At 37.2% G+C, this 120709-nt stretch overlaps 11 protein-coding genes across 22 annotated transcripts in view; 6 read left to right on the plus strand and 5 right to left on the minus strand.

Annotated features, from left to right (window-relative positions):
* Positions 1–2837, plus strand: part of gpr146 (G protein-coupled receptor 146) — a 10518-nt gene extending 7681 nt beyond the window's left edge. The window contains exon 2 of the mRNA XM_028042620.1: positions 1–2837. This exon is cut by the window's left edge and continues 957 nt beyond it. Within this exon, the coding sequence (XP_027898421.1) occupies positions 1–86 (86 nt within the window). The 3' untranslated portion in view covers positions 87–2837.
* A 4103-nt stretch (positions 2838–6940) lies between these two features.
* On the plus strand, positions 6941–11565 carry gper1 (G protein-coupled estrogen receptor 1). Of its 2 annotated transcripts, none has more exons than XM_028041355.1 (3): positions 6941–7118; positions 7863–8138; positions 9159–11565. In XM_028041355.1, the coding sequence occupies exon 3, from the start codon at positions 9583–9585 to the stop codon at positions 10639–10641; it is 1059 nt and encodes a 352-aa protein (XP_027897156.1). In that variant the 5' UTR covers positions 6941–7118; positions 7863–8138; positions 9159–9582; the 3' UTR covers positions 10642–11565. The 2 variants fall into 2 exon arrangements, with proteins under 2 accessions (XP_027897156.1, XP_027897155.1); XM_028041354.1 differs by having other exon boundaries at positions 8018–8138.
* Positions 11566–14035: 2470 nt separating this feature from the next.
* Positions 14036–26890, plus strand: unkl (unk like zinc finger). 2 transcript variants are annotated; one of them, XM_028042240.1, is made up of 16 exons: positions 14036–14184; positions 14831–15040; positions 16986–17162; positions 17379–17512; positions 17626–17761; positions 17843–17960; positions 18200–18284; positions 19357–19523; positions 19767–19955; positions 20403–20453; positions 20537–20714; positions 20811–20900; positions 20981–21217; positions 21314–21501; positions 21584–21841; positions 22018–26890. In XM_028042240.1, exons 1-16 carry the CDS (start codon positions 14120–14122, stop codon positions 22171–22173), a joined length of 2439 nt encoding a protein of 812 aa, XP_027898041.1. In that variant the 5' UTR covers positions 14036–14119; the 3' UTR covers positions 22174–26890. The 2 variants fall into 2 exon arrangements, with proteins under 2 accessions (XP_027898041.1, XP_027898042.1); XM_028042241.1 differs by lacking the exon at positions 19767–19955.
* A 4769-nt stretch (positions 26891–31659) lies between these two features.
* Positions 31660–96227, plus strand: mrtfbb (myocardin related transcription factor Bb). 3 transcript variants are annotated; one of them, XM_028042238.1, is made up of 15 exons: positions 31660–31743; positions 83545–83773; positions 87235–87300; positions 88860–88915; positions 89025–89100; positions 89341–89502; positions 89708–89898; positions 91011–91139; positions 91952–92199; positions 92366–92498; positions 92584–93462; positions 94020–94127; positions 94368–94463; positions 94544–94604; positions 94697–96227. In XM_028042238.1, the coding sequence occupies exons 2-15, from the start codon at positions 83674–83676 to the stop codon at positions 95113–95115; spliced, it is 2724 nt and encodes a 907-aa protein (XP_027898039.1). In that variant the 5' UTR covers positions 31660–31743; positions 83545–83673; the 3' UTR covers positions 95116–96227. The 3 variants fall into 3 exon arrangements, with proteins under 3 accessions (XP_027898039.1, XP_027898037.1, XP_027898038.1); XM_028042236.1 differs by having other exon boundaries at positions 31670–31743; positions 92584–93468; XM_028042237.1 differs by lacking the exon at positions 31660–31743 and having other exon boundaries at positions 83517–83773; positions 92584–93468.
* Positions 34999–37209, minus strand: igfals (insulin-like growth factor binding protein, acid labile subunit). Its single transcript, XM_028042242.1, has 2 exons — positions 37115–37209; positions 34999–36988 (listed from the first exon to the last, which is right to left on the minus strand). Exon 2 carries the CDS (start codon positions 36981–36983, stop codon positions 35250–35252), a length of 1734 nt encoding a protein of 577 aa, XP_027898043.1. The 5' UTR covers positions 36984–36988; positions 37115–37209; the 3' UTR covers positions 34999–35249.
* Positions 41680–61804, minus strand: shisa9b (shisa family member 9b). Its single transcript, XM_028042243.1, has 4 exons — positions 60947–61804; positions 58404–58510; positions 45845–45985; positions 41680–43956 (listed from the first exon to the last, which is right to left on the minus strand). The coding sequence occupies exons 1-4, from the start codon at positions 61453–61455 to the stop codon at positions 43574–43576; spliced, it is 1140 nt and encodes a 379-aa protein (XP_027898044.1). The 5' UTR covers positions 61456–61804; the 3' UTR covers positions 41680–43573.
* A 133-nt stretch (positions 96228–96360) lies between the features above and the next one.
* On the minus strand, positions 96361–100460 carry LOC114159957 (lipopolysaccharide-induced tumor necrosis factor-alpha factor homolog). 3 transcript variants are annotated; one of them, XM_028042251.1, is made up of 6 exons: positions 100081–100460; positions 98144–98293; positions 97925–98053; positions 97764–97844; positions 97424–97571; positions 96361–97277 (listed from the first exon to the last, which is right to left on the minus strand). In XM_028042251.1, the coding sequence occupies exons 2-6, from the start codon at positions 98283–98285 to the stop codon at positions 97169–97171; spliced, it is 609 nt and encodes a 202-aa protein (XP_027898052.1). In that variant the 5' UTR covers positions 98286–98293; positions 100081–100460; the 3' UTR covers positions 96361–97168. The 3 variants fall into 3 exon arrangements, with proteins under 3 accessions (XP_027898052.1, XP_027898051.1, XP_027898048.1); XM_028042250.1 differs by having other exon boundaries at positions 97925–98050; positions 98144–100460; XM_028042247.1 differs by having other exon boundaries at positions 98144–100460.
* Positions 98144–103998, minus strand: snrnp25 (small nuclear ribonucleoprotein 25). 3 transcript variants are annotated; one of them, XM_028042254.1, is made up of 6 exons: positions 103756–103998; positions 102405–102623; positions 101013–101103; positions 100794–100899; positions 100641–100715; positions 98144–100536 (listed from the first exon to the last, which is right to left on the minus strand). In XM_028042254.1, the coding sequence occupies exons 2-6, from the start codon at positions 102612–102614 to the stop codon at positions 100479–100481; spliced, it is 540 nt and encodes a 179-aa protein (XP_027898055.1). In that variant the 5' UTR covers positions 102615–102623; positions 103756–103998; the 3' UTR covers positions 98144–100478. The 3 variants fall into 3 exon arrangements, with proteins under 3 accessions (XP_027898055.1, XP_027898054.1, XP_027898053.1); XM_028042253.1 differs by lacking the exon at positions 103756–103998 and adding an exon at positions 102703–102791 and having other exon boundaries at positions 102405–102620; XM_028042252.1 differs by lacking the exon at positions 103756–103998 and adding an exon at positions 102703–102779.
* On the plus strand, positions 102916–105172 carry polr3k (polymerase (RNA) III (DNA directed) polypeptide K). Its single transcript, XM_028042255.1, has 3 exons — positions 102916–103153; positions 103259–103346; positions 104949–105172. Exons 1-3 carry the CDS (start codon positions 103043–103045, stop codon positions 105074–105076), a joined length of 327 nt encoding a protein of 108 aa, XP_027898056.1. The 5' UTR covers positions 102916–103042; the 3' UTR covers positions 105077–105172.
* Positions 105173–105209: 37 nt separating this feature from the next.
* Positions 105210–110126, minus strand: cdip1 (cell death-inducing p53 target 1). Of its 3 annotated transcripts, XM_028042244.1 has the most exons (6): positions 109995–110126; positions 108669–108820; positions 108245–108397; positions 107837–107896; positions 107189–107465; positions 105210–106700 (listed from the first exon to the last, which is right to left on the minus strand). In XM_028042244.1, exons 2-6 carry the CDS (start codon positions 108742–108744, stop codon positions 106589–106591), a joined length of 678 nt encoding a protein of 225 aa, XP_027898045.1. In that variant the 5' UTR covers positions 108745–108820; positions 109995–110126; the 3' UTR covers positions 105210–106588. The 3 variants fall into 3 exon arrangements, with proteins under 3 accessions (XP_027898045.1, XP_027898046.1, XP_027898047.1); XM_028042245.1 differs by lacking the exon at positions 107837–107896; XM_028042246.1 differs by lacking the exon at positions 109995–110126 and having other exon boundaries at positions 108646–108771.
* Positions 110127–112858: 2732 nt separating this feature from the next.
* Positions 112859–119457, plus strand: mgrn1b (mahogunin, ring finger 1b). 2 transcript variants are annotated; one of them, XM_028042426.1, is made up of 17 exons: positions 112859–113199; positions 113838–113956; positions 114065–114153; positions 114224–114370; positions 114991–115108; positions 115210–115276; positions 115372–115415; positions 115498–115545; positions 115731–115799; positions 115888–116047; positions 116134–116243; positions 116324–116538; positions 116707–116818; positions 116895–116940; positions 117026–117130; positions 117531–117576; positions 117813–119457. In XM_028042426.1, the coding sequence occupies exons 1-16, from the start codon at positions 113112–113114 to the stop codon at positions 117569–117571; spliced, it is 1578 nt and encodes a 525-aa protein (XP_027898227.1). In that variant the 5' UTR covers positions 112859–113111; the 3' UTR covers positions 117572–117576; positions 117813–119457. The 2 variants fall into 2 exon arrangements, with proteins under 2 accessions (XP_027898227.1, XP_027898226.1); XM_028042425.1 differs by lacking the exon at positions 117531–117576 and having other exon boundaries at positions 112860–113199.
* Positions 119458–120709: the final 1252 nt, after the last annotated feature.

The raw sequence follows: 120709 nt of genomic DNA on the forward strand, positions 1-120709 counted from the left end.
AGCTTCAGCGGCTGCTCAGGAGGCTTCATTGCAGGGACCAGTCCTGCCCTCATGAACACTCAGCAGTGCAGCAAGTGGTGACGTGAAACTCCCTCCACTCCCGCTACCCCTTTTCCACCTCTTGGCCCAGCCAGCACTTATCTCCCTCCTCTCCTCACTGCGCCACCCCTGCACAACCAGTGTGTGACTGGGCTTCCTCAACTATCTGGACTGTGTGTGGAGCGTCATTGCTAACTGTGGAATTTCCTGTCCCCTTCCAGAGCTTAATCTGATCCTTCTCTCTCTGCAGTGATGGAACAAATCACGGAAATAAAAAAAACATTTGCTGCTTTTTTTTTTTTTTTAGTCAGAGACAAGAGACTTTTGGTAGTTTAAAGGTGTTAAAGTTTGTACAATCATCTGGTATCAGTGAAGTTAGAGTTTAACCCAAACATCGACGTATAATTGTAAAGCTGTCTTCAAGCAGCATATCATAGTGGATGTTTGGCTTATACACGACTGCCTACATTTCATCATGTGAATCATAATTATTTTTATTTTTCATAGCATAAAAGCTTTTTTTTCACACAAGCTGAACCAATAAGCTAGAAACCCAGAAATTAAATAATATAGATGCACCAGTTGGGCTTTTCTTGGCCGATAACAAATGTTCTGGAGGTGGTTTGGTAGAGGTATAGCTCAAAATCAATGTTACTAACCTTTCTTTGTCTTATTTACTAAACTGAAAAAAATGCATCAAAAATAAAAAAAATTTAATCATGCTTCAAAAATATTTGGAGTTCTCCCCATTTTAATGCATTTAACGTATTAGGAAAAAATGGATTCTTTAGTACTTGATCTGCCAATCAAGACACTATTTTGATTTCTGAGTAATTAATTGGTGCATCTCTATTAAATTATGTATCTTAGTGCTTCATACAAAAGTATAGCTATAGCGGTGAATATAACCGTCTGTAAGCAAAAATCCACCCGAATTAGAAGGTGACTTGGTTTGGTTTAATGTTACGGTTCAGGCTTATTGATCATAATATTACCTAATCTGCACATTTTTGAAGGGAAAGAACCATTTTTTTTCTTCTAGAATTTGTCGAATCTGTTTACCAGTGGCAGATCCACCCTGCAGCTATGAGTACTGGAATGAAGACGCGTTTTCTTTGACTCAGTTTCACAGGCACAGAGAGCTTACTCTCACATGTGCCTAGCTCCTCAGTAGATTCACTACTGTAGTTTTATTCACACCACCTCACCACCTTAAAATCTCACTTGACAAATAGAAGTGAAGCTTGTATTCAGGGCTCAACATAACCGGCGTACCTCTTATTTCTCTGCTGAAACATTATTACCTGTTAGTCATAAGCAGCTCCACTGAGCACATTAACCCGAGCTTGACAACCCAGTCGCTTGATTTTTATTTTTTTTTCCTGAGTTGTCTTTCACTTCTGCGGGTATTCTGTGTGCAGAACTTCACATAGGGTCAGTGACGTCCATGCAGAGTCTTGTAACCAAACAAGCAGTTTGGAGGTTTTGGCCAGTTGAAACATTTTAAACTCTGGATCACATGAGAAAAAAAAACTGTAGAAAATTTGGAAAAACTTGCATATTGAACACCTGTTTGTTATGCGGGTCGGATGCTGCTCAGATGCATTTAAGCTACTTTGCTTTTTTTTTTTGTCTGCCATTTATTTAAGAGAGTATATATTATTGAGCTCTTATAAAATGCTAAATAAAAAGGTTACAATTGCGCAGTGTTTGTTTTTGCCTTTGCAGACTTACTCGGTAACTCTTAGTTGATTCCATTCCCACACTATAAATCATAAACACTTCAAGATTATTGATGCAAAAATATTTGGATAGCTTCTCAATATGACGTGACATAAACAATAATCAGAATGTTTTTTGTTCAGATTATAACTTGGTCTTATTCACAGCCCATGTTTTTTCAAACATTTTGTCTACTGGGAATGTTTTGTCTCCAACTATAAAATGAGTCATTTATAGGCCTGATTTTGGCAGCATATGTCTACTGTGGCACCTTCAGTCAGACTGTGAGAAGCATTCCCAATTTGAACTGTGTATTTGCTTTTGGAGCCACAGTATGTGCTTGCAAGAGTCTTGCATTCATGGTTAGTTTACAGTGACTTGTAGTGGTAATGCTAACTTCAAATGGATATGGAGGGGAATTTTACATTTTCCAAAATGGCACTTGAGCCAGTATTTATTTTTTCTCCCCAATCCTCTTAAAATTCTGCATGAATTCTAGCATAAAAACTCAGCATATTCTATTATAAAAACCCTGGAAAGCATTCATTTTATCTTGGATCCAAATATACACCAGGTGAATGACAATCCTGCATATTTGCTGAATAATAAACTGCAGTGCTGCAACAAACACATTTTAGGAGATGATCTGTGCCTGTTTTATTTAAATGTGTAAATGTTTAATTATTTTGAATATTGCTGAGACTAAGAAGCTGAATTTGGAGCTGCCTTCCCTGGAGACATGCCGACTGAATCCTTGGCAGGAGGAGTAATTAGGAACGATGGCGTTGGCTTACTGTGTGCTGCCTCATAAATGGAAAAAAAAACATGATCAGACCTCAAACTCACGCCCAGCTAAGACAGCTGCCCAAATATCAGAGTGGTTTATTATTTCAGAGAGGTGGGGGGCTTTCAAACTCGCAAAGGCGGAGATAAATCCGAATCACTCATTTTACTAAAACAGACACTTGGAATCATTCTCTGCGTGATGAACATGTGCAGATGTTTGTGTTTGGACAGCAAAATCTCAGCTGTGCAGATTATCCCTTTTAATGTGGTTTAATAAAAAAACAAAGCAATGCTCTTTTCAGTGTGCGTATATGTGGGAATTATGTATATTTTGTATGTAAAAAATTTGAAAGAAGATACTTTAACAAGATTACAGTATTATTTTTTTAGAAAATTATCTAGATTCTGTAAGTATTTTCCTGTTAGTTGAGTCAAAGACTTAATAAAGAATAAACTAATATTATGACCATTTTTTTTTACTAATTGCAACAACATATGAAATGTTACATAACATTGAGAACATATGCTTCAGCATTTGCAGCGCAACCAAACTGTTTCACTAAATTAACCCGTACAATCTGTATAAATTGTGTGTTGATTGAAATATGTCTTTCCTTATTTTAATTTTAAAAGAACTGACTTGGCGTGTGATACTCAAGGATGCTTTATATTAGAGTAATGGAAACTCTCTTTCCTATAACCCTGATCAGGTCATGGCAGTAAGCAGGCGGTGTTGGTTGTTCCCTCCCCCGGAGATGCAGCTGCAGTGGGTGTTGGCATTAATGCCACAGCTTATGTAAGGATGCTCTAATCACAGAGTTCAGGCTGGTGGAAAACAGAGGCATTCCCCACATTCTGGGAATTGTTCCGTCTTTCGTGGACATGATAGAAACGCTGGCTGCATCTGAGAGCTGTGCCACTACCAGACTGCGGAAAGTGGCACAACTGTTGGCCGGAGATGAGTAGGTGATCAGGATCACTCTGCAAAAGTCTAAGTATAGAATTAAAGGTGTCACTCTGAAAGGTCTGCAGACTGAGGTAAGTGCTGTGGTGTAGGAAAGGAAAACTTCCTGTCACAGTCAGACTAAACAACGTAACAAGCTTGTGTTGCTTATTCTTATTTGCATTAATAACATATTAGCAGCCACAAAACTAAAAGCATACAAGAGAATTCACATTTTACATTAGAAAACAATATAGTGTGATTTTTTTTTTTGCATATGTTTCAGAAGAACAAAAAAACATTTTAGTTAAAATTATATAAAAAAAATTTATATTAAAGTTTCTTATCACATTCCTCTTGTAAATAGTGCATTGGGGGGAAAAAATCTCTGCGCAAGGACAGCCTGAAAATTGAGTTATTCTGACATATCCCACAGTTTTTAATGGGTTGCATTAGTCCTAATATTGTTTTTCCTTCTTAAGAGGCTGAGCCAGACCAAAACTATGAGGGTCAAGTTGAAAAGTGAACAGCACCAGGCCACCTAAGAAGACAGAACATTTGGCCTGCAGCTTTTTATGCTTTTTTTGGCTGTCGAGCACATTTCAGACACGACCTCAGACCACTGATGTTTCTCTTAATACGGGTGAAATTGGACTACAGAGAATGAGGACAGGAACATGACTGGGCAGGGCACACTTGGAATTATAGAAAAAGTATAAGAATGGGAACAAAGAAAGCTATTCAGGGCATAAAAGATTGAAGATAACAGGAAACGGCATGCTGCAACTAAACATGTTGGGTTTTAAAATAAAAAAAAGAACAACAAATCAAGACAAAACAGTCACAAGGGATCTGATGTGATAGTTATCTAAAACATGATGATGTTGAATAAAACAACATAATAAATCCAACACACTTCCTCTTCAAAGAAAAGCCTCAACACATGACTGGAGCTCAAGGGAAAACAAGTGGACCAGAGCAGATGCTTGAAAAACAATCCACCCTTCCTCCCTTGCCAGTGCTGTTCATTGCTTTTTCTGTTCAGAAAAAAAACTAAACAAAAAAAAAAAACTAGATAGCCTAACATTAAAATCCCTTCATCAGCTAAATATCAGAAATTGCTCTGGAAGCAGAGCAAACAGGGCCGGACTTGGCAGGAAGATCCATTCACAGTTTGTGGTTGTGGCTGTTAGAGATGCTGCATGGAGCCAGCAGCACATCAAACTGGTAAGTGGAGGCAGATGACGGTGTTTTACCTTCCCTCCTATAAACCACCCACTTTCTAACCCCCTCCAACCAAAACCAGTTAAACCACACCCTTTCCCACTCAAAACACTGCCAGCACTGTCCTGTTCCTCTGATGTCCTTGTAAATGGGGGGTAGAGTATTGTTGCTCTCTTTTACAGACTCAGAAAGCAAATTTACTAGGTAAATATGTTCTTACAGTGTTTGCAATGGGACACACTAAATAAGTCTAATAAATGAAAACCAAAACAATGCTCCGCTGTCATTTTGTGCCCAACAGTATTTCAGAATTTTCACTTTGCTTGTTTGAAAACCATGTTTCCAAACAAGCATATCTTATTTGTATATGATATGCAAAACAAGATATGCTTGTTTGAATATCTATATCTATATAGATCTATATATTTGATGTTTAAATTTGTTTGAACATAATCAAGGCGTCAGTCTTCAGTCACACCAGCAAAAATATTCACTTTTTATGTCAGCGAGCCCTCTTGTGGACATAAGGAGACATTGCAACCTTATGTAACAATAGCAACTCAAGGCTTAATGTCTAATGTCTTAATTCATGTTAAATCGCCACAAACATGTAGCAATAACCAATTTGAAAACCTCTTCCATACCTGTACAACTGAAAATAAAAGCAACAAAAAATATACATGTTATTGTTGGGGGTGTAAAAAGTAAAAATCTGCAGTTCTCTGATTACATAAGGGTGCACATTCTTAAATTAATATTTTGCCACAGCATCTACTGATTGCTGAAAAACAACCTGTCTTCTTCAGTTCCTTCTATCCATTATACTGAATATGACTAACATAAAGCAAAGCTCTCCTTTCCTGGCTGCATTTTCCTGTTTTTGTTTTTGTTTTATTTTTCGCATTTTTCATCGCTAAAGGCATAGTTTGCAGAAAGTGTACAAAGAATCAATAAGTTCTTGTACAAGGTATTATTAGTCTGAAGAAGCGTACAAAAGACCCAGTCTTATTTATATACTATGTCACAGTAGAGATAGTTCCCATAACTGTGAAAACTGCCTGGCAACAATGATAATGCTACAAATTGATATTTCTCCAAAATTACTGAAAAAAAAAACAATAGAAAGACTGATCATGGATTTAAAGAAACCAATAGCAACACCAAAGAAGTTGGAGGAAATTCAAACAAGAACCAGTTGTGATTTAGATGTGATAGATATCCCTTTATCTGACTAAAATCTTCCCAAACTATGTGGGCAATATGGTGTCATTTATCCCAGCAGGTGTTGGAATATAGTCTGACACTGCAGCTCTGATCTGTGAGGATTAACATCTGCTTCTGTAGACAAAAGAAGACAAATAACCAAACGAACCTGCAAGTACAGTACTCGCTCTTAAAGGACAAAAAAAATCCAGCAGTGAAGTAATCTGCCAACTTCTTTATGTATTTAAAATTACTGACAGCTTTAGGTCTTATGGCCACTGGTGTGTTTCTGCAATCATTACAATCATTCCACCATTCTCTACAGACTCACTCAAGTCCTTTCAGATTGCAAGGACAGTTTTGGTAGACAGCTACTTTAGGTCTGGATCAAGATGTTCACTTGGATTTCAGTCCATCTGGGCCATTCAAGGATATTGACAGGTTGCTCCTGAAGCCACTTATTTATTATCTTTGCAGTGTGCTTTGGTCATTTTTGAAAAATCTCTCTGTTTGCCTGATACTATGTCACTTTCTAGGACTACTCGCTTAATTTCTGCTGCATAAATTAATTTCCCCATAGCATGATGCTGCCACCACCATGCTTCAAAGTACAGATGTTGTCAGTCAGTTGATGAGCAGGTCCTTTTCCCCAAAAAAACCTGATACTTGAAATGACAATAGACTTTCTGGCAAAATTCCAGCAGAATGCCATGTACCATGAAGACCTGATTGGTGGAGTGCTTTAGCCACCAATCAGGTTACCTTCTGACTAGTTCTCCCATCTCCACTAAGTACTACTGGAGGTCCGCCTACACGGCCACCTCTATGATCAAGGCACTTCTTCTCTGATTACTTAGCTTGGTTGGGGAGTGAGCTCTAGGGAGGGTCCTGGTGGTTCCAAACCTCTTTCATTTACAAACAATGGAGACCACAGTGTTTTTCAGGATGTTTAATGCTGCCAAAATATTTTTGTGTGCTTCCTCAAATTCATGCCCTGACACAATCCTGTTCCTTTGACTTCATTACGTGGTTTCTACTCTGACATGTAGTTTTAACTATGAGGTATTATATAGACAAGTGTGCCTCATTTTAGATCTTGTTCTAATAATGAACTCAGCAGAGGTGAACTCTTAATGCTTGTTGAGGATGATTGATCGGTGGAAACAGGATACACCTGATTTTCTGTGACATGACCACGGCTGTGAGTACTTACTTTTTTCAACAAATTTGTAAAAGAAAAGAAAAAAATTAAGAAACTTTTTTTCATTTGTTCTTTATCTGACATTTTGCATAGAAATTTGAATGAAAATTAATTTTGAAGTAAAATTGTAGCACAGACTGTAGAAAAGGCGACACTCTCTGAATACGTCCTTCATGCTCTGCATTTCTGCTCAACATAGCTAAAAATATCTTGGATAAAGTAGATGGTTATTGTTTGTCTGTAGTCAATGTACCCATCCTCATTAATGCCTCCCAGTTGTTAAAAAAACACCACACCTTCTGACTCCACAACAACTGGTCTCAGCGGTCTCAGTCTGGACACATAACGTAGTTAGAATTATGATGTGTTAGTGTTAGCCTGGCCTGGAGCAAAGAGCCTGCTCTGTTTTGCACTGATTGAGGGTGAAAGCTTACAGTCTACCCCTCAATCTAAACGTGACTGTTGCACCCAACATCATATTTAATTAAACATTAAATCTGACTTTTCCATCACAGCATGATGATGTACATCATGTCAACTTTTGATTTGTCATGCTAGCATATGGCTGCAAAAACAGGGGCGCAAGGCAGGTGTTTACATGGCCTTTAACACTAAAAGCTGGGCAATCCCGGTGAACAAATACAGCAAAAAATGTAAGTGGTTGCCACAGCAACACAACCCTCACAAGGCAAACTCCCCATAGCACCTACATTTTGATCAGACTTTGTTTTGTGTTATAATCAGCATGCTGAGTTCTGAAGATTGGAGCTGTTCCCTGTTCAACCCTTGTGTTGAGACACTAAAACTACAAACAGATGAAGGCAGGCAGATGAAGCATGATGGCAAAACATGGGAGTCAGATCATCTCCTGCCTCTCCCCGCCCTCCTCTCATCCCCAGGAAGGGCTGGGCCAAACGGTAGGTGGTGCAGAAGAGAAGCCTGGAAGTGGGATTTCCAAATCTTTGGCTTTCTGACTCTTCACTGGACAAGCATGGAGAAGCAATACATCCCAAATATAAAGTAAGTGTGATTAATAATAATCTCACCTTTATACGTTCTGTAGATACACAGAAAATGAAGATAGGTGGAGTTTATTTCTTGTCTTGAGAGAACTGGTCGCTTAAGTTTTAGGTTATCTTATCAGCTAGCTGTCATTTTCTGTAATAAATGTCTGGAGCTCTTAATTGCAGTTTCTCTGAGAACATTTACGTAATGGCTTTTCTTTGGTGGGAAACAAACTGAAATTACATAGAAAACTGCCCTTACAAAATGTTATGAGAGTATTTGTGTTAGAAAAAGAAATAAAAGTCATTCTACTAATATCAAAGTTCTTATGACGTTCTTGAGGTCTGTGTTCTTTGTAGTTGACCAACATGATTAACTAACATAAAGTGTGACTTTTATTTATTAAATACTTCAAAGATTGCCAAAAGGAATTAAAAAAAAAAATTACTGAATAAATATTCTATTTCCTACAACTTCCAACCCATTCATACTTTTATTTATTATTCCGGTTTTAAATTACTTCTGTGAGGAATAAATAAATCCCAGAAGACTGTAAATATCAAAGGTCATGTTTACCAAATACAAAATGATATTATGGGAAGAGTCTGTGATTTTGGGTCTAAAGATGATCCAGTATGTTTTTCAATAGAAAACAAATTTGATTTAGACTGTGTGTGTATATATGTGTGTGTGCACGCATGTGATGAATGCCGAGCTCAAAAACAAGGATTATTAAAAGTAAATATGCTTTTTTTCATTCATTTTACAAACAAATAGTCATCAAGTTGCACAGACAAGTTGGAGGGGGCTTGAACTGTCTGTATTTAAAGCAGGATTTCAATGCATCTGTTTAAGTCCAAGACATGAATGTTAATATGCTTATACAGTCTGCCTTTTTTCTACCTTATAAAAGCCGCCATCAAGTTGATTGCGAATAACGTTAATCTTTTTAAAAGTGTTGAATAACATGGGTTTGTGATTGCTGATTTTTAAATGTTTTGTTCTCTAATTACTTCCCTTGTATTGTTTCCACAGCTTAGGCGTTATAGCAGTAGCATCTCAAGGCTTTTCTCACTGAATAAAGATCCACGGAACAAAGCAGCACTCCAATCAGATGACTCAAAAGAGGAGAAAAAAAAACCCTTCTTAATCTCCCGATCCCACGTTCAACAACTGGAACAATGCGCCTCGTCCGAGGCAAAAGTCAAAGTTGATTTCGAGACATGGAGGTCCTTCTGTTTTTCATCACAAACTTACTGGCAGATGAAACTTGATGTCAATATGGGGTCAAATATCCCATAAATGTTTTACTAGCTTGACTTCTGTCAGCATGTCAATACAGCATAGATGACTTTCCCTTCAAAGAGAGAAAACTGGGAACTGGTTTGGTGTCATGATGTAGCTGCTGGATGTGACTTACATGTGGCTTTTGATCTAAAACAGGTTGACCAAAATCAGTATGGAAGGGAGGTCATCTGCTTTGATTTGGATATATAATAACACTACGGAGGAATTGAACACTTCATTCAGAAACAGCACAACAAGTGAAAACTATGAAAAATACCAGTTTTACATGATTGGCCTCTTCTTATCCTGCCTGTACACTATCCTTCTCTTTCCAATTGGATTTATTGGAAACATCCTGATTTTGGTGGTAAACCTGACCCACAGAGAGAAGATGACCATTCCTGATCTCTACTTTGTGAATTTGGCTGTGGCTGACCTCATCCTGGTGGCAGATTCCCTCATTGAGGTTTTTAACCTAAATGAAAAATACTACGACTACGCCATCCTCTGCACCTTCATGTCCCTCTTCCTCCAGATCAACATGTACAGCAGTATCTTCTTCCTAACTTGGATGAGCTTTGACAGATACATCGCCTTGGCCAGCTCCATGAGCAGCTGCCCATTGAGAACTATGCAGCATGCCAAGGTGAGCTGTGGTCTCATCTGGATGGCCTCTATCTTTGCCACCCTTCTACCTTTCACAATAGTACAGACTCAACACAGGGGTGAGGTGCATTTTTGCTTCGCCAATGTCTTTGAGATCCAGTGGCTGGAGGTGACCATTGGCTTTTTGCTCCCCTTCTCCATTATCGGTCTATGCTACTCCCTGATTGTTCGAATCCTCATGAGAGCCCAGAAGCACCGTGGGTTGTGGCCCCGGCGGCAGAAAGCTCTGCGGATGATTGTGGTGGTGGTTCTGGTGTTCTTCATCTGCTGGTTACCAGAAAATGTCTTCATTAGCATCCAGCTGCTGCAGGGAACAGCCAACCCATCGAAGAGGACTGCTACCACCCTGTGGCACAACTACCCGCTCACAGGTCACATTGTTAACCTGGCGGCATTCTCCAACAGTTGCCTCAACCCCATTATCTACAGCTTTCTCGGAGAAACCTTCAGGGACAAGTTGCGTCTCTTTGTCAAGCAGAAGGCCGGTTGGTCAGTAGTGAATCGCTTTTGCCACCACAGCCTTGATTTACACCTCTCTGTCAGGGACAAAGTTTCAGAAGTGTGATTGAAATAACTAGGACAGTTTTTAAATAAACTTACTCTATAAAATTTTTCATATTCCAGTCAGATAGTTATTCTCTTTTAGAGTTACTCAGCTTCATCCGGTTGCGCCTTAGATAATTTGCTTGCTTTATGAACAAAAAAACCCCCTCTCAAGTAGGAATAAAAAGACGAGTTTGTGTGTGTTCTTAAGAAGATAAGCTATGAGTGTGTTGAAGTGTTTCTTTTTGACTTAAAGTTGGTTTCCTTTCAAGAATTGCTGTGGCAAAGATAAAGGGAACTGATTTCTAACAACAAAGAGGGAAGCTTTTGCTCAGGATAAGTAAAAATAAGGTGTTGTATGTTGCTATCCAACATACAAACCTCCCTGAACATTTCCTGTACCATCACCTGTAAGAAATCAGAGGCTCTTTCAAGGCCGTCTCATAGAGGAAATGTTCCATCACACTGAATCTAATCAGGTTATCTATTTGAGCTACTGGAGCTGGAAGGGTCATTTCAATTACCAAAACCACATTTCCCTTCCAGTATATAAAGTAAAAATGGCCTTTAGCAAGAAGCTTACACATGTGTACCATGAATCCGTGAATTATGAGTATGCAGCCTTACAAACGCAGAACAGTCAAAGACACAGCAAATATAATCTGTATTGTCTATGCGTCTGTCTTATACAATATTCTAACTCTGTTTTGTTGAGCAGAATATCATCATATAGTCAAACTTTGCCTAGATTATTCCAAATAAACATTCACATCCCTGACTTGTTCCCACTTTTCGAGAAATATCTGCCTAAACACCTTAAAACAATGTTTTGTATGCTCTGTTGGTTATCACCTTTATTTTATTACTATTTATAGAAAATTTTAATCACTGTCACGTTTTGAGATGACGTAACCCTTGATGACCTTAATAAATTTTGACCGCATTGTTTTCTTGTTCTGTGATCTTAAATTAAAAACAAATGTTTAAACATATTGTAAAAAATTCTAACATTATTGCAAGTGAATAAAAAGCTGGCTGTTGATTTGTTTTGTCAGATCTTGTTAAGTTGAGGGTGGTGAGAAGAGGCAGGTGATGTTTGGCATGGAGAAATAAAGACTGAAAAAGCATATTTGTCAGCGTTCAAACATAGCTGCTTTTTGCAAAATAATAATGCATATTAAAAACATGAATCCACAGTCATTAAGTTTATCTTTAGCACTATTTCATAATTTATTTGCATAGTTCCATGTTATGTCTATTTATGATCTGAAGCTACTCTTTTTTTCCCTTCTTGCCAAAAAAATAAAATAGCTTGAACCGACATAAAATTTTTGGGTTAGTCGTGCAGTTCTGGACTGCTCCAATCCTCCTACCATTTATTAAAAATAATCAAGTGTTGTTTGCAGAAAAATTTGCTTACTGGTAGCAAACATTTAAACTTGTAATCCAACCAACTCAGAGTTTGAAGCTGATGCAAAATCTAAAAAAAAATTGTAGTTCTTTTTTCTGATTTCGACAATTTAAAAGTAGTTAGTGTGTCGTGCGGTAAGGATACAAAAATACTTTATTGTTTTTATTTTTTTCTCTGACTGGGAAAAAACAGTAGTCCAACCCACAAACTGTTATTCCAGCTGTAAGTGTCCTGGGAACACCATGTTTAGGATTCTTTCAGTGATTGAAAATTACAAAACTCACTGCAGTGCATCATTCTAAGTATGATTTTTTTTATAATAGAATAAATATTTCTAACACACAACAGTTTTACTGCCTTAATTAGGTCGTAAAGTTTCTGTTTTAATTTATGTACATTTTTAAGGATGTATTGGTGTAGCTGGAAAGTAATCACATTTAAAGGGTGTGCAATAATTTATAAGCACCACTGGGGATCTAGCTACAGGAAGTCACTCAACTAATAATGCAAAGCAGGTTGTCAAGGTTATTGATATGAACAGGACCCTCTGTGGTCACATGTTCAGAATTTGAGGAGAAGCAAGCCATCACATCTGCACACATGAAAACACACTCATCTGACAGGCTGTGAGAAGAGCTTGAATGTGGACTCTATGAACAGCTGAGACTACTGAGCAAGGTTAAGGGTTTGTGGCGGCTGATGTCACAGGAAGTAAAAAAAAAAAGAGTCTGAGACATTTTTCCTTCTGCATGACGTTGTAGCAAAGCAAAATGAACCAAACCTCTTAGTTTGTGTTTTAGTCTCTCAGAACTTAAAGCAGATTGTGTCTTTTAAGTATTTTTAAGATAATAGAATATTCTCTATAGAGCTGCTTCAATTATATGCCTTAACGTTGTTTTATGTGTAAAGGTTCACCTTTAAATGTTTGTGTGGAGTGTGAAAAGGTGCTAGACATTGTCAAACTGTAAACTGAGCCTGGGTGGGGTTTGTCAAAGTAATTACAACAGGGTAAGCCAGGGCTTATGCATGATTACAAGAATGTGAACCTGATGGACTTCAACAACTGAATAATAGATCCGGCACATAATTGCATTTGTATATTTAAACCACTCAGAAGAATAAGTGTTGAACAGATTGGTCTTCCAGATTCAGAAGGAAAACAGAAATTGGATGTTTAGAGGAAGTAAAGAATCTGAAGTTTCAAATTGATTTTTTCAGTAAATAGCAGGTTAAAGAAATGCAAAAACAAAATTGTTTTCTTGAAGAAAGACACTGATGTCTTTGAAGTGGAAGAAGACCAATCATCAGACTTAATCATAGTTTTTTATACACTTATTGTAAAATACCAGGTTTTCATAATACAAAAAATTGACATTTTCCACATATGCTGTTACTTACATATCCTGCAAATGCCAATTGAAAAAAGAAACATTTAACAAAGAAAAAAACACAAAAGGTAGAAATCTACAATAATCTGATTGCATAAATGTGCGGTTTATTGAGGCATCTTTTTATTTAATTTAAGTTTAGCATTCACTGGCCTTGACAATCTGTCATCAAGTCAGATGAACCAGAAATAAATTTCAGGTGTACTGGCAGGATTTGGTTTTACATTTGCTGTCTTTCATCCTTTAGCTGATGAACAACAGAATCCATTATTTAATATGCTCCATAACACCATGAAGACATTCACAAATAACTCTATATTAATTATTATTTTCAAATGAGGCTGTAAAATACTATTGAGTCAAATAGGAAAATGTCACGTGATAAATTGAAAAGTAACTCAGCAACTCAGACATGATAATTCATCAGGTCGTGTGATTTAAACAACTCAGGCAACTTTAAGCAATTTACGTAACAACTATTTATTTATTGAGCTATAAATAAATACGCTTTCCAAATATGTCCACTCAAAGAAAAAAAAATAATTTCCACCCTATTCGGTAGCAATAAAAAGAAGCTTTCTGATGTTTTTCTGCGCTTCCTTACGTCCGTATCTCCGTTTGCAGTGTTGTCGTGTAGGCGGACATGCCTGCAGACGAGCAACAGATCCGAGCGCATGCGCACTTCTTTGTTTTGACTGAAAATGCCGTCGGTTTCGAAAACGGCGGCCAATGCGTCTCCTCAAACCGAGAAACCTACCCACTATACGTGAGTAATGCTGCTGCGAAGTATTGGGGAAAATAATTGTTGTAAAAAATGCCAGCTGGGCATGCACCTTTACGCGTTTGCACGCCTGGCCTTCCTCAACTCTCGAATGTGCGTTCAAAACATGGTGCTTTTCCTGGCTTTGTGACTGCCTTACGTTACATGGCAAACAACGACTGCTAACAACACCAGCGCCAAGACAGGGAAGACGGACGTATTCATTTGCTTTGCTGCCGAACAGCCCGTTGTTGGATGGTTTACGTTTTTGAATCGAGTTTTGAATGATGTATTAAGCATTATTCAGACTTCTCGGCTTGCTAAATGATTAGCCAAGAACTCGCTAACCATTCTGCTTGTAAATAGCTCGGCCTTATTTTAAGTTCCTTCTTTCTACGCACAGTTCTAGACGTACGCTCAGATGTTGTGAACAAGTGCTACGTGGAAAACAATGCGTAGCTGGCTCTCAGAATAGCGGAGCCAACGTTAGCGACCCAAAATACTCTGTAGTAGTAAGCTACAGCACGACCAACCAAACACGACGCATCGCTGTGGTTTTCCCTTTTGCTTTCGTCCACTCGGTGGTGACTGGAAAGCCGTTCTTAAGCTCGTCTAACGAGACTACTTTGGTTTGTTCCTCTCGCTGCCGCAGATACTTGAAGGAGTTCAGGACGGAGCAGTGCCCGTTGTTCCTCCAGCACAAGTGTACGCAGCACAGACCCTTTACTTGCTTTCACTGGCATTTTCTAAACCAGCGACGAAGGCGACCCATCAGGAGAAGAGACGGGACTTTTAACTACAGCCCCGACGTGTACTGCACGAAATACGACGAGACCACAGGCATCTGTCCGGATGGAGATGAGTAAGTCTCCGTTACAATAAACACCAAGTTGCAGAGGTGGGAGTGTCCGTTTCATATGTGGAAATAGGAGTCCTTTTGACCACATCCTTAAATCAATTTTATTTGTAAATCGGCTGTTTATTTTTGTTAAATGGGCATAGATTCTGTTTGAAGATTCAAAGAGTGAGCTTTTACAAATTATCAAAGTTATCAATACAGGTTGATGTTAAAACAATCTTTCTGAAAGAGTATTATTAAAACTGCATAATGTTATGTTTGCATGCAACTACACTTTCTTAAAAGATCAAATTCTGGGGTTGTGAATGTCCCTACATTTATAAATATTGAAATCTGTGAAATGTCATAGTGAAGTGTGAAGTCATAAAAATATTCAATTTCAGAAACAATTTTAGATTTTGTAATGGAAAGTTTGGCAAATGATATAATAAAAGTTTTAAGAGAAATGCCTTCATATGTTAATGATGGTCATTTTATTTAGCCAAAATGTCACAATCCTTACGTGGAATACATTTTCCCCATTTAAAAACAATGATGGAAGAACATTATCCCTTAAACAAAACAATGTTCTCTTTACTTTGTTTTACAAATTCAGGGTTATAGTTTCATTTTCTTAATTCAGATAAAAAATTTAAAAATACTTGATGGAATCTGGACTCTATAGGGACTAATTAAGCACAAGCTTACTTATTAAAGCAGCTTGTACTACTAAATGAAACGCAGTTTTATCTGAACAAACCTTTAGCAATAAGCTTGTGTTATATTGCAAACAGGAATTAAAAAAAAGTTAATTGAGAATAGTCTCTGTCTTCCAAATAGATTATTGTGTGTTATTTACAATGACACAAAAGGTTTTCTATTCACTTTAAGTAATCATTGTAAATTGTCAAAACCCAAGCCCAAAACTGGAAGTAAAACTGTGATTTGTGCCCACTATTAGTTTTTGTTGTATAGGTATTTGAAAATGTGAACTGAAAGGTGATGAATTTGTTTAAAAGTAAAAAAATTCTTTAACTACATCAAGCTGTTTTTGTCAGACGTCTGTCAGGAAGGTCTGCTTTAGATGTTGTCAGGACATCCAGATCCATGTACATAACCCTTGCAAAATGACTACACCCTCTATTGGGGAAAGCAGACCTTTACTATGGGAAAGAATGCATAAAAGGCACAATAGAGCAATACATATGCTGCTACAGCCTTTATTATGCTTTTCCAGCTAAACTGATGAAATTGTTCTCAAAACATCACATTTTCAAAAGTGCTACTTTCCCACAATGCTGTTTACAGTAAGATGTGTATTTATCTTCATTCATTTCCTTGTAAACACATTTTGCTGTTTGCTAAAACAGAGGAAAATATCTGCTAAATTCTTATTTTAAGGGTGTAGAAATAGTTTCAGAATTGCCTGCTAAAATGACTCTGTAGAGGAAATTTTAAAAGGGCTGACAGTGTCTCACCAATTAGTGCAGCTTTGCTCTATGACAGTTAATTAAGAGCAACCAATAAATTAACTGAATGTTAATTGATTGGTTAACATTCAGTTAATGAAAAATATACAGTACACTGCAATCCTTACAGTTCCTGCTCTGTATTAAAAGCTATTTTCGTATGACCTTGTGTGTTGCTATAGCAACTCTAGCTCAAGAAAGAAAAAAATTGGTTTATTCAATAGGCTTGCTGGTCACACATTTCCTTAAGCTTTAAAGCACAATCTGTTGGGAAAAAAATCTGCAACTAGAATAGTTTCTTCCATTTATGAAGATGTGAAGTCCCTGTACATGAATGAATGATTTTGGTCTTTCTATTAATTATCTTGACAAATTATGTTTTCCTAAAGTTGCAGACTCATTTTTCTCTTTGCACTTGCAGTCAAGTTGTTCTCATGAAAATATTTTCATTTCAACTAGTTGATTAAATATCTGAATTTTCTGTGCGCTTGCTTTCTTAGTTGCCCATATTTACACCGCACCACTGGTGACACAGAGCGCAAGTACCATCTACGATATTACAAGACTGGCACTTGTATCCATGAGACGGACGCTCGAGGGCATTGTGTGAAGAATGGCCTCCACTGTGCTTTTGCTCACGGACCACATGATCTCCGACCTCCAGTCTATGATATCAGGTGACGTGTAAAGCAAGTGATGACCTTTTCTCATGTGCACAGTGCAACAAGAAAACCCATTTTTGCGAGGGAAAGGAATAACATTAAAATGTTAAAGCAAATAATATTTGAAGAAAAAAAGATATTTCTGTTAACAGTTGTCTTTCACAGCGTATGGAATACTTGTAGTATTCTTTTAAGTTATAAGAGTGAAATAGTTTTTTTCTTTGTTCACAGAGAGATACAAGCACAAGAGGCCCTGCAGAATGGCCAGTTGGGATCTGGGGAAGGCATCCCTGACCTGCAGCCTGGTGTACTGGCCAGCCAGGCTATGATTGAAAAAACTCTGACTGAAGATCCCCGATGGAAAGGTGAGTATCCCCCACTTATATGGAGTAAGGTTACAATAAAAGCCCACTTTAACTGTAAATGATCAAACTTGACATAATATAGGAGATTGAACCTTATTTTTCTCCTTTTGCAGATACCAACTTTGTTTTAGCCAATTATAAAACAGATCAATGTACTAAGCCACCAAGACTATGCAGACAGGGCTATGCGTGCCCCCATTACCACAATAGCAGGGATCGAAGGCGAAATCCAAGAAAGTTTAAATACAGGTGAGCAGCTATTTATTAACAGTGAAAAGATTATGGTGTGTCCCTATTGGCATTGAAACGTTTCTGATTCTGGTCATGCAGGTCAACTCCTTGCCCTAACGTGAAACATGGTGATGAATGGGGTGAGCCATCAAAGTGTGACAGTGCAGACAGTTGCCAGTATTGTCACTCTCGCACTGAACAGCAGTTTCACCCAGAGGTGAGTGAGATGTTGTTTTAGTCAGTTAAAAGAAAATTGTTTAGTTCATTAAAATATTTGTGAAACTCCTTAATATCAAAGAGTTTATAAGTTTAGATTCTGCCAGCAATAGTTCTTGTATCACAAATAGTATGTGTCACAAGTTTTGATTGTGACACATACTTGAGATTGTCTAATCAAGTTTGTTTTTGTTTTGCATTGTTAATATTTGATTGTTGTTTTTTTTTACTTTGTTCCAGATCTACAAATCCACCAAATGCAATGATAAACGGCAAACAGGATATTGTCCTAGAGGACCATTTTGTGCATTTGCACATGTAGAAAGTAAGTATAACTTTAGGACGTTAAAATTACTATTATTATTATTTTAGAATGGGATTAGCCAACCTTATAATCTGTAAAACTAGACACTATGCATGGGCCAGTTACTGCCCTTAAAAAGTTTAAAAAGCATTCAAGTTTTCCTTATACCATTTTCATGGTTTAAATCTCTCTTAATGAGATTTAATGAGTGACCAGAATTTTTTCAGAATGTGTAACCTCAGTACTCCTTCTCAACCTGTTGCACACTGGTGGTCAGCTGGCTGAAAGAAGACTACTACACGTTTCTCATACAAGTGTATGTATTAGTCAATCACAGCCAAACTTGTGTTTGGCTGTTTGGAAAAAATGCCCACTCACAAAAAGAACAAAAAAACATGGACGCTGTGGGCATTGAACGTTGAAGATTCTGGATGTGCATCTATCCAGAATTTAGTTTTTATGCTCCTCTAATCTGGAACAAACTGCTGAAACACTGAGTTGTTTAGAGTTAAAATTGTTTAGAGCTGCCTTGATTGATAAATACTGCAACTTGGATTTATTCTAGTCTGGATTGCAGCTTTTCATTACTTATCTTTATTTTGCCATTGCAACTAATTTTTTTTGTTTGTGCTATGTTTTTATTATGAAAACCACTTTAAATTGCCTTGTTGCTGAAAAGTGCTTTACAAATAAACTTGACTTACTTCGGCTGATAGTAACATTGTGTTAGAACTAAATTTGAATTCTGGTCAAATTTAAATGAAAGAGCTTAGATAGCTTATTCATAATATATTTTGGTGAATAACTTTATACCATGATTCCAAGTAGGACATTAAAGATGCGCATGATAAACATTTCAGGGTAATCCCAAAACTAAATTAGCATACATGTGTCAAAGGTGAAACATGTTGCACTTTTTCTAGTTACATTTGTATCCCTTTCTAGCTTTATAAATGTGTGTTGCTATTTGTAACCACAATAATTCTCCACTCAACATTTTCTAGTATTTTCCAACTGTGAACAAAAGTGTGAAAAGAGCGAAAGTTTATTTTACTGACGGTTTAGATTAATGATGTTCTTTGGTTCTTTTCAGGAATTCCTTCTACAGAAGAGACCATGAGCTCGTTGCTGTCAGCAATACATTCAAGTTCACAGTCCCAGCTGGGCTCCCAGCAGTTTTCTGAGTGTTCAATCTCTGAGTGGAACAGTGGAGCTCACCCCAGCACCAACGCAACCAGTAGCAACGGACAAGTAGGACATGTATGTTTCCTCTTGTTTTCAGTTCTGTGATAGGAAAATTACTAGGCGGAATTAAGGTTCTTTATTTTTGTTTATTTCATATTTATCATACATGCCTTTTTTTCTTTTATTTTTACATTTCATTGCTCAGTCTTTACATATTTTCATTTCATTCAGCGTTGCTTGTCTGAAAAAGCAGTTTTTATTTCATTTGTTATTTTTGATCATCATTTTGTTGAAGTCATGTGCGCTTCTCTTTCTCAGGTTTCATGTTCTAGTAACGCCACTGTAACACCAAGCTCAGGAAGCGACAGTTTGTTATCCCCAGTGGGATCCATCAGCAGGCCAATACCCCTAACTAATACTAGTTTATGTTCTGAGTCCACCACATCCAGTGTCTCCCCCCTGACGTCTAACTATCCCAAAGCTCCCGGCTTTGAACGTGAGGATCAGGTACATAGAATCACTCTGTTCAGATCTAGAAAAGGATAATACCCTGCCAATTTAGGATATTTTTATAACTGGAATTTATTTTGCCTTTTGTTCACACTGTCATTTTAATTTCATTTCTTAAGGCATTTCATCTCACCTGGGTTTCAGAATACCAGAAGAAAAGTGTCAATTAAACTTTTTATAGTTTAATATTGAGCATTTTTGAATTTTATGTAAGCTATTTTTACTGTGACAGCTGAAGAGTTGTACATTTAAAATTTTGCTTAAATGGTGTTAATATTTGTAATCTTATCTTGTGGTGCAATTTGAAAGAAGTCAAAAGTAAGGCAAAATATATTTTTAATCTGTTCTCTCTATATCATAATTCCTCTTAATAAACACTAGATATGTGGATGACCTCTTATATTGCTGAAGTTTGTTGCATTTGTGTCACTTGTTCATCTGTAGATTAAGAGCAAGGGACACATGGATCACAAATTGATGGACCAAGACAAGCAGGTTTGTATCTCTAACGGTTTCTACATTTTGTTTTACTTAAGAATATGATAATAAAAGCTGTGCTTTCTGTGTTCGACTTTTAGACACAAAACACTGTATTCTCTGTGGGGAACCCTTTGGCATCAAGTTTTACCTCCAGCATAACATCCAGCTTGGCCTCTAGTATTGGCTCGGATAGCTCTTCACCCACCACCTTATCAACAATGAATGCAAAAGCTACTCCATTCTACCCAGGAAGCAACACAGTGGAGTCTGTCATTGGTAAGTGTGTGCGTAAAAGGTAAAGACGGGGAGAAATTGTACCCTTTTTTGGTTTTGTTTTAAATTGTTAATCTGATTTATATTGTATCCCATCAGGGTCAGCGCTGGACCTCAAGTTTAGTGACATCAACGTTGCATCTCTTGAAAAAGAACTAGAGGAACAAGAGGGTGGTTTAGGACTGACAAGTAAGGCGTGTCTGTTTAAGCAATCTGTTGGCTGTTGGATCAAATGGCTGCTAATTCTCTGACTCTTCGTTTTCCTTTAGGTCACAGGGTGCTTGGTGGATCTGCTCCTGTCAACATTCCAGGGTCTCTGGCGCGTTCGTCCTCGTTTAATTCCTCATCATCACTTTCCACCTCTCCGCTAAGCTCCCTCTCCCAGTCGCTGTCACAGTCTTTGCTGTCTGGGACCGTTTCCCAGCCAAATCAGCCTTCAAACATGCTGGCCAAACAAGAACATGGCTTACTGGGAACACCCACCTCTTCTTCCCAGAACTCTCTGGGTAAGCTGGTTGCGGTAGATACTTTGTCTCAAGTGGATTTGAGAACATTCAGCATTTGTTAGAAACTTTGATAATGTTTAACTATGCTTTTTTTAGGCTTAAATGGAGGAGCTAGCAACATTTGGGACTTTGTAAGTGGCAGCTTCTCACCAAGTCCTTCCCCAGTTTTTAGCACCCTAACCTCCACTACCAGCAATGCGGATGTGGCACGTCTTTTTAGAGAGCTGGACGAAGCCAAGAGGAAGATCAAGCAATGGGAGGAGGCCTGGCATCAAGTCAAACAAGTAAGTATGTGTTAAATTAACTTTTATTAATAGAAGTTTCTCATTGTTTTTTTTTATAACAAAATGCCTGCCTTTGTTCCAGGCCTGTGAAGCTTGTCAGAAGGATGCTCTTGAAGCAAAGGAACAAGCGAAGACCGCTGAGGCGGAGCGGCAGCTGGCAGAGCAGAAATGGGAAGAAACAGAGCGCAAGCTGAAGGAGCTTAAGGGGAACTTTGATATGCTTTGTCGCACCCCCGGAACACCTCTTCTCCGTAGTTATGGAGAGCTGGAGCAGCTCCCCTTGTCAAAGCTTCACTCTATCCAGAGTCAGCTACGTAATGACCTAGACCTTATAGATGGGGTAAGAAAGCCTAGATCTCACACATTTCATTTGTAGCAACTACGTAGTTTTGAAACGGCTCATTCAACTGTTCCACACATCCATGTCTGTCATCAAGCATGCTTCTTTTGCAAATCTACATGAGTTGTAATTTCCTGGGTTGCAGCTGATCCCAGTTCTCTTTTTCCCCCCAACAGGTAATATTTCAGCTTCAGTCAAAGAAATGTATAGCTTGCCAAAAGCATGATCGTTGCGTTGTTCTGCAACCTTGCCAACATTATGTATTATGTGAGACCTGTGCACCTAGTAATACAGAATGTCCTTATTGTAGAACAAAAATATTAAAGTGGTGATGTACAGTAACTCAAGGTACTATTTAAAGACTTAGCCCTTTGGAAAATTACTAATAGATAATGCATTTTCTAAACAACAAATTTCTTGTAGTGGTTAAAATATATTCAAATAAAATGGTGTTTGACTGACAAAACTGATAGTATTATAACTAAGGTTACATATATGGAATTCATTTATTTTTGCTCATGTTATGTACATGTTACATTAGCTCCCCGCCCATAACTCATGTCTACTATCACAACTCAGACATTTAAGTAAAAAAATATTTTATCTAGATGCATCATGCTTACATTTTGGCTAAGTTCAAATTATGATCATTCTTTAAAGAAAACAGAAGTACAATTGTGATTCACAAACCTGACCTGAGGTTTACCCAGTTTAACCAGTAAACACGGTGAGGTCTTCTCGCTCAAATCTGTGTGGATTTGTGTTAGTGGGATTAGATTTTTACTCTTTTCTGGCAGCATTTTGAAATTTGGAAGAACTTGAAGTTGCCTGGGTATATATTTGAAGGGGATGTAACTGTAGTTTTTCAGTGGATATTTTAGAAACCAGTATAAAGCTAATTTAGGTGTTTATTTACTTAGATGCATTGCTATGATCAGAATTAGCTCAACAAATATCTAGTAAATAGTAGCCTCAACACACATAGTAACTTGGGGTTTTAACATAAAATGGGCAAAACGCAAATGTTTCTTTAACTAAGAGAAATACATGTAAATTTAAAATAAATACATTTTGCTTAATTAGTCCTACATTTAAAATTTCACGGAACATCTAAAGTTTAAACCCTGAAACTGAAATAATTAGTTATAAATACACAGATTATTCTCAAACAATTACATGTATTTGATTTGAATGAATTCAAAAAACGGTTTTATGAGTATTCTGCACTAGTAAAAGAAACGCATTTAGTAGTACTGTTTAAATAAGGAGTACAACAGATTAAAATTGTTCTTCTGCAAATAAAACCAATTTGAAAAACAATAACTATTTAACCATTTTTTATATGCAACCAGTCAAACATCATTATTTTGACCAAGTTTCTAAAGAAGTTTGATTTCCTATGAAGAGCACTTTGTTAACCTGGGACTTTACTAATTGGTATATAGTAATTTGCTTTAAGTTGTTTTGTAGGTATTCTATTGTCTTGTTTTAGATTTATACATTTGTTTTTTGTTGTTGTTTTTTTTACATAAGCTAATGTCTGAAGCTTCTGTGTGTACTGTGAAACATTTGAATATTTCTTGTTTCATATTGTTAAATCACAGCATGGTTCTGCATATTAAAATTTCATAGAAAAGTACTTAAATAGTTTCTACTGTAGTTAGATTTATAAAATTTTAATCAATTAAGTGCAAATTAAAACTGCATTGTAGGCATAACCAGCAGCTGTAATATCAGTAAGGCACATGCTACATGTTGAAAGCTGGTTTTCAATCAGTACATTTTGTTATGTAGAAATTAAAAAAAACACAAAAACTATTCATTAGAGAAGCATGAAATGTATTTGGTTTAAGCCTAAAGTTGTGATTTTTTTTTTTTCTTTTTGTAGGAATCTAGCCTCTTGACTTTGTCTAGAACATATCGGCCTCTGACTCTGAAGTGCCTTGCCTTAGTTTTAAAGGTTATGTATAGAATTGTCAAAAAAACACAAGTAGTCGAAGCTTGTGCACAGGTTTCTGCGTGTTTAACTTTGCAACAGTATCAACATGTTTATGACTACATGTGTATGAGTATATTCCAATATTTTAGGCCAGATTCCAGTAAGTATTTCTGCAGATTAAAAAAGAACATTTCGAACTTAAACTGTCAGTGCCTGTGTCCTGACTTCACCCTTAAAAAAAATAAAAAATAAAACCTTCATACTCTCCTCCAACTTAACCAGCCAGCAGCTCATTCCTTGGTTGTGGTGCTCTTTTGGTGCAGCTTAACTATTTGAAATTAGGTATTACGATTTTTACATTTGGGAGTATGCAAGCCTAGGACGTATGAAATTTGTAGAGAAACTTGCAAAATGCTTTTTTTTTTTTTTTATAGCAGTCTAGTTACTTATTTTTTGTGAAAGATTTCTGCAGTAAATGAAGAATTTTGAGCATGAGGCGGATTTTGCATAGGACTTGCGCTTGAGTTTCTCTATCTGAAATGACCTTCTACTGTGTAAAAAAAAAAGACAAACTTTTTATTCTTGCTTTAAAACAGTAGAAAATCATGTATCTCAAAGTACACTTTTTGCTACTTATGAATATGGGATAACGCATTGTTTACATTCTCACAAATGACAATTAAGCAACTCAGAGGAAAAATATTATTAATTTTATTTGCATTTTTATGACCATATTACAGCATATAATGCAGGCTTAACTCCTGGTATTGCATGTTATGCGATATAGCTACCACTTACAAAAAAAGTACTAAAAATGTCTGCACTGTGTCACACTGCCAGGTTATTTGTATTGACTTATAATAATGTAAGTAAGGCTTAATTACTTCTGCAAGCTTCGCTGCTACTGGAAAAGGTATTAATGTAGTTTCTTCTTATACTTTTAGATGTTTGAATGTTGTACCTCCACTCAGATTTGATTACCTATAAAAAAATCTCTTATGCATCTTAATTTTTTTTTTTTTTTTTTGATTGACTTCATTTGTAAATCCATTTGAGAAAACATTTTCAGTACTTTTGTAAGTCACTTAAAATGATGTCATTGACTTGTACTACTATAGATTGTGGGGGTTTTTATATTAATTGATTAAATTCTATCATATTTTTGTTGGCTTTGTTATCTTCTGTATACTGGATAAGGGTGTACAGTGCAGCTAATTCACAAAGTCCTTTGGTCTATTTTGTTTTGTCTGTGGAGCCAACAATACTAAAGATGTCTTGTGTGAAAATGTCAAAATGAACCAAAGTGGTGTGTTAGTAGCTGTCCAAATAGCGTGCACTGTAGAGGAAAAAATCAACCCTTGAACAGAATTGAAATAATGCTCTAGCCTTGGCCAGATAAGCTGTTTTTTATGGTAGTTGAAAGCACAAAAAATATTTGTAAGAAGGACCAACATTTAAGAGCAGCTGAAATTCTGTTTTTGGATGGATTTTTGCTTTAATGTTTATTCAGTAGGATGTAAATTCTCTTGGAGTCAGTAACTCATTTTGCTTAGATGTCTGATGGAGTTTTCGGTTTTACCAAAGACTTGCATTGATTTTTTTCTCTCTCTCTCTCCATTACTCTTAATAATTGTTTTAACTTCTGCCAGAAGTCTAAATTTGTTGAAGAAAAGAGGTAAATCACCTAGAACCTTAATAGATAAAATCCTTTCCTACCTAAATTTACTTACAAGTTTATACACAGATGTTCAAAACTGCATGAGTCCAATCCTCACAAAACATTTGGTTGATGCCAGATTTTTCTCTACTGGCTGATGTTAAGCGCAAATTCAGTGTCAGTTTAATTGTTGTCTGCAGTGAAGAAAATGTTTTGGTAAATCATCTTTGTGCTTCTGAAGTGGCCATATAAACTTCACTACAGTACTGTGTTAAAAGAAATCTTGTTTGACTTTGCTTTATCTAAATAGTTATTGAATTAGTAGGTTTGCACTTTGATTGTTATAGCAGGCCTACAATGACTGTAAGGTGCTTTCTGTGTTAATCTACATATTTTTTGTTTTATTTGTTGAAGTGATGGTCAAATTTACTTGTTTTTTTTCCCAGGACAGACAATGATTGTGAAGCATCGATGACAGATCCAGACAAAAGTTTAACTGATTTGCTGTGGGTGTCTTAAGTCTATCAAGAAATCCACTTGGCCTGTTTGTTAAAAAAAAATATTTACATAAATGGGTACTCATTTGGTTTGTGCAGCTTACGAGTCTGCGTCCCTCCCTCCTTATTTTATCTCTTAATGGACCAATTAATTTCAAACAAATCTGTGCCTTTAATAATTACATATTGTTAATTGACTTAAGAAGACATACATCCCTAATCAGAATCAAAATTTTAGTGCCTTACAATAATTTTTGTGGACCACAATGTGATTGCTTATGGTCCTGAGCATTTAGGCCATGTGAACTGAAAGGAAAATTGCTTAGCTAATGAGACTTGTTTCAGCAATTTGATTAAAAAAAAAGAAAAAAAAAATTCTCTGCCAATCTTTGTCTGTATTTGCCATAAAGGATCAACAACCCCAACTATACATAACCACTTAATTTTTCTGAATTATTTGTTCTGAATGAGGTATTTTAACACCAAAATGTCTTTATTTTTGATGTAACGAGAAGCACCAAATAGAACGACTTGTAAATGAATATTAATACATGTATCATGATGCTCTGCTCTACATTGGAATAGTTTGATCTGTGTTGCATTGTTGTTACTTGTGGTGTCTTTTTTTATTTTATTTTTCTTCTTAACCTTTATGAAAATGGAGCCAGATTTATGCAATCTTGTACATTTATATGAGTTTGATGTATGGAGCTGTTCAAATTAAGCAAAACTATTAGTTGGAAGTCAAATTAATCTAAACGTGGAACCAGCTGGTTTATGTACTCTAGAAATTTATGACATGTTATTTTAATATCAAAGCCAAGAATTAATGAATGTATTGTTCTAAATTAGATATCCAACTAATAGACTAGGTATTTTGAAGCGCAGTTAATTGATTATGATGTAGCATTTAGTTGTGAACTGCTATTCAATAAAATATATTAGAACATTAAAAATGCAAGTTTTCAAGTTTCTATTTGTCAGATTAAAATCATTTAAAGAAATATACTTTTTTTCAGGGTAACATGGGAAATTTAACAAAGACTGTGTTAAATTTAAGAAAACTGCATCTCATGTCAGTGAGTTTAGTCATTATTTATAGATTATAATATGTCCCGTCTTTGTGACAAGCTGTATGGATATGTAGGAAAATCTATTCTCATAATTGTAGAAATTATACTGTTTGTATATTGATATTTTTTGTGTTGTGAACACAAAAGCAGGTCCAAGTCTTTAGAATATTAGATGGGTTTTTTTTCTACATTGAAGATTGTGTATCACATTTACTGTAGTGTATTACTAGTTTGTTAACACTTGTTAAATTGTTACACTACAGTTATGCAATGGTTTACAGAGTTCACAAATTATTTTTATCATCTTGAGAATTAAAATAATTTTTCATCCGAATTGTGTGAATATTTTTGTCCGGAGAAGTTCCCAGCTCGGTTTCAGAAAATGTCACTGAATCTGAAATGTCAGTTGAGGACAAATATTTATTGGTAAACAGTGGCTTGAATTATATTTAGATTTATCTCTAAAGAAATATTTATATGGATTTGTCGTTTTGAGAGTACACGTAGCAGTAAAGGAGGTGCCGCAAAATCATTAAAGTAATTTTCAGACTATTGAGCACACATCGCACTGAAACAAGTGGCGGAGTATAGTCCGGAAATTACGGTATGTAAAGAACTTTTATGTCACTGCAGTATCGATGCTCTCCTCAGACAAGACATCAAATGGATAACATGGTATTATGTTGATTAACCTTAAGAAAATGTGTATACATATATTAAAAAAAATTACTTTCATACACTACATTTGAAAATTGATTTTGTCAGTAGTTAGACATTAACTTTCATATGCTACATTTGAAAATTGATTTTGTCAGTAGTTAAGCCTAAAAAGATTCATTTGATACCTCAACTTCAAGCTGAATTCTTTATTGCACCTTCTTTGGTTTTTGGGTAAGTCAGACAAACTTATTTCATAACAAGCCTCAGGAAATCTTATAGTGACAGAAACGTGTGTGTATAATATTTTTTTAATTGTATACACATGCGCATAAGATTATAGTTGCTTTTATCCATATCCTTTATAGAACGAGCTAAAGGAAGGGACAATCATTTCCTCTTGGAAAAAAAAAATGATGAGACAAAAAATAAGCCATCACAAGATGCGTAGCCATAAGAAATCTAATTGTGGGATAAAACTTGGTAATCAGCGATTTTAAAGCCACTTTCATTACCTTTTCTCTTCCACTTGATGATACCAAGAGTACTCCTCTAGCTAGTTCCCTCTGTGTTGTCCAGGTTGCTCGATTTGCCTTCCACAAGGTGGCAGCCTGCCCTCAGCAGCTGCTCTGCCGTCTCCAGCTGGCAAGGCTCTGGCAGTGTGGTGGAGCATTTGAGGGCATCAGCAGACAGGTCGTGTGCCAGACGGCTGCAGATATCATGGACCCTGGTTCTAATAAACAAGCAAGTGGAACGTTTGTGTACAGTTTATAAGGTCACCTGGAACCGAATCATATTTCAACACCACTTCCAGGAGAGTCCCTGCCAAAAGCCTATAAATATTTAACCTAAAGATGTCTGCAGTGTTAGACGCTTTGGTTTAAATGGAGTTGAAAGGTCATTACTGAAAAATAAGGATTTTTTTTTTTTACAAAGCTAATCCATCAGAGATAAAAACAAAAGTATGTTAATCTTATACAAGTTTGATTAAAAGCAGAAGAGTGGCCACACCTCCATTTGATCCGAATATTGACACAGCTGAAGGAGTGTTCTGGGGCAGATTCAGTATGCTGCTTTGTTTGCGTTCCATGCAGCCCAGAGGGTCTAAGGACAAAGTCAGTATCTGAAAAAACAACAACAAAGCTAATTTATTTAGCCAAAAGTACAACCAAGCTTTCAGAACTGTGTATCATCCAAGTCTTGTCACTAACAATGTTTTTTTATGGAGCTAATCTCAGAACAGCAGACCACTTTTGGGGAAACTGGTTTTACATCATTAATTGCTTGTTGATAAGATAAGAACAATTAAACTTTTTGAAAACACAATATAAACAACATCCTTAGCTTTAAAAGTGTTTAATATAGGCTGTCCATGTATCCTTAAATTCATGTAAAATTAAGACCTTAAAATTCTGTTTAAAATAATTTTTTTTCTTAATCACAGATCTTACATATTTTTCATGGCAAAACTATTTAATCTCTTTTTTGCTGTTCTTGTGGGACTTTTCTGTCAGGCTGAAGCTTGAGTTGCCTGGCAACACTTCTTCACTACATTCTGTGACTCCAGGTGGTTGAAGGTACCAGTAACAAATTGCTAATATATACTTGATAGCTAGCTAGCTGAGAAACGACTGCTTCCTATTGGACTCAGTTGAGATGTTAAATTTTACCCAACTGCTAATGTTTGCCCATGTAATGCGCCAGTTTGAAGCTATGAAGCTTACCGGAAATTGCCTGCATTGTAAACAACCACTCTCCACGACAAAGTGTCGATCCCAATGAGGCGGCTGTTGACGTTAATTTAATACCGTTAGCGTGGCTTCACTACCTGCATTGCGGCTTCTAAAACTACAGGCAGACTACAGTTCTAAAACAGCGCAGAAAATCGACGTCATCTGTGACTCTGCCACAACTCCTTCTTCTGTTTGCTGATTGGTCCGGTAGAAATCCTACCGGAAAAGAATACAAGTGAAGGGGAGAAAGCCTAGACTTTGCTTTAGGCGAGATTTTATTCGAGCAGAATTGACAGGCTATTTGTGAATAGGTTGTACCTCAACAGGTTGACCACAGGGGCGAGTTTTCTCTGGACACCAGTTTTTTCGTCACATTTTCTCCGTGGAGGCAAAGTCAGGACTACACAGGTAGGGCACATATTTGTGCCACGCCTGAAGATGCTTAATGTTCATTACTGTATTCACAAACGGAAGAGCATAAATGACCTTTGTGGGGTCATTTATGCTCAAAAATGACGAGAGAGGCTTCTCTGAGAGCGACCTCTGGTAATATGAGAACTGCTGTTGCACAGCTACTCCCTCACCTCGTTAGGACTGAGCTTCTGGGCCTGGAGACAAGTCAACTTGTTTATATTCTAAAAATATATCACAAAATTGTAAGCAAGAAAATAGGTTAACGCTAAATGTTTGTTTGGAAACATACTCATTACCCTTATTAGCTGACCTTTCAATAACAGGTAGACAGATTAGTTCCCCAGGATAGATGCACCGATTGCAGTTTTCTGACCAATCGCCGATAACCCATTTTTAAAAAGATCGGATCAGCCGACATTTCCATATTTCTTTAATTTGTCTCCCTAAATTAAGGAAATGGGCTCTGATAAATTGGCTGCCCGATAAATCGTAATCCCAGCTTCTTTTAAGAAGTAAATCATTTAATTTATGAAAGCAATTATTTAGTAAATTAAATGATTAGTTTACAAAGACCTTTGCTGCAACAAGAACCTCCCTTGTTGCACCAAGGGTCTTAGTGAATTAATCCTTTTTATTATATTTTATTTAATCCATTATCTTCGAGTACAAAGAGCTGCCTTTTCTGATACTTTTGTTCAGGGATCATATTTCAGGATTTCATATAGAGTTGCTCTCTTTCCGGCAGGGAACTAAATTATGCGATGTGTCTTTTCATATCCTTCTTTTATATACTTTGCCTATGTCCTTCTTTGCCTGCCTTTTCAGTTCACAGCAGCAGCTCTGTGTCCTAACGCTTTCATTTACACTTTCGTTAGGTAAATGGTTAAACATCAACGTTCTCCCGCAACCTGGTAAAATGTTAAAATCAAATTATCTCCTTTTTCTGTGTCAGAATGGAATGAATGTGAAAATACCACAGAAGAAGAAAAGTGGCCTGTCCACATGTTCTGATGGCACAGTAATGTACTAGTAGCACCAGACAGTCTGATGGGAGATGTGGAAAAAAGAGTAGGTGGGCACTAGAATGCAGTTATCTAAAATAATATATAAACAAGGTGGAAAATTTAGGAAACTCAACCTTTAAAATGTGTCAAAATTACTATTTAAATATGATATACCATTGTTCTGAATGTACAGGAAAATGTACATTCAGATCCTGATGTACAGAGTTTTACATCCTGTACATCAGGAAAAATCTAAATGATTCTCCTTGCTGACAGGTGAGTCTCAGGAGAGAGGCTGCAGACTATTGATGACTTTGTAATAAGTTGGAATCAATCCCACAGTTGATCAGAGGGTTCAGATAGTTCCAATTGTCTAGCTTTATGATATTTTTAGTGACAGAACATCACCCTTAAGCCTTTTTATTATCATAACTTAACTTTATTCATAATCAGATCAAATCAGTGCAATTTTGGAAATTGCTACAATAAAAATAATTGATATGCCTGGGCTTTGAGTAAAAAAATCAGGGTTTCATCAAAATAATTGATAAGCAGTAATAATGTCAACATCAACCCTACAATATTGCCGTGCTTTTTGATAGTTAATTGCCTTGAAAGCATTGCACATACATGCAGGCGAATCATTAATAACCTCTGAAAAACATTTTTAAAACATTTGACATGCAATTAATTTGATATGTGGAAGATGCAGCATAATTTTTATCCCACTTAAAAAAAAAAAAAAAAACTCAAATAGATGATCTGGTTATACAACTGAGTTTGAACAGAGTTGTGCAAAAAAAATGTTTACATTGTTAAGTGTTTTTTTCTTTCTTTATTTTGACAGCAGACCTGTTCAGATGCTGGCTGTGACTCTGCTTCAAGTCTCCCTGAAAACCACAAGCAGAGCTCCCTGTGGATTTGACAGGTCAGTTGAGGGCAGAGGATGAATTTGGGTTCTTGAATTCTGCCCTGCAGAAGGTTGATAGAAGTATAATAATGTGATGTATATATTTTGGTACACTAAATATACAGTCAGAGCTACAGGTAAATGGTTTATAAGAACCTATCTTGATGTCTAAGAATAGCCTGGACATGAAAATTTGATTGGAGATTTTTTTTTTTGGACATGAAAAAAATTGATAATCACAGACACTATGAGTCCAGTCTGACTTGCTTAGGTATACCACACACACACAAAAAAGCAAACAAATAAAATACATGGAAGTGTGTCGTTGCAATGTGTTTAAAATGTGAAGAATTTCAAGTTTTAAGAATCCTTTTGCAAGAACAGTGTAGAGTAAATATTTTTTAAATGAATAGCTTTATTGCATCCTACTGCTGCCACTAAGAATCTCTTTCTGTGACTAAATCAGCTGAAAACCGTAAACATTAAATCCAGAGTCTAGAACACAGTGGAGAATGTATTGTGTTAGGAGTGGATGTTGAAAAAAGCTCCTGGACACCAGGATGGCTGTTACCTACAACACATTCCAAATGAGAAATATTAAAATTCTATTCATAGTGTTTGATTCAGATTCTTTTTGTAAAATCAAAACAGAGCTAACTTTTAATGTTAATGGTAATAACAGGTTACTCATAACAGAACAGTCCACTGTAGACTGCCCATACTCACCTGAGTGTGTGATCTCTTTTTCATCAAAACCCTCATGTGTTTCCAGATCTAGACTAGATCTACTCTCAATAACCTAAACCACACAGACAAACAAAATGCTGACATATAAAAATAAGTATAAATAAAACTGGGATTAATTTTTAACCTAAAAAAATGAATTGTGCATTCTTTTTATTTTATTCCTTCACATTTATTGTAAAACATTGATGAGCAAAGGTTAAGACATGCAAAGGTAGTTTACTCTTTTTGGCCAACCTTGACTTCAGGGTTAAATGACAGAGCAAGCCTGCTGAAACATACATAAACAAAGTGACATAAAAATATGAAGCAACAACTTAGTGCTTGTTTACTTTGGCACATACAAACTCATAAAGTAAATCAGTCTTCTCAGGCGCTGGCTGCTTCAGATCAACAGACTTGGTCAGAGGAAGAGTTTTTAGCAGCTTATTGATTTCTTGGGCACATTCTGGTTTACGTGAACTTTCTGTCTGGTGTATGCTGGTCACCATCAGAATCTGTATCACAGTTTAATTGATTTGTTTATGATAAGTTCAATGAATAATGATCAAATACTTATATTTGTTGTGTTGATTCTTTAATAAGACCCATAACGAGAAGTTATTTGAGACTTCCTGGACTGCAGAGCAGAGGACTGTTTTTCCACCCACAAATTTGCATGAGTCATGGGTACATGCAAACTTAACAGAGTGACGGTGCTTGTTCTTCTATTTCTCTCCTTCTGTATGATGAGTACATGTGCCAGGATATGTGTTCCCGTTTCCCTCCACTTCTTATATATTTTTAAGACACATTAGTCAGTCTTTCCCTCTGAATAGATATAAAAACTGAACCAAAACAAAATTAAGAGGTGAAAATGTATCCAGTGGAAAAAAGATTTACCTGACCCATTTTTGGGTCCCAGAATGCTCTTTAAGATTTTGCAGGTGGTGTTTTTTCTCAGAAATGTGTTTCCAGGTAACTGATGAAGGAATTATGGATTTTTCTTTTTCATCACAAGAGCAGAACACTATAAGTCGATACAAAAACATCAGCACTCCTGGTGACCCAGCTGCAACTGTTCCTCCATATTTTTTCAACAAAACCTTTTGTCTTCAAGACTTTTAATTTCTTTATTATACATTTTCAGTAAAAAAACAAAAAAGGTAGGATATCGCTTATATTGCCTGGCATTTTAAGTTTCTTAGTGGCTCTGGTAAAGCCAGTTTAGAAGAAACAGTCTTTGCTTGATATCCATATATGATTGGTTGTTCCCAGCATTTAATACAAAAAATAAGCTAACTAACCTCAAACTTACAAAATGCAAATTAATATATCAAATTGCAGTTGTCATTGCTATGTCAATACATTCAACGCTGGAGCTACAAAGGACTTCTTGGATGCAGTATTTAGTAGGCTATTAGGTTTCAAATGTGATGCATTAATAGTGATGGAAACACTGTGATGATGAAAAAGAAAGTAGAGACAAAATATAGGTTACACATACTCAATATCCTCATCATAATATTGAATGACAATATTGTAATATTGCAGTTTCCTAATACATAGTCAAACACAGTTTATGACCAGGTCTCTAAAACATGGATCAAATGCGTAAGGTATTTAATTGTAATCATACTAAAATATATTACCCAAAAAATAATTAACTGTCTATAATCTTTTATTCTATTGTAATTTATTTCCTCTTTTCAAACATGCCACAAATGAGAGATTTTGTATTGTAGTTCACAAATGAGGCATCTAATTTAGTTTCATCACTTATATTTCAATTTAAAGAGACAGATTAACCCAACAGTCAAGTTTTCAGACCGTGGGAGGAACATATAGATAAACCACACATGCATAAGAAGAATATTCAAACTACACATGGAAGAAGAAAAAAAACAGATTTGAACCCAAAATATTCTTGCTGCAAGGAAACAGTGCTACCAACTGCACCACTGTACAGCCTGTCTACTGAACATAACGTAAGAGTAAATCATAATTTGAAGAGCAATGTGTCAGAAGACATAATTATTCTAATTTTCTGATATATATATATATATATCCATCCATCCATCCATTTTCTGTTCACCCTTTGTCCCAAATGGGGTCGGGAGGGTTGCTGGTGCCCATCTCCAGCTACGTTCCAGGCGGGAGGCGGGGTACACCCTGGACAGGTCGCCAGTCTGTCGCAGGGCATATATATATATATAACACGCATAAAAATGACCGTAGTCACAAGTAGAGTCTTTGTCTCGTCTACTTTTAGTTGGCCTTTACTGAATCTATGTTTTGGCCAAAAGGGTGTCAAAGTTCATCTTCATTAGACAAAAACATGGTTAGATTAAATTATTTCAAAACAAGGGATTTCCAAATAGGAGAATGTGTGAACCTGATTTCTATAAAATGTGTGTTTGTCTTCTGTAATAGGTTAAATTTTCCATATGAAAATTTACAGATGGAAACTTTCCATCATTAAAGTGTGTACCTCTTTTCTTTTTGCTCTCTTTCTGTTTTTTGAACATAAAAGTTAACAAGAGCACAATATGTCACACATTAAAATATTTTATTAAATATCTTCAGAAAATTTATTTCCACACAAGTAATAAAACTTACAATCTTTACTGAACTAACAGAATTTATTGATGGTTTAAAAGTGTTTTGTGAGAATATCCTTTTTTTTCCCCAAATAAAAGTCTTTCTAAGATCTGATGTTGTGTTGAATATACAGAGAAAATGTAATCTGAACCAGAAACACATAGTCAGCTTTTTGTATCAATCAACCAGTCTCTGTAACCTCAGCAGCTTCGGAAGTGTTCACTGCTCACATCCCGTAGGTCCTGGCCAGCTGCATGTAGAGGGCTGGTGCATGTAATGTTGTTATATATGGTGATCGTACTATCAGGTTCTTCACCTTCTCCATGGGTCTCTACTTGTCGAGGGATGACTTGTGGTTTTTGCAAGCTGTAGTTTCTGAGTGGAAGTGTGGTGCAGTCACATTTCCACTGGTTTCCAGACAGCAGGAGTTTCTCCATGTTCTCTGAGAAATTGATGACTAAACTTGACAAGGCATTGGCTCGCAGGTCCAGGTAGCGCAGCCGTGGAAGTACTTGTTTTGTTCCATTCTGCAAAAACTGATGACATTCATTGTTGGACAGAAGAAGATACTCCAGATTACTAAGCCCAGAGAAAGTTTGATCTGTGAGCACCTCCATCTTATTGGAGCTTAAGTCCAGTCCTACAAGTCCTACCAGACCCATAAAACTGTGATCTTCCACCACAGAGATGTTGTTCTGTTGAAGGAAAAGCCTCCGTAAACCAGAGAGACCACTGAAAGCTTGAGCTGTGACCCTCGTAAGGCAACCTTTGTCCAGATGTAGGCTGTGAAGCTTTGACAGAGTTTTGAACATTTGGTCAGGGAAACTTTGAAAGCAGCTTCCAGATAGATTGATGACAGCCACATGAGACAGGCCAGTGAAACTTCCCACATGTGCCTCTTGTACCTGATTATAATCTAGCTCTAGAACCTCCAGATGGCCAAGTCCTTCAAAAATCCTCTCCCCTAGAGATCGAATCCTGTTGTAACTGAGCCTTAGTTCTTCCAAGTACTGCAAGTCACGGAAGGTTCTAGGCCTTAAGCCAGTGATAGAGTTGTTGGAAAGGCGCAATACATGAAGACTGCTCAAGCCTAAGAATGTGTCTTCATGTAGAGAAGTCAATTTGTTGTTTCTCATGTCGAGCCATCTGAGCGATTTCATGCCTACAAACGCCCTGGGTACCACACTTCCAATCTGATTCTGGGCCAGGTAAAGTTTTTGCAGCTTATGGAGTTTAACAAACACATTAGCTTTGATAACCTTGATGTAATTTCCTGTCAGATCCAGCTCTTTAAGCTCACCAAGATTTTGGAATAGTGCCGGTTGCAAGTAAGCAAGTCTGTTACCCGCAAGGTTCAGTTCTCGCAGACCTTGCAGGTCATGGAAAACTGTCTCTGGCAAGACTGTGAGTGAGTTCCATCCTAGATTGAGAAACCACATGTGCGAGAGCCCAGCAAACAGTCTTTCGTCAATACGACTGATGTGATTGTTATGAAGACTGAGTGAAGCAAGGTTAGGTGTGTTCTGGAAGATTGAACCTGGCAACCCACGAAGACGGTTTCGCTCCAGGTGCAAGTGTGCTAGGGATCTGAGGCCTCTAAATGTCTGATGGTCAAGGGTCAGCAGCTGGCCACTCTGTAGATTCAAAAAGTCCAGATTGCTTAGATCCCTAAAAGACGCAGCTGGAAGGGAAACAAATAAGTTTCCATCTAGCCAGAGATAATGAGTGGATAGTGGGATGTCAGCTGGTACTTGAGTTAAGTTCCGAGCACTGCAGTAGACGATGAGCTCCAAGCTGTAGTCATCATGCAGACAGTTGCAGCCTTTTGCACAGGGAATTGGATCCTGAGTCACCTTGTCTCCAGCTGTGTCTGGGTCTGGCAACATCGCTGATGCTCCCAGTACCAGCAGTTCCAGTAGTATAATGGTGTGCATTCCAGCTATGGAGAGAGGATTAATATCAAATCAAAAGTTAATTGTACAAAATCTGTTTCAAATCTGTTCATGTTAAATTAGATGCAGTGACGATGCATTTCTTGCTTAAATGTCTACTGTATCCTGCTTACCTTCAGTTGTTGAGGTCTTGATTTAAAGTGGAGAGGCTGTGAAACACTGGATGACTGATGCTTGTGCAATTGTTTGTATGCTGAATGGAAAGAATGCCAAGCCCTCAAACTTTTTTTGACGTCAGCTGCACTGAATGTGCACCATTAACCCATTCATATCCATTGTCCAATTCTCTCAGTGTCTTAATATACTTTATGTAGCTATTTTTTGAAAGTATAGCTAATAAATTGTAAACAAGACATGGTGTCTACACTTGATTTTACTTTGCTGTAATCATAATTTGTACTAATTGTGAAAGACACTTTCATCAATTAAGGCTTTGAACTGAATATTTTTTGAGAGTTAACTGACATCAAGACACTGTTACTGAGTGCAAAATGGTGCATTTCAGCTTCTGGCTAAACCTTTAGGTGCTATATGAAACATTTAACCATCTCAGTTTGCAGAACAATTCATGCATAATATCAGCTGGAAAAAGAATAGTGCTTTTGCTGCTCTATTTACTCAGCTATCCTGAGTCTGAGGTCCAAAGGTTCCAGAAGTCCATGGAAGTCCATTGGAGTGGATAACATTCTGTTTACTCTTTTACATGGTATCAGAGTTTATTTATACAGTCATCAAGTGGTCATGGTATGAGGAACAGCAAATCTGGATAGCACTGTCTCCTTGCACATGAATTATATTGATGTAGTCCAATACGTCCATTCATATATCCATTTACACATATTTAATGTTTATTTTTTGGTTTATTTATTTACTTGTTTTAGACATACATTTCTGTTTCTAAGTAATGCAAAAACTGTAGATTCTAGTGACATTGCACTAACTGCAATTTAATGTGTTTTAGCTTTGATTATTGGGTACAGGAAAGTATAGGTAAGTATGTGTGAACGTATTTGTGCCTAAGAAATAAGATTTATTATGTTTTTGCTTTTTTTGCAGACTTGATTTGACGGCTAATATATGACAGACTGACTAAATAGAAAAAGCAGTTTGGAAATGATGATTTAATCAAAAAAGCTATCCAAACCAACCTGAACATATGTGTAAAAGAAATTGCCAATCAATAAAGTGTTTGTGACGTCTTGCAATTCTACATCCCTGTGGAGGAAATTCTGCCCACTCATCTAACTGATTGGCCAATTTGGTAAATCAGCTGACAGTTAGGCAACCCATATAATTTTTTATACAAATACAAGACCTGTAGAAGCACAGAAACATTTTGATGCTACTGCTCAATTGGCTCCAAAAACTACATTTTTCACAGAGCAAGAGTGGACTTATGAATCGGAGTGGAGCTGCGTGAAATTCCTTGATAGGAGACATAGAAAAAAAATGAAAGCTCCACCTGGCAGGCTAAACTGAGGTATTTTCACTAGAAACACAGATGTTGTTTGGCTGGACAGATCAGCATCAAGTATACTATAGCGTTGTAGTCCCATGATATATTTTGACTTGTTTTAAATTGCTAAAGTCAACTAGAACAGGTGGTGTTTTTTCTGAATAACTGATTGTCTTCCATTACTCTGATGATTTATTTAATGTCCAGTAAGCTCACTTTGATTTGATGTCTTTCTTCTAAGGGAACTATTACTGATGTCACAGAACCTCTTTACGTAAAATCTGGACTAATCATTTGAAGACAGTGATGCCTGGAGTGGCCATACATTGTGCTGGGTCCCTGTGTGGCCTCCTGGATGAATCGTAAACTACTCTTGGAATAATTCTAGTTTTCTACCCTCTCCTTGGAAAATTCACCACTGTTCCATATTTTCTCGATTCAGATATAATGTGCCTCAGGTTTGTTTTTTTTTGAGTCCCAACGACTTAGAAATCGCTTTTTAATACAGTCTAGATTAATCAAATTTAGATACATTATTTCTTAACTATTGTTGAATTTCTTTAAACCAGGCCATGTTTTTTTGCTTTTTGTTATCTTTTAGCCTACGTCATGTTGTCTGGTTCTATTTAAGGGATGCCTTGATTATACAAGGCAGACGGTTGTCAGGCCTGTGTACAAAAACAGAGAATCTGGAAGGAGGCAAACATCGATGTATGCCTCCAGGCATATGTTTCTATATGTACTGCACAAATTTTAAGGTTTAGTTTGTTGTCCTTTTGTATTCATTTTAACATTTCTTTGAATTTATTTGTGTGAAATTGGGTCTTGCTCGCTGAAATCTTTTCAGTTTCTACTAAAGAGAGCGTTGCATAAATATCATCGCATGTTGGACCCTTAGATGATTTAGTATATGACAGACATACTAAAGCTTCTATCACAAACAAAAAGGTATAAATGCAAATTTACCACTAACCAGAAATGATGGCTTAGTATTATCATCTACCTATTCGGCTTTTTTGAGATTTTTTATTCTCAAAAATATTAATAATTAAACTCCTTTTCAACATCAGAAAAATCTCTTAGAAAGATCTGCCAAGCGGTAACAATCAAATCTTTTACCTAACAGAAGAACAATAACTGAAACTGCCGTTTTTCTCAGAAAATTGCCTTGTGCCCTGGCTGCCGTAGCGAGCTGTTCATGATTGTTGCTCTCCTGACAAACACCTCTAATTGGCTAATTTTGTTTTACTCAGCCATGCACAAAGGTTTTCTTTTCAGGGCTCCCTGAGTGGAGATGAGGAGTCCTAGTAGTGAGTGGCAGAGCCTGCTGGCAAGTCTGTAAATTTGACTGGCCTCTCCCTTCTTTAAAGAAAAAATATTTTCTTAAATCATTCATAATACATGTTTTTCTTCAGCAGCAGAGGGGACTGAAAAGCACAATGTGAGTCTGATTTGAATGTCTGTTTCTTAATTACTGAAATTCCTCATGCCTTTTCAAACTTCAACAAATGAACGAAGGTCAATCATTCCTTTATAGGAGGTATAAAATATTATAACTGCATACTGAACTCAAAAGTAACCTTATTGTACAATTCTCCTTTACACCACAGTCACCTTTCAAACATAAAACAATTGCTGTGGCAAATGTAACAACACCATGACATTTACTACTGAATAACACTTTTATAAAGCGATTGTATTGAAACACAGCTATCATATTCCAAGTAGGATCTATAAAAGTCAGCAACAGGCAGTAAACCATGAACTCTTATCTTTGAAAACCCACCAAGAAAAGTCTTCATTGTTTCTTTCGTGGTGGTTACTGGGCCCTTGGGTGTGTATAATGCTAGTCTGCACGTAGCCTGGTTTTTAGCCTCTATAAATTAGGTTCCTGTACACATGTAAGAGCTCTGCCGTTTTAATTCAACACTGCCATCCACTGGTGGATTGTTGGACAGTGTTCTATTTGTGTGTAATTTGGAATTATATCTAAGAAATATTTCCAAAACACAGTTGCTCTGTGGCCTTTCAACTGTTAAGGTGCTGCTGTTTGGCGCAGCTCTGAACCCTTGTGCAGCCTCATGCGTTGACAGCCAAGGAACCTCAACACCCCTGCAGTGGCTATTAATAACAGTTGGAGCTCACAGTCAATTGCTGCTTTCTAGGAGAAGAGAGAATAAAATGGCTTTGTCTTGACATCTGTAAGATACTGGAAGTTAGCCACAGTTTGGTAATCAAGTATAAGATCAGAGCAGATGATGACCCAGTTCAGCTTTGTGGGGCACTAAGGGACTCAGATTTTATGCATTTCATTACCAAAAAGCAAAAAATATACATATGATGAGAATATTTTTAATTAGATTTCATTTGTAAAAAATTGTGAACTTGTATCCTAACAGGCAATATCCACTTTGATATGTCTATGTCCTTTGTTCCTGTAAGCAAATACAACAATAACATAGCATATTCTTATAATAGCATTAGCATATCTTATTAGGATTCCATATGATGACCCAATGCAATGTTGTGCATTTGTGTAGCTGTAAAGTAAAAAATGTAGAACTATTCAATAGATATGAATACTTTTGGAAGACACTGTGATCAATACAGTATGTTTGCTGTGTCATGTTAATATTTCATTGATGACGACAGTTATTTATCTATATTTTCTACTTAGCATTCCTTATGGTCTGCCATTATATTGTATTGAACCAATTATGTTGAATTTCATAACTTGTAAATGTGAGTCAACAAATTAATTTGCTATAGAAGGCAAATACAAACATTAAATTGTATTTGTGTCAGTATGCCATGTGTTCCTATTGCAAGCAACCACTTTCATAGGAAAACAAAACTTGAGGTTTATGTATGTTGTCCTCCACTAGGACTTTACAGTTTCACTCTGACCCACTTAAGAAGCCTGACCCAAAAACATAATTTGAAGAAAACTACTGTGCTTGAGCTTGACATGCTTAGACTTTTCCAAAACTGGCAGGAGAGCATTTTATTTGTATTTTTTTTTTATTCACTTCAGTCTATATGCACCTGTTGTGCCCACAGTAAAAAAGCTAAGATAGAAATTGTCAAGCCAACATAAAGTTTGTTCTGGTATTTTTTTGTGTTGAAAGAATCTTAAGCCTCAAATAAACCTCTCTAGCCCATGAAAGGAAAAGCTTTATTAATTTCTCAATGTTTTAGCAAGAGGACTTGACAGCTCATCAATCAGAGCCTCTCACTGTTTTTATTATAGGAACACAAAACAAGCTTTCCCTGTTCTACTGAATGGCCACTTAACACATTGTATAGAAATGCGATAAATGTTAGATAATTGCAAACCATTTTAAATATTTATGTTCAGATCAACAAATATGACATGATAATGTGGATTTGATAAACCCTTAAGAGCCTTGTTGTTGACCCTGTTGGCAGAGATGACCTGCAGTGTGGAACCCATTAATTGAGTAATTTCAGTCTGACATTTAAGGCTTTTGTTTGCTGTAAAATAGATTCCCGCTAAGCACTTTAGTAGACGACGTGTGTTTCAAACCATTGAAATCAGCCAAGCCATTTGCCTGATTTTATAAAACAGAAAATTTTATAGAAATTATTGACAAGGATTTCAGTCTTGCTCAGAAGATGTATGTTCATATGAAGTTGAGGGCAGACATGACAAACTACATATATATATATCATATAAAATGAAGTTTTTCATACTATCTTGACACAATAGGTATGGTGACATAATGAATCCATTACCATGTATATATCAAGTTCCATAGTTCTGCTTCCAGTGTACATGCCGGCTCAATTTGACTTTCTGAAAGCTGTTTTTTTTCTATTAAGTTATTACTCTAATGTCAAGACTTTCAGAACTGAGCACACAGCTGTTGCACACCGTCTGACTGAACTGGGTTACTGTGCTGATTTAATTTCCAAAGGGAACAACCTTGTTGGTTGGAAACATGGTTTGCTAATTAACAAAAATGTCTCCTGGCATTTTTTAAAAATGACAGCGCTCCCAGAGGGTTGATAAAACTTCAGTTATGATTGAGAACCGGAATGTAAACAGAAGAAATAAGCAGTAAAATTCCAACATTTTAAATTATTCAATAAAAACAAAAGTAGAGGGATAAACAAAGCTGCTAAAACAAATCCTCAAACAATTACATTCCCCATGTAATAATGCATTACACTTATTTACTGAATACAAAAATTTCAATGTTTTTTTGCATTTTTCTTTATTGTTAAAACCCAACATTTTTAACTGCTGGACAATCTTAAACCAAAAATAAACATCTTTTTTAAGCGACACAAGAATCACAAGTTTTCAACAGACCTTTTAATGTGTGTTGAGCCATTTAAATCAACAATAGCACATTTACAGACTGAGTCCTTTACATTTTAAGAACACTATGATAGACCTGGAATTCTCCAAACAAACACAAAACCTTTCACGCCTGTTTTCCAATGTTTGTGACACTATTTAAATCAACAATTACAAGGGTTTTCCTTAAATGTCTACAATTCCTGCATGAGGTGATAGTTTAGCAAGTTGTGAATTGCATTTCAAATTGAGGTAATGCTTTAGAGGGCTCATAATTAGAACATGACAGCCATGTGAAAAAAATAATCCTGCACACTCTTAGTTTAGGATTAGTTTCTAAGTCTTTTTTTTAGACATAACCTTCAGGTGACACATTTAATCAATAAACAGCCACAGGCTAGTTCAATTTGATTGGATTATCTTTCAACTACACATTAGAAAATACAGTACAGTCTCCTTGAATATTTCAGTAGGTACTTGTGACTGTAATTAGTGTCTCACATCCCAACAATGTGATAAGTAAGTTCTGCAGCTTTAGTAGTGAGATTATATGAGCATCAAACACGACATTTTGATTACAGTGCCCCCATGAGGCTCAACGACATACTCAGGGCCCTGTCACAGTACACATCAGCTATAGATGGCATCTTTCTACCCGCTTCCAAAACAAATGCATTTAGTACAGTCCATGCTGTTTCCTTGCAACCCCACTCACTGGCAGCAGTTACAGCATTTCTTTTTTTCCCTTTATTATTAATTCGGGCTTATTTTGAGCCTGAATATGGCAGACACTCATACTGTCACTTCTGTCTTACTGTTGGTGACAAAGTAAGGTTGTGGAGGCATGTAGCGGGAGCTATGTAACTCTTTCTCTGTGATGCTGGGCTTCATTTGGCCATAGCTCTGTCGGAGCCCCAGCATGTCTTTGCTTTGCCAGGATCTCAGCCCCCCTGGGCTGACTGCTATGTTGGAGATGTGGGACAGTGACTGGGAGCTGTGGCTCCTGTGGCTTTTGTACTTGTGTTCGCTGTGCTTCATAGAACGCTGTCTGGGTGGGCTGTAAGGATTTGGAGGCTCTGGCTCCATATCCACACTTTCCATTGGAAGGCTACCCTTGGCTGTCATCTCAATCGCTTGCCTGCGGCTGCTTTGGTAGTTGTCATTTGCTTTCTCTGCTAAAAATGGGGAAATAATAAGATAAGATTATTATTCAGCTGTCATTCTTCAATAACTGAACCATGTATCACATCTTACAGTGCCTTGCAAAAGCCCAGATGCTCCCTGAACTTCACATTTTGTCATATAACAGTCATAAGTCTTCAGTGTATTTCATATCCTAATTTTATATCCTAATAAAAAGATCAAACATGCTTTATCCATTCAGCCCCTTTTACTTCTTTACCTCTAAAAAAACCCACTACAACCATCTGCCTTTAGAGTTGGGTTACAGAACAATATCCCAAGCTTTGATTATCTCACTCAGCTCTGTTCAATTAATCTCAACATGAAAAACTTATTTTATAATTCATGCCCTTATTGAAAGATGAACAAGTGCCCAGAGCTATACTAGAAAGAAATCAACACTCACAAATGCTGTCCATCCAGTCTGACTGAGCTTAAGCTATTTTGCAAAGAATAAGTTAAAAAAAGTTTCTAGATTAGCAAAGCTGAGATGTATCCACAAAAGCCTTGCAGATATTTCTTCTGTGAAAGAGGGCCATTGATTAATGATGGCTAAACACATGCACAGACACACTTTTCAAATTTTTATTTGTACAAAATATTGCAAACAATGTATCATGTTTCTCTCACTTTACAATTATGTCTTACTATGAGTTGGTTTACCTAATGAAGTTCCATCACCTTAACTGTCACCATTGTCCTCATGGACCCATTAACTTACATGTAAGGATGTCTGAAGTTTGTGGATGCAACATGACAAAAAGTGCAAAACTTCACATACACAATACTTTTGAACTTCACTGTAGGAGTAAATCTTCAGTAATTACATAAGTACATATTTCTTTAATGCGTAGATTATTAAAATGTTAGCACTGTTGGAAATCCTGACATAATTTCCAAACATTTACATGCTCTGCATAATGATACATTGTCTCTGAATCAAGCTTTTTTAACATTTTCCTTTCTAATCAGTTTCTATGATGGTACTATGATGAATGGGCAACAAATACGGATGAGGCGCTAGTGTGAACATTTCAACGCTTCCAAGATTTTATTGGGTTTAGAGTAAGACTTACGAAGACTGAACTCAATGTACTAGGTTTGGTAGCATTGTTTAAATTCAGGTATAATAGTGGCCAAAATGCTTTCTCTATAGGTACAGTAGCTACTTTGTGTCGGTTTACGATGGTTACTGTGCTGTTCTATTTGCTTACGTGGCAGTTAAAACAAGTACCATCTCTATTTTTGTGGATTGAGAATGTAATACAACTTCCCCCATATCTAACATTTAGAGAAAGATATTTTTAAATATTTTGCAATTGAACAGTTTCCAAGTATCTTAAAATCCTTGACCTAATTAGTACTTTATTCTATTAACTTATTCTATTATTAATACATTTCTGTATCTTCATGTTTAAAGCTCTAAATCTACAATATCCAAATGTAAAGAAAAAAAGATCTAGTGGCTTACTGAGTCATGGAGATGTAGATGTTATTTTGTTTGGATGATTCTTGATGGCAGACTTCAAATTAGCACAAACCTGCTACTATAAATAAGCTCTCTGTTTCTTTCTATCCTGACATTGATGGACTGTGGATTAATTTACAAAGACTGCTGCAAAGCAAAGACTCAACTCCAAGGCTTTAAATAAACTGCATTTGTACTTTGGAGAAATGTTGTCCTTGTGCACAAATACACGGCAAAATAAATCACATTAAATGTTCTTGCAGTTCACTTGTCTAACACATCATCCAAGGCAGATGACTTTATTAATCTATGTATCAACATTTTCTTAGAAAGCATGTAACATCTCCCTAATTATATCAACAGATAAATCACAGCTGTTATTTTTTTGTTTCACATAATAAACTACTACTTACCCACAGCCTTCAGAGTGTTGTACTTGTTGAGATCCTTGAGTGGGGTCTGTTGTTCATATGGGCTGGTAATCTGTCCCACTGCTGGATATGGCTGACCTACCAAAGTTGGAGACTGGGCCACATTATTCATCTGATTGCTGTCTAAAAGAAGAGAAGCACAATTCTTAACAAAACATCCTCCAGCATGTCCGGCAGGTGCAGGACTAAAATTGATTCTATCCCATTGGTTACATTATGAGTGCTTCAGTAATTTTGTACTCATATTTCAAAATGATTTACATTTTTCTTATTTGACAGTGTCACATTTTCCTGAAGAAGGCTTCTTTGGAGACCCAGCTGGAAAATCTTGACTGGTCTTTGTCGTACTGAACTAATCCTATAGTAGACATCTGGTAAATTAAGGGGTATACAGCAAATAGACTGGTACCCTGCCTCCCTGGCATGGCAGAAGGAACAGATGTTCAGAGTGTCCTCTCTTCTCAGTTTAATGAAGAATAGTTTAACATTTTAAATTACACATGGCTCCTTAGGGACTCCACAACAGACCTGCTGGTATCAGGTAAGAAAATGTGATATGAAACAAAATTTTTAGCATCGTATTAATGATAAGACGTGTGATAAGTAAGAATTTTTTTCTACTCAGGACTTGCTGCAGAGATGGATTCTGGGTAGAGGTTAGCTTATGCAGACATAATAAAAAAATACATTTCAATATCAAAAAATAGTTTTGTTCAGCAGTTACTGGTAACTAAACAACTCAATTGTGTGCCATTATAGATTCTTCATGACAAGCAAAATTGTTCTGCTGCACTAACAACAAGCCTAATGAAGCTGTATTTTGTTGAAATTGGAATACAGACTATGGACGAATAACATGCACACACCTGTCACTTTATTAGGTACATCTGTTCAGTTGCTTGTAAACAAAAATTGGAAATTAGCCACTCGCATGGCAGCATTTCCAAGCAGTTAGACATCTCAGCATGGTGAAGACCACTTGTTGAAGTACACCAGAATGGGGAATAAAAAAAATTTAAATGACATGGAATGTGTTATGGTTTTCTTGTGTCAGATAGGCTGGTGTGAATATTTCAGAAACAGCTGATCTTCAGAGATTTTTAATCACAACTATGACGAATCGGTTAGAAGAGAATTGGCAGACTTGTTTAAGATACAAATGCAACAGCAGTCCAAATAACCACTTACTACTACCAAGACTGTTCAAAATAATTTCCCAACATGCTGAAACTTGAATTAGATGGGTTAAAGCAGAAAAAGACCACACTAAGGTGTTACTGTTGGCAGATAACAGGAAAGTGAGCCTGCACAAGCTCACAATAATGGAAAATAATAGACCAACTGACTGTTGTCACATAAATCTTGATTTTTAGCAACAACATTTAGATGGTAGAGTCAGAATCTGGCATAAATAACATGAAAGTATGGATCAAGGCCTGCCAGTGGCTGCAGCTGGTGATGCAACGCTGTAGGGGATATTTTCTGACACATTTTGTGTTAGCGATATTGCTGACCATCTCCACAGTTTTCTCGACAAGTTAGTGTGATCAGTGTACCCATCTGCCACAAAGCAGAAATCATCTCACACTTGTTTGAGATTTTTTATTTTGTTCACTTTTGCTGCTTTAAAAGTGCTTTTAAATAAAAGTTGGCTTGGCTTGTTTTCCTAAGCTCAGGAATGAGTTCACTGTGTTCCAATGGCCTACACAGCCACCAGTTCTCAAACCAACAGATAACCTTTGGAGTGTAGTTTAAAAGAAGATTGGCACCACAGATATACTTCATGCAAGACTGTGGCAACTGTTTGAGGTAGTCGTGACAATGTGGACCAAAAGCTCTGACACATATTTCCTTGTTGAGTCCATAAAGAATTAAGCTATAGTTCCAAAGACAAAAAATGTCTTTTTGTCTTTGTTTTGAACCAATGATCAATGTGGTAATAGATAAAAAAAAATAATAAAAAAAAACAACAAACAGTTCACATCTCTTCCTAAGTACAAAATTGGGTCTGTTTCACTAATGGTATTGTGTGTTACAGCTTAGGAGTCGTGTGGGATCAGAAAGGGTACCAATCAGTTAGTTAACAGCAAGCAGCAAGTTCTCACTATTATTGTTGATATCTTTACAAAGTTATAAAGAAGCTGAATCCAAAAATCTTTGGTCTAGAAAGTGCTCTGATTAAAAACAGATTACTAATAAAGAAAATAGGTTAATTAGGCTCTTATTCCCTTTTGGTCAGCAAGAAACTTTAATAATGTGCTAATTAATTTGGAAAGTCTCAAATTATCAATGCAGTCTTACAAAATAATGTAAGGGACATTTTTAACAATCTTCTCACCACACCTTGACAAATAATGTCTCCTATGCTGTTGTATCGCAGCAGCTTCTCTCTGTCAGTCCTATTTTATTTATTTACTACACTATCATCTGTCCTGCACATAACTAATTTTAGCTTCTAATGTTCACAATATTTTTTTCTTTCCATCATTAACCAAAGCTCATAATAAAATATGTAGGACAAGCCACTCTCAGCTTCGCTACCTTTTTCAAAACACAACCTCTGTGTTACGTTTGTTGAGGCTTTTCTCTATTCTGAATGCATCACAGACTTAAGTGAACTCAGCTTTGGTGCAAAAAGAGCAACTCTTGGCTGTAAACAATTCTTGGTCTGAAGTTTCATGATCAACAATGCTGTATAATCTAATCAATACAATCTCACCCACACTAAAGATTTTATCACAAGTCCTGTGACCTTTTTATTTAAAAACAGCCATCTATCCTATCTGTGTTAAATTTTCAGGTTATTTTTTGAGTTTACTGACCCGTTTCCATTTCATTAGTAAGTGGGCCATGAACACAGGCTCTCATTTGGTCTGTTCTCTTTAAAATGACAGTTTTAATCCTCTTTAGGACACAAAGTAATACATGATTTCTAAATTATTTAACCAGTATTTTTATTCTATTCCACATCTTTGCCAAAAAGCTTGGATGCATGATTTTAAAATAAGAAAAAATAGTGGTGCATGTTCCTCCAGTTTCCTTCTGTGCGAGTTATTTATTTTATTTTTTTCAACTATTTTCAGGTCATCTCCACAAAACTTCATTGTGAGCTATGCCACTCGAACACTTATCCTCCCGTTACAATCAAAACTACTGTATACGCTTATAAGCAAAATTATCTAAACAACTACCATCTGTTATCAAATGCCTTAGAAACGTTGTTCATAATATTTTTGTGACTTGATCTTTTTATAGCCTGACTTGTTTCTGAGAACATCTTGTATGAAATTGTTTATGTCTAATATTTATCTGACAGTGTTGGCTGCTTTGTGTCAGCTGTTTGGGGGAAAAGAAGGCCACTTTTGGAGACTTGTGAGATTGAAGATTCCATGAGCGATGGAGAAAATAAACAGGTTTACACTTAAGACACTAACACCTCCCCTGAATCTCATAAAATATTTAAGGGGGTATTTTGGGAGTTGAATACTGTGCAATAAATAGAACAAGGAGAAAGGACCTCTAATTTACAGGCGACTTCTTTCAAGTTTGTAATTAAGATGATGTTTTTTTCTTTCTTGTAGTCAATATCGTCTGACTTTAGAACTTTGCGTCTTGAGGAATTGGTCTATGACTCAGCAGCATACAGAGCAATGTGTTAGGCATTTTGTTTATGCCCAGTGCTATTTTGTCAAGCTCTGTGTCAGAATTTTTATGCTGGCCGTCCAAGTGACTTAAGTGCTTCAAACACATTACCCTGTACTACTCAGTCTTGTTCACATTTTGTTATAAAGGAAAACTTTTGACAAGCCAGAGATATGAAACATTCTAAAACAAATTCAGGTTAAAAAACAATTTACAGGGTTTGTGCATCTCCCAGAATATTGTTTAATCCATCATCTAAAATTACTTAATTGGGTCTGGAAGAAAACCTTAAACTGGGTTGAGATTGACCTTTCCACAGGACAATGACCCTAAATATACAGACAGATCTGCAATAGATCTGGTTTAGATCAAAGCACAGTCATGTAGTAGAAGGTCCCAGTCAAAGTCAAGGCATAAATCCAACATAATAATTGATGCACCACCCCAAATTGTTGCTTTTGTATCATATCACTATGTCAGACTCATTCTGTGATGCCGGCTCACCTTTATTCCTCATGACTATAATTTTCCAGATGGAACCGATCAGGAGTTTTTTTTTCATTGGTCGCATTTAGGACTTAAGGTGCAATTTGATAAAGAAACAAAAAAAAAAGCATAAATGAAAAGTTCAAAAATGGTCATCAAATGTTTTTAAAATGAGTCCAGGAATGGTTCGCCGTCATGTGTCCATGTAACCCAGATTCAGGGATAGTTCTTGTTCACCACGTCATTATTCTGGCGTATATTGTGTTCAGAAACAATTATACACCTTTAGCGGGACACAGATGTTGTAGTTCATTTGGCACATATTTGGCCAATGCTCATATGGGCACATACCTAGATCAGCTTTATATATTAGTTATGTGCTAGAAAGAGATAGGTACACATTTCTGCACCATTTTTTCCGGTGAGTGCATGTACAAATCACATGCAGACTCAATGTTTACATTACTAGAAGACTGTTTCTTTGTATTTCAGTGGTTGCACCTATTTAATAAGTTATCATTGTAGTGAAGACGGAGCTTAAATCCTTTTAAATGACAAGGTATCAGAAAATTAGAAGAAAAAAAATAATTTTTAATCACTGTTTAAATTGTCCACGCTTAACTTTACCTTACAACTATCTTCCCTTTAGATTACATATCACATACAGACATTTTTCAGTATCTTTTTCTCAGTTGTCATCAAAGGTTATGCAGCAGTAATATGCCTCTATATAGAAGTGAGAAAATGGCCTGTCATACATCGATGTACAGATGGCAGTGAGTGAAGACTTTGTTCTCTCTGGCTGACTCCTGGAGCAAAAAGAGACTCCACCTCCCAGCTGTTCTATGTAGATGGGTATCTGATCAGATGTAAACATGGCAGCACTGAAATGACTCATAAAACCTGCATTACTCAAGTCTAAAGACAGTTGTCCATTCTGAACAAAGATTGTGCCTCTAAGTCCCTGCTATAAAGTATCTCCAGAAAAAATTACTACTCGTCTATATTTTTAGAAAGCACACCAGTACAGTATTGAGTACAGTATTGATCAGTGTGGAAACAAATATCATCTTACCTTCTAACCTCCCAAGAATTGCTGTCGAAAGAACAAATGTACCACTGAAACGCATTCAAACTAACTTCAACTGGCTCTCTAAGACAAGGTCATGAAATCCTTAATTTATTTAGTGTTTTAAATTCTTAAATAAACATAAATAATGCCTGTTAGCAGTTAAATAATTGTCACGTCACATTTATAACAAATCATTTTTGTTTTATTTGCATTTACAAATATTTGTGTAAATAGGGTTTGCCTTTACTGAAGTAAAATTTTTTGGCTTCAGTTTTTTTTGTTGTTGATGATGATGATGATGTTTGTTTACAAATAGAAAAATTGACATGTTATTTCTACGGTTTTATCTATCCATTGTTTATGCCAGCTGATGCCTATCTACTGCTGTCATTCTGCGAGAGGCATGGCATCCATTGTCCATCCAGACAAACAACCATGCACACACACACTCACATACAGACTCCTGAAATAATTAAACTTATTATTATTAATAAAATGTTACTATTATTTATAAAATAGCAGCTAGAATTTCTTTAAATTTCCGCTGAACCCAGGACATAATAATTAAACCAGAGATAATTTTGTTTTGATTGTTTTTGTTCATATGGGCTAGTATTGTTTTAATTTTTGGCAAAAAAGAAGTGCTGCTTGATTGTGTATTTAAAAACAAAAAAACAAAACACTTTTCAATGATATTGTTGAAAAAATGGGATTTGTACCATGTGGGACTCTTCAGCAGATTGGCAGCGCAGATTGGAGAGAAAAACAAGAACTCTGCATGTGCACATCACTGTAGGTGTGTGTAGGCGTTGATGCTGATGAATGAAAGAACAAGGCTGCACTAAAATGCATGAGGCCGTGGCCTACAGTACTGGCTAAGAAAGAGTTCTAGGCTGTCACTGGTAATTAGTGTCTGTGCTTGGTAATTTCTGATGGCATGACTAATGCGTTCACCAGCCTTCAGGATTTTTGATTGGGTATTTTTGTTTTTCCATCACTTTGGATTTGATGAAAATTTCAGGCGAGGCAATCAGATACGCAGTGTGGTGATTATCTAATATTTTTTAACAGTCAGAGATTTTATGACTGGTGAATGTTTTTTCTCGTCTTTTGTCAAACTTTTGAAATTATTTAGCATGGCAAGCATAATAAATAATGGAAGTTTTTTTTTTAATAACAGCATGGCAAGTAGATTAATTAATTTGCAAAACATGATTCTTTTTTTTTTTTTAAATCTAAGGCCCCAATCATCTAACATTTATCCGTAGTTGGTATTAGCTTAACATTTGCCTCAACTTCTAAGTAAAATATTGGCTCTTTTTAATCTCATTCACAAATACAACTAATTACATCCTCACTCTAGTTTTTACTATTTTATGGAGTAAAATATTCAACCAGAATGTTACCATTTTTGTTTTTGATTCTGATTTAGAACTGTATTTGTCATTTGTACTTTCACACAATTCCAGCTGCACAGGAATGCTTGTGCAGAATTTGCCAGTCAATCAAGCATAAATTTAACGGAAAATAAAATATTTTTATTTTAATATAATATTTTTAATTCAGCAATAATGTGCTGAATGACTGGATCGGCTCTCTGTCAGCAATTTCACCTTCAGAGAAAGATGGCACAACAGGTGAAGAGAACTGTAGATCATTAACAAAACTGTCTGGTAAACTGTCAGTGTTAATGGAGAGGGTTTGCACAAGAGCAACAACCTGGTCCAGGTTGGGTGAGCTGTACACCAGTTGCCTGTCACATATTGCTTGGACTGAGTGCTGGTCAATGGAAATACAGGATGGATGTTCCAGATGTTGTTCAGTAAACTTCAATATTCTCTCTTTCTCCTTAAGAGACAAAGGATCAGCCACCTCTTCAGCATGAGGTCGCCGAGAGAGACCATCAGCATCCACATTTAACCTGCCAGCCCGATAAATGATCTTAAAAGTAAAAGTTGAAAGAGCAGAAAGCCATCTATAGCTTGTAGCATCCAATTTAGCAGAAGTTAGCAGATATGTCAATGGGTTGCTATCTGTAACCACAGTGAAATCGGATCCATACAGGTAGTCATAAAATGTTTCTGTAACTGCCCATTTGAGGGCCAAAAACTCAAGTTTATGGGCAGGATATCGACTTTCACTGCGGGACAGACCTCTGCTGGCATATGCAATCACCCTGTTCTGCCCATCCTGTTCTTGGTACAAAACTGCACCAAGGCCAGTAGAGCTAGCATCTGTGTGTAATATGTAGGGTTTACCTGGGTTTGCAAATGCAAGAACTGGTGCTGTACTGAGTTTCCGGATTACCTCTTCAAAGGCCTGCTGGCAAGCAGTTGTCCAGCGAGAAGCAAAGGGTTCTTTGGGGTCAAGGTAATGTTGCAACTTCATCTGTTTTGATTTTTTCTGACAGGGTGGATATCCAGCTGTTAACTCATTGAGAGGTTTGACTACTGATGAGAACCCTTCCACAAACCGGCGATAATACCCTGCAAAACCAAGGAATGATCTGAGCTCTTTTAAATTCTGAGGAACCGGCCAAGATGTTAAGGTGGAAATCTTGTCTGGATCTGTCTCCACTCCATCCCTTGAAACTACATGTCCAAGGTAGCGAACAGATGTCTGAAAGAAAACACACTTTTCAACTGACAGCTTCAATCCAAATTCTTTCAGGCATTGAAGAACTTTCTTCAACCGAAGTTCATGCTCTTCTAGAGTTGGTGCAAACACTATTAAATCGTCAATGAAAACAAGCACTTCTTTTAAATTCATGTCTCCCATGCACCGCTCCATAAGGCGTTGAAAGGTGCTAGGAGCATTAGTTACACCTTGAGGCATACGATTAAATTCATAAAATCCAAGCGGACAGACAAATGCAGTTTTATTTTTGTCTGATTCATTCATCTCAATCTGGTAGTAACCAGATTTTAAATCCAGTGTGGAGAACCACGTCGAGCCAGACAGTGCTGAAAATGTGTCCTCCAGCTTTGGCAAAGCATATGCATCCCTGATGGTCTGTGCATTCAACTTCCTGTAATCAATACAGAGCCGTACTGCACCATTTTTCTTCCGCACTACAACTATGGGGGAAGCAAAGGGTGAATTGGATTCACGTATAACACCAGACTGCAGCAGTTCTTGAATATGTTTACGTACCGCATCCACATCTAGGGGGTGGATGGGTCTCGGTCGCTGTTTAAAAGCAGTGGGATCTGATAGCTTGATCTCATGCTTGACCTTATCTGTACGACCAAAATCAAGATCATGCTTTGAAAAAACATCTGACATACTGTTGAGCATGGTTGTTATACGTTGCTTCCATTCAGTTGAGAGTGGCGAATCTCCAAAGTTGTAGTTCAATTTGGTTGGATTTGGCTCGGAACTATGGGAAGGTTGATGCACACTCTGCTCTTTGTAAAGAATGGTTTGGATGGTACTGACTTCAGCGATGGCTGCTCTGGCTGGAATCACAATGTCATGGTCAGATTCATTAGTGATCACCACTGGCAGAGAAGCAGGCTGTACAGGAGGTAAATCAAAAAGACTAGATTTTACTATCAAACCACCCGGTAGAGAGAAAGAGGTTGGATGCTGAATAACTACTTCTTTTTCACCTTGCAGTAATAGGCAAATAAGAAGAGCATCCAGCACAGCAGTCTTCTGTGCAGGAACGACCTGTGGGATGGATGACTGCATTTTTAGAATGCCATGATAGTCATCCGTTGTTAGTTTATGCCTTATCTCCAAAATTTTGTGCACTGCTCTATATCCAAAAGGCAGAGGATGGAACTCAGACTGTGACTGACAGCACTGGTTATACACAACATCCAAAGTGTTGGTGCCAATCAGAACAGGGGGTTGTGATGATCGCAGGTCTGGAACAACCAAGGCCAAGGTGTTTATGTCCATCTCTTCTCCTGTGAACTCAGGGGGAAATGTCAAACAGAGTTCCACATATCCGATATAAGGCACCCTCTGACCATTTGCACCTTCTATCTCCAAAAGATCATTTATTGGTTTTATTTTGTGATCTGATAGATGGGTGTTATAGAAGGAATGTGAAATTGTGGTGACTTGGGAACCTGTGTCCAAGAGGCAATGAAAATTGATCCCTTTAATCTTCACCTCACCAGTACTCCTTGTGCCCACTAATCCTTTAGGTAATGAAAAATATGAAAATGAGTCTGTAGTGTGGGGACATTCACTAGTTGCAGCTCCCACTTGTCCCTCAGTAAGAACTGCTTCTAGTTTAATGGCTTACTTTTGTCCCAGGACTGCTGTTTTTGTTTGAGCTGGTGGCGTTTTTCTTCGACTAAGCTGGAATTTGGCTGACTGGAACAGTTGGGAGCAATGTGACCATCCTGTCCACACTTGAAACAGAACCAGGGCTTTGGCCTATTACTGGTTTGGCCAGATTTTGGTTTCTGTTTTTTCATCTGATTTTCTGGTTTAGCAGAATTAGAGTCCGTAGACAGCAGGGCTGACATTTGACTCTGCAGCTTTAACATTTGCTTCCTTAAGTCTTCGATAGCACCTGAGTCTGATAGATGGCTACATGAACATGAACTGGTAGTGTGAGCTTGTGCACTGACACGATGCTTGACTGATGGAATATGTTTTTTCATTAACATCTCTTTTGCCAACTGTCTGTTTTCTTCTGTTCTGAGTTTTAATAAAAGCTCTGAGAAAGGAGGTGGTTGGTCTTTTTTCTTTTCTAGTTGAAGTTTGTTAATCATGCTGTTATTCCAGCAACCTCTACAAAATTGTTTTAACAAATATTTGTCAATTTCAGTGGCTGGAATCCCACCACGCTTCACCACTGTGCTGAGAGCCAACTGGAGTCTCTGCAGATAAGAAGATGGTCGTTCCCCATGGTCCTGAAGCGTGTTTAAAAATTTTGCAAACAATTCTTCTCCATCCTCAACAGTGGCATATGCAGAATCAAGTACCTGCAAAAATGTTGCAGGCAGGGCACCAGGCCCCAAACCCTTCACTAGGTCAGCAGCTGGAGGGAGTAAACCTTCCAAAATGCGCCTTGTAACATGTAAAGGTGCTAGACTTGGATCTGCATTTAAGAGTTCTATTTGAGACCTCCAGGATTCATAATCTGCCTCATGCTGAGGTTTTGGAAGTCTTCCTGAAAAGGTGCGTAGTCTAAATGAAGACAGAGGTTGAAGATTTACATCATCTCTGCGCACAATGTGTTCGACAACAACCCTTTGAACCCCAGAAGGATTCAGATCATTCCCCGAGAGGAAAATTCTCGGCCCCACATTTGTAGTTGGATTAGGCTGAGTTTGTGGTCCCTGCCGGTAGGTGGTGGACTGATCTGATTGGTTTGCAGGAAGAGTAGATGGCTGAGTCTGACTGGACTCTCTTTCAATGGTAAGTATTTCAACAATATTCTCCTCATCACCATCCCCTTCATCATCCCCATCAGGCTCCCGTCCGGTAGCCGCTATTCCTAAATGAGCACTTATTTGTTCAAAAACTCCTCTCAAAACGTCATCAAATGATTGTCCACTCTGCTGGGAAATACTTTTCAGTTCATGGAGATAATCGGGAGGTAAGGTCGTGTCCACTGTGACTGTGGCAGGGCACTCTCTTGAAAGCAATTTAACAACAAATATAACATCTTCTGCAACCTGAGATGGATAAACATATGGTAAAAGCGATTTTAGCTTTTCCAAATCTGCAGAATTAGTAAATTCAACGGCCAGGTTTTTATAAAATGGACTCTCACGTGCAGTAACAGAAAAAACCTTAATTCCACCATAACTACGTAAAAGATTGACAATCTCATCATCTGCTTGAGTGTTCGTTACACCACTAATGATGACAGAATTAGCAACATTGATACCAACTTGGTCAAAGAAATCCATATTTCAATACCAAACCACAAAACACATTCACCAAAACATTCACAGTATCAGGCTCCTGGCTAGCTCGCCAAAGTAATGTAACAGTTATGGGCTAGACAGCTAACTGCGGCTACATAAGCAGCATCGGAAGAGTGGCCTTTTAAGGAGCCTGAGGTGTGAAAAAACACAGGAGGCAGTGCTTTTAGTTTTGGTGAATATATATATTAAGTGATTTGAATAAAAAAACATACAATTACAATAACACAATGAGACACATGAGAATTGACTCAGAATAAATTGATTTCCAAATCATAAAGTCCATAGTCCATTCCTAGCTCGCCATCTTTCGATCCAGATGAGGATCTGATCCGACAGGTGGAAAAAAAACCTGACCTAAAAGGTCAGAAAACCCATTAAGTGTTTTATCAGAAACAAATATAATACAAAGGAAATAATTATTAAATTTAAACATCTAGTTTATGCATACTAAATGCAAATGCAATAATTAGATTCCTAATAATTAAACATTTCAATCAGGTTAAACTAACCATAATTTAAATGAAACAAAACTATCATATTTCAACTAATCAATTTAAAATTAAAGTGCTAAAGTTAAAGTGCACTTCCAAAATATCAATCAAGAAAAATAAAATAAATTAATTGTCAAATACTCAAGCAGAGTGAGGGAAGGAAAATAAATAAATAAATAAATATACTGCGCAATATCAATTTAAGTGTAGCTACATTCTGTTCTGATCAATTTTATTTTAAACTTCAGTACCTCGGCATCAATGTAAAGGTGTCAGAATACGCACAAACTTCAGCAACAAGTTACCTTGTTGAAGAGAGTGGGGCGTACTGAGCCACAATCAGCACTAACAGAATCCTGGTGACGGTCCAGGTAAACAATGCCAGTGATTCTAATAAAACAACGCTCCAATGAGCAATTGAGCAGAAGTACCACGTAGAAAAAATAACACTGTTAACAAATAAACTCACCCAGCAATCAAATCAATATGTTCAAAGATTTTTTGAGGAATTCCCGAGGAAGACGCCAACAGCAAGCCACAATCACAGTGGAACAGGTGGGGATCTTTTACTGCGCACTGGAGGCGTGGCTTTAAATAAGTTAGCAGCGTTTGGGCAACACAGGAAGTGGGCCCGCAAAAATAAAAGTCCTTTGCTAATTGTGGGTTACAGTAAGTTGAGTTTTTTTTTCTATAAGACAATCAAAAGACTTGATCGACATGTTTTTGCATCCATTTTGAGATTAAAGTAAACTGCAAGTCATGGATTCTGTTTAATTCCCTGCCAGTTTTTCTGCTTGTGGTTTTCATACAAACATAATTTGTCTGAACTAATAAAAAAGACTGAAAAGTAATAATGGATCAAGAGCACCGAAAGCATGGTGCTCCCAAACAAATACACTTAGAGGAGCTCATTGCCTTTTCAGAATCTGTATGGCGGCAGGTTCACTACTTACGGAAATTGTCAAGTGCCAATCTTGTTTGTAGGTTCTCATAGTGTTGACTCAGACCAATGTCATCTGTATCTTCTGAAGCAGGATGGCGGATCACATGTGCAAGAGCTCTGAAGAGATAAAGAATGCTTTAAGAGAGGTTGTAATTATGTACGTAAATGCAGAAAAGGTCTGTCTGTTGCCCACCACAGAAAATTAAACATTAAAAATAAAGACTATGAAACCTCTAATAGTGTTGACCTTCCTTTCAAACTTCTAGTATGTTAGTACAGAGTTCATGGTCGACTCAGTTACTGCAAAGTGCTGAAACCCGGTAGCTGCAAAAGAGCCCAAATCTTCAGCCTACCATCAATTTGGTTCAAAATTAGTATGAGGTATTTATTGATATTTGTCAAGTCATGTGGTTAATTTCAGATGCAACTTAGCAAACTTACAAGTTACGCTGTCGTATTCTTTTTTACAAAAGAAGCATATTGTTCTTGAAAACCCTTCGAAGCCACCCATACTCAATCAGTCTTTGTCTATTTATTTTGTCTTGTGCATTAAAATTTAACATGCTATCAACTTAAACCTTTAGAGTCTCTTGGGCTCCTGCAGTTTCTCTGAGCAATGCACAGTCTGATCTTTAGGTGAATTTTCTAAGATGTCTACTCCTGGGATGACTGGCAATTGCACAAAATATTTTGTTTCATAAATAATATTTTTAATTGTAAATGCTGGACTTCAAATAGTTGGCAAATATCTTCTTAACCTATCCAAGATGGCTGTACAGGAATGGTTGCTCCTTTAAGGTAATCTGTGTTGTCTTTCCCTCCTGACATTATGGTAACACAAGCCTATGTTCCAGATCAGAAAGTTCCCATTGCTTTTATTGTACCGATCACACATGCTACTCATTACTTAAGTGCATATGATTAGCAGCACTAGCAGCATCTTTCCTGTTTATATTCCATGGAAACAAGTAGATGTTTACCATGACTCTATAGGATATTTGGTTTATATAATGCAACTTAGCTGTAGGTTTCTTTCAGTCGTCTCTGTTCCTAATAAAGCTTCATACCACATAAGTTTGTTGTTTGTGGTAAGTTAAGTTGTAAATATCAGCTATGTTTCACATAACTATGAAATAATCAGTGGTTGCAAATGTTTTATAAAACCCTTTTTCCCTTTCTGTCAGTACTGTCCATCAGATTACTAAAGAGCTTCTCTATCATACTTATACCTCTCTAAGTAAACACAATCCTCAAATATTCTGATTACCTCGAAGTAAAAATGAAACCAAGAAGAAGTTGGGTTCCTCTATCTCCACTCGTCATCACCAAATTGTGATTTTAAAGGACAAAAATGTGTTTCTCCACCTCACCGCGCTGTTGGGCATACTTTAGAAAGATGACCACTATAAACATGTTTGGAACTGTTGTCTCCCCCTCATGACAAAGAGCGTTATTACAAAAAGCACCTGATGGCTGGGGAATTACTCAGGATTCAGGTTAGTGTCTGCTGTTCAAATCTAGTCTTTAAGACCATGTAATAATCTGATTGGTCCTTCCATTATAAATAATTATTACATTTATTTACTCTCAAATGCCTAACAGGTTATAAAGAATTGAACCTGCTCTATCAAGGATCACATTTTGTTGCAATCTGCAACACTTCTGAAGTTGAATTTTGGGATGCAGTTTGTTTTAATAGAGATGTAATATTCAGAGTCTGCAATGACAACATGGGGTACGTCTCCATCAGCTAAACAATAAGTAAATGTTTGTGTAATTCTAATAAAATAGAAATTCACAGGTTTGCATGTGCCACAAACACAGCATTTTATTAAGAAATTGTAAGGATGCAAATATTTCATAATTGATCGCATTGTGTGTATGCAGTATTTGAGGAATCTGTTTAAATCTGCTTTAAGTTAGGCATTTTTTAAATGTGTGGAGAGACTGACCACTAAAAAAGAGTAAATTTGCAATGTGTTATTTTTGTAAGAGCTTTAGTAAATCTACATTACTTTGCATGTAAGTATCAATGATCAATTTTTATGTAAGATTTGAAGATGGCTTCATGTTTATTTGTTTTCAATATCACACTGTTAATCACTCAAAAACATTTGTTCGTTGTTACTTTAAAGTAGAATAATTTATTTAACATGGACTTTGTTTAGTAGGAATTACAGATAAAATCAGTTTTAAAATGGTTGTGTTTTGTGGCTCTTGAATCTTTGAATCCAACCTCAAACTTCTTATTGAATCTCCATCAAACTCTTGAATGAGCTTTGCTTCACAATTCTCTCCGTATTGTGGTTAACTGTTCACTTCTTTCTTCCACTTAACTTCCCAATGCTAATCTGTTTGAATATGCAGCACTCTGAACTGTCAGCTTCTTCAGCAATAATCTTTGGGGGCTGGCTCCAAATCAGTCTTTCCAAAAAGGCCAAGTTTTGGTTTGGCTAAAACCAAAATATTTCAGCTTACAAAACAGTTGTTTGGCTTTTCGTCGTACTGACATTCTAATTTATTCACACACACCTCTAGATCTGAATTGCGTACCTTGACATATTGTCTCTGTTTGGACGGTGCGTCTTTTCCAAACCGAGCTTGGTGAAAATCCCTATAAGTGCCATAATGGCCACGACCCCGCAGATGACATAGACGATGAGGTTGGTTTTATCCTTGGCGGACTCCAGCGCCACGTCCACTTTTGGCGGGGGTCTGCCGGGTGTCATCCACGGCGGGGTGTCGTAATTCTTACAGGTGGTCTGGTCCAGCCGGGAATTTTTGAACGCACAACAGAACCTGAAGCCACAGGTTCCGCAGCAGTACAGGTAGCTGCCCGTCCTGCACACGAACGGCGGGTCCCACTGACCCATCACGTCGTAATAGCCACGACACTTCTCCTCCGTGTGCGGGGTCTCCGTGGATGCGCTCTCCCCCTCCGCTGACTCGTTGAACCCGGTTACTATCATGAAGTCATCCGCGGTTTGATCCAGCTCGCCCTGCGCGTCACACACCAGAACTTTCACCAGAAAGTAGCCGAGCAGCAACTCAGTCCCTCGCATCGTTGCTCTCTTTTAAAGCCCTTCTTCAAGCCCTTAAACGGTCTCATAAACCCGGTTGCATCTTCAGTAGCAGTTCTGCGTAAATTCTGACAGACTGATTCCAACCTCCATGCGTAAAAGCTCAGTGCCACCGTGTACGTTATATTCTCACGTTGAAGTAAAACGAAAAGATGCAAAGAGGCAGTTAAGACATCCGAAGGGCAGCGGACTGAAGCAAGTTGCAAAGGAGCATCTTTAAAGCTGTGCCCAAAGATAGGCTGGAGGGAGTCAGATACCTCTGAGGCAGCCTCAGTCCACCGAGCGCGTTAAAAACAGACGGAGAGGAGGTGAGAAAGACAAAGCAGACACCGTGATAGAAATTGGGGGAGAGAGGAACAGTAGGACAGAGAGAAAGAGAGAGAGAGAGAGGACTGTGCGATAGCTCTAATTACAACCCCTTACAGCCTGTTATTATTGTGCTGTGTGGTAAAAGTCCTCAGCACAGACGATCTGGAATTCAGACAAACCAAAAGCAAACTAATTATATATATATATATATATATATATATATACACACACACACACACACACACACACACACAGACAACTATAGCTAATGAGAACCAAAAATGTGATTTGTCAGAAAATTACTATTTTCCAAAAAGAAATTTGGTCAACTTAAAACTATGTGTAGCCTATATACTGTACCATGTATGGACTCTATACTTGGTTAGGCCTCATTTTGCTCTAAGTACTGTATCAGCTTAAAATGGCTTGGAAGAAATTAACTGGTGATTGTAAGAAGTTTGTCTTCCTCAAGACCAAGCTCTATGAGGTGTTCTACAATGTTATTGTACACAACAATGCTGACTTTGGCCTTGATAAATTGCATTGAACCAGATAGTGATGGCATGACACTTCTGATTTTGCAGAAATGTTGCACGCCAGCACGTTTCAATTTGTAATTTATATGTCTGCAAGATAGCAGGTTAAAAATGATGTGTGTTTTAGTGTGTTCATTTCATACAGTTATAGATCACTGATTATCTACAGAAGGAAACAGATGATGGCAGACCTTTGACAAAGATCGATGTGCTGAAAATGTAGCAAATTATTTTTAGAGAAACATTTTCATCTAAAATTATAATTCTAAGAAGCCACAAGAGTAGTCTCTAGCTTTCTGTTTGATGTTGAATTATCTTTTGTATATGAAACCACTTTTATCTACAAACTGGTGTCAGGTGAGTCCTTGCTTACTTTGCTTTTTCTTTTAATCTTTTTTTAAAGTTCCCTATAAATAGTATTCACAGTCTAACCAAGGACAGAATGTCTCATTTATTTTTAACACGTTAGCTTCAGGACCTTAGTCTTGGTTGTTTGATAAGGCTTTCTTTTTCCTCGAGGTAAGAAATATGTAGCAATAGAATTTTTTATGTTTTGCATCGGTTCAAAATCCTTCATTGGTTTTTTTTATGACATATCGATGTGTCATCACTTTTTAACGGTCATATTAAAATAATGCTGTATAGTACAGTTAAGAAAAACTTATTGTTCTCCACATGCTGAGGGTGAACATGATGAACATGGTGAAAATTAAGGAGCTGGCGGAGGATTTCTGCAGATCCACCATCCAGGGAACTGCTTTTACCGTAGTGTAAATGTGCACATTTCCATTTACCTGTAACCTGCTGCCGGTACACTTGAGTTTCTCCACAGTGGGACAATAAAAGATATTTCTATTATATTCTATTATATTTGGTAATTAGCCACACTTCTCCTGAAATTTCTTTTAATGTCCCCTACTTAGTGAACATAGTGAATCTTTTTTATGTATTTTCTACCTCGTTGGAAGAGTGAGAAAACAGATCTAGAAAAGGTGCTGGTCTGTGTTTTGTGGTGCGTTGAAAGCAATAGTATTTTATAGTTGGTTTTCTGTCAAATTTACGGTGTCGTTTCTGAAGCAGAAACGAGGGATTTATGCCGTCACAACTTCTCAGCAGAAATTAGTTACGACCATGTGACAACTGGATGACTCTCTCAGGTAAATCTTTGTCCAAAAGTTAGTCATTGTGTGCCACATTGGGGATGGAGCAGGTGGTTAGACGGAAGAGCTCTATTTCATTTTAGACAGAGACGGAGCCAAAGTGAGTGTTCACACAGTGGGGAATTTTATTATTATCCTGTTTTTTTTGTTGTTGTTTTAAATAAATGAGTGGCACAGCTGAGATATGCACTGTCTCCGTGGAAAGATTAAAAGGTTTGTTGCAACCATGTGCTGGAGGAGGTTAGCCTTTAAAAGGACTGTTGGGATTTCTAATAAATATTAAAGGATAACTTCATAAATAGAAAGGGGGAATTTATCTTGGTAACTCAATAAAAAATACAAAGTGTATCATGAATAATCATTAAATGCAAAATCATAAAATTCAAATGTATTTTAATTTTGATGTTTGGCTTAGCGGTATTGAAGACATAAAAATGAGCAAATCAAAAATATCGATTAAAAAATAGTTGTCAAATTATAGAGATGTCACATTATGAACCAGATAGTTGTCCAGTCAACAATTGTTGAAGCCCTCCACAAAAAATATAAAAAACACAAAAGGTTATTGCCAAAGAAGCAGAGTGCAGGATCCAGCTACTGTATATCGATGGAAAGTCGAGTGGAAGAAAACATTGTGTAGAATGGGCATCAGGGGATATTTAAGAGGATAGTAAAGTAAAACATAGTCAGAAGTTTGGGAAGAAGGTGTGGACTGTAGCGAGAGTCACTACTTCAAGACACACCACCTACAGACGTATCAGAACATGGACTACAGCTGCCACATATACCTTGTCTTAAGACACACCTGAACATTAACGGCATCTCAATGAGGTTTAGGAAGAATTGTCCAAAGTCCACTTTTCAGATTAAAGTAAATGTTGCCATTAATTTGTAAATCATTGTCCCAATGTTCTGGATTGGCCAAAAAACTGACCTGACCTAAACTCCATAGAAAATATGTGGAGTACTTTCAAGAGGAAAAGCAGAGTCACTACTCCTAATATAAATATTCTGGAAAAACTCATGTTTGTATTTTAGATTATTGTTTTTTCCTGTTTAGCATAAGCCCCTTTTTTGCATGTTTATCATGTTTAAGCTGCAACCTTTTATTTCAAATTCAGAGGAGTAACAATTAAAATATTCATGTAAAAACTAAGACATTACATCAACACGCTGGTATATGATAATTTCTGATCAGATAATGTTTGTGACATTGTATGTTAATTTATTTAATTGTTTATCTGTAAGGATTAGATGAACTAATAGTGTTCGTTCATCTATTCCATATGTCCTTTGCTTAAATCAACAAATGGGATTCAAATGTAGTTTTGATATTCACTGCTCCATCACATAAGCACTGTCACAACAGAAAAAGCAAATAGGGTTTCTCTGAAAAAGATTTTTGACTAAAAAAAATATCCACCAACAACAACAGGTGTCATGTGATCTCAGTGTCATGGCCTCCACTCACAGCTGTATGAGTCTTGTGTGTTGTCTGTTGTAGACAACAACATGTATGTGTATGTGTGTGTGTGGGATGAAACAATCCACTTCACAGAGAGACACTCAAACAAATTTGTGTGACCTCCTGATTTAACTTTCTCAGCCATCTGGTTTCTTTTCATCCTCACATCTCTTGATACTGGATGGATCGCTTATGGCTATTGGTCCCTCTGCATTATAATTTCAAGCTCTGGTATTGTCTTTTCAAGGTCTTATCAATATAAATCAAGATATATATTTTTTTATCCTTCGTTGAATCTTAAAATATGCTTAATATTCAGTGATTTAATCTTTTATTGCTCTTTTTAATCACGTCTCTGCTCAGACAATCTAGAAACAACAGGAGGCTTATAATGTGTCTGAAATTTAAAGGTCACACCATGAAGTACAGCCAACAATAGGCTTTCAAGGGTTTTTGTGATCTCCACATCAACCTTCATCAAATGCCATGGTGATGCCTCTGCTAAGCTGCTAAAGGATCAATCAGCACTTTTTCCACAGCTCTAGGTAGATTTCTACGCTGAGATTGAAGCCTGTTCGATGTGCAATATCTCAAAAACCCAAAGCTGAACCTTTTGAAATAACCTGAAGCCATTCATTGTGGGGCTGTTCGCCCGTCTCTGCCTCTAAGCGCCTGGCACTTTTCCCCTTGTCTTTTTATTCATTTTGCACACAATCAAGATGGAGAGCAGTGCAAAAAAGTTGTCATGGCAACAGAAAAAAAGCCTGAATGACCATGGGCGAGACAAACATGGTGGCGCATAGCACTGTGCAAAACATTCTACGACTTAAGTACAATGAGATTTCCAAGAGAGGAAAAGTAATGGAGATACAGTGTAGTTTGAGCCAGAGGGTCACTACTCTGTTGGAAATTAGTGGGATTATCGTCACACTGAGACAGTGGTAATAACGTGAGTTTTGTTCGAGCTGTTAGATGGCATTTGGCAAAGCAGGATAATTCTGAGCACGGTTCATCTTGATGGAAGCAGTCTGAATGGTGTCTTTATTTCTCTTCTTAAAAAGGCCTCTTACATTGAATAGGCCATTCAGTTGTCTGGAAAGGCTTGACAGATAATAACGGTTTAAAGATTTTTTTCAAGTCTGAGAGCCTGAGTGGTTCTAATAAAAAATATATATATTTATTTTTCTATTTTCTCAAACTAAAAATGAGATGAATGAAATCTGATTAGTAGCTGAGAGGGATAAAAAAATGACTTCCTATTAGAGTCTGGACATAACATATTGCTATGGATAGAAGATGAAATTTAAAAACATAACTTTTAACTCTTTAACCCAAGCTTTAACCGCAAGACAAAGAATACAAAATGGTAAATAGCTGTGTTATAACCTAATAATTTCCTGGCTTAATAAAAGTTCCAGTACAGATGTGCACAACTACTGAACAGAGACATTAGTCTTATATTCTACAGATTTATTGGATACCAGATGTTGCAGAAGAGAATAAGTGAGTTTTGCTTCTGGAGACTTAAAATTGGGGCTATGTTCTATCCAGTTAACAAGCACTGTCCCTGTTTCTACCTACAGTAGAAAAAAATTAATAGGATTTAAGGAATAAGCAGATAGGAGATAACAAAGATTGCAAAGAGGTCAGAATGAGGGAGAGTCGGGATGGAAGGAAAGTGACACATAATGCTGAACTGGTGAATGGGGTTACTAAAGATGTGTTTGAAGCAAATTCATTTAGAGGTGCTAGAAGTTTGTACATCTCTTTTATTGTTTTTTTGTTTGTTTGTTTGTACATTCTTCTTGTTCCCAAACTAGATCCGACGGTAGATCTGGTCCTAAAATAGCTCAACCAAGCAAATTATGTCTTTGAGGTGACATAAGCCCCTTTCACCTTTCACCTCAAACTCACCTCTGCAAATAAATGTATAATTTGCAATGCTTCAGTTAATTAATGGGTCATGTGTGCTTCAAGAGCATGCAGGTGGGATTGTGGAACCAAAAGGCTGAGGCGACCAACTCAGACCCTCGATCTGAAATTTGAGATCTAAGCTGCTTAAAAGAAAAAAGTTGTTGTGCACAATCTTCAGCGTGTTATCTGCTCCAGATTAAATAGACAGACATTATAAGGTTATCAACCATCTCTGCTCTTTCTACACCTATGAGATCTGCTGCTGCTGTCTGTAATTTGGATCAGATCACAAATCAAACTTGTTCTGCAAATCCATTTTACCTTTACACGTCATATTGGCAACAGGTTTGTGACTACTTCCTAATCTGGGTCAGAGGAATAATAATGGGAGGTCGACTTCACCTCCTGATGATTCGCATAGGCATAAAGGCATAAATGATGATCTGAAAGTCAATGGTTTTCTCGCATTTAAATTCGAATTTGCAATCCGTTTTGAGTGAAGTTCACTCATACTTATGTATATTTCTGTACGTTATTCATAGAGGAAGTAGCATGGCATTCTCAAAAACCAGACATGCATGAATTATATATATTGTGTGAATCTGTGTTGTTCAAATAGCTGCTGACTTGGCAAAAAGCAGCTTTGGGATGTGAGAACTGATCCTCTATTCTAGTAAGGTGACCTTTTTTGAAAATAACTTCTCATCAAGTAAAATCACACATCTTTGATACAGTTTGATTTTGCACACGTTTCTTTTTATTCTAGTAAAGTATTACAGATTTGTAATGTAAATATGTATAAACTCTATGCAGTTTCACAATCTGATACTTTTTTAGCTTCAGTGGATGCTTTCTATGCACTAAGAGCCAAGCAATTAACAATCTACACTTGAGCATTAGAAACATCCATTATTTATCAATGACACCATTATAAATGTGATTCCCTCCCTGATACAATCAGGGATTGTTCTTCCTTGTAAGGTCTGGCCCTGAAGTTTCTTTTTGCACTTGCTATGTTTGTTTGTGAGAGCTGTGACATGATTCAAAATCGTCTGCATGCTGCATGTATTTGCATGTGTTATTGCAGTCTGCCATTCCTGTGTAAAAATAGACGTGTGCAGAAGCAGTTGCTGTTACTGAATCCGGGATTTTTCTCTGCCTTTTTTTATTTTTTATTGTAATGTTAATAAAGAAATGACAAACAGATTCGGAACTACAGATGTCGGCTTGTGCAAACACTTATGATCGTAATATTGCAGCAAGTGCAAATATGTTATATTTTACTTTCAAACAACAGGGATTTACAATGTCCGAGTTGAATAACATGAGCTGAGCTGTCACATTTGACAACATCCTCCGTTTTTCTGTAAGTAAACTAGAGGTTGCTGGTTGCACAGGAGCACATCAGGAGCTATTTCAGGTTGGTCACTGTTGTGGTTTTGTTTAAAGCTTTTGAGTTGCAAATATTAATTTTATTGTGTCACCAAAAGCATATAAATAACAGTGGGTGAGTATGGTTAGCGACTGACAAATGGCAATGAAATGCAGACAGAGGCTTGTTTGATAGTCTGTGACGGTTGGTGTGAAAGCGTGATTCTCTGACAGTCAATCAGCACCTAAAGAGAGAAAACTGGTTATATTTTCCTCTCAGTCTTTTTTTTGTTGTTGTTTTGTTGTAACCCATTGAGATGCATTGGTCACATAGAAGCTGCTCTGTCAACTAACAGAAGATTCACCCCAGACAGATGAACTCACATGGAGTGCTCCTCTTCTGACAGACCTGCAGGTGAGTTATATTATCCTAACAAAGACAGGAAAGAAATACTTCACAACAACCGACGACTCTGTCGCTGGAAATAGAAACCGGAAAGACTTCAAACTCTCTGAGAGCTTAAAGCTGATGTTAAAAAAGAACGTCGGAAGAAACTTTAGACACGGTTTATTTTTATATTAACTTGTCTTGTGCTCGTCTTCCTTCTCTTTTCTGCTCCCTTCTCTTCTCTTCTAGAAGAAAGGAAACAAAAATAACCGAAAACTTGTCTTCCGAATCTGCCAATCATTATTTGTATTTAGAATCTTTAATCACTATTATTGCAAACACATAAAGGTAAATCTACCGGTTGCAACTAATAATACCCTGACATTTTTATGAAACATAACAATAAACATTTTACTAGAAGGAAAAATAGGGGGAAAACTATGAGTCCTCAAACACTATTCAGCTTGCTTCTAATGTAAGGTTCATCAAATAAACAACCAATTGGAAAAAATAAAATATATGCATGAATGAACCATATTTAAAGATTTGTAGGCTTGTGCTTGAAGAATCTTTTAATCATCCTGGCTACGACAAAGAAAACACGGGAGAGATTTGCAGTGTGTTTAGAAATCACCGACGACAGTCAGAGATGTGATTGCTGGTAGTAAATCATGCCATCAAAAACACCTGTCATTTGCCTCAGCGGTAGAGCAATACAGTGGCTATTTCACTCTAAGTTTGTCGGTTTCATTCAATCCTCCGGTGGGATGCATGGCCCATTATAGCAGGAGGAACATTCACTTCTTTAACTATGTGAGCTTCAGGGGGGATAATGAGACTCCTGACCAGTGGGAGTTAAAGCGTGTCTGGCTGTTCCAGTCATCTTGCATACAGCAGAGGTAGTTTTCCTTTTGAATGCAGTTGTCCTACTTTGTTGCAAACTCACTTGCAAATCATTTAAAACACATCAATTAGCGCGGCAGATTGAGCTATTATACAATAGTGCCCCAGTTTAAAATACTTGATGTAGTCTGCCAAAGTGAGTAGTTTGTGTCTGTGAAAAATCCAAGCAGAGATTCTTCAGAGTGAAGTGAGAAATTTGAAACTGACTCAAATTTATTTAGTCAAACAAAAGGGCAACTTCATCTTTCACTAACACAGAATACAGGAGGAATGCAGCTTTTTCTCCAGGGCAAACTGACCGTCTTCAATTTAAGGGTTCCTCTACAGACCACATTTTGTGTACAGTAACATTTCAGGGGTTTCCAGAAAGGTTAAGAGGAAAACTTCAAAAATCCAAGTTGGTAGACTTTCATGTAGCTAATGAACAAGCTGAAACCAAATTAATTTTGTAACAACAAATCTTAAAAAAAAACAAAAAAAACATTGTTAGCTTTCTGTTTCACTTTTTAAATGACATCAGCCTTTCCTGCATTCAAGAACATAACCTCAAATATCAGACTTTCATAGATCCATTTTTTATGTCTACATGTTCTGTTCTGTTTTGGAACCAAAAGGATTAGGGATTTCTGCTGAGACAACAATTCAATGCAACTTCATGTAATAGATACTCTTTTACCAATTGGCATGGCATTAACAACTGTCTGTGTTGTGACATGTTGGAATTGGAATGAACTGGACTGATTTGAATTAAATTAGGACCTAATTTAATTATTTATACTTGGATTTTTCTTGTAAGGTGTCTTGAGACATTGTGCTGAATTAGAGCAATCAAAATAAACAGAATTTAACTAAATTATATTGAACAAAGACATTTTGTTTAATTTTCTTTTGATGGAAACTAACTTTCTTTTTATATCCTTTCAATGTTTTTCAAGAGTAGAATTGGCATACATTCCGACAAACACTTATGAGACAAAATCAAATTTATTACACATAAAAAAACAGTGTTTCTTATTACATAGAAACATATTAGAGTTTCCCAATAAGACTCCTTAATAGCCTATGTGTTGAAAAGCTGATGGGTCTAAACAAGGTACGTTCTTTTAACTTAAGAAAGTGTCCTTTGTTATAAAGGACACTTTTTCACCTGACCTTTCACCTACAAGGGTTGCTTTTCTCCAGGCTCTACATTGAACCATAGGAGAGCTAACCTTCACTTAGTGGATTAGTAGTATATTTATTTCTTAATTGTATTGATAATTAGGTCCTGCTGCTCCATCTTATATTTATATTAAATATATATAAGTATTGATTTATTTAAACATTGATTAGTCCCCATTTCTAATCCTTTGTGATATGCAGAATTCTTGTCATTCTTCTTTTGTCAATGAGATCACTCAGTGGAAAGGTGAAGAATAAATCCTTCAGATTGATTTTTTAGATTGTGTGACTGATTTTTCGCAACAAAAGCAGCATTCAGCTTCCCCCCACACCCCATATACTCTACAGAAATCCATTATTTCCCACAATTTTATAACATTTGACAATTCGTCAAATGTTCATTGTGGTTCTTAGTAACTTTAACTTCTTATTGTTTCAATTTTATGTATGATTTTACATAGACAAAGAAAAAAAAAAAACTTTACATCTTTCATGCCACCCGGCAGGTGGGCAGGCACCCCAGGCGGGAACCAATCGACACACGTTTAAGTTCAGAAGAACAGGAAAAGAAAGACTGGTAGTCTTACTATGGAGAATTGCTCTCCCATTTTAAGGATCACAGCTGGAGGTGGTTATTTTCAGATGTCATTGACTAGTCACCTTGTCTTTCAAAAACATTTTTGCTCCAGGCGATGCATTATGTGTGAGGAGACCCAGATATGTAGGTCTTTGGAGGCAGGGAGAGGAGGTGGGAGTGAAGGCATATTGCTTTTTGGTGCTCTGAATGTTAGCCGCTCGAAGGGGGGGAAGAGGACCTGTCGCAGCAGAGATATCCAGAATTGGGCTGCCAGTCTTGGCAGATATTCCAGAGAGTTGAGGCTCAACTGTAGCATAACGTCTGAGTGTCGTCCAACACATTCCCAGATGAGCCCTCCACATGGCCATTATGTGCACAGTGTTTGTGGGGGTTTTTTTTGGCTACTTTAGGGGGATTCCAATGTGCATGTCCAAGTGTTAGAAGCAACTTTAGCACAAAGGAAAGGTTACCAGACAGAAAAACAGACATTAATTTGAGAAAGACAAATAACGTAACCTGTAGTGTTTGAGCAGCAAGTTTGTCTGTTTTCCCATGATGATGATGTGACCCTGCCTTTGAGTTCCCCAGGAGCAGAAGAGAACATCAGTGAGAACTCGAACCGCACGGCTCACCTGCTCAGTGTAACGTGAAGCACTGTTCTTTGATCAGCCAGTATATTGAGCCCACACGTTTTACTGGAGCAAAACTGATCCCCCTCCCCCAAACACACAAACTCGCACACAGGCTTAGAGAGAATTTGGCTGGCCAGCGAACACACACAGAGCAGGAACTTGGCTGAGTTACTCAAATCAAATTGAGGCTAAATTTGACCTCTGTTGGGAAAAATTCTGACTAGTCCATTAGTGTTTATTAAACGTCCAAGAAAGTCACATTCAAAAGTCAAGTTAAACTTCTCTTGTATTGCAATACAGTGATATTATTACTTAATTTTCCTTTGGAATCAATAAAATATTTCTGAATTGAATTAAATAGTGTAGGCAACAGTAGGTATTAATTTTACTCCTAATTCCCTAAATAAAAAACTTAATGTTGGGTAGTATGGTGTATTTTTGGTTGATGAATCCTAGTTTCATAAATCCTTATTGTTGTTGAAACTGGAGCTGATTTGTATCTAAATTCATGACTGAAACTTGATCACGATTATATTTGACATCAAAACTTCCAAACATCACTGAACTTCAGGTCTGCCATTATGAATGTGTCACAATTGTGTACCACTGTTGTTTTTAACCAACAAACCAAGTAAAACCTTGTTTAAACTATTAACTTAATTCATATTTTACACAAAGTTATTTTTTTACACGTTGGACTTTTGTAGCTGAAAGTGACATTTGGATTTTTATAACAACACATTACAGTTTGCATAAGCAAATGACAGCATCTTCCAAAAAACTCTACTGTACTATTAATGTTTTTTTAATTTATTTATTGGTTTATTGTTCCAACCTAATAGATAACTATGACAACTATAAACCAAATGCATATATGTGAATATAAATTGGTAACATGAGATATAGGGATGGAATTGCTTGAAACAATTGCTAGTGTTTCGTTTTTGCTTGCGCCTGCACGTTTTGTGCTAAGAAACGTATTTAACTGAGCAGCTGTAGTTTTTCCTTTATGAATTCCTCTGTTAGAAGACACTGTATATTCAGTGTTTATTTACTTCTCTGCTTGAAGGACTTCTCAAAAACAATGTGATGGACGCACTGGAGAGATTATGTCTCTCGGCTTGTCTGTGTACCCTCGAAAAGTGTGAGGACGTCCGCAAGGCTCTGCTTTCAACCGCTGCCCTTGCAACCACAGCCCCGAAGAGCAAGAGCAAATATACTTGGTAGGTTTTTTTGAAATTTTATTTTTTTATTTATTTATTTTTTTAAATGTGCTGGGAAAAGAAACTCTGCTGTTTTCTTGTGTTAATTGGCCTAGTCCTACTGAAAGATGAAACTCAATGCTCGGCTGGTTTCATAAGTTCCTTTAAGTCATACTGCCATTTTTTATGAATATTTTCAAACAGTATCATAACATTTAAACATAAAATTAAAGAACACTAACTTGTCTCCAAGGTGATGCACCTTTGTGGTTTTTAGATGCGATTACAATTAGGACAAGTGCGTTTTTTTTATTTAAAAAAAACAAAAAAAAAACATATCTAATCGTGTTCAGAAAGTGTAATTTTAATTTTGCTTGGCACTTCATAGCAGACAACACCCCCTCCCCTCGCTGACTAATATTATCACGGTCCTGTAGCTTTTTTAGACGGTTCCATATTTGGGGCAGAGCTGATGGAGGGCATATGGACTTCAAAGATGTCAGAATTATCACTGTGTGGTGCAGAAGCAACACTTCGGGTTTAATTTTAACCTACTGGATTCAACAGAGCCAAGTAGTAAGCTATTGCTCATACACACTTTAGCTCTTCCGTGTGCATGTGTTCAGATTTCTGGCTCTTGTATTGACTCCGTTTTTGAAGAGGTGCTTTTATCGGCTTGTTTTTTTAAGTTTATTTTTCCATAATAGTCTTTTGCTTGCGATATCTGTTTTTGTGGAAGAATGTTCAAGCATTTCTAGAGGCAGATAAACTCTTCAGAGGCATTTTTTTTTTTAGATAAACAGCTTCATTATGACACTTTTTGTTGTAGGAAAAAGTTATTTGTTGTAGGAACAATAATTCATTGACCCTTCAAACAATGAAACGTGAAAGATTTTTAGTTATGTCTTCTAGTTTTTAAATTGTCTGGTTTGTATCTTCCTATGAATCAGGTGAAATGAACGATTCTACCAAATTTTTTGGATGGAATAAAAAAATAGCCTTTTCTACTCACTTTCTTGCAAATTAGTCATATTTTCCACTGCTATTCTATGGTTTCACTCCAGATATAGCCTCTCAGAAATATCATTTCTTGCTGAAGGCTTTCTGGAGTCATTATGTGCATGTGTGAGGGACACTTATGCCTCCTTAGTACAAAAAAGGTCAACAATAATAGCTACCTTCCCCCTTATCCAGCCTGACACTGATTGGATAGAAAAAGAAGTCATTTGCAGAGCTGCAACATTGCTAAATGTGTCTATGGCAGCATCGTCTCTCAAGATGGCAGTGTGATTCAGGTATCTGGGATTTCTGGTATGAACTCATTTCACAAGTGCTGTCATGGCAAGACAGTTTGATCATTTGCATTTTAAAAAATATATTTCTCATCTAATTGGAACATTAATTTATTTTACAGGAAAATTAATAAATATCACCTTCCTTTGCTGAGCAGATCTGTTGTGTTTACTGCAACAAATTTACTTGCTTTGAGTTTAAGGAATTGTATTTATTATTATAGGTATTTTTTGACAGAGGTGGCTCATTGTGAACAAAAGATGCTTCTTGTTTTTCTTGCAGTGGTTGCATTTCATGCACAAAGTAAAACACGAGCCTTTAGTGCCCTCTTCTGGTTCATGTTGTTATAATGCAGAAGTCCAGATGTATTTGCTATTAAAACACAGTATTGCTTGTCTGATAGCAGAGATTTTTACAGTGGTGCATAAAATCCTCTGTCAATTTTATATTAGATGAGGCAGTGTGTTGGAAAAGTACCGTAATCATGAATTTATTTGTTCTCACATTACAACTTAGTAATGTGGGATCATATGCAAAAGTACAACACAAAGCAGAATGAAATGAAAAAATAAAAAATAAATATCTGTAAAGATTACATTTGTAAACAGCCTCTTTCTTCTCACATTTCAAAACAGAATCCAGCGCAACTGACTCTTGTCAGGAATGTCCAAATTAGTAAAACAGCAATGTTGTACAGATCATCTGAAAATTGAAAGAATATGGTTCAACTGCAAACTAGAAAGACTTTTCTGTCCTGCGTGGTTAGAGATCTTGCAGAGATCCACAGGTCAGGAGGAGAATCTGCTGGCATGGCGACTATTAGTTCAAGAAATTTGTATTTAAAAAGCTGGTGTTGAAAACTAACAGCGCCCATCATCATCATCACCCCCGTCACAAATATGGTGGATAAAGCGTCATGCTGCGCAGACGCTTTTATTCAGGAGGGACATGGAAGGTGAATGAAGCAAAGTCAACATACAGATGTAAATCTAAATAATAATCTGCTGCCGAACATGACTATTGATACACACAGATGTTCTCCATCCACCCTCACAATCTTTGAGCTATTTTTGAAAGAAGAATGGACAAACATTTCCAGTCTGTAGATGAGCAAAGCTGGCAGATGTAGACACCAACCGATTTCTAGCTTTAATTGCATTTAAATTTGATTATACAACGTGTTGGCTCAGGGGTTCTGATGACAAACACACATCATATTTCTCAGATTTAAAACAATGGATCCTTTTCTCTCGTCTCATAATTATACCATAATTTATGTTGGTCTGTACCAATAACAAGTCCAATAAAACACATTGAGGTTTATTTTTCCAACATGAAAAAATAAAGAAAGGTTTCAGGGGTTGTTTCTGCAAAATTAAAGCTACCAGAGGTGCTCTCCAGCATATGGTGACAGCGGCAAGCAACTCATGTCCATCCTGGCAAATTGAATCCAGTTCATCACTGGTTCCAGCCAAACATAACCCAGTGGAATGCCACCAAATAACCTGGTCAGATTGTCTAACAACATAATGTCTCTCGTGTGGAATAATATTTTTATTTCTGTCTGGATTAAGAAGAACTCTCCCAGGAACCCATGACCTGCGTGACCCCTGATGCATGCATGTGCCATGTGGGTGTGGGATCCACAGTTTAATGCTCCAGGCCTGAGCAAATAGTGCAGTAATTCCAGGCACTGCTCTGAATGGTGGAGGAAGGAAATGTCTGTAATCAGGGTAACCTCACGGTTTCCCATAGAATAGTCAGGAAGTAAATGAGTTCCCGGGAGATGGCATTAGATGAATCGAGGGAGAATTTTATACTGTCCATTAAGGTTTCATGTAATATTTATGTGAACAATCTAGCAAGAAAAGATGTGTTTTGCTTTGGAAAACTTTATCTTTTACTTTACTTTTCATTGCCTTCAGCATACTGGGTGTGACAGACATTACCCGTCTGAAACCAGCAGTGCACACATTGTGATTCTGGCGTTTATAGAGTGCCTAATGCCTCCCTGTAGTCTGGACTATGTTCTTACAGCGTGTTGTTCTGTCAGTTTCTCTCTTGAGGCTGAAGTTAGTGCTACACTGTTATTCTTACCTGTTATTCCGATGAACAAATATTGTTCCTGATCTTTTTCTGGGGACAAAATCTAGAAAGAAAAAAAAGGTTTGCATACCAGTTAGTAGTGTTGATGGAGAGTTCAGGAGAAAAAAAAATAGGCTTAAAAAAAGATCTTGGGAAAAGTCCAAGGTTTGTTTCAAGTTACAATATGAGGTGACTTGGAATTTGATAGATTGTCTGTTATTTAAAGTCAAAGCCAGATTTTTTCCAGTTAATAAGTGAGAGATACCTTCAGCCTTTTTAAAAATATATATATTTTAACTCTTACTGGAGGGTAAACTTAGGGCTATAAGAATATGTTTCCCCATTTTGTTGCCCTGATAGAGGATAAAATAAAGGTAAAGTATAACTGGTTTTCTTTTGAAAATGTTTTAGAAAGTATTACCCCTGAAAAATTCCAATTGAATTTAATTCAATTCAGCAGAATCTGTATATCTTTGAAAATACATGTACTAGTGTTAAATGTTCTCATTTCTTAAAGATGCTGCATCTCTCAGATCCCCTGTCAGGTCTTTGCTATTTAATTTAATTTCTGAAATACATATTCTTCATTTGTAGTTAATCTGTTAAAGATGGCTTATTTTGACCTGACTCTTTGTTTAATCGTCCACTTGAGTTAGTTTTTAATTGCATCTTGCCCCCTTGTATTGCCATGTTAAGGTTCAAGGGGGGGATGGAAGGTTGTTTGATCAAGACAACTTTAAATGTCTACAAGGATGTTTAGCTTCTTGGATACATAGAATGATTAAATTATCTGTGGTTTATGACTTCGTCATAGTCCTATGAATAAATCGTAATGCAGTCCTGGCATCTTTTGGGGAAGCTTTTGTCTTCACATCATGTTGCTCTCATATTTCAAGGAATCACAGAGACAACAGAGACCACAGAGACCCGGTCTGGCCCCCACAACAACACCACGAGTTGCAGCATACTGATGAGCAAACAATGGGTTATTTTTATCTATGCTTGGCCTCCAACTTACCCCCTGCCAAGCACACTTCTGACTGGGTTGAATGAAGGGAACAAGAGGAGAGTTTATGTAATGTGAAGCAACTCTGAGTTGTAGTCACTAGAAGGATAATTGCACTAATGGGAAAGTCACGGTTGTTGAAATCAGGGAATGTTGGAGGGGAAGTGTGACGGAGCTGCACACCCTTCTGTGCTGTGTTAACTTTTTGTTTTTCATGATGTTAAGATTGTGGAGATACTGTTCAAACCCAAGACCCAGACTATTTTTTTTACCCTCATCTAAAAGTCCACTTTAGCTAATGGTTGTACATTCAGCTATTTTTAGCCTCTGAATATATGCCTGCTATAAAGAGTGGAGTTAATGTGGTATGCTTCTCTTTTCTTATAAAGGAGGAACTATTTATATCTGGCACTTAAATATTGTTAGCCTGATTATTTGCAGTGTTGCACATAATTCTTTCAACACATTTAAATTGTTCTGTTCCAGCCCAGTCAACTAATATTAACCTGTTTTCCAGTGCAATACAGAGTGTTCAAACCACTTTAACTTTTTTATATTTGGATCCAACAACAAACTTGAATGTGTTTTATTGGGATTTTTATGTAACCATATAACACAAAGTAACACATAAATGTGAACTAGATGAAAAATGAAAGATAATTCATTTTTTCAATAAAGACAGTCTGAAAAGGGTGCATAGCATATGTTTTAAACCTCTTTTATTATTAATTCTCTAAATAAAATCCAGTCCATTCTTTGAAAGTGACATATTTCTACAAGTAATCTCCATCTCAGTGTAATTTAATCTCAGCATGAATACAATTGTTCTATGTAGGCCTGGGACATTATTGTTAAAAATTAAGTTTGAAAAAATCTGTACTTTTCTTTTTGTTTAACCAGAGGAGAAACTTATTTGTCTTCTTAAGTTAACTTTCATGTCATTCAATGACATCTATTCAGATGTATTATTTTCTTCCATTTCATAAGATATACTCTACTTTGTGTTAGTTTGTAAATCCTGAAAATATACATGGAAGCTAATGCTTCCCTGTTCTACTTCACTTTATTTACACCAATGGCAGATTTGATCATAACTGTTGTAGCTGCTTAATCATGCTGTGTGTCACCAATGTCCTACACCGGACCAGTTGGAAGTCCAGTGAAACACTGATCTCTTTGCTTCTTTACAAAATACAGGCAGATAAACAAAAGAATAAACCAGCACCAAAATGAATATCATTACTGAGAAAGAAAGGGAGAGAGGGAGAGAGAGGGAACATGCAAAACAAGCAAAAAGCCCCAGTTGACAAGAACCTTCCTGCTCTAATTTGCTGACAGCATCCATACTTGCCTCTGCTAAAACTTTGGATGGAATCAAAGTGACAATCCTGTCACTGTTGTAATCTTTGAGAGGAAAGTGCGATCTTTAATCAAATGCAGAGTCTCTCTTCGGCAGCTGTCTGAACTCCTTGGTAATACTGTACAACATGTTCTGTTTTTTGTTTTTTGTATCGACTTGATGTGGCCAAAGCTCAGCCGTTTTTAGTCCCGTGTGGCTGCTGCTTGTAGCACAGCTTCAAAGGAAAACTGGAAGCCTGCAGGGATTTCCCTCTGGCTTTCCCACCATCTGCACCGGCCTGCATGGAATTTGATGCAAGTGGGTGCCTTGCAACCTCAAACATCTTTCATTATGTGTATATATAAAGACTGCTGCTCAGGGTTTCAGTCAGCAATGTTTCAACTTGTGTTTGTAATGATCAACTTGGATCCAGGTATAATATGATCTGCCTCTTTGAGAAGATAGAGTCATCTACTTTAATGTGTGTGTTTATGTGTTATGCAAGAAGTGTGCATAGCAGGATCTTGGGTACCTGTAATGTGTGTCTTTTCCTGGGCTTCAAGAGATTCCTCCTGAAAGCTCTTCCAGCAAAAGAGTCAGCAAAGAATCTAAGATGCTGTGTTTTGTAGGAAAAGATATGTGGACTGAAATTTGGGCCAGATGGATGAGTCTGCTGTTAACTTCCACCTGATCTGACCATGAGCCTGTCTGCTCACCATGTCAAGACGAAAGCCTTACTTCTAAAGCCTTCAAAGTACTCTAGAAGATTTTTACTCCATTTTACTTTTTTGTCACATCAAGGTCAACTTCACTGAGTCTGTATTCAAAGCAAGACATATTTCTTCTCTTTAAGGAAGTGTTTATTTTCAAGCAGTCTAGATCAGGTTGTTGAGATCTGATCCAATGGTGATTGTGCTGCAGTTGATTTTTGTGCTACAACAGTTACAGCAGCATAACTACATGGCTGCGCTCTGACATCAGCGCTAAAGATAACCTCAATAGAAAGTTTTCTCATGCATATTTTTTATGCGTCAGTGTGCCATGGAAATTTGCTATTTATATCATTTGAAGAGTGTAATAAACAAGTTTTGCTTAATTTTAGGGATTTTACTGTGTACAGTGTTATTAGCCGGGATTAATAAAAATACTAAGAGACACATGCATTAGGTCATGAAACAGGGGCGACTATATAAAAGATTTTTAAGTAAGTTTGGCTAGTAAGTCAAAACCGTTCTTAAGTGAGCAATGTTTAACATCTGGATAGCACAGAGCTAAGTGATGCTTCAAATGCTCAACAAATAAAGGAAACAGAGGACACTGAAGCGCATCAAGCTAAAGTTGCAGGGAACACAAAATGAAGTTGACTGGATGATCAGATCCAGTCAACAAATACAAAATCAATCAAAGTAGTTTTGTGTCTCTGTTGAAAAAGATTTGAATTCCAATAATCTGGTGTAAAATCACACAAGAAAAAGACATTTATTTCATGTTAAATTTTGGTAGAAAAAAACCAAAATCTATCATTGTTCTTTCAAAATATGATTGATTAAAAAAAAATTAAATCATCAAATAAAAGGATATATAAGCTCACAGCTCTGAGGAGATATGTACCTCCTTAAATTGATTTAGCTAGGAGAGAAAGTTTAAGCCAATATGATGAGGCTAAATAATGTAACGAAGAACATCAGATTAATGTTCTCGCTTAACAAATGTCAAGCTAGCGGTAAAACTTCTACCTTACTGTGCCATAGCTGTAACTCCTGTGAAGAAAATGTAAAGTCAGTGGCAGCAGTACCTCAGCATAATGCATAATTTGAGAGTAGTAGGAGAAAGTAGCAGAGAACCAGTCAGTATATCCTTTAACAGTGTAAACCTTTACATGAGTAACTGTAGAGATAGCTCAGGACAACCTTAGCCTCTCTCCCTACGAGCTTCACCACAAAGGAAAGTTCATATTCTCACATAACCACATTGCAAATTTTGAATTATGGTCAAAATGTTTTCCCAGTTGTACCTTCAACCTGTTTAAATACAGTTAAAAATACAGTTGTTTTGAATTCTTTGCTTATTGGTTCCATCTGTTGCAATGATTGCATGTTATACATTGAACGTTGATGGACAGAAAACAATCAGCATCAAATTTTGATGATGAAAGTGAAATCAGCCAAACATTCCTGTTTGGGTAAAGGTGCATCGTTCTAAGAGTGTTTTCATGAACTAAGCTGGTGCATAAACAAAGTCTTAAAAGATATGATGCTGAACTTGGCACTCGGGAAATCCAAACATTCCAGTGGATAAACAGTTTGTTGCAGAGTTTCGCAGCACAACTCTGCATCGTAAATCAAATTCAAGATGGCAGCCAGAAACCCTGAAACTCAATCTTCTTTAAATGAGTATTTATGAAACCATATGTCAGTGAAAATATGTAGCTGATAGGAAACGCATAAGATAAGTATCGTAGTCATTAAGTTAAGATTATATTACCTGCCAGTCATGAAATTGTGTGTTTGAAAGATTTTGAGCTGTGGGTAATTTATCAAAAAGATGAACTTGACCGATCATCACCTGCTCATAAAATCAAGTTTAGATTATTGTTTTGACTGATTATCAACACCTCAGTCAATATATCCAGTCAAAATTATGGCCTCAGTAGAATATTATTTCTTTGGATGATAGATGTTTTCTTTTGTTCCAGAATATTGTAAAGATTTATGGAGCACAGCAATCCGGAAAGAAGATAGGAACTGCAACTTTGTGACAAAGTGTTCCGATGTCTTGTTTTGTTTCTTTGGCTTTTCCACTTATGAATGTGAAGTTCAGGAGACCTGTTCGTAATAAGTGAAATACTGGAGATGTTTTTCCACAGTTCAAACCCCCTCCCACCACTCTCCCATATTTTTCAGACTCGCTGTTCACCATTATTAAGTCCCAGTGGTGGGCTGTCACAACATCTTGCCTGTCCCAATCTGCTTTTCCTCCATCAACTCCAATATTCCCCCACTTCCCACACAGTTTGACATGCATACTTCTCAATTTACAAAAGAAAATTACTAATGCCAAGCACAGCAGCCTGGTCTTCCCAGCATGCACTTCTTCAGGCACTTCTCTTGAAGCAGCTGGAGTATGGAGGACTATGAGCATCATATGTGTCTCCAGATTTACTTTTTACATATTTATATATATATGTCACCCAGTGAGTTTGTCTCAAAACACCTTAAGAGTATTTTATCTTATAATATAATATTAGTATGAAGTGATTTGGATTGCAACTATCAAGGTTGAAACATGAAATTAGTTGATTTGTACTTTCTTTTACTCATCTGTTGTCTTTCTTTAGAAATCTTTTATGTTCTATTATTAAATTTCCAGATGAACAGACTTCTAACTTTTTTAATTCAACAACAACCTAAATATAAAACTGTAAATGTTTTTGTCTAGAGAAAAGCATTGCTCTTCAAATGAATTCCTCTTCCAATCAACACCATGATTCAGCACTGGACATTTTTGTTCCAATGTTTTAGGAAAAATAATCCCACTTTAAGAAATTAATTTTTTTTTATTAAACTGGTATGGTACACCTTCTTTCAGTACTTACTGTAGAAACTGTAGTACTGTAGAAACCCCATTTACTAATAGGACGACACCTGGTTGTCAGAAAAGGTTCCCACATTTAACTAGTTGACTTAATAAACTGAATTTGACAACATTTGTTTATAACTACAATCAAATTCATATATACACAAAGTAATTAAATTTGAAATTTGTGTATGACTGGATATATTTGAGTAAACATATTGCTGTATATTACTGTCCTTACCATGTGTAGTGGCAAGATAAACTATTACATGAAGTTTCTGGATGCATCTTCTGTGTTGTACAAAAACGTAAACAGGAGTAGTGTAATATTATGTTTCCTTCAAAAACATTCACCTTTCCGCAATGTCGTTATTTATACCACAGTGAAAAAGAATTGCATGGATTTAAAAACCTAAAACATTTGTAGAAACTAATCAATTCAAAACTGAATTAGAATTTTAGGTATTTATTTTTAGCAGTTGTTATAGTAACGATAACTACAGACTGGTATGATTCTGTTTTAAAAATGCATTTGGTTTGTTTTCTTGCACTAAACATTTTCAAGAGTTGGATGTCTCTCTCTTCAAGCGAGAAGAGAGAGACATCCCTTAGTAAAGATGTTTAAAAAGCCCTAAAAGAGATTAGGGCTTTTAAAACATCTTTCCTGAGGGAGCCAACCAACATACTCTAATTGGCACTGCAGGTGCATTAGAATAAAATACCTTCATATAGAAATTGTAATTTAATGAACTGAAAATAAGGTAATGGTTAAAAAAATCCCAAAGATAATATTTCAAGTCCAGTCTCAAAGATTAGAACAAGTCTGGCTCCCCAGACACAAAATAAAAACAAATGAGGAATAAACTTGAATGTTCTTCTCTCCCTAAGGACCATGTGGTTTTTCAAGTTAAACAAGTTTCAAGAAATATTCCAGTTTCTGTTAGTCATCCATAAACTGTTTTTGTCCCCTGCAAAGAGAACTTCCTGAAACAGCAATCATTACCTCATCCCATAAATGATTAAAAGTTGCTTTGCTTTCCCTGTAGAAGCTCAGTGAGGATAAACCAACCTGACCAAGTAAGGGTTAATTCATGCAGTCCTGTGTTCCCTCCTCCTGACGTTGACTCTTCGCTCATGCACGTTTACACACACAGACACAAACTTTCCCCGCTGAGGCCAGCAGAGAGACAGGAGAGTCAACGAACCACATGTTGTTCTCTTGGAGCGTTGTCTTCTGTCCTTCGCCGTAACTACTGCTGGATCTGCTCTGGTCTCATCGCTCCATGGGACTCCAGAGCTGGCCACCAATCAAACCAGAACTGTCCTCCATGGCTTGCCTGGATGTGGAGAGCCCCTCCATTTGCAGGGGGAAATTCAAATCAGGTGTGTTTTCTTCCTTATGTCATGTGCTTATATTTTATTTCTTTATTTATTTTGTCATTGTTGTTGTTGTTGTTATTGTTGTTAGGCGGGATGTTATTTTCAGATAATCCTTGTGTTAAAGTTGTTGTGCCAACACAGAAAAGACAAATGTCACAAGTACATGCACACTGTGTTCTACTTACAAAGAAAGCGCAGATATGTAGAAGATCAAGATTCTGCTCATTATTTGCATATTTCTAATCTTCCTTGTTGTTGATCATGCTTAAAATTCAGCCTGGAGCAACAGAACAAAACAGAGCAGACATTTTGCCGATGTGATCTATTCAACATTTTTATCCCATTTAAACACTTGTAAAGTAAATGTACTATCAGTAGCTTTTCAACCCCATACTGAGATGAATTTCACTATTGTGACACGCTGAATAGCAACATTTCTTTCCCTAAAAAGACAGGAGGAAGATTTGTACTTTCTAATTTAGTTATCATACGATATTTTCTATTTTGTATGATAGAAAAGCAGCCTTGTCTTCATATCATGTCAACAGGAAGCTTTTCTTTGCAGACTGCATTATCACAAACTAAAGCTAACCTAACGCTAACCTATTGTGTTTTATCACAGCCATGAACGTTTCCTTAGTTTCCATTGAAATTACATTGAACTGAACTAAATGATGTATTATTAACTTAGAAGGATAAAAACAAGAACTAAACAGCTACATCCTCATTTCATTTAGGTGATGTTAAAACCTAAAATGCGGGGTAAGACTAGTTATGATAATTTATGGAGAGTACCGTAAAATAAATGTTACTATGTATTTCAACTTTGCATTGCATCATGGTTACAATGGACAGCCATGCAAACGCAGTTTTTGTTTGTGTGAGATTTTGTGGTGTACTTGCAAATAAGGAACTTCATAGAACTTTAATGCAGAGCTCTGTCACTCCTTCCATCCTAAAAAACATTTTATAATGGAAAATGTTCTACCACATAAAAAAGGTATATTATAAATGTAAACTTTCAAGATTTTTGGTTTGTTTGTGAAAATTAAATAATCAAAATTAATATAATTCATATATTTACATATTGGTGCAAAAATATAAAACTTTTACAGAGTAAAAGTGTGTAGCTATTTTGGTACAATGAGGAACTTTGTGTCATTTCTCTGCCTACCCCTTCCTCTAAAGTGACTAAAAAAACTTTTCTATGCTGACATTGAATAAAATGTACAAAAGTAATTAGCTAAAATTAACCTTTCCTATTATAAGTGCCACATTGCTCTTTTGTATTTTTTGTTCTTATTTAGTATAAATCACAGAGGAAGGGCTAATGAGCCTTAGATCATATCTAACCAGGTCAATAAACAATAATCTCACAGCTAAATATTTTTAACAATGAATTAACAACTAAGGAAAAAATATACATATAAATAATGAAGTGTTGAATTTATGACTGGAGAAAAATGCTGAACCACTGAGTTCCTTTAAATCAGGGCTAAAACCCCATTTGTTTTGAGTCCCCTTTAATTAATAATAACTGGAACATTATTAATTGTTGTTTGTATTCCAACTTTTCATTACTTTCCTTTATCATGTGTCACTGGTTAAAAGTTGCCTTGTTGTTGTAACAAGCTGACTTTTGTGCTTTTTTTACTTAATACAAAGTATTATTAATTTTTCACATACATATTTCAAGTTCTAAGCATATTTTGTCCCGCATAATGGACAGTATATGTTCAAAACAATACTAATCTCTCAGTACTAATCTCTTCACAGGTTATTAAACACAATAACCTCTGAAGTGGAATAAAATCCTTAATATAATTTTTATAGCTGTTGATTAAGGATTTGTGATTATAAATCCCAGAATCTTTGCTAAAATAATGTCATTCCTTTGTATTTACAACAGCAAAGTTGTCATAAATTAGTGTCAACTTGTTCTTAAACTGAAATCCACCATTTCAGACAATGATTTTTTATTTTTGTTTGTGCAGTTTCAGAAAAAGCGGATGTGGAGGTGGGGTCAATTTAAAAAGAGACTGATGGAAGAACTCCAGGAGTGATTTGCTGAGAACAACACAAGTCTGAGATTAGAGATTACATCATCAGACAGGGATTTCAGCAGAGCCCCCTCTCTGTGTTTCTTTATAACCTCTGTTTTTGCTTTACTGGTGAGCAGGAGCCAGTTTGCATCATGGAAGGGTTAGCCAGGGTTCATGCTCAACACAAGATGACACAATGAGGAGGACCCCGGGCAGGAGTCGTACCCTCATGGTGATGCTCAAATTAAAGCCAGTGCTCTCCCATGGTGCTTGCAGGCAGCTTTTCATGCTATTGATATTCAATTGTGTACAGTAATAAAATTGACTGCCTGTGGCGTTCCTTTTGAGTCACAAATATTGAGAGAAACTGTTGTTGTTTCTGTTTGAATCTCCTGGATTCAAACCCCCATTGGCCTGGGTTGGTAATAGAAAACACAACAGTCAGAGAAGGCACAGTTTGTTCTCTCTTCTGGAGATGATGTCCTGCTGGAAGAGTGCGCGCGGCCTTCCATCCTTTGCCTCAGTTCTTGTCACTTTGCGTTCCCTTGCCCAAAAGTCGAAGTCGGCGAACATCCCCCTTGACTCTACAGTAAACCAGCGATCCCACCTCCTTAACTACCCCCAAAAATGTCATGGTTCCCAGGCCTTGTTCTCACAGCTGCCCCGTTTATTTTTGCTTGAGTGAGTCACAGAGTCCTGTTCGGACCCGGCGTCTTTCCCAGGGGAGTTGAGTAGGTCCATGTTGTGTGTATTTGTGTGTGAGGGGGAACTGTTTCTCCCAGGCCACTGAGCAAATCCGGCTAAGCTGGGTTCGCTTCACTACAGCGATGACGATAAGGGCCATGGCCTCATGCGTCACCGTCACCCCCTAACCTTCTCAGCAAACTTTTTTTTTTCCTTCTTGTGTGTTGCTCCGCTGGAAAAACAAGTCCACGCTTTCTTGTTTGTAAATGTTTAAACTACTACTGTTTACATTTTTGTACAACACAGAAGATGCATCCAGAAACTTCATGTAGAGCTTCAATCTAAGAGTCAAGAAAATTGCTCAACAAACCAGACTTCTTCTCAAATCTTGAATCAGGGAAACAGGGAGAACAGAATGTTATTCCCTGTTTTAATTATTTTAATTGAGTCTTTATCACATTTGCAGAACTCACTCAAACATTGGCTTTATAGGAGAGCTCCAAGCAAATGTGAAGCTAACCGTGATACCCCCCGTAACTCAGACCATACAGGAACTGAACAGAATATCTGTGGTTATGAGCTTAGTTTGGTGTTTGGCTTTTAGGGAAGCAAAGTGATGGAGAAATAATAACCATTTCTGCTTTATTTAAAGTCCTCCAGGTTTCACAGATGGTTGTGAGATGAGTCAGATGAGTTGTTTCTAAATGGTAAATGTTTAACCTCTGCATTCTTCTGCAGTCCTTCAGCACTGTCTGCAGCAGAGGAGAACTCGGGAGCAGCTAGTGGAGCAAGGCATCATGCCGCGTGAGTAGTTTTCATAATGCTACCCCTTATCTGCTCCTGGTGAGTTAGTTTTATTGCCCGGCATTGACAAAAGAACAAAATGTATCCAAAATTTAAAGAGCTATTCCAGATTCTGACATGACAATGTTTGCTATTTATTTCCAAGAAATCCCAAAAATGATCTTATCTTGCCTACAGAACAGGAATTTATTAAATGAGTCAACCAGTAAAGTCATTTGCACATTACACTCTTTTATAACCAAAAACTTGCAATAGAAAAATACAACTGAGTGACTTAACAGCACATATCTGCATATCCCATATGAAATGTGACAAGTTATCACTGTACTCATAAGACGTACTGATATCTGACCCTGAAAGGACAGATTATTCTTTAACAGAATCTGTTCATCTATCTCAGATGCTGAGACAGTGAAGCACCTGATATTTGGAGCTTTAAGGCAGAATTACGGATGTTTCATCGTCTTGGTGTCCTGCTCTGTTTGGAGGACCTTTGCCTCCTCCTCTCTGACACCACAAACCCACATCAATTAGAAAATGGACCTCCTGCAGGGGTTATTTTCCTCTTCTTAGACATAACTACGTGTAGTGGATATAAACACCCCACATCCAACCTTTTTACACATTCAGTTACTTCTGGACCGCTGGCACCAGTAACCCCTTATGCCCCCACTATGGATAAGCGTGTATGATAATGGATGGATGGATAGCTATGTCTGTCAAGGCCTCTCAAAATGCCTTCACCATGGGAACTCAGACAATACAAAGACACAAAAAATATGGTGGAAGAATTTGTTTACAGTTTATGTAAATATCTAGTTTCAACTCCAAGTAGGGCTGATTGATTTAATTAAGACTGATTTTTATTTTATTTTTATTTTTTTGCATTTTAATATACTTTAATGAAATGCAATCAAATGCAATCTCCTCTGGCTCTACATTTTAAAAGGTTCTTCATAACCTCTTATGAAGAATGGAAATCAGAGCAATAAGCAGGAATGTTTTACTGTGTGTGTATGACACACTCCTTGGAGCATCCCTTGTTTGCTTTAATGTTTTGCCATTAAAGCAAACAATGGCGGTCATATCAGAGGTGACTGGTCAGTGACACAGTCCTTCTCTGAAGGAGGATGAGTTTATTCAGAGTGATCAAAGAGTAAAACTCCCTGCTCAGAGTAATCTCTTTGTTTGAGTCAGTAAAGCTGGTGCTTCCTGTTTTACTCCCATAAGCTCGTCCTTACTGAGGCCACATTCGCAAAGAGCAGAAAAGACAAAAACATAACTGTAAAGATGCCAGGAAAGGGATTATGGAAGAGCTCTTTAAAATCAGCAAATTTTATCATAAACTTTATCATCTGCATTAAAAAATACTGAGTTTCTACTCTCAGTCAGAGCAAGTTTAAACCCTAAAAACAACAAACTTCCTTCCAAAGAAGTCTGTTTTCTCCCAAAAGGAACATATGCAACCCTTTGGGGCTTGCTAGCTAACAAAGCAAATGCCTTTTCAGTTACAATCAAAAGCACGTAAATAGTTTTATGTATTTTTATTATTTTTCCAGCTCTGAAAAGCCCAGTTGCCTTCCACAAACAGATTCACAGTCTACAGCGAGCCAGGGTAGGTCTCTAATGTGTATTTAACTCCACCGTTTAAATTTGTTCATCTGTGACTTTAACAATGTTTAAAAAATATTTAAGTAGACACATTTTTTCTTTTTTTTAACCAGACTGGGACTTTTCTAAAGCATAAACTGAGCAGCAGACCGGATCGCTCCGAATTGGTCCGTATGCACATCCTAGAAGGTAATCCCCTTCCGTGTTGTTTCTGGGTGATGGTGTTTGGATAAGCAGAATGAGTAGGGCTCTTATTCATCTGTCTGCATTTATTACTGCTTGTTCAACAATCCTGCGACCATCCGAATGTTTTTGCTGTAAACTGAGCGTGTGAGAGGTCCAGCTGAGCCTCTTCTGAGTCACAGTGACAAATCAGACCGACTGATCGTAGGCCGGATCGTAGGTGAACATCCTCTTTTTGTTCATCAGAAACGCAGGCGGAGCCCTCCCTGCAGGCGACGCAGTTGAGACTGAAGAGGGCCAGACTGGCCAATGACCTCAACGAGAAAATCGCCCAGCGACCTGGACCCATGGAGCTGGTGGAGAAAAAGATCCTGCCTGTCGACTCTGGAGTCGAAGAAGTCATAAACAGTAAGTGATCATTAGCATTACTCACACAGTGACAACCGAAACATAAACTTAAGTCAGGATTGTGTTATCAGACAGACTTTCATCCACCTCTGTGGTCCAAGCTTAAAAAGCTCCATATTTATCTAACTGTCTATATAAATGCTGCAACTCTACAACTGTGTCTTTAAGTGGCTTTATTTCTTAAACCTCTGTGCTGATCATACAGATTGTGAGGCGGATTACTCAGACACACCACATGTTCCAGATGTTTACAGCTTTGATGAAGACAGCAGTGATGCTTTATCACCACAGCAGGCCAACAGTCAGCTATCTCCTTCCCAAACTTTACCCTCCCCACGGGAGTCAAGGGAAACTGAGGTCTCTTATGCTTCCTCTGACTTCAGCCCTCCTCCACAGGTACAAAAATATTCTCAACTCTGTGATCAAACAAATTGTTGCCATGTCATAACTAGTGGACAAATCAGCATAATTTACAATTCTTTCAACAAAGCAGTGGCAAAAGTGTTTCCAAGCAAACTCTGGATTTTTTTTTTTTTTTTACATTTTCTCAACAAACACCAGTGTATTCTTTTAGGATTTCGTATTTGCCCCAACATAACATATACAGTAAGAATCTGATCAGAGGAGAAATATTTTAACTTTGACCTGCATGTACAATTTGTGACGTAAAACTAACATTGTGTGGCTCAACAATAGAAGGTGTCAGGCATGATGACGTGGGAATGCTTTTCTTCAACAGGAACAGGAAGCAGTCCAAGGTGACATCTGCAGCTGAAACTCCAATAAAACGCAGTTTTAAAAAAAGTGATGACTAGGGGACTGAATCCAAATACATGTCACATTTTCAGATTTTTAATACATTTTTAACCTTCCACTTCACAATGATGTGCTACTTTGTAAAGGTCTATCACATAAATTTCACAAAAGATAAAGTACTCTGCAAAAGCACAAAATCAAAGAATTTTTTTTGTACATCTGAAATAAAACAAGACTAATTGCTTTAAGTCAATAATTCCTTAATAATGAAGAAAAAATACTAGTTACAAGTGACAATCTGCCAGTGGAACAATACATTTTAACATAACATTATATGGAAAAAATTTATAGCTCTACTGGCCGATTATTTAACTTACAAATAGTACTACTTTTAGTAATCCGGGGTGTTTAGTAATAGTAATACTTTTTCATAAATATTAAGGAATTATTTATTTAAAACAAGCCCCTTTTTCTAGACCAAAAGAACTTGGTAAGATTTTGTTTGTGCTGCGTAACATGCCGAAATGTGAAAATGTTAAAGGGATATAAATACTTTCAAAAAGAAAACAAAAAAAAAACCCTGCAGATGAGAAAAAGAAAATGCAACTTTAATCAGACTTTAACTACTATTTGGACAAGTGGCGCATGTTTTTGTTTTTGGAGTGTTCATCAAGCTTGGTTTGGTTATTCTGGATAGTTAGCAGATGTTGCAGCTCGTCTAATTCCTGATCTCTGCCTCTGGTTTTCCTCAGCTCTCTCCACCAGGCTGCTCTCAGTCAGCATCGGATGTCTCCACGTCAGAGAAACTGAGCAGCCTGGAAGCTCACCAGCCTAACACCGCTGTCGTTCAAGGCATTTCGCCAGGTCACGTTCTTGTGAAAGTAAGCCGACTTTCTCATGTTTCCTGTAAAAACAATTATGTTTTGAAATTGTTTTTTATCTAGTTCAAACATAGCTGTTATGTCACTGACCTCTGGTATAAAGTCATGTGTTTCTTTGATTAACTGCCTGTGTCTGTTGTTTTTTTTTCCTTGTTTCCTTTGGAAATGTAATGACGGATAATGTTAGAGCTTGGATTTTTATCTTACTGAGAATCACAGCAGTTTAGGGGCGGATAAAAAATCAGCCGTCAAGTCAAACGCAGGTCAGAGAGCAACACATTTAACATGTTTTAGTTCTATTGTTGTCTAAATCTGACAACTACAGGCTGGTCTTTCTCAATGAAATTGTAAAATCAAAGCTAAAAGGAGCGATGCGAAAAGCGTGCATTTATCTAAATTATATTATACTGTGATCTCCAAGAAGAACTGACTTCCTTAGGAAATGAAAGGGGAGTAAATTTGATAAATTGAAGGCTGTATGCTGGCTTACTTCACGCAAAGTATCTGGTTTCTTGTCTTCAACACAACTTGCAGGCATGCCAGGACATTTTCATATAATTTCAGAGACAGTGTTAAAACAATATGTCATCTTTTTACTACCTGTTTTCTCATCCTGTCTTGAGACGTCAGAGCATTCCTCTATCTTAACACTAAAAGCTATAAGAAAAACAGTATTCAGTCTAACTTTGCTATGGCCACAGCAAACTCCATTTCTCCTGAACTGGACTAAGATCACTCACAGAGATTAAATATCCATCCGCATGGTGTTCTGCAGCTTTGTCTGACCTGTTTTTGTGCGTTACATTCTGCAGCAAACTTTGGCGAAGCTAGCCACGGACAAAAGCCGCAGCAAAAAGAACAAAGAGCCCAAGCCACGGGTGAAAAAACTCAAATATCATCAGTACATCCCCCCTGACCAGAAGCAGGAGGTCAGTGACGTGCCAATGGATTCCTCTTACGCCCGTCTCCTGCAGCAGCAGCAGCAGTTCCTCCAGCTCCAGATCCTAACCCAGCAGCAGCAGAAGTACAACTGCCAGACCATTGTACCTGTCACGCTGAAGTATGGCGCCACTCAGCAGTTCATTCTTTAAAAAAGTCATCTGTCACACTTGACCACAGCTGATCTTTGTCTCATCACATTCTGCATGCAGTTTTCCATAGAGAGACAACTGAAAAATGGTGTCTCTCTTTCTTTCCCACTCCCTTTATTTCCCATTTTGGTGCAGCATATCCACGGCTGAGATGCAGACCAGCTGCTCGGCTCTTGTGCTCCGAGGAAGCTCGCCATCGACTCCTGTGCAGTTCCACCATGCCAGCACAAAATCGGATCAGTTACCAGCTAATATCGATGAGATGAAGGTGACACCGCCTGGCTCTGTCAGTCCCATACACACCAGAGAAAGCATTCAGCATCTAAAAGATGAACCGTATTCTTAATTTACAGGTTGCCGAGCTGAAAATGGAGCTGAAACTCAGATCACTGCCTGTTTCCGGGACTAAGACAGATCTAATAGAGAGACTGAAGCTGCATCACGAGAGCACTAAGAGCCAGCGTATTGCTGCCATGGAGTCAGGGGCCTCTGCAGCAAACTCGCAGGCTGAAAACATTCATTTGACACCGCCTGTTTCCCTCATTGCTTCCAAAGTTTCCAAATTGGGAATTGAAGATGGTAATATGAAAGACATTCATGCAAAGTCAGTTTCAGAGAGTTTGTCTAATGCTGCGCTTTGCACAAGCCCCTTAAAAGGACTGCCATATGAAGAGGGCCCCACAGATGCAACGTTCACTGAGAAGGACTCTGAAAAAGACAAACGGCTGCATGAGAAGGAGCGTCAGATAGAGGAGCTAATGAGGAAGCTGGAGCAGGAGCAGAAGCTAGTTGAGGAGCTAAAGATGCAATTGGAGGTGGAGAAAAGAAGCCAGCAGAGTGACTCTCCACCTCATCCTAACTCGTCGTTGCCAATCCAGATAAAAGAGGAAAACAGGAATCTGTCAAACTGCTCGGTGTCCTGCAGCTCACCTGGTCTGCATGTGCAGATCAAGCAGGAGGAATCTTCAGATCACAGCCACGTAACCAGCCCAGATCAGTTTGCCATTGGTCAGCGGACCAACACAAACAGTGAAAACCCGCAGCCTGCCCAGGTCCTCCTGCCCACATCCTCTCCTGGCTCAGCAGTCACCGTCGAGCTCCCTGCCAAAGGCGTTAAATTACACACTACTGTTAAGAGCACAGCTCCAGGCCGCATCCCAGCCTCTGGATTTGAGCCACAGAAACCAGGAGAACTACAGCAATGCCTCACTCAAACCCCGCATCTGGCAAAGGTGAAAGTACGTACACTCTGCTGGGTTCAGTCTGTCTTGTTCTGTCTTCCTTGGTCTTCTTAGTCTTTGTCACCACACTTTGCAGTGCTTTGTGGGTTTGAAACATGTTCCAGCTAGTGCCAACAATTCACACGTCAGGCTGCATAAATATAGAGGCATGTTTTTAGTCTGTGCTGCCAGTTAAACCACAGGTTAAGTTACCAGTCATTTGTGTGCTGCAGTGGAAAATGCAGCTTCCTTGTGCTTACAGCTGCAATCAGCTTTAACAGACCACTGTAATCATTTCGGCTACAAAAATCAAATGAGTTGGAAAATATGAGACCAGCATGTCGGTGTAGATTGAACTCAGCAGTTTCACAAGTAAAGTGACAAATTTTTTAGTTGAAAAAAGTTCTACAAAGGTAGTCCAAATCTTTTTCTAAATTTTTTTTTATCTAAGCTAAAGGTTACTATTGTCTGTTTCTGCCACATAGACAATAGTAACTTGTTTATAATTCACTTTTCAGACACTATTTATATCTGTACATTAATGCTAGGCTGTTTAATGTTTTCGACGGACGTGGGGAATGGATGTTGAGGGGCAAAATGTACTTGATACATTCCTGGTGTCTGGATGCAATAGTCCTACCTCTCAGCAAGCTCCCCCAGAAGTACTCATAGGAAGGGTGAAATATATTCACTGAGTCTTTGTGGTGTTTCCTAATGCAAGTTATTGTTTTACAGGTGTTTATGGATTTATTTGTATAGCTTTACTAGCACTTAATATGGGGTTTTGATATTCAATATGTAGAAAGACGGCAAGTTTCCTTTTGCACCACAATCCTGTTCAATAGTTGTTTTGTTGCTTTTTTTTAATCTACTGTTCCTGTTAAATAGCTGCTTTCTTATCTGCTGTTATTTTGCAGCAAACAACCTTCACAAACCAGGCATCAAAGACTAAAGACCCACCTCGCTATGAGGATGCAGTAAAACAGACACGCAGCATGTTAACAGCTGCTCAGGTGCAAATCAAATGCAAGTTCATCGCTTAAAACTGTTATTAAAAATCATTCCTATATTAAATAACTCTATTTCTTTAAAGTGTCCCACTGCAGCGAGCCAGGAGATGGATGACCTGTTTGATGTGTTGATTGAAAGTGGAGGTGAGCGATGCTTTAGCCACATTTTTGGACTAGTTTAACTGGGAAGATAAGTGAGGATTTCCTCTCACCGTGTCGTTCTCTTGTTTTTTCAGAGATCTCCCCTCTCATCAGACAGGATCCTCCCAGCATGGAAAAGCCTCTCCCTGTGACAGCTAGCGTTACCACCCTTCCCATCAACACGGCTCTGACCCGTCCTCCACCTTTGGTGCAGGTGGCCCAGCTGCCTGGAGCGCCGCTCAGCTCGACAGGAAACAACCTGGAAACCCTTCTGGGGGACACAGAGGCTCAAAGACTGAAGCTGATGGAGGAGTTAAGCTCACCTTTGGTTGAGATGGAGATGAACTTCAGTGAAAACCTGCCACCTTCTGGTGTGAACCTGCAAAGCACTTCTGTGGACAGCATGGATTGGCTCGATCTCACCCTTTCTGTGCCTTCGGAGGGGATTAACCCTTTGGACATATCAGTGCCTGACTTCCTGGACTCTCATGAACTGAACTTGAACTGGGATTGAATGATTTTAAAGGCAATATGTGGACTTCATCCTTTTTTTTAATACAAAAGTTAATGAACTTTAAAAGCTGTAACTTTTTTGTGGGGAGAAAATGAAAATGGTACTGACACGTAAAAGATTTCCATCTCAAGTCATCCAGCTGATTTTTCTATATTTTTCACAACTTCTCTGTGTTCTGAAGCCTCAGTAAAGAATATTGCAGTAAGAATTGTCTCCGCGCACATAGGAGTAAAGAAAACTACACAAATCCTGGTTACAGATGGACACGCATTGCTTTTGCTGCTGTGTTGTTTACTCCACCCTGTCTAGGAATGATTATCACTATCAAAACAGATTGTAAACACATAAGCCGCATGATCATGGTTTCCATGCAAGTCAAGAGGCATAAATCTGATATTTAACCAAAGTAGTGAAAGTTTGATTGGCTTGCAGAGAGCCAGAAACCCAGAACAACATCAACTCAAGTGTTTATTACAAAATACTCTGCAAACATCTCTTCACCCATCCTGTAAGTCAGCACACATTAATACACTCTGCAATTCAAAGAAGGAGTCTTACATGAATCATCTGTTGGGCAGCATTTAACATAATTTGCTGGTTTGAAATTGGTCAGACTGACTTTTTATCAGCTAGCTAGCTTTATTTTATTTAGTTTTATTATTAAACATTCAGTGGTGTGTCATTGTCAGAATAATGAGATAGGCTTCTTCCATTAAAGTAAGAGTGGATTCCCGTAACATCTGCTGGCAACAGTGTGTGCTATTATAGGCAGCATTTGGTATGTGTGGATGTGTTGGACGAGGAAATGTTAGACATTCGTTTCTGTGGTATTTTAATTTGCTATGTATCGACTCTCAGACTTCTCTGGAAGATATCTGGAATGTCTTTGACAAAGAACCATTTGATGCTAAAGAAAATCTCACAATATTTCTTTGTTTTAAGTCAGCTACTTAATCCCAAATCTGTCACCTTCAGAAGAAAGAGGGGGTTACATGCTGGAAGGAGGAATAAGATTTCACAAGACCGATGTAACTCAATACCAAAAACATTACAATCATTCTGTTTATGTTGTATGATGTATTTATGTTGTTTTTTTATAAAAAAAAATATTACAGTTCCTTTTTTTGGCAAATACAAAAATGTCTTGGGATTTTCAGCCTTTGTGCAAAAAAACAAAACAAAACACAAAAAAAAACACTAACTTTAAAGGTTTCAGTAATTAAATAGTCTGCTTAAGGAAAATCTGTTCTTATGCTTCTTTATTGAACAGCTCCCTACATGCATATTCATTGCCAGACACATTTAATGTCGCACCTGGCAAAGATGTATGAAAAGCTTTAAAATATTTTCATTTCTTTTTACATGAGAATTTATGGTTTTTAATTCTAGAAAAAAAAACTACCGGTACTTTAATTTGAGTACATTTGTTCAGCGAATGAAACATTCCCACACCCCCACTTGTTTTGTACTGCTGTCAGGACTTTGTACAACCCACCATTGCATATTCTCCTATAGCGTTTCACAAGGTTAAGGAATACAGAAAAAAAAAAGACTCCAGATCATTTTCAGTTGCAAAATCTTTCTTGTCATTCAGAGTCCTGGGTTCTTTCATCTTTTGGTGTATTTTCAGTTTCCTGCCAGAGTCCACCAGATTTCTATTTAAAATATTCTGATCTTTCAAAGACAAGATTTGATCCTTTTGAAGAGGCGATAAAAGGCCCCCAGCATCACAATCCTCCTAAAGAACTACTTTAAGATTAGTAGAATTTCACAGGTAGTTTAAAATTGAAAAGGTAGATTTCATACATTTTATAGATCTATTATAATACATATTTACATGCAAGTCACAGCTATACCTATTGAGATGTGCTTCATTAAATCCATTCAGCCAAGATTTAATTTTTAAGTTCACAAACATAAATCCTTAGGCGTGGATTTTCAGCGTAAGAGAGGACGATGTTGCTAAACAAACTCTTCAGCAGATCCTCTCAGCAGTTACTAAAACACCAGCAGTTGCTGGTCCAGCGTTTTTTCTCAGCTTCAGCTTCTCCTCTCAGAGCTTTTTGATGATTGTGATTTTCGACCGACACTTTGGACATCTATGCGTGGTGGTCTTGAACCTGTCCATGCAGAAAGGAAGGAGGCAGCAACCAGCCACGCAGCTGCAAAATGGGAGAGCGGAAACAAAACCAGCTGATAACAACAAACCTGGAAGCAGCCGAGCAAACAGAAACAGGTACAACAAGGTGTAACTGTGTCGTTAGGCAAATATTTTACCGCCAAACCAAATGGGAGGGAGAGTTCATACCCCATCATAGCTGACATAAAGCAAACAAGCCAGGTCACGCTGCTGACAGAAGTGAAAGTCTCCGTGGTGACAAACTCCATGCACTCTGGGCACTGTGTCCTCGTTGGTTGTGTAGGAAGTTTTCCAATATCCAGAATCACGGCAGGGGCTGAAAGAAGAATGTGTACACAATCAAATCTCTTTCCTTTACTCTTTACAAGAACTAAATTCAGAATAAAATTGTAGTCTCTGTCATCTAAAATTCCAATCTGCACATAGATAATGTGAGGTGTGACAGTTGTCCACAGTGCCTCGTTTTGCAGCCTCTTACAATACAGGTTTGTGTGGTTTGGTGGCTTACCGGGAAAAGAAGGAGGAGGTTCGACAAAGAAGACTTTAGAAGCGCTAGCGTCAAGCTGCTGGTTGGACTCGTGCTTAATATCTGAAAGAGAGAACTTCAGTGACGAGCCTCTAGCATGAAGAATTCACTGTTGGTCAAACGAAAAAGTAATTTGTGCTCACCGTTCTTGGTTCTCTCATTTTTTGCATCAATATTGTTACAGTTCTTTTGCAGTTCAGCCTTCTTTATCCTGAGTTCTTTCAATTTATTGTCAATAGAATTGATCTCTTGTTGGGTAGCAGCCGACTCTTCTGATAGGAAAAAAAACAAATAAATATACACAGATTGCATAATGTCAAGGACGTTTTATGATTTATTTGCTGGGAATCCATTGATGTCACCTGTTTCTCCAAATTCAGCCCGATTCCTTAGCTCCTGGAATACCATCAAGATTTTCTTTCTGTCTTCAAGCTGTCCCTCTTTCAGTGAAATGTCTTTCAGTTTTTCTGATATTGTCTCCACCTCATTTTGTGAAGAGGTCATGGCAGCAGCTGAAAAGTTTGCAGACAAGCTGAGCAATGCCAAACGTTTACACAATGATTTTGCTATCATTTTGGCTTTCTTTGTTTTGCATGTAAAATATGAGTAAATCTATCCAAATGAAATAAAGCTGTCCAAACCAACCTGTCCCTACATAAATAAATAATAGCTTCCTAACACCAATAACTGGTAGGGCTGGATAATATGGATTACAATAGAATCTTACTTTGTTTTATTTCGAAGCAATCTAATTTTCAATTTTAGTTGATTTTTTTTCTCACTTTATTGTCTCAAAAAGAAATCATAATAATTAATTAAAATTCCAAAAACTTAATTTCGATCATCCCTTCTGGGAGTTTATCTGAATTCAACTAAACATGAGCTGTGAAACAATATAGTAGGCTGTGGGAAGTCGGACACCATTCTGAACTACAGAAATCCAAAGAGTGCACATAGGTGAAAAAAAAAAAATCCAACTTTTTCAAAAAAAAAAAAAAAAAATCTTAAAATTTGATTTATCAATAAAATCAGTATTATCCCTCAGCCGTATCTGATAGTGCCACTTTTGGCAGCAACAACTGCTATCAAACATTTGCAATAAGACTGTTTTGCAACACTGTGGAGGACTTTTGTCCCACCCTTATTTGTAGATTTGTTTTAATTGAGCCAAGCTGGAAGGTCTTCAGGTGAAATAGGCCACAGGACCTTAATCAGATGTGGTTGTAGGCTTACATTGGGCCACTTAAAAATGTTTCTTGCATTCTGCCATTTAGATGTAGACTTCCTGACTTATTTGGTTATTGCATATCATTCAAATTCAAGGGTGGGGTGGTTTTGGAGTAATATTAATAGTCAAGCCACTCCTGGGAAGATTCATCAGAGCTGCATGTTTTTTTCTATTCGTAGAAATAGCTTTGTAACATTTACTAGTTGATAGACTAGCTTGGGATGGGATGTGTTGACTTTGAGATCTTTTATCCTACTTCATTTACAAGCTTGGTAGTAATCAGGACTGGAAGAGGCTCATTATGAAACTCAGCTTTTAAATTAATTGTGATTACTCACAGTTGAGTCACAGTCTAAAGGTGGATGGTTACATTTTCCACATAGGTCCTGGTTGATTCAGATAGCTTTGTTCCCCTTAATTAGTGCAACCACCATTTTAAACTTTTTTGTACTTATCCAAGTTAGCATGATAGTAAAATTTAATTGTCATAAACAGTCAATTGTGACAGAAGACCAACAACAAGAAATCTGTAAAGGCGCAAAACCATTTTAAAGCACTTTAGCTTTATCATTAGGTCTCAATTTTCCAAAAATACAACTGATGTCATAAAATGTGTATACTGAATAGATAACTCTGTTATGGTTTCTTTTTTCATCCCTCAAAGTTTAGACAGACTTGCTGTAACGTAATGCAGAGAATAAATTGTTTCACTTTTATTCCATCTGAATTATGCTAGAACAAGTTTTCACATGAAAAACCTACAGCTGCCCAAAGTCTGTTATGTTGTCTCTGACAATGATCAACAAAGTTTTTCACCAAATCAGCAAAATACACCAACAGTAAAATTATATCAAAAAGATTATACTTAAATTAGCTGAGTGGCTACATAAAAATAAACAGTATCCTCAAAACTGAAAACGTCTATTAAAGATATCTGTTTAGTTTTGTCACAGTACATAAAAAGCAAATCGTGACAAAACCCATTCCACCACTTTAAACCCATTCCACCACTTTAAATGTCACATATTATTACAAATTAATAAATACAACTGTGAAAAACTCTGATATTACCTTGCTTTTGCTGCCTCTGCTATGTCATTCACAGGTAAAATCCATATAAGCTGAACAAGAGGATATTGTTCCCATCTGTCAGGAAATATTCAAATCATTTGGGCGGTGTTTATTACTCCCATTTTTGCAAACTGCTGCAGTCTGGCTCAGATGGAAGCATTTATGTAGGCACAGACAAAGTAAAAATACTGAAACATTTTCATTTTCACAAAGCACTTCTACAAAAATCTTATTCATTGTAATTACATGTACGTTACAACAGAGGCACATTTTAAAGCTAATAGATACAAGACAAAGAAACATTTATACAAAAAAAAGATTAAAACAAGATTTTAATTATTTTAAAGAAGAAACTGGGACACTGCAGGAAATTGTGTTTATTCTCCAAGCATGCTGAATCACTTCTTCCTGAGTCTCTTCATAAATGTCACTTCATCTCTGTTCCTGATCCCATAACTAAAGATAAACATTTCCAAAACAGAAAAAAAAAAAATATTCAGACAGTTTTGATGTTAAGATTTAGGTGCATTAAGCACTAAGGTGAAAGGATAAGCACTCACTCTTTGAGCCTCATTGTGTCATCTTCAAGTTTCTCGCCTTGAAATACAAGATGGTAGGTTCTCCAAACATATCTCCTGAGAAATAAAAGAGGAACAGTTGTAGAGCTACGAACAGATCTTAATTTATTTTCTTGTGTTCGTGAATGCTCCTACCAGCTAACATGTTTCACGCCGCCTTCTCGCTGCTGTTTCAACTCCATAAATCTGCAAATGGCCTTCTTAAGATCGAGGACTGTAGCATTCTGGACAACCACAATGGCTGTTTTCAACCAGACAGACAAATTATTATCACTTGTCTGCAGTAACAACAAGATCAGACGAAGTGAAGAGAAAAGCAAAGCGCTGATCACCAAAAATTAAACAAACACTGACGCATTATTTCACCATCTGCTTTTAAAACCTTCACAGTCATCGCCTGGCCATATTCCAAGGCAATCTGGGAATTCACCTCTTCCAGGGTCACCTAAAAAAATAAAGACAAGTTTCTTCAATGAGCATTTAAAACCAAAAATTAAGGAGGCGTTTCTGACCTAAGGGTTTAAAGATATGCTTTTAGATCTAAGAAAATCTTCAATTGGTTGTTCTTCAACTGTGAGAATCAACTTGACTTCTTCATTTTTAGACAAAATTAGGAAAACAACACCACTGGGGTACTGTTGTCAAGCAGCTCCATGTCATTGTGTGCAGCAATAACTAAACTAAAAATAGGAAATTATATAAAAATAATATGTAAAATGAGACTGTCAATACATTCAAGCTCGCAAAGTGAGTTCTGTTTTCTTGCAACAGTAGGTGTTGCAAGAAAAATAAAATGCAAAAATTAGTCATTTGATGATTTCTTACACCTGCAGAGTATTTGTTTCTTTTTTTTTTGTTATAGATATGTATGAAGATGAGTTGATTTTGAGAGTACTGATATATTTAGCAACAAATTCATCCTAAATTTCATTTTAAGAACTTTTAAACACAGCCTGTCACAAAGACACAGTATGGTCGCATTTCTTTAGCTGAATCTATAGTTGAATCAGATTTAACACCATTTAATGTTGCCCAAAGAGATATTAGCTGAAAACATACAACATGTGAATCTATCACAACTGATATAATCATCACAATATTTACCAATAACATCACTATTGTATGATTTTCAAATATTGAGGATCTATAATTTTTCAACCCAGAAATTCATCGCTGGGTTGAATATTCATGCAAAACACACTGTCAAAGAATAAATCTTTAAGAATATTTGAGTTTATTCTATTACTAAAGAAGTTAGAGGGCGTGTTTTTACACAGCGCTGTTCAGCTAAAAGGTTGGACAAGTCTTGAAGTGTTAATGAAATGCAAGAGCTTCTCGAATCCTTTGAAAGGCAATTAGAAAGCAATCTGACTCTCACATAATCATAATTTTAATTAATAAATGTAGTCTATATTAGATGCAAATTTGAATAACATGGGGAGTCCAAATGTGTTCTAACTAATTTAAAATCTTGCAGTCAAAAAATAAGAAGGTTCTGAATTTTACTAAAAACTTGTATAAAAAAGAAAAGAAAAGAAACAGCTGGCTCGTTTTGCATGTGAATTGTTCATGTTTGAGACAGTACAATTAGAAAAACACATGAGAGGTATGACTGATTTGGAAGGGCTTACATAAGAAGCCATCCTTTCTCTGAAAAGAATATATCGGAACGGCTTAAGTTACAGAAGTTCAATCTCAAACAAACAACTACAACAACAAAAAATAAATAAATAAATTACTGCCAACCTGTATCGGCAAATCACAGAGTAAAGGGTCCTGCACAAGTCGAGCCAGTCCCTCCTCGAAGATATCCAGGATCTCTGAATGCGGGAGAGCATCTTCATCTTCCTCCTCTGTATCAGCAGCTGGTTCCTCGTCTTCCTCCTTTTTCACCTCCTCATCCTGAAGAACAATCCCCCTCTCACCTCCAGTGCTTAGATTCTGTTCCACCTCCATTAAAAGCTACTAAAACAAGACAGCAAACATCAGCAAGCCTAATTTTATCTGAACATAAACGAAAACAATAAATTAAATATTATCTCACAAGAGCGAGTTGCCTTCTCTTATGTGGAACGCGCAAAATATATGTCCGGTGGGATAATGAGGCTCATCACACAAAGTTCCACTCAATAAAAATAAAGTATATAAACAAAATGAAATTACATTTTGCTTTATTCAACTTCCTAAAAGTTACTGTAGATCATAAAAGATTATACAGTTTCAGTGTAGTTTGTTTTTAACAGGACATCACTTTCTTCTCAGTGTTTCCTATCGACTAGTTTTATTTGTTGCACTTCCGCTATGAAAAGCAGCAGACAGGTAGCACCAAATGGTCTAAACGACTTGATTTCTCTTTAAATTGACTCTTTTTGTGTCATGTCAGCATGCTACTGTTTTGCCCCACATGTGGGAATGTTTTAATCGTCGAAGAAGGACAAAGATGTATGAGATTCGCTTGTAACACTTGTCCATATGTACACAACATCACCAGAAAGGTAACACGAAACGTTTTAACCCGCGCTATGTGGGAATTGGCGTTGCTGTTTCTTCTCGTGTTACGACATTCTTCGAGTTAAATGCCCCCCCTTGTACCTTCGCAGGTAAATAACAGAAAGTATCCCAAGCTAAAAGAGGTGGATGATGTCCTTGGTGGCGCTGCAGCGTGGGAGAACGTGGATTCAACTGCAGGTGACTATTGCCTCTCATCGTCTCAAACAAGTCTGTTCTGCATGTTGAAACTAAAATTACGTTCAAATATATAAAAACACCACGGACTATAGTGCATTATTTTATCATTATTTTTAGTAATGTAAAGCTTATATTTCATACTTGAAATACAAGGTGAAAACAACGCAACTTAAGGGGGTTTTTTTTAGCTAAAATTTACTCTTTGATTACTATAAACAACCATGTTAAATCAGTGTTAGATCGTTGTATTGTATTGTGTGAAATTAGTTTTATCTTTTTACATTCGGTCAGCTGCTTGTTTCATGTGAAATGATCAGAATCGATGAAAGCCATTTTACCAAAACAACAAATACTCAGATCCTTAAGGTACATTGCCTGCATGTTTAGATGGTTCTCTGCTTTAACACACCTGATGTACATGATTGCAGTACAGGAAAGGCCTGTTAATCAGCCATCAAGTGGAATCAGATGCATGTTTCAGGCGAAAAACACCTGAAACATGCAGAGCAGTGGACCTTGAGGAGCAGGGTTGGGGAAACACTGTAACTAGTAGACAAGATGGCGTTTAGACAGTTATGGGTGTTTCACACCCATCATGTTTACAGACCTGCTTTGACTCACACTTGTTCACTGAAGAGATATTCCTGTGCTGGTTTACTTTTACACCCAGTGAAAATCAACCATTAAATTCTTACTTTAATGCTCGAATCACAACCTTTGTATGTCAAGTAATGCATGGGTCTGGTAATAATAATGAAGCATTTAGTGTTAAAGTGTTTCGGACCAGGAAAACAATCTAAAAACTGTATAATACCACTACTTGAGGATTGACTTTGAACACCACTTGGTCAACAACCGTGGAATGACCTGTACGTGCTGATGTCTCCACACTGATTAAGTAAATACAGGTTCTACATGTTTATCAGCTCTTGTGTTGTTGTGCTCAGAACTACAGTTTATGCAAAGTTATGACTGATAACGGTGTCTGCTTGTTTCTGTACATTGTTTACAATGGCTGTACACATTTAAACTACTATGACACCAAACTGCAATGTCTTTCACAGTTTGATGATAAAATCAGGTGAAATACAACATGACGGTTCATACTGAGGTCACTATACAAAATATTTTATCTGATATATTTTCCCCAATTACAAGCTGCATTAAGTAAGCAGCACACAAGAGCCTGTTGCCCTGGTGATCATCCTCCAGCTCTGTCGGTAGTTGGGTGAATGAGAGGAGGATTGAGTGAGCGTCTTTAGCTTTATGCTTTTATTTGTGACACTCAACGACGTGTCTCCTGGATTCTCAGTTGAGTATCCAAATGCAGGGCTTAAATTTTCACAACAAAGATTAGTTATCTTTTCTATGAGTATGAAAGTGGTGCTTTACATTAAAGATACAGTATGGAGCATTTTTGGGGGGAATGTTTAAATTTCATTTACATGGTTTTATAATCAAAACATTATACGCTTTTCTCTTGTGTTGTGCATTTTAGGGTATCAGTCATGCCGACTAAAGTGTGGAAATTAGGGAAAATGTGATGTTTATGACTAAAAATCTTATTCTAGGCTGATAATTTTCATCCGTTTTTCTGTACAGAAAAGTGTCCAAAGTGTGAGCATCCCCGGGCTTATTTCATGCAGATCCAGACCAGATCAGCAGACGAGCCGATGACAACTTTCTACAAATGCTGCAACGCACAGTGTGGACATAGATGGAGAGATTGACGGCTGTGTAATGCAAAAAGTTCAACTTATTTTCAGATTCCGCTTTGTCTTTTGAAAAATTACCTTTCCCCAAAAATAAATGTCATTTATGCAACAGTCACTTGTCAGACATCATGCATCTTCAAGATAAGAGATTTCTTCATGACTTTTATTGATAAAATATTACCTGTGTACAACAGTTAAACTGTCTTACATTGTTGTACATTATCACACACAGTATAGCAATGCAGTTTTCACAATAAGAACATTTTGCTTCAATCCTTCAGCTCAAAAGTTTTACACTGATTTGTCAATCAAAACAAAAAAGTCAGTTGCACATTTAGTCAGAGAGCTAATCAGCAGAATTACTTCTTTTAAAGTAAAAATCAAGCAAATTAACTCTTGCTAGGCATTAGTGAACAAAGGATTGGGCATGCAGTGAAGGTATGCTGATCATTTACTGGCGGCAGACAATTCAGTGGAAGTTGAATTGCAATAATATTTTTAATCTTAATTGAAGCTTAAAAGTATGTCATCTAACATGCATCTGAGCAATGCACCTAGTCTTAAAGAATATGAGCCATTGTTGAATTTGCTCAACATTTTTCTTAACATGTCCTATTTTAGATTATTTTGAATCTACAACTTAAGTGCATCCTGCCATCGTGAAGTCATTTACTAAGATGTCATGCAGTTTTTTTAAATCAGTGACAAAAACACATCTGCCACCTTCAACATGTTTTCAATTAGTGCACATACAGTCAGATTCATTCAGTTAAAAGCCCAATAATGTTTTTCTTTATATTCTCACAACAAAAGGGTTAGCAGTGGATTTTAAAATAAAGTGCAAATGTTAAGTTTATTAAAACGAGACACAAAATGGACAGAGAGCCAACAGAAAAGCAGCAAGTCACTGAACATTTAGTGACTGAACAAAAATAAATACAGCATGTAATATAAATAGCAGTTTAAATTTGTAATTGGGTATCATTAAACCAGTGGAAACAAGAAAAATATACATGAGGAAAATATGATATACAGACAAAATTGGGTTAGTTAACATAAATGCTGGGAAATGTTATTTTAAGATGAGACAAAAAAGAAGCACTAACTCACAGTTTGAGTAACATTAACATAAGAATTCAAATAAAATAAGCAATTTCACAGTTTTTTCTAAATGAGGCTAACTTGATTTTTTTTCTTTTATTTCACATGCATAAGATAAAAAATGTCTGTAGGCTTGCAGCAGTCTGTGTAACTGCAGCTTTTTAGTTCCTGGTTCTTTTAATGTCCTTCATAAGTTCAGAGGTTTTGTACATTTTAAATCCTTGTTTAAATATTTTAGAAGAATGTGGAAGATCTATACAGCAATTATCCTGTGGGTTGATGAGACAACTTTATTTACGATAAGAAGGGGACAACACTATGCAAAAATGGGGCAAGAGGCGGAAGCTGCTGTCTCTACCAGCAGGGGGAGCTGAGAGTTTTAAGTGTGTGCACATACATGGCTCTGTGGCGAAACACTGTCGGTGGTTAGCAGATGCGCTTGTATGTGTAGATGTAGCCCTTACAGTTAGGACAGGTGTGTGTCACATCCTTGAGGTCATCAATTAGACAGGGAATCAAGCAGCAGCCGAGGTCACACCTGGGAGCAAAGAAGAAGAAAAAAATACAACAAAATCAAACACCTGCAGACGAGTTTAATCATGACTGAAATGATGAAGAGGATATTTCAGTTCAGTAAAAAAATTAAAGAATCAGCACTTGTCTCCACATTTTTCGAGATTCCAAGAAAATAGCAAGAGAGCTTCTGATGTAACTTTAAGGAGCCAAATGGAAGATTGCGGAAACATGCTCCACATCTGCACAACAGATGAGAAGTTTGCAAACTAAATATTTTGTGTGATACTCTTTAAACCCACAGATTTCAGTTTTTCCCCCACTGTAAATATGATCACATTTCTCATAACAGTTTAAGCAATTTTAGAGGGTCGGATCTGTTAATATGTCTAAAGTGCATCTTCTACTGACCAAAAATTGCTACTTAAGATTAAACTTTACTTTTAAATTATGGCTGAGACTGGTTATCAATGCCGTAACTCTTTCATCCAATAGTTAACACTTTGAACTTACCCTACAAAGAAACAGAAGAGGCAGAAGAGTGTGTTCATGAGCCCGACATCATGAGAGATGCGGGTGATGATGGCCTGCTGACAGTGCGGACACACGGTCTGCACCGGCGACGTCTGGAACATTTCGCCCTGCAGTACCGTCACAGTGGTGGCTGCACCCGGAGGAGCCAGGACAGTCGCCGTGTGACTTCCCACGTGGACAAAGTGACTGGGACCCGGACCCATCTGTCCAGGAACTGGCTGACCGAAGTGACCTGGTGGCGGTGGGTATGGCCCACCTGCAGAAAAAGAATCAATTAAAGCGTTAAAAAAAACAACTTTAAGTACGGAATGGTCTAACCTTGTAGAGGAAACGGAAATTATATTCAGGGAAAGAATTTGATGATGCTTTTGGATGACGTGGTTACACATTAATGTGTGAATAAAATAAAACTGAGGCTAGTGACAACACCAACACAGAAAAATATGGATACACAAAGAAACTTTACAGAGTATCAAAATAAAAACGGCAAAATGGATAACCAATGATGTTTTTTAAAGGCTGAGCCAAATAAAAGTAAACACCTCCACTGACAGTTTTTCACCCAAATACACACAAAGACGGTATGATGATCAGTATTTACTGATATTAGCGGAAAGGCTGCTGCACCTTGCATTGGTGGAGGCATTGGATGAGCAAAGTGACTTGGAGGTGGTGGGTAGGCCATACCTGCAAAGATTGCATTCAGGAATAAAAGTATTAACATAAAAAAACTGATTGGAAGGATCACGGAGAACACAAAAACAAAACAAGCAAACAAACAAACAAAAATTAACTTAAAGTAGGAATATAATGAATTTGTGAGTTGTGTGAAATGCTGTGGTTACACAACTGATTGTGCCAGTAAAATAAAACTGAAGTCACAGCTAAATGTGAATGGATTCTGACATACTTCAGAGACACTAAATATCTGTAGTCACAGAATTTCCAGGGGAGTCTGGTGCTAGACTGAACGATTAAAAGAAGCAGAAACACAGAAACAAGAAGTTATTGATATTTCAGGACAAAATGTGGCACCTTGCATTGGTGGAGGCATTGGCATGGGCATGGGCATGGGTCCTTCTCCTGGAACATGTGGTGGTAGGAAGCCTGGCTGTGGACCTTCATAAGGGGGAGGGCCATAATCTGGAAGTAGGGGCTGTCCTTGTGGCTGAGTAGTTCTTACTGTTTCTAAAATATACACAAAATAAAATGATCTGATCAACAAAAGTCAAGCAAATACTTCACAGAGATCAGAGAAATACTGAAAGATATTTCATATTACAAAGAATTGAAAATTAATACCAAAACCATATGACAACCAATGTTTAAACATTCTTTGTGTATATTCAAAACAGAGCAAAATAAAGGATCACTCACTAGAAGTTATTATTTCATACATAGAACTAAACTAAAATACTCATCAACATTCAGCACACCCTTGCAAGTTTCCATTCATTACCAGGTTGCCCATTCTTTTCCTCAATGAGGGGGGCACTGGGACCTCCGGGGTACGGAGGGGGAGGGTCACTGGACATACTGGCCGGAGATCTAGGCTCACAGATGGCTCGGATACTTTGACGGCAATCAAAGCTGTGTGGGTCGGGTTTACTGCTGAGGAATAAAACATGAAATCTTTTATCTCAAGTTTCACCAGAAAGTACTCGTCTCTCTCAAGCTAAATAATATATGCAGGGGTTAAGTGTAGGCCTGTCACAATTTGTTGGTGTAATTGAAGAAGTCACAAATAATAATCTCTCTCAGTAAATTCAGATTTTTTATGGTTTTTATCTTTTATTTTATTTATTTCTTAAACTAAATTTTCTCCAAATTGATGTTTGTGATGTCTGGGGTTAGCAGCAGTACGTGTGTGCAAGAAACTCCGTCACAAGTCATTGGCTAGTTCTGTGTGCCTTTTACATATAAAATAAAACAAATATTGTGGATAAATTCATGCAAATTGAAAACTGTTAAACTAAATATTTAACATGAGTGCAAATTTCACGCTATAAAGTAACAATTACAGAGGGATTATATGCTACTGTTCATACACTTAAGGTTGGAGAACAACACAGCTGTTGAACTGCCCTCAAACGTCAGACTCTATATAAAAATAATCCAATTTGACAAAGTTGTTTATGTCCATTTCAGTATGTTTACACCATTACCTTTAACTCCGTATCTAAGTGCTATGCGTATATTATTAAAAATAAATGTTTGTATAATTGAAATACCTTACTTAGCAAGACTTTTATTAGTTTGAACAAAAAAAACCCCTAAATAGTATCGTAAAATCAAAATGTAGGCTGTTCGGAGATAATCCGTGTCAAAGCTACTTGCAACACCATGAATAACTTAGTTACATAATATATGTAAGCGGAAGTCCGCATTGATTTAACACTAAAGTGGATAATTTAGTCAAAACAAACTGGCTACATCTTTGTCAGTTAACATACGTGCTAGCCAACAGGAACGTCGCTTTCAGAGGCTAAACGTCTGGTTAAAAACAGGTTTATTTCAGGTTCCTTCATACGACTGAGGAAGGACGGGGCGTGTTAGTGGTCAGCCGCCAAGGCAACTTCAAGACGTCGCTGCGTTTTAACTGTGAACCCAATCGTTGAAAGCTAGCTGTCGTTAGCTACAAGGCTAGCTAGCGTCGCCATTCTGGATATAGAAACTAAACGCCAAAGATGTGAGAATAAAAACCGACTTGGAAAACAAGTAGAGATAATTGTTTTCTTCGTTCGCTGCATACAAGGAGATAGGAACAAGTTGGAAGGGTCATTACCTTATTCTAGGAAGAACAGCGCCGAACCGTGTTGTAGCTGAAGTTGTTTCACGTTAGCTGCTTCGACATCCGTTGAGACGGATTTACACTGACGTCATTAATCATGATGTACATCAGTGTTTTGGCGTATTTTGATACCCTGTCAAAAAAGGCAAATAAGGTATTTTCCATGCACTCTTCAAAGCCATTGCAAAATATGAGGATTTGTTTTTACTGTGGTCTAGAAAAAAGAAAACACAGTAGTGAAAAAAGTTTATTATTTGTTCTCTAGCCTAAAATGAAGCAATTAAACAGTGTTTAAAATGGTGAATTTAATCCAAAGCATCCCAGTTTAAAAGGTTGGATTATATCACGAAATACTTGACATTAACAATTTACTGAAAAGAATCAAGAACAAATCTGCTCTGCCTGAAATATGAAGAAAAATATATACAATTGTATCTATAAAATACAATTAGATAAATGTTTTATATGTAATATTTGGTGCAGATGTCCCGTTTATATTTGTACATTTTATAATGGACTGCTAAACGTTATGAAATTGAGAAATGTAAAATTTCTAATAATTGTCTAAAAAATATATGCTGTATAGATGTCCAATTTTTAACGTCAAAACTTTGACATTTATTATCTGACATTTATTATTATAGTTTCCTTTCTATTATAAATCGAATACGTCAAACATAAGCTTTAATACAAATAATTAAAACGGCAAGAACCGACATTAACAGTGTTTGCCAGAAGATTCTAGGTAGTGAGACCAGCGTTAGAGCCCTCTAGTGGTAATCCATGAGAAGCGCAATATCAAATCAGCTATTTCAAATCTAAATAAATAAATAATCTTGAAACAGAACCATTGTGTAAAAAAGATCTACCTGTTTTAAAACTAAATTGAAAAAATGTGTGTTTAGTGTGTTTAGTGTCAGATATTTATTATAGTCATATTAATTAATTAAGCATAGAACATTTTACTTTTTAGCTATTTTGAGCAAAACAAATTGTGTTTAAGTTATTTTGATATCTGTAAAAGGGTTTGTCTGAATCATGTGCTGTTTACTTATTTTTATCTTCTAACTGGGGAACTACAATATTATGTCAGGTATTTGTAGAGTCATTTTAAATATAAAATGTTTTACTTTCACCTTTATGTTTAACTACATTTAAACGTATATTTTAAGACCGATTCCCATGTGCTTCAGATTTTTTTGTTTTGTCCCTTAATTTATTATCCAACAGAAAAATGTTGCAAAATGAATAAGATAATCTCATCGTTGGAAATGACTATATTCAACAGCTCTTCTTCTGGGTCGTCGTTAAGTGAAATGTGCATTTTGAGTTTTAAAATATCATATGTGTTTGTTATTTGGCTTTTTATGGTTACATTTACAGATTTACATGCGGAAAATTGATGGAAAGGGAGCTTTTAATTCAGAAATTGTCCTATTTTGTCTGAAACTTGTGTTTGTATTGAACCAGCAATCAGAATGCTTCTGTTACATGACAGTTTACGACTCTAATGTAATGGGTTTTAAATGTTTTCCATGTGTTGCTTTTCTTCTCTGAAAACACACCAGCAACACCTGTTGTTTTATGCAACCACTGCACATTATCAGTTCAGCTTTAGTACTATTTTAAGTAGATTTTTTTTTTCCTTCAAAACACGTTAGAGAAAATTGAAAAGTGGAGGAAAATTCTGTTTTTATTTGCAATTTTACAACTTTCTTTAAGTAAATGGTTCATAGTTACGTAAGGGACTTGAAAGATAATAAATATGGTTGAAACTAGATGATTTTTTCGACAGAAAAGTAAATCTGACTGGTGGTTTCGCTGAAGGCTGAGCGTCTCTGTTTCTGTAGAGATCACAGTTGAAGTTGGTAATGATCTGAACAGTTCTGGATTCTGACCAGTAAATACATTTTATTTAGTTCATAAACATCAAAATGACATGAAGCTCAAGGTTTGCATTTAAATTAAATCCAAGCTGAACATTAAATTAAGATCTGTTGACTTATATTAGCAAAAATTAATCAAAGATAAAGAAAATGCTATTTTACTAAACTTTATTGTTCATTCCATGTCATTCCATGGTAAGCTTTGAAAATATAAAAAGCAAATTTATCCCTCGCATAGTTTTAGGTTTTCTCTATTTTTTTTCTAAAACTGTATTAGTTCTTAGAAAAATTTACATTTGAAAACTTAAAAAAAAATGTAAATAATCTTCAGTCCTACATTATAAAAAATAAATGGAAAATATATTAGGGATAGATTATGAATAAAATATATAGTGCTATTAACATGTGTTTTATTAGAGGTTTAGATTTGTACTGTTTCTTTGCAGTTGGGCAGGTTTTACAGGTGCACAGTGTCTGCATTTGTAGATGTCTGTGTTTTATTTCATTTCAATAAAAACTTCTTTCACCCGTCTGATAGCCTTTCATTCTTACAAACACCTCTGTATTTAAAATATTTTTAAAAGGTAGGCTATTGTCATAAAAGGATTTGGGCAAACATCTGCGACCGCTTTTCATTTTAAATGGATAGGATATTCTTATGAAGGAAGTGATATTTTTGTGGTTTTATTGTGTATATAAACGGTTCCAGCGCTGTGCTAAGCGGAACTCCTAAACTTCCACTTCGGTCTCGTCACTCAAAGATCGCTATACAATGATAATACATAACGACACAATCCGCTATAGTTTTCGGTTCGTAAACATGAAGGTAGAACTTTTCGACGCGTAGCGCCAACAGATGGACATCTATCCGTGCTACGGTAGGAAAATCTGAAGAGGTAGCACAAATAGTCAGAACACCGGCTGGTTCCCTGTAACAAAGGGAACGCTCTCTCTTCCTGAACTTCCTGAACTGCCAGACAGCCAATCAGATCGAGTGCCTACTACGTCGTTACGTCGGTGGCAACAACAACAGCTCGCCCTTAGCTTTTTTTCATTTTCCCAACTCCGTCACCAACAAAACATATCGTGAGAAATGCCGAATTGACGACAGCTTTTCCTTTTGGTGGAGGTTTTATTCGTCTGGACACCTGTCTTGGCTCGAGTCACAGCTAATCCGAGCTTCCGTCGTGCCGTTAGCTAGCAGCTAACCGTAGCTAAGAGGAAGATGGGGTCCATCCTGAGTCGTAGGATTGCTGGTGTTGAAGACATCGATATCCAGGCAAATTCGGCCTATCGATTTCCCCCGAAATCTGGTAATTGATTTGCAGTTTCTCATTAGTAAACACGACTTTTTTCATTTTGGTAAAGAAACTCTGGGAAAATGGATAGGTTTTCTGATCCCTCGGTTTCGTAGCGTCTTTTACACGGTTGATTCTCAGCTATATACATACATAACGACAGTGTTTTTTTTTATAGTGGACGTGCCATCCTGGAAACAAGTTAATGTTTTCTGACACGATATCACGTGTTGGAAGTAAATGACCGAGGCGTGTTACGGTAAAACCACCTAGCCTACAGTGAAGCCGTCAGATCACGTTGTAATGATTATATTTATTGTTATATGTGCCATTATAACACATATAACATATAACCTAAAATAATTAAGCAAATGAAAATGATCATGTTAAAACTAAGGGGACTCAGTATTTTGATGTTAAATTTAACAAACTTTTTAAAATTGTATAACATTTTTATTTTCTCTGTTAAATCATAAGGTGCTGTTTTAAATAGCGGTTTTGTGTACAGGTGCGAAAAGTTAAATATTGTCCTCTTTACTGTACCTCCACCTGTGCAGTATCAGAATTTATTAGTCTTTTTATCCTGTTAAGAACAATGCTTTCTTGTCATATTGGCAGTAATTTAGTTATTAGTTTTTCTCTTTCTTCTCCAGGGAATTACTTCGCCAGCCATTTCTTCATGGGAGGAGAGAAATTTGATACTCCACATCCAGAGGGCTACCTCTTTGGGGAAAACATGGACCTGAATTTTCTTGGAAATAGGCCAGTGCAGGTAAGATCTCACATTTGTTTAAATCTGATTTCAGGATTGTGTCTTTATAAGACCTTAGTTGTTGTCAGTAATTCGATTTAAACGTTCATTTTGCGGTTATTTTTCTAGTTTCCATATGTGACACCTGCACCCCATGAACCAGTGAAAACCTTGAGGAGTCTGGTTAACATACGGAAGGACTCTCTCCGTTTAGTGAGGTAAGGATTATAAGAATCCCAACATGAGAACAGATTTTCTGTTAATGACCATCAAACCACTCGTGTCTAGGTACAAAGACGACTCGGACACTTCGGTGGAGGATGGCGGGAAACCCAAGGTCCAGTACGGCGTGGAGTTTACCTTTGATGCTGATGCCAGGGTCGCCATAACACTCTACTGCCAGGCGTTTGAGGAGTTCTCCAATGGGATGGCTATGTAGGAATTATATCGTATAACTTTTAATTCACATAACATTGTCTAAAACTAACAGCAAGAACCTGAAAAAAATGTTTTGACTATTTACTTATGATGATGTCAAATTCTACCTAACATCATTTATACATTTATTCATAGGTGGATTTTTATAAAGATGCAAATTACAGTTTGCATTAAAGTCTATGAAGAAACCTAAGATCAGATATTTCTGTCACATGTTTTTCTTTTGTATGGTGACATTTTGACCTTACTAATTAAAGTCTCAGTTTGATATTTCTACACTGACGTAATCTTTGAAAACAAGATGCATTAAAAAAAGTCATTGGTGGGCGTGCCGTGGTGGCGTAGGGGTTAGCACGACCCACATTTGGAGGCCTTGAGTCCTCGACGCAGCTGTCGCGGGTTCGACTCCCGGACCCGACGACATTTGCTGCATGTCTTCCCCCCTCTCCTTCCCCATTTCCTGTCAGCCTACTGTAATATAAGGGACACTAGAGCCCACCAAAAGACCCCCTGGAGGGGTAAAAAAAAAGTCATTGGTGTATTTTCTTAGCATGTGTTGAACATAGTGGGATGTTTACTCTGGAAAGACATTTTATGAGGTGATGTTGTGTGTGCAGGTACAGTCCAAAAGATCCAACCATGGTCTCTGAGACAGTGCACTACAAGCGTGGGGTGAGCCAGCAGTTCTCCATGCCGTCCTTCAAAATAGATTTCAGCGAGTGGAAAGAGGAAGATGTAGGTTTGGAGTTTGCGACATGATCCCTCTTCACATAAAGATGCTTTTTCTTTAATGTGTCAACTGCTTCAGTTAACGTGTGCAAAATGTTGTTTTGCAGCTAAACTTTGATTTGGACCGAGGAGTGTTTCCTATGGTAATCCAAGCTGTGGTCGATGAAGGAGATGGTGGGTCATCAAGGCTTTGTAAAGCTAATCTGTTCTGGTCTATCAACACCAAACGTTTTAGTTGCTAATTACACCTTATTTGGTTATTTTTCTAGATTGTCTTGGACATGCTCATGTGCTTTTGGCAGCATTTGAAAGAGTAGGTGTAAAACCAAAAAACATACATATGAGAAAAGTGAATGGAGCTTTCATGTGAGCTAAAAGGTTTTTTTGTCTTACAGCATGTTGACGGCAGTTTCTCCGTCAAGCCTCTGAAGCAGAAGCAAATCGTACGTTTAACATTATTATTTTACAGTAATAAGTTAGAATATGAGTGGAAAGTTAGTTTAAATTATTAAAAACCCAAAGCTCTGTTTCTCAGAAACTCAATTTTTGGGATGTTTAAGGCAACGAATCCTTTGTGGCATGTCTCCGTAGCCAGAACCATCAGATTTCTTCTGCTTGTGTTGTCTAGGTGGACCGTGTCAGCTACCTCCTCCAGGAAATCTATGGGATTGAGAACAAAAACAACCAAGAGACCAAGGTATCCGTGGAAACATTTTGTGTGCAGCAGTCATGGTGCTGAAAAACCTCTGCTTTGTTTGATTACTTTCTTCTTTCTTTCCTCTCAGCCATCTGACGATGAGAACAGCGACAACAGCAATGAGTGTGTCGTCTGTCTGTCCGACCTGAGAGACACACTCATCCTGCCTTGCAGACACCTGTGTCTCTGCAACTCCTGCGCAGACACTCTGCGCTATCAGGCCAACAACTGTCCCATCTGCAGGCTGCGTAGGAGGCGTTGCTTTCTAAACCAGATCAGTTTGTGCATTAATAATGCCCAATAATTTATAATAAGTGTTTTTACATTTACTCAGCCTTTAGAGCCTTGCTGCAGATAAGAGCCGTGAGGAAGAAACCTGGAGCTCTCTCTCCTGTGTCCTTCAGTCCTGTTCTGGCTCAAACTATGGACCATGATGAGCACTCAGTAGGTGTTATTTATTGTTTTTTTTACTTTTATTCTTTGACCAAGATCTCCCTCTTTAACCATCTGTAACCGTGTTGCAGAGCTCCGACTCGGTCCCGCCTGGTTTCGAACCCATCTCCCTGCTGGAGGCGCTGAACGGTCTGCGGTCGGTGTCTCCCCCCATCCCTTCTGCGCCGCTGTATGACGAAATCAACTTCTCCGGGAGTCTGGGAGGGGACAGCCGGCAGCTGAGCTCTCCGGAGCATTTAAGTGACGGAAATCTTCAGAAAGGAAAAGTCAGCAAGTCACCTGACAGGTAATACTGCTGCGCGAATGTCCTCAGGGACAGAACTTGGCCTGTGATCAAGACAGAAAATGGTTTTATGCTTTCACTCCTCAAAGGAAAGTGTAGTCACGCAACTAAAGTGTTTTTTAAATTTTATTTCATTAGGCCTTGGTCTAATTATCATCATCTTTCTTCCAGCACCCTGAGATCGCCATCCTCTCCCATCCAGGAGGAGGATGAAGAGAAACTGTCTGAGATGTCTGACGCGCAGCCACACACACTACTCTCCAGCAGCCCCGCTCCCACAGATGTAATATGCCTCTTTTTTATTATTATTTTACATTTTATCTGTGCTTTACACCCACTCTTGTCTCCTTTTCTTCCAGGCTACAGCCACCGAGGATGTGGCGGAATCTCTTTCTCCAGACGACGGTTAGTTTTTTCTTCTTCTTGTTTTTGCATTTGGCCGTCAGCAAAAAGAGACACTGTAGCATGTTTGACATTGTGTGTGATCCAGAGGACAGAATGCCGTCTGGAGGAGACATCCTGCAGGACTGCAGCAGTGAGCACTGCAGCTTGACCAAAGCAGAAAGCGACCCAGCGGGGGATCTGTCTTTGCCTGGTGAGAAACCTTCTGCGGAGCAGGAACATTTTAAATATTTTTTTTAATTAATTGGTTGAGAATGTTTTGTCGGAAAGACGCACAGAAATGAAAGTGATTTCATTTTTTAAAATGTTTTTCAAATATGCTTGACAAAAGCGTACTCTGATGGGACTTCTGAGAAAATCAGAGTGCCATCATTAAAACACAATCTCCTGCATCTTGCTCGCTTTTTACTCTATAAGGCTTTACCGTTTATATTCTGGTTCCCCAGATCAGGATCTTAAACTAAACACTTTGAGGCTGTGTTCTCTATGTGCTTTGCATCTAACCTGTGTGCTCTCACCTCTGCATGTTTCCTAACACTCCTCTTCTATTTCCTACCATCCTACCTCTGTGTTCCTCCTCACCCCCTTTGCAGCTCTAGGTCCTGATTCCTGCTCCATTGGTATGGAGGAATAACTGCGGTATGTAGGCTTTCCTGTCTGCTATGCTTCTGGTTATACTGGGAGAGGGGACTCCACCTATTCCCACCAAATGTGGTTCTCTGTGATTACATTCACTGACGTCTATTGTAGCTAGAAAAATATGTCGGATTTGCTGCTGTAAGCATGTTTTAAATGCGGTGTGTTGTGCTTCGCTGCACCTTATGAAAGTCTAACAGGAGATTTTGCTTTTAACGTTTCCACTTCTTCCGTCGCAGGTTCGTCAGACTCGACGGAAAGTCTAAAAAGTCAGAGCACAAACTGCTCCAGCCAGCCTCTCCTGTGTCCCACAAGCAGCCTTCATATGGAAGATGAACATTTCAACTGACTCTGACTCGGCTCTGCCTCACTACAACAGTCCTGTCCCTTTGTCACTTTCACACAAGGCCTCCAAAAAGCCCCCCCGCCCACCTCTGAGCTTCTGTTTTAATAATTGTTGATATGAGGCTTTAAAGAAAATGAGAGGATTACGAAGGACTGTTCATTCCATCGGCTCGAAGGAGAACACCGAGCTGAGGCGAAGTTGTTTTTGCTCTCATTTTCAATGACTGGTATATTTCAGTTTTCATCTTTGAAAAAAACATTTCATTAACATCCATAGTGTTCAGTTGTGTGTCTTGGACAGATTAGTGATTTTTGTAATGTAGATTCCAGAGATTTCCACTACCTGTCTTGGTGGTGCTTTCAAGCACAGTTAACTACAAGCTAACCATCCTAACAATAATTTGAGAAGAAGCTCTAAGTGCAGTTTGTATTAATCGTTTTGGAATGATCAGAAACAGAGAACATTATTGATCCAAGATGATTTAATTTGTCGGGAAGGCTTTACTTTTTGTTTTTGTCTCCGTTTCTGATTGATTTTTTTGCACTCCAACAAAATAGTTCATCCATTACTTTTAGAGAAAGAATATGATGAAGTTTTTTTGGTTGTATTTCATCCTAAGCATGTTGGTTTACTTTTCAGATAATGTGATACAATTAAGAATTATGTGTACTTCAAAATCTATTCTTGCTTATTATATATGTATAAAATATAATGTTTAAAGTACAAAAATAGATTCTGGTAAAATGCACATTTTTTTAACTACAGGCTAATTCAGACGTAGTTAAAGCCTCGAACAAACAGCCAATAGCAAGGCAAGCTTACCCGTCATTGATATGGCTGATAGCGGTAGAGTCTTTTTGTGGCAACCCAAGTGTTAGCTTATGATGTCGCTGCAAAACAAGGAGTCACGTGTTGGTGTGGCAGCAGCAGCTTTAGTTTCCTTGGTCCAGTACGTGTAGCATCATGCGTTTTAGATCTATGTGCCTTGAATTTATATGGCTGCCTGCTTCTTGCAACATTCTTACAAATGCTACAATATCCAACGGCTCCACTGCACAGAGGTTTTAGGGCGCTAATGTACAGAACCTTTAATTTCTCTTACAAACTTCATGCAACAGGAAAAAAAAAGTTAATGTCATTAAGTAATCCTAAGTTGAATTGTTGCTTTTCTTTGTGAAATCCAAGTATTAATTATGCATTTATTATAAGTACTTAGGTCTGAGTACTTTTGTGTATGTGTTACCAGAAGGAGCACATCTGAAATGTTTGCATTTTATTAATTGGGCTTGCATTTGCATGTGAATTAGTAGACACTCTCACCTCGCGCTGCTTTTAACCGTTTCTTTTGTCTTTTATCCTCTTCTGTGCCATTTCAACTTGACACTGTGCCTTCCTGTTCTGACCACTGTTGCCCTGGTATCCAGGATAACCCCACAGTAGGTGGTGTTTGGCTCTATGTAAAATCCTGTACCCGTCTCTCTTTGTGTGTATAGCGGCATGTGTATAACAATAAATAAAAGATTCAATACCAAAACAAGGCAGATGTTTTCTGTGTCTCCGCATCATTTCTATTTAAGATTACTCAAGTTGGTCACTTTAAGCCTATAAACAAAGGGGAGTACCAAACATTCATACAGGCACAGCTTCCTCTGAATTTTATTCAGTGCAATTAAACTGCTTTCATGTGAATGATGGACTTTTATAAAGGCTCTTTGCTATTGTCAAAGAAGCTGTGTAAATGCAGCAAGATAAAGGTATGCAAATATTTTTATTTTAATTAAAGGGGGAAGGTAATGTTGGGGTACAAATAAAACTAAAACAGAAGTATATCAAATCAAAAATTCTGTGTACAAGCTAAGGTATCAAAAGCACAAACAATAGATGATGGAAAATGACTTATGAAAATTGCTTTAATAAGCTGTAAAACATTTTTTTGATGAAGTGAGATTTTATGAATGATAAAATCTCACTTCACAAGATTCAGGCATCATAAGAAGAGGTGCATATCTTTATATGTGGTTACTAAAACAGGCTGGCCTCAATGCTGATATTACAATGTACTGTATGTAATGAACATATGCAATGCTATAGCCATAATATGCTGGTTTGAAGTGCTTCACATGTATTAATAAGTATGGAAAAAGAACATACAGATAATCCTGTTTTAATTAACAGACATTTGTCCCCTGATTCATTAGGTTAAAGTATACTCTGTGTCTGTCTGTCCATCCATCTGTCCCCTGATTCATTGGGTTAAAGTATACTCTGTGTGTCTGTCCATCCATCTGTTCATTACTCATCCTTCAAACCATCCTTTTTTGATCACACGTTTATTCATCCATTCTTCCAGCGTTTTCCTGACTCCGTTTTCTAAGTTTAAGCACTTTTGAAACATCTTCCATGAAATCATATGAAACTTTTGTATTATACTTTAAAAGGTATACAAACTACCTAAAAAAAGCTTTATAATATTTTGAAATAAAAAAATATGTAGTCTAACAATTGTTTTTATCCTTTCAATAAGATATTTTATTTGCAAATAAATGTAAAGTTCAGATTGTTCAGTCACTTTGTGCTTTAAAGTGTTTAAAATCATCATGAACCTAAAAAGAGCATTGTGTTTGTATGATCATATGTACAGAAGGAAATTAGTTTCTGTTACACTCTGAGCTATGGAGACTTGGATGTTAAACTGCATATACAAAATCTGAGGTTAACCAGTCTTGATGTGTTTATAGTGCTGAAATCCAAAGAAGTTTTTTTTATTTTGCCTTCACAAAAGATTCAAAC

Source organism: Xiphophorus couchianus, chromosome 16 (assembly GCF_001444195.1).
Source record: "Xiphophorus couchianus chromosome 16, X_couchianus-1.0, whole genome shotgun sequence".
NCBI classification, from domain to species: Eukaryota; Metazoa; Chordata; class Actinopteri; order Cyprinodontiformes; family Poeciliidae; genus Xiphophorus; species Xiphophorus couchianus.

Coding starts and splice junctions, on each gene's coding strand:
- mrtfbb (XM_028042236.1), top strand. CDS start 83,674: ATGGGACTCCAGAGCTGGCCACCAATCAAACCAGAACTGTCCTCCATG. Junction 83,774..87,234: donor CAGGGGGAAATTCAAATCAG/GTGTGTTTTCTT, acceptor ATTCTTCTGCAG/TCCTTCAGCACTGTCTGCAG. Junction 89,503..89,707: donor AGTCGAAGAAGTCATAAACA/GTAAGTGATCAT, acceptor CTGATCATACAG/ATTGTGAGGCGGATTACTCA.
- mgrn1b (XM_028042425.1), top strand. CDS start 113,112: ATGGGGTCCATCCTGAGTCGTAGGATTGCTGGTGTTGAAGACATCGAT. Junction 115,277..115,371: donor TGTGGTCGATGAAGGAGATG/GTGGGTCATCAA, acceptor TTATTTTTCTAG/ATTGTCTTGGACATGCTCAT. Junction 116,048..116,133: donor CTGTCCCATCTGCAGGCTGC/GTAGGAGGCGTT, acceptor ACATTTACTCAG/CCTTTAGAGCCTTGCTGCAG.
- gper1 (XM_028041355.1), top strand. CDS start 9,583: ATGGAAGGGAGGTCATCTGCTTTGATTTGGATATATAATAACACTACG.
- cdip1 (XM_028042244.1), bottom strand. CDS start 108,744: ATGTCCAGTGACCCTCCCCCTCCGTACCCCGGAGGTCCCAGTGCCCCC. Junction 108,398..108,668: donor GGAAAAGAATGGGCAACCTG/GTAATGAATGGA, acceptor TGTATATTTTAG/AAACAGTAAGAACTACTCAG. Junction 107,897..108,244: donor AATGCCTCCACCAATGCAAG/GTGCCACATTTT, acceptor CAATCTTTGCAG/GTATGGCCTACCCACCACCT.
- polr3k (XM_028042255.1), top strand. CDS start 103,043: ATGCTACTGTTTTGCCCCACATGTGGGAATGTTTTAATCGTCGAAGAA. Junction 103,154..103,258: donor TACACAACATCACCAGAAAG/GTAACACGAAAC, acceptor GTACCTTCGCAG/GTAAATAACAGAAAGTATCC. Junction 103,347..104,948: donor GAACGTGGATTCAACTGCAG/GTGACTATTGCC, acceptor TTTTCTGTACAG/AAAAGTGTCCAAAGTGTGAG.
- shisa9b (XM_028042243.1), bottom strand. CDS start 61,455: ATGCGAGGGACTGAGTTGCTGCTCGGCTACTTTCTGGTGAAAGTTCTG. Junction 45,986..58,403: donor ATTGGCACTTGACAATTTCC/GTAAGTAGTGAA, acceptor CTCTTCTTTTAG/ACAGCAATCAGATGAATAAT. Junction 43,957..45,844: donor CAACACTCTGAAGGCTGTGG/GTAAGTAGTAGT, acceptor CCCCATTTTTAG/CAGAGAAAGCAAATGACAAC.
- unkl (XM_028042240.1), top strand. CDS start 14,120: ATGCCGTCGGTTTCGAAAACGGCGGCCAATGCGTCTCCTCAAACCGAG. Junction 17,513..17,625: donor TGAAGATCCCCGATGGAAAG/GTGAGTATCCCC, acceptor CTCCTTTTGCAG/ATACCAACTTTGTTTTAGCC. Junction 17,961..18,199: donor AACAGCAGTTTCACCCAGAG/GTGAGTGAGATG, acceptor ACTTTGTTCCAG/ATCTACAAATCCACCAAATG.
- igfals (XM_028042242.1), bottom strand. CDS start 36,983: ATGCACACCATTATACTACTGGAACTGCTGGTACTGGGAGCATCAGCG.
- snrnp25 (XM_028042254.1), bottom strand. CDS start 102,614: ATGGAGGTGGAACAGAATCTAAGCACTGGAGGTGAGAGGGGGATTGTT. Junction 101,104..102,404: donor TCTGTGATTTGCCGATACAG/GTTGGCAGTAAT, acceptor TTATTTTTTTAG/GTGACCCTGGAAGAGGTGAA. Junction 100,537..100,640: donor GACACAATGAGGCTCAAAGA/GTGAGTGCTTAT, acceptor GTTTATCTTTAG/TTATGGGATCAGGAACAGAG.
- LOC114159957 (XM_028042247.1), bottom strand. CDS start 98,354: ATGATAGCAAAATCATTGTGTAAACGTTTGGCATTGCTCAGCTTGTCT. Junction 97,572..97,763: donor ACCTCCTCCTTCTTTTCCCG/GTAAGCCACCAA, acceptor TTCTTCTTTCAG/CCCCTGCCGTGATTCTGGAT. Junction 97,278..97,423: donor TTTATGTCAGCTATGATGGG/GTATGAACTCTC, acceptor CCCATTTTGCAG/CTGCGTGGCTGGTTGCTGCC.